This window comes from Haliotis asinina, chromosome 14 (genome assembly GCF_037392515.1).
Source record: "Haliotis asinina isolate JCU_RB_2024 chromosome 14, JCU_Hal_asi_v2, whole genome shotgun sequence".
NCBI classification, from domain to species: Eukaryota; Metazoa; Mollusca; class Gastropoda; order Lepetellida; family Haliotidae; genus Haliotis; species Haliotis asinina.
The window spans coordinates 33,976,907-34,089,506 of record NC_090293.1 but is presented as its reverse complement, the minus strand read 5'-3'; the positions used below and the strand labels follow the sequence as shown (position 1 = coordinate 34,089,506).

The window sequence follows — 112,600 nt, the reverse complement described above, 5'->3', positions numbered from 1 at the left end:
CTCCGGATCTTCTCGGTTTCAACAGCACGCAAGTGTAACGGTAACCACCCGGGCGGGAATATCTACTCCGGTGAGAGAAGCTACTGTTATACACATTTATGTGCGCACCCTTTTTCCTATATTCTTCATTAGGGAGTAATTTGTTTTCTTATATTTCTAATTTTGGAAAAAATGCATTCACTACATAGTATACCCACCTACACCCTACAGCTCAAGTTTCATCATATTAATGCCTAAATCTTTCATTAAGTTAATATCATATAAATATCCAAGAAAGCTTATGGAATTTCCTCAGCTTGCCCTTCATGAATAGATTGATATATTTACAATCACTATAGTTAGTAATATGTTTTCGGAATTGAAAAGACACAATTCCTGGGGACTTGGGGATCAGAGAAGATTGGCCTGATAGTCTTCTCCTCTGGGCCGAGCATCCCCACTGAGCTTAGGGGCGTTAGGGGGGACTTCAGGAAGCCGGAAGTGGTTTACTATGGTTCACCTTCTTCATATGCTCTATGGTGTTGTTCTGAATAAGCTAACTGTAAGGATTACTATTGACTAAGCATCCAGTGTGTATGTCTAAGTTTATTCCTTCTGTTTTTAGCCATAGGAATAATTATATATTGTTCCTTGACTTACCGTGCTTACCTAGTCTCTAATATATTTTTGTGTGTTTGACTCACCCTGTTCCACAATTTATAACTATCTGGCAGGGACCATTGTGTCGTGTACTTTCTACGATTGAAGCTAACAATATAACATCATTCTCACCCAAACTGTGTTGATTCATCTTTGACTCTTACCATATCTGTTTCATTGTGAAATTATCCCTTTGGACATTAGTTTGAAAGTTCGGTTTGCCCATAGCTTCGATACTGTGTTATATTACGATACGGAAACTAAGTCTGCGGTATACCAGGACACCACGCGGTGTCAGACCATCGTAGCACAAGTTCATCAGTAGCCTGTCATCAGTGTCATGCGTCCATCGCCCAACATGGTGGACACCTCGGAGATAGATCAACACGCTCGAATTTAATTCAAATATTTAACGCAATTACACCATCACCTGTTCATGTGTTGCTGGTATATGTAAACATACACCCTCACAAGACCGGCGAGGAACGACTTCATAAACATCCCTGACAAATGTTGCCCCCTCCTAGTCAAAGAACTGCCAGGCGTTTGATCTGTAAAATGACGGAAATCTGCCCATATGATCTGGCGTCGTGACAGAATGTCTTAATGTCCAATCAAAATGTCAACCGCAACACAAGCCGAAACATGCCTACTTGTACAAAGACGGTGTTGGTGTGTGATTCTGGAGATAAAGAGCATGATGCCAGGTAACCCTCGTGTTACGGCGAAAAAAAGGTTCAAATCTGTACCTGGAGAATAAATAGCCATCTTTTCTTTTCATGTAAGCCTGCCGATAACATAGTGGCGTGCTTGTGCCAGCACCTCGCTGACTAACAAGCTTCCAGGTGCTGGTGAAAAACAGAACATTTATCATCACTAAACACGCCATATCTGCCAGTACAGGTAATGGCATTAGCAGGATTAATCTCCGTGAATTGGTAGAATTAGACCACACAGAGATATATTACACCTCATCATGCAGCTATTTCAGATTCCGTAAAAAGTGAATTTGTTGACTTAATTCTGTGGTATGTTGCACAATTGGCGATCAGTGACTGATTGCTTCCTTCGCTTGGTAACCAAGGGAGTCCTTCGCCGGTTCTTGGTAACCCAGGGAGTCCTTCACCGGTTCTTGGTACCCGAGGGAGTCCTTCGCCGGCTCTTGGTGACCCAGGGCGTCCTTCGCCAGTTCTTGGTAACCCAGGGAGTCCTTCGCCGGTTCATGGTAACCCAGGGAGTCCTTCACCGGTTCTTGGTAACCCAGGGAGTCCTTCGCCGGTACTTGGTAACCCAGGGCGTCCTTCGCCAGTTCTTGGTAACCCAGGGAGTCCCTCGCCAGTTCTTGGTAACCCAGGGAGTCCCTCGCCAGTTCTTGGTAACCCAGGGAGTCGACCTGCTACGACTCTTATGGAGGCATATAGAGCGTCAAGGAGATGGTCTGCTGAATAACGAGAATTGTATAGATATTTTCAGTGTGGGGTCAAAATTTTGGGTCGAATCCTTAAACCATGGCCAGAAAATACATCCTTTTAATCGACATCCATTCGGTTTGAGTTAACTATGTGTTGGATCAATTCTATGAGGATTAAAATCCATTGGGTGATTAATTTCAAGATTTCCATGAATCTGAGCTGGTTTAGGTTTACGTCGCTTTTAGCAATATTCCAGCAATACCACGGCGGGGACACCAGACATGGGCTTCACACATTGTACCCATACCATATGCATATGGAAAATCGAAAGCTGGTTTGAAGGTGACGTGCAAACGTTTAACTATCACGCTACAGCATTGATTTGCATTTGTAACCACACCGATCTGAAATCTTCAATGTGATAATCTTTAAGGAGAAATATCATTTTGTGCTGTGGGTATGCTGATATCATGTCTGAAGTAAGCACAAAGTGAAAATGTGCTTATAATATGTCGACCTGTAGACGGTAGATATATCATGGCATTATTTTCGTTTATAGTTCTGTACTGTCATCTTTCAGTTGATTCAGTTTATTCGGTTCCGGTGGCTCAGGTGTCAAACTTCACTGTGAAACAGCTGTCTTAATGAGATGTGATGGTAATAAATTGTCATAGGTTCGAATCCCCCAAACCGTTTTCGGGCTTCCTTCCTTCGTTAAAACGTACACACTGTTCAGACTGGCATTTCACTTCTACATCACTCACTTCCTTACATCATCATTCACTTGTAGAGGATAAAAATGTCAAACGTAGAATAACGCCGAGCCTCTGAAAATGCATAATCTTGATAGAAGTTAAAAAAAACTCTACTGAACACGAAAAGGAGACCCAGCGTGATTGATGGCTCAGAACCTGAACAAAATTTAGACTGCTTCTGCTTGTCGAAAGATGCAACTAACGGGATCGGGTGGTCAGGCTCGCTGACCTGGTTGACGTGTTATCGTATCCCAGTTGTGCAGATCCATGTTCATACCATTGACTGGATCGTCTGGTCCAGGCGCTGTCATTTACAAACCGCAGCCATATAGCTGGAATATTGCTGAGTGCGGCGTAAAATAATCTCACTCACACACTAGACATGCTTCATTTGGGACATTTGTATTAGAGATTAGAGTCGGGAAGGGAAATTAGGAGGTTCCTGGACTGTGAGAAAGAATGGAGAAAACGCTGTAGCTGGGAGTCAAAACAGCCGGGAATACCCCTTTTGTCGCTTCATAAACATGCTGATTGCACGCGATCTATTCTCATAATAGCATCAACGTAAGATCTTCAGTTTAAAATGGAAAGAGCAAAAAGACTTGGAATTCGCCGCCGATTTGTTAAAGAACGCCCATGTTATTTAGAAGCACTGGTTGCACATTTTCACTTTCATCTCAGCTGTGCCTGGCAGACAGGGTGTTTTGCTGAAGCAAACAGGACGATATGAACTATACCGCATCCTCTGTGTTTCGTGGACTGCATCATTTCAGATTTGTTGTCCCCTGGAGGCAGGATCCCCGCCTCAGCACGTGCGCCAGACAGGTGACACCCCAACACCCAGCAGAACACGTGTCGGGAAATCTCAGGAGGGATGGGGCTGGGAGACGGGAAGACCCTTGGGGTAGTAAAGGGTTTGGGGAATAATAGTTCCAGTGTATTGAGTCATGTGTGGCTTCGTTCCGTGGAAGGGTGTTATATTACGCCACAGCACCAAGTTTAGTGAGTGAGTTTAGTTTTACTGCGTTCATTATTCCACCTAGATGGTGGCGGTCTGTATGTTATCGAGTCTGGACAAGACGAACCAATGGTCAACAGCATGAGCATGCGTCTACGCAGTTTGGGTACGATTGCTAGTGTCAATCAAATCAGCGAACTTAACCAACCAGTGCCGTTATAGGCTTGTTACAACAAGCGTGGGTTGCTGAAGACGAATTCTAAAGCGGATTTTGACGAAGCGTCGCATGCATGCAGGAAGCTGTTGATACAGATGCTATGGATGACGTTAAACACCGTCCTAAGACGTAGCGAATAGTTACCATTTAATCTAAGTGATATATCGCAATCAACTTCACCCCTGATTTTCTCATATCCATCATGTCCCCAAGGACACATACACTGGACCCTGGACGAAGTCTAGTCTGTGAATATATGTAATTTTGCTACTTAAAAACAAACCAACTTTGATTGAAAAGGAGCCCAGGGAGAGCAGAGTTTCAGAACCTGAGGAAATCTAGACTTGCTTCATTTAAGGTTTTAGCTCTGTAGAGAAGGCAGGACAGTAGGCAAAATAGCGTGGTTTAGGGACTGTAAGACGGCCTAACTGGACCTATTCGTCAACTCAGCCTCGTTTGGAAACCGGTTTGAATGACGTCCAATCAGATAAAGTAATGCACTGAAGACATTTATAAAAACATTATATCCAACTGTTGAACCTTTTGGAGTAAAATCTATGTTTTTGAACTACTTTGAGAATCTGAATATTGTCACTGTACGGAAGATCTGCACTGCCATTTAATAGTACTTCTAGGCGTGTTGGGGCTCAAATGCAAGAAATTCTGCTATTATTTTGAAACATTTCCGGTTTTTTTAATTAAACAGTGATATCAACAGTACAATCTTCTCACTTATTGCGTTTCATGAAGGAATTCCTTCAGAAAGAAATCTTTTATATGGAAAAAAATCGTTCATAACAGTCTTGGTAAAATACACGGAGTTCCGATAGGATCGTGAAGTGACTTGGAAATACCCACGTTCAGAATTCGAAGGAGCGTTTTGATTGTTCATTACAGAAATGTGTTCCACTTAAGTGCTACGTGTTGACGGACAGCCAACGGCACTTACTTTTCTCTCACATCAAGCACAAAACAGCTGTCATGCAACAGGAAAAAATGTCCAAAGCGACGCTTTAAACCCCTTACACCCAATCTCTATCTTCCGGGCTGTTAGTGTGTCCCGTTGTAAAACAGCTGCATAAATTCAAAACACGTTGTCACTTAGTGAACACATTATTTTGAAACCTGCATCTTCGCGTTCTTAGTGGTGGCGAAGCGAGGTGAACGTCACTACGTACTTTCGCCTGTTTGACACCTGTCATAAGAACTAAGCGTAATTGCGCAACCGTCCTGAAGGTCTGGGTCGTCCCCGGTGAATGTCAGTGTTTCAGCAGATACTTTCAAACTAGTTAGGCGGAGAATCCTGAAACAAAGCCAAGCGGCAGGTGTGCTCGAACAGTCTGACATTTCCCATCATTCACAGCGAGGAGCGTTCTTCATCACTGACATCACAAATACAAGTGATTAATCATTGTCTTTATGTCAGTATGGTGAACGTACTGCTTTATCCTATCATATCATTGTATTAAATGACTAATGATTATGTCGTTCTTATCCACTTGGGAGGCGAGATAGAGTGAACATTCTTGCTTTGTAGAAATAAACAAATAAACAAAGATGTTTTCATTTGTTGTTTTCTAACGCTACATGGTTCTGTACTGAGTCTCGAGTTACGAAATCAGACAAATCGTGAAGTATTATTTCAAAGTGAACAACAATATATTCCTCTTCTGTACTGCATTCTTCCTGCATCTTTCTTCCTCTAGTGGAGTACGCCAGGGTTACATCCCCAACCCTACAGTATTACCACCTTGTGCATGTAGAAATGGAAACATTGTTTGGCAAGGTTTTGGGATACCCTACCACTTCTGTTTGGAACGGGTTTTGTTTTGCATCTTTTATCTTTTATGTTGATAACGGTGTTAGAATCTACACCGAAACGTCGCATCCATTGCAAGAAAAAAGTTGTCTATCCATAAAAGTCTTCATCGTTATACACTCCAATATTTAATTCATCCATTGAGATTCCAGTGATTGGGTGAATCCATGCTGATACTGTAGAGAATATGGTAACTTATTTCCTACGTTCTGATTTTCGTAACTGTGATCATATGATGCTATAGATAGTTGACACATAAGACGATATGGTCGGTTGGTCGGCTGGCTTGTTGTGTAACGAAGCACTCATCAGGGAACAGCATTCCAGCTATGTGACAATAATAATAAATAAATAGTAAATAATAATTGTAAATAATAGTCCGGACCAGACAATCCAGAGGTCAGCAGCGTGAGCATCTATCTAACCATTGGGAAACATGACCACCCGATCCCGTTAGCCGCCTCTTACGATGCGATGTGAGCACTGGTAGGCCTGGTTGATCAGTCGTCTGCTTGTATTTACAACACACATCCTTTCATGGTTAATTCCATTATACTAAGTAGATTGGGATCGAAGGAGGCACACTCCTACATTTCGTCATTAATAGCTGAGAACATGCAACAGAACCTAGGCTAAACCAAAGGACACTATATCTATCGGAACTGAAATAAGTATTAGATCGGGATCATCTTCACGTCAGTCGGGCACACACCATGCACAAATATAAATCTTCTAAATATTAAAAAGATGTTTGAACACTGATCTTTCAGAGACCTTCACAAGCAATATGATTATCTTCTTCACATAAATTTCCACTACATTTAGTGTTGTTTTACGCCGCATTCAGCAATATTCCAGCTATATAGCGGCGGTCTGTAAACAATCCAGTCTGGACCAGACAGTTATCAACAGCATGAGCATCGATTTCAGCAGCTGGGATATAAAGACATGTGTTACCCAAGTCAGCGGGCTTGCAACTCGACTCCGAGCATGAGATGTCAAAGACCAATTCTAACCCGGATCTTCAAGGGTTTACATGTACTCTAATGGCCAGTACTTCATCATGACACCACCACGCCTCTGTTACATGAACTAAACTGGCAATATGTGCATGCGATGTCAAACAAGCGCATATCCCGAATACTCATCTGTATTGTAAAGAGCAGTGTGTATGTTGCCCCAGCGTAACAACAGATCTCAGATAGCGCCCATAACTCACCCGACGGAGTCACATACCGCCCACAACACCAACACAAAGGCCAGCTAAAACAATGGGCGAGCTTCAGCCATTACAAAACACGAGTGAACACGCTCTGGAACAATGTAAACAAGGACAGTGTGAAGTGACAACACGCTTTTAATGCGACATACAATTGATAATTGATAGGTTCTCAGCCTCATGTAGAAGGAAGCAAGGGACTGCGCGGCATGTTTTACCTTGATTCAGTAACGTGGATTGTTTTGCTGAGACAAGTCGGCCAAATCAGAAAATTTCTATTACCTTTGGTAAATGGACAATTTTATCAAATTACAGGCTGTACAACAGGGAACGAGGGGGGGGGGGGGGGGGGGTATTTCATATTCAAGTGAAGGGTTATGCTTGGGGTCTTTCGCAATAACATCTTATCGCAAATAATCATGACTGAAACAAATCTCCATGTGTTTTCTGATTTTCAGTAAAGTGATTTGTTAGGACTTTTTTTATTACACGATGCCGTTGGATTTCTAAAAATAATTTTACAAATATCAGGTTTTGTATTTATTGCTCTTGTCTCCAAAGTATTGCTCTTGTCTCTCTCTTTTGTCTCCAAAGTATTGCTCTTGTCTCTCTCTTGGCTCCAAAGTATTGCTCTTGTCTCTCTCTCGTCTTTATGTATCGACTAAAATTAAGTGTTAGCTAATAAAAAATATTTACTGCATATCAGTAATTAGTGAAACCACAGCTTAAATAATGGGGGACGCCATTGTCTGGATTAGCAGGGTTCAACGGATGACGCCTGTTTTAAAGTCTGTTCATTTCACCGAGATATGTCCTTTTGTAAATATGACTCATGCTGTAACTTTAAATCTACAGCCAAACCTCCCCCAACACCACTGCATTCCAGACAACGACACGTGGATCAGGTACAGGGCGTTTTTATGATACAAATGATTCGATCCAGCGGAAATCTGACAATCAAGATGATTTCAGCAGGGACAGGGAACATCCGGATAAACAGAGTTTGTTGCACATATAATGAGAAACACTGTTGATCTATCATGAAATGATAACAGGTATTCGTTGCCAGAAGTGTAGTGGTGTGTATATTACCACAGATCGATGAAAAGATCGTGATTTCTTTAACATCTTTGGAGCAGTATTTATACCAAAAAGCTTATGGCACAGACATCTGTATTCAAGAATCACACTTAACACCTACCCATGGCTATAGCGACACTACACACATCCATGTCACCTTAATGTGTTCTCTACTTAATCAAATAGAAAACTCAAGATTCTGTAGCTCACAAAAAGTAAATATTAAACATTTATAAGACACACTGATCACTAAACGTGTACAGGACTAGAATATGACCTCAGTATATTTGCCGTTGTAATTAACCTGACTGTAGTTTTGGACATCGTCTCAGAGACCACCGTCGCAAAGTTTCTGCAAATTCGGTCGTGGATTCTATATCACAATGGATAGTTATTTCCCAGTTTCGGGTGTTTATTTTTTGTTTTGTTTCTTTTCTTTTCTTTTTTGTTTTTTTATTTTTTTGCCGTTTTTTTGTTTTGTTGTTTTTTTCTTTTTTCTTTTTCTTTTTTTATGTCAAAATAAGTCAATATAGTCAATTCATGCAAAGTATTTCTCATCCTACATGGTTTTAACTGTAGTATCCTGTGCATTTTAAACGTCTGGTTTAACCGTATAGTAATCGCGAGAGGAATGGTGAAAATCCAGCAAGGTTCCATGCAAGTAGCGAAGGCTCCATGATCCCTTGTGTAATGCGGTGTGACTTTACCCCATTTCATGCTTTGATACTCACATACTACTTTTAAAACTATATCGGAGATATCCTAGTCCTTTTGCTGTCCTTTTCCAACAGGTTTAATATTGAATTAGACTGCTAATGAGCAACGTGTTTTAGTCGCGATATGGATAAAATACTGTTGATATGACTATACATATATACAGACTCACTCATTCATAGATCACTTCTGATGATCTATCGAAACAAGTTAAAACTTCGAGGGTGTTTTCTATCAAGGTCACTTAAATTGAACTTTTAGTGAGAGAGTGAGTTAATATTTAACGTCAAATCGGCAATATTTCAGCCTTATCGTGACTATTGAACTTTTAGTAAACCACCAATGAAATATCAGAATAATATTTATGGTATATTTCATTATACAGTAAGCGTCATCCCACATCTGTTCCAAAGACATCATCTACTTAGGTATTCTGGGCATTCCACTGGAATATATTGCCAAGTGCGGCGTCAAAGAAAGAACTCACACGCTATCAAGACAAAGTTGAGGTATAATTCTGATGGCGGGGAATATCTAGAATTCTTTTGATAAAAAGGAACGTTTCCGGAGATGGGTCAAAGGGTGTGTTGTGTATTAAAACAGGATTGTGTTAATTTTGGCCGATGAATAGTTGTACTAGTTGTAATGTCAGTGGGCGTATTTACTACACTCACGTGAAAGAGAACGTGTGCAGACGTTTATCTTGTGAAGATGAAAATAAGTGTATATATTGGTGTAAACGTCAGAACTGCGAGGGAACGTTTAAACTATACGATGTAAATAACGTTCTTTTTCTTTCTTTCATTAACTTCTGGATTTCTCGTACATTTGGACCAGGTTTCACCAAATCGACTAAAGTGCTATATCCGCTATGAGTTACGTCCCTTGTGCACAGAAGACAGAGGCACACGATCGTGGGTTCGAAGCATATTTGCCGAATTGTACTAGGGGTTGTCATAACCACATCTGTGGTCGTGGTTTCACCAAAGGCATGAACCTAAAAGACCTTCATCACGGAGGTCTTTCCTCACATAGCGCAATTTAAACCACTGAGGCGTGTATAGCAGAAAAAAATATGTCCTGGGGCCAACACTCGTTCACAAACAGCTACAGTCTACAGTGTCATATAAATAAGTAGCTGGCTATCAGTGAACAAAACACTTTCATTCGAGAACCACTGGAAACGTTATTTCAACAAATCGGCCCTTAAAATATATAAGCGATAATAACTTCGAATTGGGGTTAAGTTTCGCACTAAGATCAGTAATTGTGTATTGGCCATAACCTTGGTCTGAAACTCTGAACTAAGATCAGTGACGATTACGTAATCGGATGTCATGACCCTGTTTAAGGCCGTACTCCGTAATATTCCACGTAAATCAAGGTTACCCTTTGACAGGCAGAAAATTCTTGGGCTGAGATGCTCCACGCCCATCAAACTGACCATCGACGCCCGACAAGTTAGACTGTCCACTCCACATTGGTCCGCTTACAAATCGTTTAAGAAAAGCATGACATACTGACCTAGAATCTCCATCGTTGTAAACTTGGTAGAAGTTGGTAGATTCCATGCTAAACTTAAAACACAAAGTATGGGAACACCTTAAAATTTGATAGTCATATTTAAATTTAAACGAGGTGTCCCATTTATACCCTAAGATAAATGCATGACTTCCGCTGCAGCTTGTGGCAGCTGGGCACTGACAGTTGTGAATCGGCACCAAGGGCTTAGAGCACAACATATCGGTCATCTGCCCTTGATGTGTTTTTCAGGGTCTTTCAGGGCGAAGGCTGTCCTGCCCTGTAGCCTGTCCCTCAGTCTGTGAAGGACAGAGAGACACCTAAAGACGGTGAAGAATACTTTTTATGGATTCACCATCCTTTAAACATGCAATGGCCCTGCTTCTGTCTTGGACGTCTTAACGGTCTGCGCTGTGGCGTGGTAAAGAACTCCCGGGGTTTCAATACTCTATATGGCTTCTTTCAAAGGAAACGTTGCCATACGCTGCCTGGGACCTGTCTTCCACATGCACTAGGCCATGTGCTTCGGCATTTCAATCAAGCATGGTGATTGAGTGTTTAAGCACCCCTGTTTATTAGTTTCTGATGATGTTTCATTTCACTCATACTCAATGAATATTGAATCAGCTGCTTCATTGCACAAAAGTGCCTATCAAGTACACAAACAGTTGCATTTACCTTTGAGTATGAATGACCTCAACAAGTTTAAGTATATGTATGACTATCAAATTCTAGTATGTTCCCATAATTTTTGTTAGTAGTATATATATTAGTTAACATACAGGAGCTTGGTTCAGTCCTCTCACGTTCCGCTTTTCGTCGTGCAGAGTTGCATCCCCTTTATGGCTGAAGGATCCTTGCTCTTTGGTTTAATTCACCGCACAAACTCACAACCAGAACCCTAAGGCTTCACACCAAGCTAAGACCCAGTGATTCCTCCGTCCAAACCAGCATTAAACTGAACACATTAATCCCTGCATGTAAAGCATGTAAGAGGAAAGCACTGCAGTCATATCTACAACAAACCTTTATTTCATACCTCTACACTCCAGGTTACAGTGTGCCCAGAAGGAACCAACTGGTTTCAGTGCGTAGCAAACATTGAGAAATACCATCAGTTCCCACACAACTGTTCGCACAAATCTCAATGAAAGGCACACAGTTCCATGCAATACTTCATAAAATTATAGAGAAATACTGTCTGCCTGCATGTTCACTCACTTTCCCACACATGCAGTGAATGTTTGAATAAAAAACACACCTCAAGAAATATTCCAAGGTGTAAAATTAAAATAAGTAAGTTTCAATGATAAATGCGAAAGACTACCCATTTGTTTTAGCTGAAACATAGTTTGCATTTATAGTGTTTGATACAGATGCTTCCAAGACATTTTTGAAGATATTTAGTCCCCTGGATAATCAAAAACATATTCACCCATTGCACATGATGTTCTGGAAGGAACAGCATTTCCAAACAAAAGAAATTAACTTCCAATAAAAGCAACAAGATTTCTAGTCGTGTAAGATGTACATATATTTACTCCACCAGTATAATGATCAACAAATACACTAACCCAAACATCTGGGTATTTCTCACACACTAACATTCAAAACAATAAAACAGAAAACAAATTATAGCACTTCTTGCACTTTTTCTAAACATTTCAAAACGTGAGACCTGGTATCAGATTCAAGATGTCTCTTCCGTTGGTCAACATCAGACATCCAATCTTTCTCCTCCAACTGTAGTTGCAGGCTTGAAAATACTTCTCCAGAGGATGACCCAGAGTTGTCATCCATGGTCACTTGTCTTTTGCATGTACTTGGCTTGGTGTGGTTGGCATGAAACTCTAGGTTTAAAGCATACATTTGACAGTAAACTGACACTTGACAGACAGCAGTTGTCAAAATCATGCATTAACTAACAATGAAATTATTGACATCTCTTTAAAAAATCTGGATCTGCCTTGCATTTGTGTATGGGTGCTAGCAAGGTGGAACAGATGTTGAGATGCATATTCTGCCTCCATGTACCCTTCTTAACACTTTCACTGAGAACCCTGAGAAGATGCTGTAGTGTCAAACCTTGTCTTTCAGTCATGAGTCTATCATCTTCTGTTGCCTCTCTAGGAACAGTGCACAGGTAAGAACTGTAATCTCTATACGATGCATCAGCCCTTTCCGTGACATAATCTCACTGGCACTGCTTCATCAAAAACTTGCTCGGACTTTGCCAGATAATTTAGACCCTGTGATCATGAAGCTTGGGTTCTCCATCACCTCACTGTACACTTCCAGAAACTGTGATGCCTCAGTTTCATCCAACACGCGAGAGTCATATGATAAGGTCACTGTCATGCGTGTCTGTGGTCGCCCATCATCACCTAGAGTGACGCGAGATGTTCCTACTGCCATGATTGCAGACTGGGGAGGGTTAATGACAGCCGAAAACTCGCTGATTCCAAACATACCAAGATTGGAGATGCTGTGAAGAAAAATGTGGGTGAGGTTTAATGATGTTATAGCAATATTCAAGATTTGTCAGGAGACATGAAGACTACAGCTTACACTATCACCCAAAACTGTACCATAAGTCCACCCATCAGACCATCAACAAATGAAATTATCAAGTTGAGAAGCAAAAGTATGAAAATAAGGGAATACATTACAGAAGAGTGAGTATGGCTTTACTCTGTTCTTAGTAATAATCTAGCAACATTTCAGCAGAGTTAACCAGAATGGTCTGCACACATTGTACTCATGTGGGTGGGATAAAAAGCTATTTAAATCAGGTTTGTGTCTATAACTGACGAGGCTTCTTTTCTTTCATTTTACAGTTACACACACACAACAGTCTTAGGTAGGTTTCCAAAATCCATAAACGACTCACCTGAAGCTTCCACCCTGGAATTCATGTAATTTGAGCTTCCCTTCTCGAGCGCGACCTGCTAAATCCTGAACAAGAAAACAAGAAGATTGATAATGCAGTACTTTAGTCAGTCTGTGCAGTAACAGAAGCTGAAATCTCTATAACATACATTCAGGCATAGAAGAGTTCTCCCCCTTACACATACCTCAACAATGTAAAGTACTTTCAAATAGTATGGAATTTAGTTTCTTATTTGATTTGAAACTTTTGAAGTAGTTACAGTGTAAAAGTTTAGATCAATACATTCTCATGGAATAACAAAAATTAACACCTAGCTAAAACTGACATTTTAGGAAACGATGAAACCTACCCTGACTGTAGATGATATTTCATCTACTCCTAGAGCTGATGCATTTTGAACAATTGGAGTGATTAGTCCATTATCTGTTGCCACGGCAACAGATATATCTACACTAGAAAGAAGTTGAGCACCGTCATTCTGCCATATAGAGTTCACTCTGGGAACACGCTGCAACAGATTGGTGCAAGTTATCTATCACTTGTGTCATCATAAAGTTAAAACATGTCTTGTAATGAAGTCAGCACTCATAACAAATCAGAATCTGTATATATAAGTGAGTTTTGTGTTTGGTTATCATGTTGGATTATTTGCTTGTAAGAACAATCATAGATATTTTGGTAAAATGGGAGAGAGTCTGTTCAACATGAACACTGCCTGTAGACAGTCAATATAAATAATGTCTGATTACTTTCTGGTCCCCAGACTTATGTCAACATAGGCTTACAATCATTGTAGCACTAAGGTGTTTAATTACCTGCAGAGCAATACTAGCTGCCTTGATGATAAAATCATTTATCGAAACTTTAACACCTTCGTCTGAAACAAAGGTTGACATGAACAAACATTATCACAGCATACAAACATCAACAGTTTTTAACAACTGTACCTATTTCAATAACCACAGAGTATGTTGGATTTAGAAGAATTTTTAAGACCAAAATTCCACTCTATTATTTACTGACATTTTAGTGATTTGAAGTGAACGGCCAACTTCATTTCAGAAAACAACAGTAAAAGATATCACATTTTCTTGCAGTTTGTCAGTTTGAGAGATAGATTTTCTGTTTAACTTAGATTACTTACAATTTGGGAATTAACACACATGAATACTACTTTAGACTTAGCGCTACTGGCTCAGCTATCTGTGTGACTTGCCTGCAAGTTGTTTCCTGAGTCGTGACACAGGCCCTATGTTCATGTCTATCGATGCATAGGAATGGGGGATTGTTGTCTGAAACATGAAGGCAACACAGTGATGACTACATGACTGGAAACATGGAATTCATGAATCTTTCTCAGATCATATAACAAAACTTAGTCTATTTCCTAGCGTTTAGAAATTCATGACTACATTTCTTTGGGTTCAAGGTTGTGGGCCCATGATACCTGTCATGTGAGGAGGCCTAAAAAACAAAAGTGACAAGTGGTATTCAGAACAGCTGTCTACAGCGAGTGATTGAACTTAGTTTACGCTTTTAGCAATATTCCAAAAATGTTACAGTGAGGGACACCAGAAATGGGCTTACAGACAGTGAGCCAATGTGGGGAATCAAACCCAGGTCTTCGGTGTGATGAGTAAAAGCTCTGACCAATAGCTACCCCATTGATCAGCTGTCTACAGAATTGAGGCTATTTTTGTTAATGGTCATTAGTAACAATATGAATTGCTGTGGATTTCACTATGGACGTTTCCGATTACTTACAGGCATAACAATGTAGCAACTACACACCTTAGATTCTGTGAGTCTCTTGGCAATAGTTTTCCTCATATTAGTGTTGGGGATGTCTGTGTAAGGCTCACCCTCCATGGGGGGCAGGGCCTCGGGTGGGGTGGGGGCTGCAGAGGGTGGGGCAGCTGATGACACTGGTTCGGAGGTTGCCAGTAGTTGCCTCTTTGAGAGGTTCTTGGACTTAATGTAGTTCAAAACATCACTGCAAGGATTAACATACAAGCCTCATGAAACCAATGAAAACAAATGAAAACCAATCAATGCTTGGGACATAGAACAGGTTGTATGTGATGAAGAAATGAGCATCAAGCATTCAAATGCTTAGCAATAGACACTGAAAAGAAAACTAATGCATCCCATGGTATACACAACAATATTCAGTCTACTGAATCCTGACACTGTACAAAGAGGTTACAGTCAGTGAGTATGGCTTTACGCCACTTTTAGCAATATTCCTGCCACATCACCACAAACACCACAAATGGGCTTCACACCCATCATACCCATGTGTCTTCAGCGAGACGAGTGGACGCTTTAACCATTAGGCCAACCCACCACCCTGAAAAGGTTATAAGTAAAATCACTGTTTCTACAAAATCCTTTTCGAAGTGGCAAGTTGTACTTAGTGCTCTAGTATATAATGTCAGTGCATTCTCACCCCTTGGTGACCCAGCTGTGTGGGCCAGTGCCAGTGATGTTGGCTGGGCTGATTCCATACTCCTCCGCCAGTTTCCTCACAGACGGACCCACCCCAGCAGCATGGAGGCTACAACAGACACAACACACAGTGTCGTTACTCAATAAAACACAGGGTCTTTGAACGAATGGCAATTAGAGAACAGAGTGATACAAATAAGGAAGAGTTTTCTGGTCTGTCCACATAATAGTGAGTGAGTATGCTTTATGCCACTTTTAGCCATATTCCAGCAATATCATGGCAGAAGAGACCTGACATGGGCTTCACACATAATAGCCATGCGAGGAATCGAACCCCGGTCTTCAGCATGACAAGTGAACACTTTTATCATTAGCCTACCCCACTGCCTTCCTCATGACACATAGCTGAGAAAAAAAACTCTTCCTTCAGAAAAACATATTCCACGCAGAGTTTTAAAAATTTGGTTCACTACAAACATAACACAGAAATCAGTAACATTCCAGGTATAAGATGGGGACAAGTTATAATCAAAAGAGGACCATAGAATCTTGTGATCAATACTATCGGATATTACCCCTGTTGAGTGGAGCACAATGACACAATGAACTGTGCCACCAAGTCTGGCTACCCTCTCCACTGAATGTCTTTGTATAATGTGTGCTGGTTAGCTATTGTGACCCTGAATCCAAGAGTGGCTGAACCTAAGACCGTTTTATCATTGTCCAAAATGCAGGGTTCACATTAATGACTTTTTACAGTACAACCGATGTCATGACCAAAAGATATCTACTGGAGCATTTGGAAACATTCTGTGTCTTCCTTCCTTGTTGTAAATAAATACCTGAATGACAAGTACATGACTGAACAAATTGCAAAACTAACTGTTACTTCTATGCATTGTGCCTTTTGCAAATCACTGCAAAACACATATTTTTCAGGGATTGGGAAAGAGAACTTTGGCAATGGGCAATTTACAGGATTGTTAGCCATTTTCTGAATTTAGAATGAGCCATTAGCCTTATGTCAAAAGCAAAAAGCAATTTTTTTTTCATTCTATTGTGCAAAATGGCCCATGGCTCCTGCTTTTCCTAATCCCTGTTTTTCAGTTCTAATCTTTTTCATAAAAAAAAGATGCAAAATCATGCCAGCTGATACATATACTAATAACACAAAGTGGTAGAAGAATTAAGTGACAGACACTTACTCCTTGCTAGACACCTCCACTGCTGCTGGTGTTGCTGGTGCAGCAGGTGGAGGAGAAGGGCTTGGTGTACTGGGGGCCGGAGCAGCGGCAGCTGGAGCGGGTGGACCTGTGTCTGGGTCAGTGTGGGCAGGAATCTCCACGTTCTGCCAGTCATCCCCCTCTTCCACTATCACGGCAATCAGTGTCCCGATCTTCACATCAGCAGTGTTGTCTGGAACCTGCAGTTGTAGGAAAACATGGTATGAAGTAATGGTCATTTCAAAAGACATTTTCACAACTTTATGTGGAGGAAGTGAATGAAATCCATTCAGTTTGAGAGCTATAAACAAGGTGATGCCTACCTGGTTTCAACCATGCCTGTAAGCATGGTAAGTAGAAAATATGTGTAAAGAATATGTTGGTAAAGTGTTATTCTCAAGGGGCAATTGGGTAGAGTAGTGCTAACTGCATTTGAAGGTTTCAGTTCAGTTCCCCACATGGATTGGTATGTTGTTTTATGCCACAATCAGCATTATTCCAGCTATAGGGCAGCGGTAAGTAAATAATCAAGCTGGACCAGATACTCCAGTGATCAACAGCATGAGCATTAATCCATGTACAGAGTAATTGGGATATGATATGCGCCAACCAAATCCCCAAGTCTCACCAACCAATCCCATTAATCCCCTCTAACAATATCTTGAACAAGCATGGGTTACTAAAGACCAGTTCTAACTCGTATCTTCATGGGAACCCATCATGGGCACAATATGTGAAGCCTGTTCGTTGTCTCCATGACCGTGACATTGCCGGACTATCACTCAAACGCTCACCACAATTTTGGCCAGGATGCCATCTTCCTCATTCTCCATGCTAACCACAGCCTTGTCTGTCTGGATATCACACAAGATGTCCCCTGGACTCAGCTTTTCACCTGTATCACAAGGAAACTGCTTCACTAAGGCTCACATCATGATTAATGACTTCAAACATATGATGGTCACTTAGTATATCCCTTGCAGAAAACATTCTACACACGATTTAAATGACGATTCACTGGGACTTGCATCATTTATATGACACACACATACTGAAACAACCACTGTTTACATTCGCCAGAGTGAGTCTTCATTTGAAAATTTTAATTAGTAAGTATAACAGTTACTAACACTAACAACAAATTCCTTCTTGACTTTCCACAATTGCATAGCTAAAATGCCCTCTACACTGTTGAGATCATGGTTTGCCAACATACTGGTCATACCAATAAGTGGCATGTACTTTTTACCTTCTTTCTTTAACCATTTTACGATTGTGCCCTCTGACATAGTTGGAGACAGTGCTGGCATCAAGATTTTCATTGCATCTACAAAAAAGGAAAAGCTAAATGAAAACAAAGTTGAATGTACACCTAATGTACAATATACATGTAAACATGGACATGTCAAGGTCTGTGATTTGTCTTCGCACACAATGCACAAAGTAATGTATCATTCATTGTCCATTTCTAAATTATGTTTGAATAAATGTTTTTGTTAGTGACTACTGCACAAGCATGTGACTAATCTTCTAGTACCGAGAAATATGTCAATCTCTTTCAGACTAACACTGCATTTTTCTTTCAAGTTACTGCTCTGATATTTATAACTAATTAACAGATGTTTAGTTAGATTATTGATCCCAAAGATCTTTGTTAATAGCCGACCCTAGTTTTCATAACTTTTTACCACATTTAAATGTCAAGGGGATGTCAAGAGCAGTATATGGCCATGAAATAACAGCGCAAATTGTAAAGATTTTATTGCCTTCCCTAGACTGATGCTCAGTCTCTAAATATATATAATATTGATAGAACAGATAGCTGATTTGAACTGAAAATATGCCTCAAAGGGATTCAGACCTGGGGAAATATTGGCTTGCTTCATTTAGGGTTTTGGCAGTGTTGCAATTGCTAGGGAAATAATATGGTTCAAGAAATGTGAGCAAAAATAATCGTTCTTCCGTCCACTGATAAACAACTAATGTAAGTAGAAGTTGTAACCAGTAAACCAACTTCAAAATGTTACGGATCATTGCTTCGTCTAAGTTATAAGTAAATCATTCAAACGGACTTGATCTTCCAATTCACTGCTGAAAATACAGCTTGTTTATTGTTATATCACCAGGAACTTACTCTGAAGGCAATGCAGTGTTGCATGAACATGCCTAAACCGTTTAAGTAACACCGAGACAGAAACTGATAAGTTCATTCAAGGACAGCAGTATGACATTGACAGTACCTCAATCTCTAATACTCGACAGTGTATTGCTTTATTGGGTAGGACATTATCCACATACAATATTTGGGTGCATACCATAATTTACTGTTTGGAGGTGGATCTGGTGTCGCAACAGATGCGGTAGCTGACGGTAAGATATACATTTGAAGGTGTTGACAACCCTACAAAGGTTGCCAAACCTCAGAATGGCAGACGCCATATTGCCGGTGCGCCGAGTCTCGCTACATATCTCGCGTCATGATGTCTGTGTCATTTTCATTTTTGTGTCATTCTGCGAGGATCACGCTTACGACGCACCGCCTTCAATGAAACTAAACATATATTTAATGACAATTATTTATTACTGTAAGAACAGTGTGAGTGAAACTGGGCTCTGTCTCTGAGTTGTATTAGAGCGCATCAGTCGTGTTTCCAAACCATGTTTCGTAAACATTGAACCCACATCTACATTTATTTGCTAAATGTTCTTCAAATATTTCCCTTTATTCTGTATCGATCTGTGTAATATGTTCTGAATCGTGTATCTTGTGTACACCCCACTAGATTATTTATTCAGAATCGAAGGTCGTATAGCCAAGAATACAACAGACAATTCAACTGGTCATGGTGTTGGAAAAGTAAATACTATATGGATGACAACTAGTTTATTTCTATGATGCGACGTTTCGGCATAGCTTCATATACCGTTTTCAAGCAAGAGTAAAGCAACACAGCACAGAACCGGCTTTTATACATATAACAGGTATTAAAGGTCACATGCAACGTAAAACACAACTTTGCAGATTCTGGTACCTTTCGGTATGCACTTACTGAAACAAACCATAAAAAATGCCAATTCAACCTATAAAGTGGAAAAAAACGCGATGAAAAAAAAGCCCGCGAAATCTGAGTTCAAACGTTTCACTAAATTCCCCCCAGCGCTGGGGGGAAAACTGGTTTCAACAGCTGTGATGCGCTGCGTCCATAACGCATGCGCAGTGAATAGGTTCGCGGAGCTTGAAACAGTATGCATGACCAGTGTCTGAGGTCGTGAGCAGTAGTCTAATCTTGGTTGTGTACATAAACAAGTAAATAATCTACTCGTTACGTAAAACAACTTGTTGATTGTGGTAAGCAGTCTCTGTCTCAGAGAAAGCTCAGTGTCTGGTTTATTCACACCTATATGTCTGCCTGCCTGCCTGTCTGCTAAAGACAACATGCAATACACAGCTTTAATCATTGACCACATGCAATTTGAACTTAACACCTATCAGACTATACGACATAAAGAAAATAAGTTGATTTATGACTCGTGCACCCGAGTCCCGTGTCTGCCACATTATGTAATTAGGCACGTGTGATACACATGACATGTTTTTATGTCTGTGGGTTGCAAACAAACTACATTCACTTTTTTCGGATGACTGGATCTGATGGAAACATGTGCAAACTCTTGTCAGTTTCAACTCCTGCTTTGTACTTGCACGAATGACAGATTCCAGCCACTCAGTAGTTTACCATCTCTACTGACATGATTTTTTATTGGATCGAGCGCAAATTCAAAGAACATGTATTTTCTAAACCCAACATCTGTATAAACATTCTTCATGGATAACGACTTCTTTTCGTGTATATGATTTTGTTTGACAACAGTATATGAATCCATACTGAAACGACGCATCAAGTACACAAAAAGAAGTTGTTATCCATAAAGAATCTTACTTTCTTGTGACTGGCTATACTTCTAAAATGCCCATCAAACAGATCATCTTTCTGTACACACAATCAACCCTCAGCATATCAGCAAATTAAACAGCCAATCGGAAGCCGTCGTTACACTTGAGTGCATATCCATCCGCTATGACTGGGTTCGGTCTCCCGAGGGCTTCGTTTCGGGGGAAGTAAGCCCAAGTACAAATTATTGCACTTTTGAATCGCGATTGTACGCTTATAATTGTGTTTATTTGTTTTTTCAAAAGCAGCAATGTATATTATATGTCATGAATAAGTGATAAATGTGTTTTAATTATGTTTGATTTTTTGGTTGCATGTGACCTTTAAGTAAGACAACATAAAAAAATGCAACAAAGGGATTAATAATAACAACAATGGAAATGGGTAATAATACAGTAACAAAGGGCGGAGGCCAATATTGAGTAGGCGGAACAAGATATACATAGGAGATAGAGTGGGTAATGATGCAATAACAATAGGGAGGAAGCCAGAGTAGAACTGGGTATACGTAGCAGATGGGGCGGACAGGAATACAATGATAATAGATCAATCAGATCAACAGATTGTCATATGGTGTGTTCAGTAGAGATATAATACGTGATAATATATTTACACTAATGTCAGCGTAGGTTTTGCTCCAGGAATATACATATCCCTTCAAGAACATAATTATTTTGTATCTTCATGTGGTTCGAAATTTGACGGGTTATAAAAATACGCCGAAATACATTCGTTGAGTTAGTTTAGTTTTACGCCGCACATTCCAGCTGTATGGCGGCGAAAATGTTCTTGGGGTGTAAAATGGACATGTTAGCAACATGCGATAGTTATCTTCAGGCAAGCTTGAGTCACACTTTATTCCAAATTACCTCATAATATGGAACCATTATTTTTGAAAAAATGTTTCTGGATACCGAAGTTATGTGATTGACATCGAAATGTGATAAGCATTTGTATTACATGTTTGCTTACTGCATCACCGGAAATATACAGTTCAGGTTCTTGAAGAATTGTAGTTTACAAGGAAGGATGAGCAACATGTTCTGTTATCTTACCTCACACAGAAATGTCGTTTTCTTATTGGCTGAGCGCTATTCTGTTATTTTCATTGTATCCCGCTGGGAATGCGACTTTACTAAGACAATACGTGCGAGAAAAACAACAAGATGCAAGAATCGAATAGTTTGATTTACATAGGTTGGCTTAAGTGCAGGATCTACATACGATCTGATAGCCATGCTTCAAACAGTTCAAAATTAACACTTAGGTGTTCGGTAAGATAAATACGTTGTTCACTGGTCCTTCAGAGCCCAATGGTTGATGTACCCTGGGTGTTTGTTTACGTTCCTTGGGGGTTCAGGGAAACTTATGTATTATTCCTGTGTTGTATGTTAATATCTATACGGCGTTGTTTGCAATCTAACATGAAGTGATTTATATCGCCACAATCTTGAGTTGTCAAGCGCAAGAAAATCCTGTAGTAAATCAATTGAAAGTATTCGAACATGTGAGATCTATTTTGTGCCTTCGTTGTCAAAGACTTATATCATATTGTAGCAGGCATTTGGGTATCAATTTTGGTCTATACGAACAGATAGTATATATATATGGGGGTGTTGTAGAGTATCCCTGATACGAATAACTGGGCGCCAATATTTGACTCCATTGTTGTACTCGATTTTGTAGCCGTTAGAAGGATTGAACACCCCAGATTGATTGCAAATATGTAGTCTAGGATTCAGTTTAAAGAATCTCTGCACTTAAATGTGCTTTCATAGCATGTCTCTTTGCTTCACCCCCAGTGCAGAAAACAATCCGATCATAGTTGATCTGACCAAAGACCATATAATATGGGCTCTGATTTGACCATAAACCTAAAAAAACAGTTCTGTGAGCACAAAAAACTTTCGCTAAAACGCACCAATGCTGTCTCCGCCAACTAGGCGAAAAACCGGTCTATATAATTCGGCCTTGACCCTCAAGTGATCATCTTCTCCCACATGTCAGTGTTTACTATCGCGATCACATCGTGATTTCAACAGCAATACCAAGTGGTCTTTGTGTGACGTGTCACTCGAGGTCATGGATCCCAAATATTCTCCGGTTAGCTAAAGACAGGATTAGTGTAGTTTGCAATAGTTGAAAACGATGGAATTGCATATACATATTGATATTTATTGTTGAACAATTCATGCAAATGATTAACTCGTTGTCATATGTGATTATCGTTTGCAAGGATGTTTCAGGTCTGTCTGTTAACATCATCTCTTGCTCATGCTGTTGATCACTGAACTGTATTGTCCATACGTCATTATTTAAAGACCACCGCCATATAGCTTGAATATTGGTGAGTGTGCCATTTAACAACAAACCAAAATAATCACATGAACTTTTGTTATTATTTTCCAAGGAACATCCTCGGAACTTGATTCCAGAGCTGTGTAGATTGTTCTACAACAATGGCTGGGCAACAGGCACAGGCGGTGGAGTCAGTATCAAGCTGGGGTAACATTTGTTTCTGTATGACACACAACAATGCAGATCACATTACAAGGACACATTAACTATATATACACCTCTCTGCATTCCATCAAAAAACAAGCCAATACATTTTAGGAAAGTTTGCAAAAGTATGTGTTTTGTGATTTAACAGCAGCTGATGATCCACTTTCTCCTAAACTTTCCCCATGTCCCAAATTTTAAATTTTCATAAAGAAACCGGGCCTGTCATACGACAAGCATATTTTGCACTTGATCGCAATTCTTTGGACACCCCATGCCAATCCAACAATAGTGTAAGATTAAAGGCAGTGCAAACCGTGGTCACCACAATATGTGGGTGTCTCTCCATACCTATGATCAAAGCCGGTCACTTGTTACATCAACATAATGTTTGATTTATAACCGTCTACTGAAGAGATTGAATCTCATTATGTTGTGATTTTCAAAACATTCAAAACCATGATTGACTTCCGAAAATCATGCCAGTGTCGATGATGTTATTGTGAATCCAGGAAGTGAATCCTGTAGTTGAAAGTCTTCTGATATACAACATTCAATGAAAGAATACTTCTTTGCTTTCATACCTGTAGTCATTGGTCAATTGCTAACCTCCATATGCAAACAAGATTTGATTTTAGTCAGATGTGTATCTGGTCTAGATTTGTATTGCAAGTTGTTTGTATATGTTTTATATTTCTCTTTGACATTTATAACCAAGGCAGTAGATGTTGGTGTTCAAATTTGATGTTTTGTATTTTGTACTGCTTATACAATGTACATGAAGTTGAGGAGATTATGAGTCAAGAAGTATTTGATGATTATGTTGTGTCCATCAATGCGAGACTGTTGCAGATTGTGGATTGAATAATATTGAATTATTTTCTGTGTTTCCTTGTCAGTGTTAATTATTGTATTATAAGAACTATCTTCACTAAGTGTCCTGAACGTGTCTGTTCCCAGGGAGGAGATATACATCGCTCCATCAGGTGTACAGAAAGAACGCATTCAGGTAAAACTGATATTTCTGTTGTAGTATTACCAGGGTAGAAAGATTTCTGTTGTACAAACATTTCAGTGTTACAAACATTTCCGTGGTTGAAAGATGATAGAAAATACTTATGTTGACAAAATATTTGAAGATGAAGGATGATATCGGTATCACAAAAACAACACACATGCAGAAAGTTAGCATAATTTCAAGAACAAAATGCAAAGAAGTATCATTCTTGAGAATAAAAATCTTCACACACAAAGCTCTGCAGTCCAAAAGTTAAGCAAGCAATTTGGCCAAATTGTTCGGTGGTGGACATTGTAACTTGGAACAATGTAGTCTAGAATTCATCACATCATGCTTTCTTCCAGCCTGATGACCTGTTCGTCCAGACGATTGATAATAAAGATATCACAGAGCCTCCGCCCAGTAAAAAACTCAAGAAGAGCCAGTGCACACCTCTCTTTATGAATGCCTTCACAATGAGAAGTAGGTATTAGTTGTCTTGACATATGCCTGTGTACGTAATCACTGATGTTGTCAGAGGCTGTGTTTATGGATGCTTTATCTAGCATTATCTGTTATCCTGAATGATTGTCCTTGTATTATCCGGAATGTCCTTGATAATGTCCCAAATGACCTTGATACTGTCCTGAATGACCTTGATATTGTCCTGAATGAATGTCCTTTGTATTGTTGTCAATGAATGACCTTGATATTGTCCTGAATGACCTTGTTATTGTCCTGAATGAATGTCCTTGGTATTTTCCTCAATGAATGACCTTGTTATTGTCCTGAATGAAGGTCTGTGTTATTGTCCTGAATGAATAGCCTTAATGTTGTCGTGAATGAATGTCCTTGTTATTGCCCCAAATGGCCTTGCATTGTCCTGAATGTCCTAGATATTGTCCTGAATGAATAACCTTAATATTGTCTGCATGGCAATGGCCTTGCAATGTCCTGAATGTCCTAAGTGTTGTCCTGAATGCCCTTGATATTATTCTCAATGAATGTCCTTGTTATTGTGCTGAATGAATGTCCTTCTTGTGGTCCTGAATGTCCTTGCATTGTCCTAAAAGCCCTTTATATGGTCCTCCGTGTCCGTGTTATCTTCCTTAATGCCCTTGCATTGACCTGAATCCACTTGGTATTGCCCTGAATAAATGACCTTGATATGGTCCAGAATGTCCTTGGTATTGTCCTGAATGAATGCCCTTGGTATTGTCCTCAATGAATGTCCTTGTATTGTTTTGAGTGGCCTTGATATTGTCCTGAATGAATGTCGACCTGTGACAATCCAGGGTAGAATAGGTGTTCAGCAACCCATGCTTTCCACAAAAGGCAACTGTGCTTGTCATAAGAGGCGACTAAGAGGATCAGGTGGTCAGACTCACAGACTTGGTTGACACACCATTTGTTCCCAGTTGCGCAAATTGATGCTCATGCTGTTGATCTCTGGATTGTCTGATCTGGACTCGTTTATTTACGGACTGCCACCATACAGATAGAACATTGCTGAAACTAAATTTACTCACTCACTCACTCACAGAATGTTCTTGTTATTGTCCTGAACGTCATTTCAGTGTCCTGAATGTCCTTGATATTGTCGAGAATCAATGTCCTTGATATTGCCCTGAATCAATGTCCTTGTTGTTGTCCTGAATGTGTGTCCTTGTTATTGTGGTGATTGGCCTTGATGTTTTTCAGAGTGATCTTGATATTGCCCTGAATAAATGCCGTTTGTATTGTCCTCACTAAATATCCTTGACATTGTTCTGCATATCCTTGGTATTGTCCTGAATGACCTGTTCTGTGACAGATGCAGGTGCCGTGATACACAGCCACTCCAAACATGCTGTCATGGCAACACTCATGTTTCCAGAGAAGGAGTTCAGGATCTCTCACCTGGAGATGATCAAGGGAATTAAGAAAGACAGCTCTGGTAAGTGATTTCCACATACATGCTCATATGATACAGCTATCAACACTCAAATATGTAACAGCATCTGAATCACATCTTCTTTTTTGTGTATCTGAGACCTGATTTGTCTGGAACCTGTCTGTATCTGAGACCCGATTTGTCTGGAACCTGTCTGTATCTGAGACCCGATTTGTATGGAACCTGTCTGTATCTGAGACCTGATTATTCGGAAACCAGCCTGTATCTGAGAACTGATTTGTGTGTGATTCAGGTGGATATTACAAGTACAACGAGGAGCTGGTTGTACCAATTGTGGAGAACACCCCAGAGGAGAAGGATCTGAAGGTATTGTCACCCATCATCAGTGTATGAAATAAGACCCATTTGTTCATCCGAGCTGGGTTATATTTCTGACAGACAGTCAAGATTTAATGCGAGCCAGTCTGATGGTCTGGTAAAAAATGAGATGTTTCATACATCTGAATAGATTTACTATGTCTTGGTGTCTGGTCTGGATAAATCCATTTGGGCTGGTAACATTTTGGCTGGAATTTGGACTTACTTCATCCACTGCCATCATGCTGGATGTCCTAACAGTGTGGATCGACCACTGGATATTCTGAGGTCATCCTCATTACAGCCCCTTTAAGAGGACACCGCCATATAGCTCAACTACTGCTCAGTGCAGTGTAAAACTAAACTCACTCACTTAAGGTTTAGGAAGTGATCAAATGTAACATATGTCATATTTAGGGTTATTCTTTGTTAGTAAAGTACTAATTCATTGCCAGACTTTGTGTGCGGGCTAGGTATTCTCAAAACGCTCCTAGCCCTACAAACGTCTTAAGCCCATTCTTAAGAAACTGGCTATGGTCAAAGTTAAGAATTCTTAGGGCTATGAATGTTTCGAGAATTAGGGCCCTGGTGATTAGGTGCCTGACTGAAGGTGCGGGTTCAAATCCTGGCTGGGACTCGAGCAAAAAAGTACTAGAATTAGTGCTTTACTAAGAAAGTGTAATCCCAAATATGACATATGTTACATTTAGGAAATCAGTTTAGAGTTACCTGTCCTTTCCTTGATTAAACATTTAAAAAAATAATTATGCCCGATGTGGTTGAAAATTATGCAATGTAGAAATATTGCTGAGTGCAGTAAGAAAAGAATATTTTGTATAAGTTTATCTGAGATGGTGTTTGCCTTTCAGGATGCCATGGCTCGAGCTATGGAGGACTATCCTGACACATGTGCAGTGCTCGTGAGACGACATGGATTCTATGTATGGGGAGAGACATGGCAGAAAGCCAAGGCCATGTAAGTACTGAATCATGCAGACTTCAGTTACCTGTTGTCCTTGTGTATTTCAAGTTGGGGATCTTATAATCCTAGAGACTTCTTTTGGCATGTTCAGACATCAGACTAGAGTCCACGACCTGTGCAACCATACCAGCATAGATATGGATTAGAACTGGTCTTCAGTGACCTATGCTTGTCAAAAGAGGAGCTAAGGGGATCAGGTGGTCCGGATCACTGATTAGGTTGACACATATAATTGTATCCCAGATTCATAGAATGATGCTCATGCTGTTGATCACTGGATTGTCTGGTCTAGACTGAATTATTTACAGACTGATGCCATATAGCTGGAATATTGCGTCAGTCAATCAATCAATCATGAATTTCAGAAGGAAAATACTGAATATAGGACAATGGCAGGTGTTAAAAAATCCCATCTCTGTGATAAACAGAATGTTTGGATGTGTCCATGTTTCTATGTAGTGGCTGTATACTGTGATGTGGGGTATATTTAATTTGGTCTGATTTTGCTGTGATGTTGCTGTAATATGGTCAACATTTGTCCAAATTTGCTGATAATTCACACTAGACATTTCTCTCTCACAGGTGCGAGTGTTATGACTACCTGTTCGATATGGGAGTTCAGATGAAACAGCTGGGTCTCGACCCCACCGCCATTCCCAAACCCCCTAAAGGGGCCTATGTGTCAGAGTCCTCATGATCTCCTTGTTGTCAATAGTACTGTTTTCAAGGATTTTATATGATTATAGCATTTAAACTAGGGATTTCAGGGAACCTTGACACTAGCTTGTCCTGGAAGGGGAGGAGGATATTGATAATTTTTAAAAATGTAATATTCAGTCAGTGTATGATAAGGCTTACATTTCAATATGTTGTTTTGGAAAATATATCCCTCAACTTTTAACTGTAATGGCAGACACAATTTTATGTCATATTTTTGTGACGTTTTCTATTACAAAGAAGTATTACTAGGGTTGTGTTTTTCACTGGTACTTTGTCAAGTGTCAGATAATGCACTGCCATCATCTTCATCATCGTCTTCATCTTGATACATGTGTACTACTTGCTATTTGAAGAGCTCATGTTGCCATGATATTGGTCAACCAGTTTTGTTGATGTTATCAGCAACCTCTACCATTTTGAATTCAAGGTGCTCTTTAACATAAAAACACATTCAGAGTTACCTTGCATTTGAACCTAGAAATCCAGCAAACATGCACCTCTTAGCAGTGAATTGTGCCATCTCAGACCACTTGGTATGGCCCTAGATCTCGACAGTGGTGTTCTTTTCAATCTGTAGTAAATGAGGTTGAATCCAATCGGAGTGGTTGTGAGAAATGAATGACTGTTTGAAGTTTGGAACTCGGATGGTAATGTGGAGAGTCTCTGTTAATGAAGTAAAGTTGTTTTGTTGTTGGTTAATGCTGCTTTTAGCTGTATGATAGCATCCTGTAAACTGGATCAGACAATTCAGTGATTTACACCAAGAGCAGATCTACTCCCAGGCATCAATCAATGGTCCACAGAAATGAAACATGACCAGTATCAACCATGCCTCTTAGTTGACACCTGACAGGTGTCTTCCACATTCAGGGGTTGATGCATACCAGTTCTAACTGCTCATACCAGTTTTACAGATCTGAAATTGATTTCGGGTTCAGAAAATGACAGATGCAGATAGTGTCACTGGAAGAGTGGGTAGTACTTTGTCAGATGTATGTGGTTGTGCCTCTCCCCTGTAGTCTGTCTTGAAAACTACCTGGGTTAGAACTGGTCTTCAGTAACCTATGCTTGTCTAGGAGGTGACTAACCAGATCGGGTGGTCAGGCCCCCTGACTGTTTGATACATGTCAGTGTATCCCAGTTATGTAGATCAGTGTTCATGATGTTGATCACTAGACTGTCAGGTGCAGACTGAATTATTTAGACCGACCACATAGCTGGTATATTGTTCAGTGTGGTGTAAAAATAAACTCACCCAATCTCCTTAAAACCAGACACTTTCAGTGTAAGTCTTGTGTTTGGGAAGATAGCTGCTATATATAATCAATGAATTGGCATGTGGTATGTGTGGGTTTCCAAGAGAACATGTATTCAGAGTTTTATGTGTATTTGTACTGGAGAGAAGAGAGGGTCTGTGTATTGTTATCCAATAAAAGACTAAACATAGTATTGTGACTTGTTTTGTTTTGCAGCTTGCATTTTTGAAGACTCTTATGATCGGGACTGCCTCCTCAGTGTAGTATTTGAGCGTCCGCCAGGAGAGCGAAAGTTCGCGGTTCGATCCCAGGCCGCGTCCTTTATATTTTTGGTACTTGTTAGTCTTTTGGTACCTGTCTGGCGCTGGGGGTCGGAGTCAGTATAATGTGTCAGAGTGGGGTATTCATGCTTATCAACAACTTGGTCAGGAGCGTAGCAGATGTATTCGTGTAAGCCCAGTGTGTTGATAGTATTGAAGTTTTGCCCAACCCTTCAAGCAGCGATCATGTGCAAGTCCGGGCATTGATATATAAAGGTACCTACGCCCCTAATGGTATCTCAGTGAGCTAGCGCTATAAAACCCTTTTCTAATGCAAGCAGCCACACGCACGCACATCGTCATAATAGGACAACTGATCATAAGTGCCACGAAAACCCGTTTCACCTCCCCTCAAGATAGGGAGAGTGCGAGTAGGAGAGAGTTCGTCACGTTCCCATCTCCCAAATATTTACACGCACGCACGCACACACACACGCACGCACACATACATTTAGTGTTACCTGTTAATCTGCGGAAGAAAGAGAATGTGGTAACGGAAGAAAAGTGTTCCAGAGCCCATTGAAGCTAGTGTAGGTTGGTTGATCAATACTGAGGACACCGATGGTCGTCAGTTACTGTGTCTGAGTGGATCGCTCATAGCTGATGTTAATCTAGCAACCAATCTACCATACGTACGAGAGTGTGGGTCAGTGTGCCCCCTGGGGGTAACGCCACACGCCTTTATTACACAGCGATTCCCTATTGGTGGTGGAGGTCTGTTTGTGGAACAGGACGATGAGTCTTAGCATTATCAGAAATAAATGTTAAAGACTCGTAAAATCGCAGCTATATCTCCACATCACCAGAGCGTCGAGTCAATGGGTCCTAAAGGAGACTCCCCGACAAAATTCGCACGATGTATACTGGTTTGTTAACTGAACACTTTCAGAAAAAGGCGAAAAATTGAACTTGATAAACTTGTTGACGAGGTTGGTAACGATGAGTTATCTTCTGACATGCTCCCTGACCACAGTCGCTGTGTCTGCCCAACCATACGTTCAGATGCCATGTACGACGAGCCTATAAAGGTTTCCTGGGATGCTTTCTATGCAGGACATGGTGATGGACTGCGCAAGCTGCAAGTTCGTTGTTACATTGTTGACATCATGGCTTGTCTACCAGTTTGTGCTCTGTGAAGTGTTCATTAAAATTGGGCCGGGGTATTGTATGTCTACCTGCATAATATAGACAAACATACGAGCAGATTCATCCAGACAAGTTCCCGCAAATAAACGATTTCATCATCCCTGACCTTACACAATACTTACATCTGCATTATACATAATTACACAGTACGGCAATATAAATCATAAGACGAACCATTTCATTCGAGATTTTACTCAGTATTTACTGGTGAGAACAATAAGATCTAGTTCACGGATTTGTAAGCAGGGTGCAATGTACACGAGGTCACGTGACCCATCTAGTTTCACGAAGACTGTTGATATCAGGAGAATTCCACCACGCCACCACAAGGGCGGAGGTGAACCGTCTGCACAGCAGTGTTAAGTAGAGGGCGGTATTAAACTCCCTTAATTAACAACTGAATGCAAATTATCTCAGGTTTATCGATAACTGAAATGTTTAGGCGAACGCCCAACGTTTTTGAACTGCCCTGAGTTGATGTGAGAGAGATGTCATTTTGGTATGTTCCAATACATCTATTTTATTTCTAATTAAACATTAACATCTCACAGCGGGTGTATACAGGAACCAAACACGGTGTCAAATACGTAAGGTGATTAAAAACAACAAAGTTTGGTATTATAATATCTGCAACAAGTTGGAATAAACTCCATGTGAAACACGTTTCCAGTTTTCAACAAGACAGGGTATTGTGCGGAGAGTGTGTGGGTTAGTTCTCAAGTTGGTAGTTTGCCCTAACATTGTTTTGAATGTCTCATGTTGTAATCATTTTAAGTGATACAGAACGCTGACGTCTACACTTTGCTGGATCTGTAAAAGGTCAAGGCGTCAGAAACCACATTCATCATCAGGATGAATCTGGGGTACAAACTCAAAATCGCAGGATTCTGGTCCGTTCAGATATACCTGTCACCATTGGTTTCAATACCATTTTGATACGTACTACAGGCCTTGAGCGCGTGATCTTGATGGCATCTCTCGTCATAATTACTCAAAGACTCTACCGACAATTCCATGTTCTTTCTTTGATTGTATTCATTTTTACGACATTACTTAACAGACTTTTTTTTATTTTTTCAACGCAGTTTGACGGGTTGAATAATGGTATTGCCCGACGCCCCGGTTGAATGAAATTCCCCGATGAGTCAAGTAAATATTCACATTAAACTCTATTGTAGTACAGTAGTACCAAACTTTTGAAATGTTTTGGCATATGTATTTTGATGATGAAATAAAAATGCAATTACCTGCTGTTAATACTTGCTAGAGATAATTTGCAAAAGAACCAAATTGTTAACTTTGGTAAAGTGGGAGTAATATTTGGTCAGGTGGATTTTTAAAGTTTACTGGCAATGTCTGCAGTGAAGTTCTGAAAAGAATTCAACTCTGGAAAAACTTTGTTTGCGTTTTGTTACTATATTAATCAGAGAAACATGTTATTTATCTTTTCAAGCACTGCCAAGGTTATTTCATTGAACACGAATGTCCAGTCTCGCTGCAAACTAGATAGGTCGAACTGAATATCCTGACATCGACAGAAGCTGAACATCACTGATATTTCACTGAACAATTTGCACATACAGATTTAGGACAATACATATATTAAATACATCGAGATTTGACAAGCATGTACACAACAGATAGATAAGCAAAATATATAACAATAAAAATATACACTTATTGTAAGCCAATGTCCTACAAATTAATGCATTCACTTATTCAGTATGTTACACAGCTTGAAGCACTGATATTGTAAAGCGACAAATAAACATATCATTTCAGGGGTAAGCGGACCACGTGTTCAAACAACCTATCACACAGCTCTGTCATGGAAACCATATTTATCAATATGCTGTCACGAAAACATACCCACCAACCATTAACAGTTGTATTTATCAACATTTTGTTATAGAAACCATATTCATCAATACGTTGTCATGGAAACCATATTCATCGACATCTTGCAATGGAACCCATCTTCATCAACCAAGCACATGTCTTTATGGAAACCATAATTATCGATATGTTGTCATGGAAACATATTCATCAACATGTTGCCATGGAAACCATATTTATCAACACGCAAGGTGCAGCAAATGTATGCTTCTGATAGACTGTACTTCTGTTGCAACCGTTTACACTGATGAACAAGGTATTGAAAAGGTGTCGTTACCCCAAAATGATGTTCTTGTTTTTGAAAACAGATAACTTTACAAAGTAGGTGTAAACCGTTTTGTCTGGGGATCAGTATTATGTGAAGGTGTGTCCATTAAAAATGGCCGCACCTAGATGATTCACTGGGTTAGAGATCCTTCAAACATTGTGATTATGCGTCGGCGGGGGTTGTTAGTGAAACGGCGTTTAACGGTGGATACCAGACCTATTAAACCAAAACGTAAGCGCTCAGCACCAGATTAAAACATAAACAAAAGCTTCCCATACGCCCAGCTACAAGGATGTCCTATTTAAAAACCAATTTAAAACAACTTGTCTATCTAAGCAACGATATTTCCAGCCTCGACCCGTAGTGTTGTCAAAACAAAAACGACTTAACACTGTAACTAGGTTTAGTGCACTTTCTATAAAAAATGTGTCATTCATTGTAGAGCAGTTCAAAATGGGCGACGTATAGGGCGTCACTGTACCCTGTAAAACAACATCTCGTTACTTTCATAGCTGAATCGTAATGCGTACATTCCTGACTGAAACTCAAAAGTTTTGGTGTTCGCACAACCCATTTCCGTAGTCCGACCGGTATTAAGACACAAAACAAAAAACACGATGCCCTTTACCAAGAATACCTGTCTCAGATAGAGAAAAAAAACTTTGCTCTCTAAGCCATTAAACATATTACAAGTTCTCTGAATATAGAATTTCTGACATCTGGCATCAACTTTAAGTTGTATTTGCACAGAAATAATATTCTGAGTAACCGTATCTTCAAGATGTCTTTTTCAATGTTAGCTGTAATCCATGTAAAGCGATTTGATCCTAAAGCGTCCCAAACCCGGTAACCACTGTGTCGGATTGGGACCAAACCACTAAACCACCTGCCCAACCCCAATTCCCCCATCCAGCCATAACCCTACGGCTCTACTGCAGGTTGAGGGTAGTTATGTAGTCATGGCTTATGGCTACTGTGCTTTTTAAGCTAGAACGAGATGAATATATGCATATTGTATGTTCACCGATTCATTCTCCGTGCAACTAGCAGCGCCAGTACATGATCACCCAGTTTAGGAGAAAGCCAGTTACTGTTGCTCGCGGGGTAAAGCTACACACAGCTTAAATCTCCACCCATCCATACACGGGATATAAATGCCTTTACGTCAACCACGACAGAGCGTTACCATGTATAACCAATTCTTGTGGCATATAGTTTCTATGGCAACGCTTCCAAGGATTTCACATGAACACTGAACAAGTCTCCAACTGGTATACTCTCGTATACTGTATACTGTCTCCTTTCGTATAGTAAGTCACGTGCTCAATTGTACCAACTACAGGAGTCATTTCCTCAACTCAACAATTAAACGTCCCACGCTGTGCGGCCTAGGACATCGTTTATGACACAACACTGATACAAATGAGGATGAGTTGCCTCCCTTGCATGACCTTTGCAACCGGAAGGCTATGAAATCCAGTCTGCTTGGAGCAGCATGAGGTCAAGGTCACGTGATGTCACATGATCACATCGCATGAAAATATTCCTATGAGTAATGCGCATTCTCCTTGCTTCCAGCCTCATCCAGGTCTCATCATGTGTTGAAGAATCGCCGAACTTTGGGCGTGAGAAGCCGAAAGAAGGATTGTGGGAACATCGTATGGGACACGTTTACGTATTTCAGATAGTTGTAGGGCTGGGCGATCACCTCTAGGAGCGCGTTCAGGAGCTTCCGGTCCTGTAAAGAGATAGCGTCAGTGTTGTCATTATTAACCATTGCTATCGTCATTTTCTAGAGGGGCACCCTAGTGCTTGAAGTGCTCGCTCGTCATGTTCAATTGTGACATGGACACTATCAGTGAAGTTCACTATGTGGTGTAACCCGAATATAGCAATGTTGTCAAAACGACATAAAACGATTTGTTATTAAGGACTAGAGAATATGCTTTTTCGCCCTTGTTATAATTTTGGTACAGAACTCAAGGGACACCAAGACATGGCTTCACACATGGTTCATTTGTGAATCAAACCGAAATCTGGGCTTGGCTAGGAAACGTAGGCGCCACAAGACTACTAAACTACTCTATGCCCATTTAGAGTCATTCAGGATCCCGAGACCAACTCAAACGATATGGGATTGGGGGAGACTCGCTTGTAGCCACAACATTATTGCAACAACCTTGAATATTTGTTGATGTTGATAGGAGTTGTAGAGACGGCCGTCGCGGACGATGTCTTCTATGAGGGTCTGGTATTCCTCTGAAATCAGAACACAATCACTGTAGTAAAAGCTTTTGTTGACATTAAACGTTTCAACAAAACACCAAGACCGTATTGCCCCTGTGGGCAAACATTTGTTCTCAGTAAGACCAAGTTCCATATAGAAGGGGCAGGCAAAGTTACCGGTGAGAGGAAGTCCCTGCCCTGTCTCCAGACACCTAACATGGCGTGTTTCTGTTCAGTTCTTGAGTGGGTTACAGTTTTAAGGTATTCGGTAGTGGTTCTGAATTAGGAAATGAGTCTGCTGTGAATGAAATACCAACCGTTGTAAGTGACAAATGGTATAGAGAAACCCTTGGCAGTGTTGTTGCCGTCCGACTTGAACTGAATCCACAGTTTCTTGGAGCGAGCAGTGAAGGCGATCGGTTGATCTTTGCTCTTGCATGTCTCGAACGTGGTCAGGCTGTATGGAGACTCTGTCATAACAACAAACAGTCAAAATTTCGTCTGGGTATACAGTGTATGATTTAGCATGCAGCATATTAGGTCTTCATTGCCAACGGGTCATATAAGACCCCCTGTCAGACCATGACACATTTAGAACATGTTTCTCGACAACACATTTTGAAGGCAAATGAATCGTGTTGTGCTTAATAATATCAAAATATGTCAACATCAAGAATGGGCGAACACCAAACGCTATGGACTCGTCTGAAATATTTTATTTTATATTAAGAATAAGAATGCGAAATCGCGAATGGAAAACAAGTTGCAGGCTCGAAACCTAGAGAAGCATAAATAGCTGACGTTAAAATTGGTATTCCTTAACTTACTTGATTTTCTCATGACGAGGACGTCGCCGCATTTGTCGTCCTCGCGCAGATAGATCTCAGGAATGATGACGAGGATGCGGCGTCTCTTGTCGGGTTTGATCTTCCACGTGCACCGGATGTCGATGGGGTAGTCCCCGGGATAGTTGGGGGTCTCGATCACCCCCTGGTACCGTCCCTGGTACCCGCCACATAGTCGGTCTACCCAACAAACACTTGTTATGTACATGCAGCCAATGACCGTAACGACCACGCACTTCCCATTCTTACATATCTATAAATGATCTCGTTACATCACACATGGAATGATTTCAGCTGAATCCAAGTACGAATATTTAAATTTGGGCTACGAATATTGATACCCTCGAAAACTCGAGTGGCTGAGTTATCAAATGGATCGGATAGTCAAGCTCCGAGTAACTCATTTGACTGCATTTTACATTTTTGCTCAACACTAATGATGCCAATCTCTGGATTGTCGGGGCCTGAATAAAATAGGTACAGACTACAATCATTACAGATGGAAACTGCTGATAAGAAACAAACTGACTAACACGTATAACAAATCAAACAAGACTAAGACTTCAGTTTGGGTTTAAAGCCATTTCCAACTTTCACTTAATTCAGTATCCGGGATATGTTACATGGACAAAAAATAATATATCCTTTGATAATGAGACGGGCAGTGATAGTGTCTTTCTCGACCCGACTCTCCACTTTTCTGTACCTGAACTGCAGATATTTTGTTTGGACCTTTTTCATATCTATTGGTACCCAGGGCTTGCATCCATTCACTACGATCTTTCATCTGTCCCTTAATCTTGAGCCTGTATTTTAACAGGCAGGTTTTAAAATAGCCCTAAATCTTCGGGAAGCATTTAAAAAGAATTTGGAAAACATGCATATATTCTCGGAAAATGATCCTGTTAATCAGTCAGACTGCTTACTTTTGCAGTTATCGCTGCTGGTTGAGCCTGGGGCATCCGTGGTGGTGGAGCCCGGACAGGCGATGCAGTAGTTGTGACCAGAACGAGGCTGGTAGGAGCCCCGTGGGCAGATCTGGCACTGGTGGACGGTGACGTTGTAGAAGTGACCGGCTTGGCATGTCGCTGAAAACAGACACCTCTCAACATCACAGTTGTTAATAAAGGTTCAACACTGCTTTCAGCAATAGTTCAGTAAAATCAGAGAGGGATTCGATGTGGGGTAACATCCCTCTGTAGATCATAACAACTCGAACAAAAGGGATCATGTTTGGAATCTACTAAGGGATGCAAATCCGCTGAGCGACTTAGAATTCCACCCGCATCACTGATGTTAGAATCATAACTAAAAATTAAATAAATACTTGTACTGGATTTTCGTTAACTTTTCACGGTAGTGCTGAACACATGAGGCAATTATTTTCGTAAATATGAGAACACAAGTATGTTTTCTTCGGTACAGGGCAACCCCTCATCTGGTTCATGTTTGAATCTGTGCATAAAGATTTAATCAAGATTTCAGCTGTGGTGTGATGTATAGTGTTTTGCAGAAACTCTGAGGAGCGCCTGAGATCAGACAGTTACAACACCGCCGTTACCCCTGGCACTGCAGGCCTTAAACTCGGCTGCCGCGGGTCCCCGGGTCCTCATGCCGTGCCCGCATGGGGTGCAGGTTGTCCGGCCGAAGTCTGGTTGATAGTACCCCTGGGAGCAGGGTACACATGGCTTACTGCCACTCTTGGAGTAGAAGCCTGGCTCACACAAGTCTGCAAATAGATCAAGAAGATACCTGAGGACAAGACGTTAAACGTTGTCAACAATATTCCAAGAAGCGGGCCCAGACAAGCCAGTGACAGACATAAACAACCATATGATATACGGTTACGGTAACATATACTCGGGCATATCACTGAGCCTGACCAACTGATTCCCTTCAGTCGGCTCTTGCAACACGATTTGACGCCCAGAAACTCTTTCATACTGGAATCGCCCCTGAATTGTAAATTCTGTACCCACATTTTAAAGAAAAGAAACAGGGTCTGACGTCAGTCCGAATTATGCTTCGATTGAAACACTGTTAAAGCTTGGTTTTAAAGTTGTTTTGCTCTAAAACACGAAAAACATAAAGCAGACGCTGTAATTTTTGGGAATGTGAAAAACAATTGTTCCAAAATATATATTGTTTGTATTATTATTATTATCAATTTTCCTTTAGTTCCACCGTAATCTCTATTTTCCCCATCACATGCAGGATGTTCTGACAGAAATATAATGGGTAATTATTAATGTAACCGATCCTCATTTTAACAAAAAAAGACCGTGCGTTATTTCATGGAATGAAGGTAAAAATACCCCATTCCTTTTACTTCTCCAGGACCTCTCCTACTAGAGGCATATTCCAGCTAAGAACTGTCATGCAAAAGCTCTACTCTACCTGAACACTCTGCCGCTGCTGTCGCCCCGACTCGCCCACCACCGACTCTTCGGTTAGGGCAGTCCTTACATGACATCTGTCCTTCTGTGTCCTGATACGTCCCTCCTGGGCAGGGACGGCATCCACCCTCATCCGAGTCGAAGTAGGTCCCGATACTGCAGCCAACTGATGGAGGGGAAATGGTTAATTAACACCAAGCCCTGCTGTGATCCATCGCTACTGTGGAGAATGCATTCTTCCATAGAAACAGGAGACAGAAGGTTCTTGAGCGATCATTTCAATCTTAATTATTGTCTATGATCCTGATAACAATGCTTGCAGTAAAATCTTATACATATTCTACCGGGCTAAAATATATACACCAACGTTTGAAGGTGATTAAATGCCATATTCTCATTCCACAGTGACGATGCAGGTATTCCAGTTGTGTTTTGGCAAGTTGGTAAGCTAGCTGACCGTGTTTCGGATTTTGTTTAAGTGTTTCTGCAATTATTCAGTCAAGATAAGTTTTCTTTCATGTGCACGGAATATCCACAGTTAATACTAATTTTCTCTCTGTCAAAGGGGAAGGAGATGGTTTTCCACGAGGTGACCTGTACCCCGAACTATTTGAGATAGGTGTTCTTCAAGGAAACCCGAGTGAGGATGCTAACACGTGACGTACCACACACTTGATTGACGTTGACGGTGCCGGGGCTGCAGGAGGCTGGAATCGCCTTCTCGGGCCTGAACGACTTTTTGATGATGTCCAGTGGTGTTCCTGCAAACCTGCAACAAAATGCACACTGAATTGCAATTATCAGTTTCAATGGCAACCCAGAGTCAAGTGTACACTGATGACCAAGTCTTACCCTATGGGTAGATCCCCCTTCCTGATCGCTCTCTTCAACGTCTTGAACGCCTTCTTCAATTTCCGCTTGGTTCGCTTCCCCACACAGGCTATGTCACATTTACCTGCATATCAATAAGGGTGAATAGTCTGTAAGGGTTATTACAAGTGTTATACACGAATGGTACATACCTTCCCATACTGAAACAAACAGGCTGCTGACTTCACACGCAAGAAATATTGTACTGGGTCAAGCTGGCAGTCACCAAACGCCCCTGGCTACACATCCACAATTCTCACTATTAAAACACTTACAGTTTTTTGTTTGATTAAGATTAGATTAAGATTACGTAAGACGCTTATGATCTGATGCTTTTGGCCATCCAAACCCACGCTGTGTACAACCAGAATGAACTTCCTTCACAGAACCCATTACATGACTTTCAAATGGCATTATGGCTAAGAAATAATAACCAGCATAATTAGAGAACTGACTTCAATATTTTCCCCCATTTATGGTACAGACCTAAATGCCGATATATCTCAGAAAACGCAAATAAATATTGACGTCAACAAATTATTTATATTCATATATGCCTCAACACTAGTTTGTCGTAGATGCTAATTTAATCACCTACAAGCAAAAACTGTAGAAATTGTAAATCACATGGAATCACTTGCAATGTAATCATAAAACATAATAACAGAATGAAGAAAATCACCACTTACCCACCAGTTACCAACAAGAACGAGATGGTTTTCTTAACATACCCTACCTGATGGCTTTCTAGAGTTCATGAGGAGTTCAAACTCGGCCGTGACCAGAGACTTCCCGTTGCCCTGGACCTTCCTTGAGAACTTCCTTCGCCTGGACCCGCACTTGATGTCTATAGAGGTCACTTGGCATTTCTTTCTGCACTTGAACTTCTTCTGTTCTGTACGGTCAAGAACGAAGAACAGTTATTTTGTGTATTTGTAAGTGCACTGGTCCAATAACGATGACCTGATACATTTCCGACGCCATTGTTTCAATGTTTGATAAACAAAGCCAACAATACCTTCGCTGATGTACGAAATGTCAAAACCCTTCAAAGACAACAAGACTCCATAAATTACCGGTATTCTTGAGTCTGTGGTATGACCCAATGCTGCACATAGGTCTGTTAGGATCATTATCTTCAGCATTATCGATATGGGTACTTTTGTGGCCCAGTTTCCCCTCACAGATAATAGTGGCATTATCTTTATCATTAAAACATGCATGACCCATAAAGGCAATTCATGTTGCATCGATTGCTAATTACCACTGGTGATACTCCAATCTAACCCTTAACAAGGAGTTTTAAGAAGAAATGGTGACACTACTTACTGTTGAGAATGTTGGCCAGGCTAGCTCGGAGGATTTCTGTTGAAGACCTCTTAAACTGGCACTTGTCTGTGACAAACAGGAACCGTGCCTTTCTCTTATATCCTGGGGGTGCCGTCAGCTCTGACGGGAGTGGAGATAGTTATTAGAATATGAAGTCTCATTGGCATTTTTGTTAATTGTGATTAGGCTTCTATTTTCTCTTTCGGTGTTAATGACGTGTGGCAAATAACTACTGCCTTAAATATCGTTCTTCGTTGAAACAAACATAGCGTCTTTTTATAACTGTGTGTGGTGGATGTAGGTGGAATCACACAGGCTATTTTAGAAGAAATGTTAAAAGTGAAATGTTCAGCACTGCATCGTAAGAAAAGCATTTGATAAGCATAATCAGTACCTCTTATTTTCCGCCACTTGTAACAGTATCCCAGCCACATCACGACCAGAAAAGGCCAGGACATCACTTCTTTGGAATCAAAACTTGACGAGCAAGCACTTTACCAATTATGCTATCCTACCTCGCCTTAAACTGCCATGTCTTCATTACTCTGTAGGTAATTGGGATCAGGAGTGAGTGAATGTGATTTTACGCCGCTTATAGCAATATTACAGCAATATCCCCCGCGGGGGGGCACCAGAAGTGGGCTTCACACATTTTATCCATTTAGGGGAATAGAACCCGGATCTTCCGCATGATGAGCGGACGCTTCAGCCATCAGGCTACCCGACCGCCCCACTGGGTCCCGGAACTTACCTGAGCATGAGGGGAGTGTAGAGTTGTTGCGTTCAAAGTTCCACATGTAGCCTGTGCTTGGTCCACACATATACGTGATCTGGCTGGCCACACCTGATGTAAACCTGGCGTTTCTATTGCAGGCGAGGCTGCACTGTTGCTCCCCACGGGCGACGTTGCGACACGACAACGTTGCCTTAGAGGGGTTGGATAACGGAATGCATTTCGCCGACTCTAAAATACAAAATGTAGTCATGAATGTTGTTTATCGCCGCAGCCAGGAACATCGAAGTTGGGCACGAAAACCTTCCGATTAACAAAACCTCTGCCGGGGAGTATCCTTACCCATATATCGGACATAACCAGTAGCATGGCGATATCCGATCATTAGATTTTATATAGGGACTGATCATATATTCTCGTATCTACGACTATGACGACATGTATCGGTTAGTAGGAGCATATACTACTCACTGCATCCCGGCCTCACTGCATATATCCAGTATAACGCTAGTAAAGAGAGTCAATAACCAACTGCGAATGCCAAATGATTATTCTGAGATCCAGGGACATTCAAACAACGCACACACAATTCACGCGTGGTGAATCTCACCGATGCAATCTTTCTTGTTGGGATGGAGTTTGAACCCAGGTCGACAGACACAGTCATAGCCACCAATACGGTTGGAACATGAGTGTGCGCAGTCACCATTGTTGATGCTGCACTCATCAATATCTGCAAACAAAGGGGATTATGTAAGTCATCTTTAACATGCGTTGTAATCCACATCAGCTAAAGTCTGGTGAAAAACTGTTTGTGCAAGATATAAAACGACAGTTTTGACAGACACGCTCCTGCTTCATTTGATACTCCCAGTTTTACGGAACCACCATTGTGGAACCAAGAATCAAATTCATTATTTACTACCAGCATGGCGGTACACAGTACCTTTATTTTATGGTGCGCTTCCAACAAACGTGACATTACACGCTACTGTGTCTGTATATCAAGGAGCCTCATACACGTGGTACATAAACAGTTACCTGCACAGTGAGTGGATCCATACATCTGGTAACCAGGGCGACAGTTGCACTGGAAACTACCTGGAGTGTTGACACAGACGTGATCACATGTATTGTTGAGGGCACACTCGTCGATGTCTGCAAGGTGAGAGGTATGAACTGAAAACAGCTTTCACTTCACTTCATTCAGCTATAAACTTACACTTGACCAATATTTAATGTTTGTCACGCAGTTCATGAGATTCCCCTTACGTGACACCTTAACGGTCATCACTACATGACTCGTTAATTGTCGTCATAGATACGTGAATTCTACCCTGTATGACACATCAGTAGTCGTGCTGGAGACTTGGACTCTCCCTAAAATGACATGCTGCTGGGCCCTTATTCTCGAAACGTTCGTAGCCCTAAGAATTCTTAACTTTGATCGTAGCCCATGTGTTAAGAATGGGCTTAAGAAGTTCGGAGCGATATGAACGTTTCGAGAATAAGAGCCCTGGTTATGAAAATATGCCATGGATCCAACTATGGAGCTCAAGAAACAATCACCTGTACACGACTTCTGGTCAATGTTGACCTTGTACCCTGCCGGACACACGCACTCGTAGCTACCCCTGGTGTTGATGCACTGATGACTGCATTGGCCATTGTTAGACAGACACTCGTCCACATCTGAAATATCCGGTATACCTCACCATGCACGATAGATCAACAAATGTTTAAAAACATCAGTTCTGCGTCAAGAGACATTTTCTTCAGTAAGTTCAGATTTACACCGCCTTAAGCAATATTCCGACAGTATGGCAACGGAGACCATCATCAAATGGGCATAATATATTGTAACCATGTGAGGAATCGAACCCTGGGCCTTGGGCCCTGGTACTTCGTGAGAAGCTTTAACCACTGGCCTTAAGCGCCGTCCCCATATTTAGAGGATTCTCAATAAATTGCCGTCATCTTGTGAACAGCTTAGTGCATTTCTGTAGTGATAATGTGAAAATATTCTCTTTAGTCCATACATCATAGCCAGATATAAGCCAGACCATCGACTACTCTCCCACACGGTGCTTTTTTCAATAATTAAACACGTGATAAACATAGACTAAAAGTTGGCAAAAGTATGCATTACAAAGTGAGTGAGCGAGTTTAGGTTTACGCCCAAATCAGCAACATCCAAGTTATATGACAGTCGTCCGTAAATAATCGAGTCTGGACAGGACAATCCAGGGAGCATCAGCATGAGTATCGATCCATGCAAGTGGGATACGATGACATGTGTCAACAACTCAGCGAGTCTGACCACCCGTTCTCGTTAGTCGCCTCTTACGACAAGCATAGGTTACTGAAAATCAGTTCTAACCCGGATCTTCCCGGGTCACAGACACTACTCATATCTTCCCGAGACATTAGTCTATGCAACGTGTTGCTGGCAACTAATAAGACATCTGAAGAGTTACTGAAGGAACCAAATGTGACTATAATGAAATGTTAGTTGAGACTAAACTACAAGCAAGACAGCAAAGGCGAGAGATGAAGAAGAAGACCTACCAGACAACGAACCTTCACCCACAAGGAATAATTACAAAGGGTATCTACAGCCCGCATGTTTAATTACGTGTACCATTTTGATAAAGCAGACAATGTGTTTTGAGAGATATAGTTGGACCTGTGATCTTGCGAAATTAATGAATTTGACTTCGTAATATCATCCTCGAATGTGAGAGCGTACCTTGCACAAAGTTATGGACCATATTGTATTCGTTCCAAAAATGTTTCCTACACGTACTCTTTTTAAGAAAACAATTGCTTTTGTTTCAGACATTCCAGTGTGTGCATATTATACGTCATACAAATGCCTGACGTCTTCACATGCCGCTCTGGTTTGGGGATGATTTATTTTTATGAAACGAAACTAAGCATAATATTTATTCTGTCAGTCAAGATATAGTTTCGTATGAAGGACCGAATCAGTATGTACGTGTGTAAATGAGTCTCTTAACATTAGGTTAGCTTAATTTTATGTAAAGACTGATGTTCAATGGGATAAAGATTCTATTGTACAGTAATTTCTAAGCATGACCAAAGGTTTATTTTAGGATATTTTAACTATTATTTAAACGTTTCTCTGAACAAAATTACGTACATATGAGGTAAAGCCATTGTGATGAGATAACTTGAAAAATATGATAAGGATGTAGGTTACTTGGATGATATGTGAGACAATGACAGCAGTGATTTTATTGAAATAAAGAACTAATTATGACAAGCACGTAAGTTACTGTGTCAATATAAGGGAATGTATACTGATAATACAATGAAGCTGTTAGTTTACTAAGGCAAAGAATTATGACAAGCATGTAGGTTACTTATTCGACATAAAGCAAAGCTCTATCAAAATACAATGACAGCTCTTATTTTACACAGGTAATCTATGTTCCTTTGTTGGTATAACCGAAGCTCCATTGTAAAACAATAGCTATTATTTTACTGACACGCAGAACAAATTGCGCGAGAAATTTACTTTACTGTATCAATGCACGGGCAAACAGCGCAAAGAAAGTTGCGCAAACGAGAGAAAAATGACTAGTCTTCCTACTTGCGAGGAAATATAGGCAGACTGGTCATTTTCTCTCTGTTGCGCAAACCTTTGCACTACGGTTTGTCTGTGCTCCATAGAATCAAACGTTTTCAAACAATCACAGCTTATTACAGACACAAATAATTAAGGAAAGTTGCTAAATGTGTCAATAAAACCAAAGGTTCATAAAAATAACAATGGCAATAATCTTTAAAGAGAACTTTAATCTAAATATGAGAAGAATATTTCTGTGCCGATATAACCAACGGTAGATTGTATGCAAATGGCAGCTATTCTTTCGATAAAACAGATAACTTATAAACTGCTGGATATTATATCGACATAATTTGAATTTGAGCTGATTAAGAGAAGAATGTAAGTTATAAGTCTATATTATCACATGTATAAAAGCCGCTAAAATCACGATTAGTTTAGCAGCTTATTATGAGAGGAAAGTCTGGTATTATTTCAATGAAGTCAGTTGTTTGGTGGCAATGATGACAATGTGTTGTGGAAGACGTGACATACCGAGGCAGTTTCTGCCGTCCTGATGCAGCTGATAGCCCCGGGGACACGTGCAGTGAGGCCCGTCAGCAGTGTCAACACATTTACGCTCACAGCCCCCGTTGTTAACGCCGCAAGACGCTGCAGGAGAAACACCCATACGTCGTCATAGATCGCCCGCAGACCGTTAACACTGACCCCTAAGCAATAGCACCTATTATTATCACTATCACAGTATATTTATATAGCGCACATGTCCACGTGACTAGTACATACTCAAGGCGCTGTTAGGTTTTTCCTCGATCATTGGATGGCAATCTAAACGTCACATCGTACTGTTAATCTCAACTTCCTTGGGTCATACAACTCTTGCATGCCACTAGGCCCACCGAGTTAACGTGGCTTTCAAATCCTTACGAGGTACCCATTCACAGCTGGATGGACTGGGACACATAGTCACAGCACCTTGTCCATGTTTGCTACACCAGCAACAAGTTGTTTGCAGGTATTCCTGTTGCCACTATCTGACCATATACCAACTGATTCGTGGGTTATTTTAAGTGCACAGGGTTGTGTACTGTACACTATAGGTTGTGACAACACTGAAAGGGTGAGTCTGCATAGAAAGTTGACTCTAAGGTTTTTACACCCGATCACAGGTGGGATCGATCCCGACACCTCAAGCTTAGCCATCCCGCCCACCATGCGCCTAACATACTTTCATATCGAAGCTGCATCTACAGCTGTGTTTAAACTCTTACAGGAAAACCCACCAATGACAATCATACTAGAGATCTGTCTAGAGTTTGAGCAGTTCTCGTGTTATTGACAGTTGGTTGTTGTACAGGAGGTTGTCGAGGTATAGAAGTATAGAAAGAGACAGACAGAGACATGCGTCTTGGCCCTAGAGAAGACTACCCAGTCTAACCCATGCATACGGAACAGTCTGTGCAGCTGTGTGAAGAGAAGACTGAATGCAGTCTATTTACAACAGAGAGAATTTAAACATGTGAATTTACACATTACATACGTATAGAAAAATGTATGGACTTTTGTCAACTCAAATTTTTGTCAGTGACTCACTGAATCTTTACAACCTTTCTGCAGTTTGGTTAACTTCAGCGCTTGTTTTCGAAAGAAGAGATTTTTCATAATTTAAATGTGTTTGAACACTTAGAGAAAGAAGAAGGAAAATGACAGTAATATTTGTTTTGTTGTTGAATTTGATATTCACCATATTCGGCAGTGTATTACACCCAATTTATTCAAAACAACAGAAAACATTAACTTTTACATTAATTTTCTTTCCCTTATTTATTTAGATCAAGATGTAACACATTCCCATGGTATGTTCCAATGTTGTTTCAGAGGCCAATTGGAAATAAAGATAAATGCTACTATAAAAATTCAGATTCTGTAGTATAATTTGGCACATGAAGCGCCCAGTTATACAAAGATTCCCTGATCCGTGTGTAAGTGGTATGACCTGACGCATCCCCCTATACACAGGTTGATGCACTAAGCTAGAGACCATGTCACCTACCGATACATGTCTTCTTGTCGTCCCTCAATACGTATTTAGCTGCACAGGAGCACACGGGCCCGTCGGGGGTGTCTTGACACTTGTGCTGGCACCCGCCATTGCCGACCTGGCAAGTCTCTGAAGAGAAAAGGGTAAGTCGCCCGATGCCTTGAGAAACTTGAAGTTACGATACAGTCCGCATTTCAAGACAAGTAATTACTATGAATCAGGACACATCAGAAGTTGATGGGTGGCACGCTGGTCAGCGTTCTGAAATGATCTCTTGGTAGGAATGGAGTGAGTGAGTGAGTTGGTTTTTACGCAGCTTTTAAGGTGAATTCCGGCAAAATATTGGCGGGGGACACCAGAAATGAGCTTCACACATTGTACCCATGTGAGGAATCGAACTCGCGCCTTCGGCGTGATCAGTGAACACTTTGACCACCAGGCCTCCCTACTTCACCCCAGTCTGTGTTGGCGAATTTGACAAACTGTCCAAAAAAGTTTCCAATCCAATACACCTTTGCAACTTAAAAAGTACAAAGTTTTCGGCCAAAGAAACCATAAATAACAAAAAACAAAAATACCCGTCTCTAACACCAGAATATTTTATCTAGCTTTTAAAATTGTCAAATGGGATGTAGTCATTTTTCAGAATGTAAGAATATTTGCTACTTACGAATACAATCTTTGCCATTTTTGTGTATCCGGTATCCGTCTCGGCATGCGCAGATGGTTCCTGCCTGGGGGGTTGTTTTGCAGTGGTGAGCGCAGCCCAGGTGCTGTCGACAATATGTTCCTACTGCACAGAACACACTGATAACACATATCGTGGCTGACCACACAACACACTGATAACACATATCATAGCTGAACACATTGTTAATACGTTGTGGCTGAACAGAACATGCCAATATAACATACTATGCCTGAACATACTACTAACACACATACTCCGATCCAAGAAGGCGGATCCAAGACGTGAAGTTGGCAAAAGTGTGCAATACAAAATAACAGTGAGTGCGTTAGTCATACTCCGCGCGCAGCAATATTCCAGCTAAATAGCTGCAGACTGTAAATAATCGAGTCTGGACCTGACGATCAAGTCATCAACAGCATGAGCACCAATCTACGCAATATTGGGATAAAATGGCAATTGTCAACCAAGTCAGTGAGTCTGACCACTGATGCCGTTAGTCGACTCTTGCGTCACGCATGAGTTATTGAACTTATGTCCTAACCGGGATCTTCATGGTTCGGCTTTCACGATTAACATGCAGTAGAAGTGATCTATTCACTGTCATTGTGGCAAATCTACTTGCTGTTGGCCGTCATTAAGCACTGATTAGTAATTGCGAGTGAGCGAGTGTCTCGTTAAATACATCTTCATGCTGTGTCAGCAAACTTGGACCAGCGCAAACCAGGATACGGGCCTGGTTCTTGTTCACGGTAAGAAAGAAGTGCATGACCCAGACGCTTACAGCCTCAGCGAAACCTACCTACAGTTTTGCGCTGACAAAGGTTAAACATCATGGGCGAGCAGGGATTCGAACCAATGATAAGTTTCTAATATGCTCAAGGGACACAACTCTGCACAGGTAATTGCAGCGCCTATAACTTACTGGCAATGAGTTACCAGATTATTCCTAACAAAAACATACCCTATCCACCCAGGAGACAAACAAAACACTCTTGGTTTTTGTCGTTCTTTACGATCAGAAACAAATACCATTTCCAAAAGAATATTCAAACATTGCTTAACTCCAAGAATAAATAAGCAAGCCATCACGCGAGTATACGTCCTATGGACGCTGACATACATTTGCAGCTCCTCCCGTTCTCCTCCAGTGAGTAACCAGCGTGACATTTGCATTGGTAGGATCCTATCGTGTTCTGACACTGCTGTTGACAGCCTCCCTTGTTCTCAAAACACTCGTTCTTGTCTGCAGACAGAAAACACAGATGGGTATACCTTCTTGCTACTGCTAAGCTGTGAAGTATCAGTGACATGATCTGTGACATCTTTCTGTAATTAATGTTTAGGATTTCCACTACAAACAGCCTTTTGGGAGTTCAATTAATTACAGCGTCTAGATCTGAAGTTAAAGTGAACACCCGTCCAGTAGTAACACATCGGAATCAACCGTCTACAGCAGACTCTACCGCCACGGAAAACAAACGAAAGTAGTATTCTATTAATCACTACATTTCTCTCGGGTAATAAAATAACGTTGGCTGCCCATGCAGTTGTGACTCTGCTTAGAAACCTTGGACTTGACAATAATTCTTATATTTTGTATAAAATAGCTTCAGCAATGGTGTCATGTTCAGTCAGAAATACGTTTTAGGATTACCTACCCTTGCAGTCGTGGCCATCTTTGGTGAGTTCGAACCCAGCTAGGCAGCTGCAGGAATAGTTGCCGGGACTGTTCTCACATGAGTGTACGCAGCCCCCGTTCTCAAACTCACACTCGTCGTCGTCTGAAAATAAAAATGGCAATATGTTGCATAGTTTAGCCTTTGTTCAATGCAGAAATATTTTATCTCTATGAAGGCAACCTAAACATAATTGTACCGGGAATAGATAACCAGTGAGGATATTTTTTATCAAGATGCTTGACAGTCCGATTCATCTGTCGTCCATAAAAAGACCAGCATATATTGTTGGGTGTTCTAGTGTAAAATCAAAATCAGGGTTGAAACATGGCAAAGCATCATTTGTAATTCCAAGAGAAAACATTTGTTGCCATTTCAACTTGCTTACATGAGACGAAATAATTTTTAAGGCACTATAATAATATTCCAACTGTATCCCGATGTCATCATGTGCGGACCTGAACCTCGGCCCTCTCTGTGTACCTTCACCCACTAGACCAACCCGAAACCCCAGAATGAATGACTGTTGTTTTACGATGGAATCAACAGAGGTATATCTATTTTCCGGCAAGTGAAACGATGCAACACTGACGATGTTTCATGAAGACTGTTGGTTGATTCTTCACAATCGCCAGCCATACACTTCTAATAGTCAGCATCCACAATAACCATCCAATTCTCATTATACGTATATATAGTATATGACTGTTGGTTCTAGCATTAGTACAACAATACCACCCAGCAGAATACTGTTTACGTATGAATACGATATAAAATGAACTGAAACAAACAATCTGACGAAGTTGTACTCACCAACACATATCTTCCCGTTTCCATAGAAACCTGTTTTGCAGCGGCACTGGTATGATCTTCTAGAGTTGAGACACACTGCGTCCCTATGGCATGTGTGGGTGCCCCTCTCACAGTCTTGGCCTGTAATACAAAACCCCGGACTTCACACAATGGGATCTTGAACGAAAGCATTGCAAGAGCACATGGTTGGCTTAACAAGACGGACACTCAAGACGATGGACTGGCGTGAGGGACGTCTGCTTGACAAGAGACATATTTGCAGTATATACATTGACATGACACAGTAAGGGCAATATGCTGACATTACAGAGAGCACCTGCTGGACTAGAAGCACACTCATGATGATATACTGACATGACTGGGGGCACCTGCTGGAATAGGAGCACACTCATGGTGATATACTGGCATGACTGGGGGAACCTGCTGGACTAGAGGCACACTCGTGTTGATACTCTGGCATGACTAGGGGAACCTGATGGAATAGAAGCACACTCATGATGATATACTTGTATGACTGGGGGTACCTGATGGAATAGGAGCTCACTCATGATGACACACTGACATTGCAGAGAGCACCTGCTGGACTAGAGGCATACTCATGATGATATACTGGCATGATTGGGGGCACCTGCTGGAATAGGAGCACACTCATGTTGATACTCTGGCATGACTGGGGGAACCTGATGGAATAGAAGCACACTCATGGTGATATACTGGCATGACTGGGGGAACCTGCTGGACTAGAGGCACACTCATGTTGATACTCTGGCATGACTAGGGGAACCTGATGGAATAGAAGCACACTCATGGTGATATACTGGCATGACTGGGGGAACCTGCTGGAATAGGAGCACACTCATGATGACACACTGACATTGCAGAGAGCACCTGCTGGACTAGAGGCATACTCATGACGATATACTGGCATGATTGGGGGCACCTGCTGGAATAGGAGCACACTCATGTTGATACTCTGGCATGACTGGGGGAACCTGATGGAATAGAAGCACACTCATGGTGATATACTGGCATGACTGGGGGAACCTGATGGACTAGAGGCACACTCATGTTGATACTCTGGCTTGACTGGGGGTACCTGATGGAATAGGAGCACACTCATGATGACACACTGACATTGCAGAGAGCACCTGCTGGACTAGAGGCATACTCATGACGATATACTGGCATGATTGGGGCACCTGGTGGATTTCAAGCATACTCATGATGATATGCTGGCATGGCTTTGGGCACCTGCTGGGCATGAGGCACACTATTGACAATATACTGACATGACTGGGGGAACTTGCTGGACAAGAGGCAACCTCAAGAGAATATGTTGACACTACAGGGGGCAGCGGCTGTACTAGAGGCACACTCATGATGATATACTGACATGAATGAGGTCATTTGCTTGGCTAGATGCATTCTCATGAAGATATAGTGACATGACAGGGTGTACCTGCTGGGGTCATCTGCTGGACTAGGGACACACGCATGATGATATACTGACATGAAAGGGGGCACCTGCTGAACTTTTAGCCCTCTCAAGAAGTTGCACTGACACGACAGGGGGCACCTGCATAGCAACAACCATACTCCAAATGATATATCGACATAGCACGGTTACAGCTAAGTAACGTGAACTCTTAATCTAGAAAGTTCAGTCCATTCACACAGTTCGCAACCGTCGTCTGTCATCGCCACTGTAACCGCTACTTCCCTGACGAGCGAGGCGCTAATAAAAGCCCCATTTAACTGTCTGGTAGCGATCACCTGGCTGACGAACAACCGGCACCCATCACTCACGCCACAGACTGGAGGAGCGTTTACAGTCAGCCTCAAGATGCAACTAGTCCGAATGCAAGCTACAATGGCGTTAATTACAAACAAACATGGTGGAAGAACGAAGGAATCCCAGCTGCAAGTGAGCTCCCCACAGTAAACACTTTTATCTGTGCATACAGGAAGAGATCTTGTCATAGACAACGGTTTTTTTTCTCTGCTTTCACATTTATTACTGAGAACCTGAATAAAACATTTTAAAGTAAGTCTGAAAAGCTGTTCATTGACGGGAAGCGAGATAGAAATCTGGGTATTAAGAAGGCGATATGGAATTAACGAAAACTAGACACTTGGCATATTGAGGTGCCGCATTTCATCATCAAAGGAAAGTGAAGAACACATTAAGAAAAGCTAAGTAAATCAAAATGAGCTCAAAAGCACAACTGATCTTATATTCCTCTGAGAGTGTAGGCACGTGAGGCTTATGATGTGCCTCATTCACGGAATTGTCTTCGGCGTCCACTTGAGACTGCTGGATGATAATGACGTCACTAACTGGGACGTTTTGTCTGTTCTCTTTTGTTTTAACGGGGTTCCATCATTTAGCGAAATTTCGCTAAACTAGGCCGTATTTTTGTAAACACATTCCCGAATAAACTAGAATTGTGTTTGGAGTGATCACTTTGTGTATACATTAACCTAACAAAAGTATTCCGATTTCCGGAAGAGATTTAACAGAATTTTAAAATAAATTTGAAGAAAGTTTTATCCATACAGGTGCTTTGTAAGTAGTAGTGAGTGAATATATTTTGTTTTACTCCGCTTTTAGCAATATTCCAGCAATATCGGGCAGAAATGGGCTTCACACATTGCATCCATGTGGGGAATCGAACCCTGGTTTTCTGCGTGACAAGCGAACGCTTTAACCACTAGACTACCCCATCGCCCCTTTAAGCAGTAAGACCTGTGAAGATCCGGAGTAGAACAGGTTTTCAGCAACCCATTCTTGCCATAAAAGGCGACAATGCTTGTAAGAGACGACTGACGGGATCGAGTGGTCAGGCTCGTTGACTTGGTTGACACATGTCATCGGTTCCCAGTTGTGCAGATCGATGCTCATGCTGTTGCTCAATGGATTGTCTGACCTAGACTCGATTATTGTCTGCCCCAGACCGCCGCCATACAGCTGGAATACTGCTGAGTACGGCGTAAAACTAAACTCACTCACCAAAATCAGTAAGGTATCACATGGAAACCATGTCCACTGAATGAGTGTTTGAGTGAGTGAGTTTGGATAAATGCTGCTTGATACAGCCTTTCTAAATCACCTGATGAGAACAAAGCACGATGTAACGCTGGCTGATAATAGTCACAACGTTGGTAAACCTGAAAATGGAGATGACAAACCTAGTAACATAGGAAACTTGGATTCAAACCGATCTTTTTATAGCACGCATCGGTAAAGCAGCTACCCACACAGAATTGCAGCGCTGTAGTCGACTTTCGTTGCTTATCAAACCTCCCGTCCACAAACGGTACAGCTGTTCGGTATATTTGTTTCTTACGGGTTATGTGTTTTTCGACTTTTTAAACTGTCTAAATTGCCCCGACATAATTGAAAGATGCAGCAGATGGGGATACAAGTGTTTGATAAAGATACACGACTCTCGTTTTCTACACACATCCCCTGATCACTAGTCTGATAAACCTCTCAAGAAAATAACATTCCTTGGCATACATTAGTCAAGAAGTCAAACCCATAGATGCGTTCTCTTTCTTCAAATATTTTACACGTATATTCCATGTCGTTTGAAGAGAACTGGGGTTGTATGGGAGTCGCTGAGATCAAAGGAAGGCACTTGAAATAAGAGGCTGATACAAACTGGGCACCTATCACGGCCGTGTGACATTGTCAGCTGAAACGTATCTACTGCGCATCACAGTGTTGTGTAACTGACCTCCTAACACCGCCTCAGACTCACGTCGCTGTGTGGAGCCTGCGATAGGCGGGCCGCTTAATGAAAGCTACTAAATCATAACCGCTGACACCTATTTGTTAGACTATTGCCAAAAGGCATGTTTACCTGCCTACTTATTGAGTAAAATAAACATAACATCCTCTGTCTCTCTGATAACGCCATTAGATCATCAACAAGTCTTTTTTCTTGTTTTTATTTATACTGTCGTTGGGTGGTCGTCAATTTTAATGTTTAAAATGGTCTAAGTTTGCATACGTAGTTTTTTCCGTCTCCGAGTATAAAGAGAATATTTTACTTGGGATCACTGAGCACTGCATAGGGCCCGAGTCTTCAAATTTCGCATATCCTATAGGTTCTTTGCAAGCCTGTATATTTAACACTCATAAACGTGTCCCATGTCTCCTGTGTTGTAAGGAAAATATCCTTTTCCTGTGATAAGAAGCGGTCGCAGTTTACCGTAAGCATTCCAATACGTTAAAACCATCTCCCAGAAATATAACACAAAATATTGAATAGCTGATAGAGGTGATAAATTTAACAAGAAACGTTTCTAGGTAGGCATTCAAATCCTAGATACGCGTTTGATCAACCTCGATCGTCTGGGAATTTTATCTCCATGTTATAATGACGACACTGTAGATCCATTACTCCCAAAGTATCGTTATATAACGGCACTGCATACCATATGACACACAGGAAAATTCTCGGGTTGTTGTCTTATTAGGCAAAGACGCCAAACGAAGAGAAATAAATTTAGATTATTTATGGTTCATCGTGGGATGGGCCTATAACACGTTCGATTCTCAAGGGTAATGTCACATGTGTATTCTAGGACTACCATACCGACATTGTATCCCGGCAATTACACAGAATACAGGGCATATCGATCGCTGTACTTTATGGTTTTGTCTGCATTGGACGAAGGGGAACATAAATATATTTTTACCTATGGAATTCAGGCAGTCACGCAGATAGGTGTGGCCAATATTTATTTCACTCTGCTTTTGAAAAAAAGACACGTTTATGAGACACGGATGTGGCAATCGTTCATCCACACAAACCTGGCAGTACATGGAGGGCAAAATGAAATGTGGCTGAACGTGGTCTTCAAGATATAAACATATGCGTGCGTGAGTGGTTACGCGAGTGCATGCGTGTTTGAATGTCTGCTTCTTGGTCCTATGTCGAACCTATGTCGCTTTTATAGTTCAAGCCCACTGTAATACAATACAGCAGGTTACAATGGATACCCCACCCAGACATTAGCTCCACACGGTCCTTTTATCCGCTTAATGATGAACGCCAGGCAGGGCAACATCAGCCACCAGCTTTTGATCTCTTTGGGTGGTGAACGACTTGGGTTTCGAACCAATGACCTCCCGCCGTCTTGACGTTCAAGGGGCAGTGGGGTAGCAAGGGTTTAAGGGTTCGTCTGTCACGCGAAAGATCTGAGTTCATTTCCAACATTGGTACAATGTGTGAAGCCCATCTCTGGTGGATCCCAAAGAATTGCTGACTTACTGGTTATGTCGTTTTTAAAACCTAATTATATTGAATTTTTTGTTATATTTTTAGAGAGAAATATCGGCTTTGGTTAATCATATGACGTAAAACATGTTACGAAATTAGTTTCTTCATTTCACATTAGAAACGTTTAACAGAACGTTTGGTTCTGATAAGTTCACGGAGTGAAAACTAATAAGTGTAGAAATATGATTTCTTTACACCTCGCGATACGTGAAGAAAATATTATCGTGACGTTTGAACGAACTGTTATAAACATGAAATAAATAAACCGAAACATAGGTTATTGCTTAAACTCGGGCTGGAAAACTCCACACATTTCTTCGCTCAATAAATAAACGGTTAAAACGGATTAGAGGCATAATTTATCGCAAACGGGATAATTTGAGATTATGCAATTGCACATGATGGAGGCCCATGGGTGGAGAGGGGGAGAGAGAGAGAGAGATGTGTCGGTTAAAGACGTAACGTAGAGGTTGAGATTTGGGGGCTTATGAGTGGGTAAAAGGAGACAAGGTAGAAAGGGCCAAGGGTAGATTGTCAAGAGGAAGACGGGAGTATTTATGGTGGTAGACAGACAGGAGATGTAGATGGTGCATGGATGGTGGTAGATTGGCAGGAGAGGTAGATGGGTACGTCGAAGGTGGTAGATAGACAGGAGAGGTAGATGGGTACGTCGAAGGTGGTATATAGACAGGAGAAGTAGATGGGTACGTCGAAGGTGGTAGATAGACAGGAGAGGTAGATGGGTATATCGAAGGTAGTACATAGACAAGAGAGGTAGGTGGTGTAAGGATAGTGGTAGACGCGTCTGGATGGTTGTACATAGACACGAGGTGTAGATGGTGTATGGATGGTGGTAGATAGACTGGATGGAGTATGGGTGGTTGTAGTGGAGAGGTAGATGGTGTATGGATAGTGGTGGATAGACAAGGGGTAGATGGTGTATGGATGGTGGTGGATAGACTGGAGAGGTAGATGGGTGTATGAATGGTGGCTGATAGACTGAGGAGGTAGATGGTGTATGGATGGTGGCAGATAGGCAGGCGAGGTAGATGGGTGTATGGATGGTGGCTGATAGACTGGATAGGTAGATGGGTGTATGGATGGTGGCAGATGGACAGGAGAGGTAGATGGTGTATGGATGGTTGCAGATGGGCTGGTGAGGTAGATGGGTGTATGGATGGTGGCTGATAGACTGGATAGGTAGATGGGTGTATGGATGATGGCAGATAGACAGGAGGTAGATGGCGTGTGGATGGTGGCAGACATGCAATAAGTTGATGGGCGTATAGACATGAGAAACATCGATTTAGAATCACATACAGAGTCTGAAACATTAAGCCGTCCATCAACTAAAATACAACTTCACTACGAGGTTCAACTGCACTGTCTTAAACTGCACGGCCTCGACGCCAAGTGATTTAAATAACTTACTTAAACGCACAGAATTTCAGTATGAAAAACAACAAGAAATAAACAAACTAAAACAGCGCCGAAATTGATTTTCTTCCTGGCCCGGGCTGTTTTTTGCCCCATCAGCCAAGTTCCCGTCATCCCGAGTGTGAGACGTATCAGCATTTACTGCCTGAATATAGCGGAGACAGGCCACGCGTGACGCGGCGTAATGAGGCACGTTGGAAACATCCATGACGCTGACGAGAGAGGCTTGTTAACATTACCTTATACATGTACACTCTCATCATCAGTTCATTTCATTTACCATTAACAGTCGCATCCCTGACCCTAATGTTCGGGTTCAACATGCCTATCTATTTCCGAGAATTCTTCATTAGCATCAATAGTCATGTTTTTAACTCTTGTTGCACTTCTCCGTCTAGCCTTGGTACCTTCCAGAATCAAAACAAAAAGACGAATGTACAAAGTTACTCAGTAGTAGTAGTAGTAGTAGTAGTAGTAGTAGTAGTAGTAATAGTAGTAGTAGTAGTAATCGCAGCATTAGGCTCTATATTAGAATCTATACAGAGGTACGCAGAAGTAAATACCTGACTCTATTACCAGAATGCTAAGGTCATACACACGTGCTGTGATACTAATTTTAAACAGACGCTAAACTGGAATACGTACGTTTCAAGTATAACTCACGCATTCACTTAGGAGATAAACATCATGTGTTGGCCAATTTCCGGGTGTTATTGAGTATTTGAAGCACGGGAATATTTCATTTGAAACCTCCGGCTGACGGCTGACGCCGGAGGTTTCAAATGAAATATTCCCGTGCTTCAAATACTCAATAACACCCGGAAATTGGCCAACACATGATGTTTATCGACATTGTAAACACAAAAGTAAACCAAAGGGGTTTTAGTGTCTGCACTCGTTTACATCGAATACGGACACAGCAGTGAAGTGTCATCAGCTGGCCGTTTCAGCTGGTTCTCATGGTAGCATCTGGAGTTGCTCATTTGTGACGTCATTCTAACTTTACGTCACAATATGATTTGAATGACGTCACCACTGTTGATGACACAACAAAACAATTGTTTACGTGTCAATACGCGGTGAATAGTCTTTCAGTTTCCGGGAATCTAATACCATTTAATCATGTTTTTCAACCAATCAGATTACAGAACACAGTAACTTTTGGTTTACAATTCCCATGGATGTATAGAATGATTTTCTAGTTTCACATGGAAAGATGGAACTCATATGGTGAGATCGAAATTATACATTTCACATTTAGAGATGAGGTCATCCACTCTTTTGACGGGATTACTTCACATGGAGAGAGAGAGCGAGTACATCCAGTCTTTCACATAGAGAGAACGAACACATACATACTTTCACATACAGAGAACTAACACATTCATTCTTTCACATACAGAGAACTAACACATTCATACCTTAACATGGAGAGAACCAAACATTCATACTTTCACATGGTGAGAACGAAAACATTCATACATTCAGAGAACTAACACATTCATACTTTCACATAGAGAGAACGAACACATTCACAATTTCACATACAACGAACACGTTCATACTTTCACATACAGAGAACTAACACATTCATGCTTTCACATGGAGAGAACGAACACATTCATACTTTCACATGGAGAGAACGAACACATTCATACTTTCACATAGAACGAAAACATTCATACTTTCACATACAGAGAACGAACACATTCATACTTCCACACGGAGAGAACGAACACATTCATATTCACATGGAGAGAACAAACACTTTCATACTTTTTCATAGAGAGAACGAAAACATTCATGCTTTCACATAGAGAGAACGAACACATACTTTCACATTCAGAGAACTAACACAATCATACTTTCACATCTAAAGAACCAAACATTCATACTTTCACATGGAGAGAACTAACACATACATACTTTCACATCTAAAGAACCAAACATTCATACTTTAACATGGACAGAAATAACACATTCATACTTTCACATGGAGAGTACGAACACATTCATACTTTCACATCTAGAGAACGAAACATTCATACTTTCACATGGAGAGAACGAAACATTCATACTTTCACGGACTCTACATTGGAGAGGGTGAAACAATCATTCACCCACACTCACTGAAAGCAGTAGATTTTACCATGTGGCCATGGATTTATCGGGTTATGTTGGTCATGTACATAAGTAAAACTTAACACTTGTCAAGTATGTCGTCAACACAGCCCGTACGTCAGGAGCTAGAAATGTATTAATTGTTGTAAATGACCCTTGATCTCAGCCAGTCTGTCTAACGTAATCCTGGTTGGCTTTAACTGACAAATCGCTTCCATGGTTATACTGAAGTGCATCCTCCCAACTGGGTCTGGACTCGTGTCATGGTACTCTCTGACAATCATACATAGCCTTGCCAAATCGATTTTCAGTGATAACGTGGATCACGGATCAAATGTGGGTAGCGAAACTCTTGCAGTGGTGTGAATGGCTCACATTCTGACGCTCTGTCAGGTTTAGATTGGGGCCATGGTGCGCCGAGATCTCCGGATCATCGTGACACTATCGACATGGGGCACTGACCTTGGACAATCAAGGTCAACGGCGACCACCGTCGAGACGGCTGTGATTGAAATCGTCTGCTAGCGAGAAGAAGACGATTACAGTCTTCTATTTAATCACGTTCTCTCCTCAACACTTATTCATGCCTCTGCTTGTAATCATGCTTCATTTGCCCCCGTTCTCGGTAGGGGGCGCTGGTAAAGACATCAGCCGACGACAATGCAGCCAGGACCTCCAGACTGGGGACGGGATTGGGTAAAGGGTTGATTGGTGCATCAGTCGAATGCAGATAAGGTGTTTAGTTCTACTGATCGGACATGGTACATTGCATATATTTTCCCACTCACCGTCCTTAATAGCTTTACCACTCTTATGTCAAAAAGCAGTAATTGTCAGAGGGTGAACATACATCAGACCCGTCACCCCCTCTGTGTTCTAGGCATCTGTTGTCGCCCTACGTTACCTTGTAGGAGACTTAAAGTATTTAATTGAAGGATGATCGCAGTGCATGTTTGATGGAGGCACAAATAAAAACTGTTTGGTCACATTCTTGCCTTGAAAACACATTCATTGTAAAATGGCGAGAACGTGTAAGAATGTATTTCTGACTTGAGCATACTTTTTGGATAGCTGGTTCATAGGTGAGACTTTTCGGCAAAACGACAGAAACTGACACGTCCCGATGTAACTGAACCACTAGCACAGTCACTCCATTATAACAGATTCGAACTATTGAATGGCGAACACATTAATCGTTTTCCATTTTTATAATGGGTCCCTGCACATGTAGTTCCGCTTGACCGTACAAAACGAGTTCAATTCAATTCTTTGTATCGCAGTATCTGAACGACAAATTCCACATCGGTCCACTTTGTCCAATGACACTATTGTCATTAAATGTCTGCCACTGAGGTTTAAAATCAGGAATCAGCGCTGGCTAAACGGTTAAGAAGATTGCTACACAAATAGTTGGCAGGGGAATGAGATGGCTGGGCTACTGTTATAAACCCCGGACCTGATGACTGTGCTGGAGGCAATGCCGGTCTAGACGGTGTACCAGACTTGGGCAGTGTGAGTAATACCCCGGTCTAGTCAACTGAAACCCTCATTATGTGCTAACAGTGTTTCAGAGGAGCTCATGCAGGACTACGGACATGGTCGCTGCTTGGTCGGGCCTTTGTACAAACAACGTTAAGACTTATCACAACATTTGTATGTAATTCATATAAACATTACTTCATACTAGACACTAAATAATCAGGAACTTCTGAGGCTGTCTTCGTACTTGCGTCTCGCAGCTAGATAGACAGCGGTACAAGGTCCTCACAAGAACGAAATGGATTTTCCGGTGTTGTCAGCAGAAGTTGCTCATGTTTTTGTCGAGAGTGGTAGTAATGTCGGTTTAGTAGCTGCAGTTTTAGTAGAAGTATTTGACGTCGTTAGTAGCTGTAGCCATTATTGCAAGCTGCAGTAGTTGATACTAGAAGTAGCTGATGGCCTCACTGGCAGTAGTTGATATCATCGTGCGAGAAGCAATAGTTGATATTTTTGTGACCTGTAGTTCATCAACATCTTTACCTTGTCTACCAGTAACCCATCAAGTAGTATGATATTTACGAGCAACCAAGTCAACGTTTCTGCCAACAGCGCATTAACGGTGGCCACATATCTGTCAGAGACCCGTTAACGGTTTTCATGTATCTGTCAGAGGCCCATTAACGGTTTTCATGCATCTGTCAGAGACCCATTAACGGTCTCTACACACCTGTCAGAGACCCATTAATGGTTTTAATGCATCTGCCAGAGGCCCATTAACGGTGTCCACACATCCGTCAGACTCATTAACGGTGTCCACACATCTGTTAGTATCTCATCGTGTCGATGGTGTCCACATATGCCTCAGAGACCCGTGTCCATATATTTGTCAGAAACCTATTTATGGTGTCCACACATCTGTCAGAAACCCATTAACGGTGTCCACACATCTGTCTGTCAGAGACCCATTAATGGAGTCCACACATCTGTCAGAGACCCAGTAACGGTGTTCACAATCTGTCAGAGACCCATTTGCGGTGTCTACATATGTCAGAGACTCATTAATGATGTTCACAAATCTGTCAGAGACCCATTTGCGGTGTCTACATATGTCAAAGACTCATTAATGAGGTTCACACATCTACCAGAGACCCATTTGCGGTGTCTACATATGTCAGAGACTCATTAATGATGTTCAAACATCTGTCAGAGACCCATTTGCGGTGTCCACACGTGTCAGAGACCCATTGACGGTGTTCACATATCTGTCTGAGACCATCAATAGTATCAATCAACGCATTAGTCATAACACCTTCTTCTGTGCACGTCAGTAAGCTTGCCTCAGAGGTTCTGAGGTCCTCAAGTATTCTGTTCCACTTCATGTCGCTGCTGTACTTTGTGGACCCCTAAAGTCATGTCTTCTGCAGTGTTCAGCTCTCCCCATCAACTACTCTGGGTTGGAAACTGCAACCGGTCAGACACTCACTGCATACCTTCAGACGTCATCGTGCTTTGGTCTATACACGACTGTTATATATTCTTCCATGCAATCCGCATTATGAACACCAATAGAGACAGGTGTTTCCTTTACTCGAGACGTTACAAGTGAGACATTAGATGGTGGCTGTCTGAGACATGGAGGAACAGTTCTGACGAGAGACATGTGTGGACCAGTCACCATCCCCTCATTATAACTACCAGTCATTTGATTCCCATCACGGAATCACAACACAAAGCATTTACAACTGGGAGATCAAATAGAAGGCATTGTAGCGTGTTCTGGTAAATAAACACGGAGGGAAGAGATACATTCGGCTGTCATTATTCCTGGATCGAGTATCGCAACCCTCCATTCAAGCAATCTGCACGAACCAACTGTTTGTTGATTCTCTGGCTCGGGAGAGGGTCTGCATTGCAGGAGCTGTAACGACCATGTGCATTTCGCTTGCAGCAGGTGTCTTGTGTTTAATGTATAGAGTGTAACAGAACAAACAATCCCCGCTTGGTTGTAAATGTTATGTTTTGTCTGAAGAATAGTATATTGAGCTTCCTATGGGAATGATAGATTTCATAGAGTGAGTAGAAGAGCCAATTTGGTTTGTTGCGGAGAAACGCTATTTTTACCTACTTGACCATGGGGCGAAGTATAACTGGGGGGTAATTATGGCACTTAAGGAGGAACTCAGTTATAGTGAACGTTGTCGGTCTGGCTCGAAACTGCACGATTTCATCTTTATGTGAAAACGTATTCGCCATGACACCCTCGACTGGCGGTTAACACAAGTCGATCAATTTCAGCAGTGTCGCGTTATCAGCGTCACACGTGGTTAGCTGGAATATGTTTCGCAGACTCATTACCGATATACTGTGTGAATAAAAAGAAATGTGACTAAAGGTATACCTTTAAGCTTGTTGTAAGACCCTAAAACTGCACTCTGTTTCTCTGAATAAATAGAAAACTGATTCCAACGTATGCCTAAAAAGATTCGCAAGTGTATGTTGCTTCTGTTCTCAAATTATGGATTTTCCAAGCTATGGATTACGTTACATGTGTCTAAGTAGGATCAACTGTATTTATGTGACTAAATGTTAGTGAACCGCGACTGATGGGCGGCATATCATGGCGTGGTCGGTAGTGTCCCAGAGATAACTGGGCGGAAACTTGTGCACTCCTCTTGCATCGCCTGACCCAGTTTGCTAAGGTTACGACTTACCAGCTAGAGATTGCACCTACTGACACAGGTCTTCCACGGATAATATGCAACGGCGTTCTGGCAGTCATAGCAGAACCATCCTATTATGATTACAGACCCACATGCAAATATGCGCTTTTTGCCTAATTTTTTCCGTGCGCGTGAAGACGCCTCCAGCCATGTCTATACCAATGAAGAAAGTCCAGAATGAGCCGTGACTCTTCTGAAAACAACACGCGGCCATCGGCGACTCCCACAGTGTCTGCACTCTAAACACCAACGGTGTCTGGCTGGAATGTGTCGGTTGTAAAACACGTGGTCGCCGAGCAAGCGTGATCTACGTGCTTGAAATGTCAGGCAGTCTGGCTGTTTTGTTCGCTTCTGGTTCCATTGCTTTAAGACCGGTTTCTGAAAAAATCAATACTGGGTCTGCGTGGCCATGTGCGGAGGCCGATCATTACCATTCCGTGTCTGCAGAAATATGTTCTAAAGTCTGCAATTCACAGACCTGTTGCACATGCTTTCAACCTGTCGCTGAGCTGTACCACTTTGAGCAAGTCAACATCCCTCGGCATTCAACACTTTGTGGGCGAAGCATACACATTCTGATCACATATATTGCAATAACGATTAGAATTTTGTCCATCAAATTTCGACACCCCGAAACTGCCGAGATAACGGGACCATTCGGTTCCTATCCTCGAATTGAATCGCGAAAGTCAAAACATGAAACGTTGTGGTGTGTCATCTATCCATAAATCCAGTACAATATTTGACAATCCCTTGACAACAGTTTCACATACATAGCTCCCGAGTCCACCAAAAGCGAGCTTTTTGTTTGATACATATATAATGGAATTCTAACTATTTCCTGTAGGTATGATACGAGCTGCTAAGTTGAATATCCTCTACCGCTGATTTCAAACTGACTCAAGGAATATATATTTCATACCCAAAATATACGTCTATCTTCCATTCCGGTACCTTTATTACGTCTCCCTCTATATATACTATTTTCCACACGACACACATGTAAGATATGGGGTCATCTCCTGGAGAGTGCAATCTACCTCATGTGATGTTTCCCCCACGACTACTACTAGGTACGATAGGCCCTGGCGTGGAAAGGGGTGAATATTGAGCGAAGGAGATATTTACATCATTAGTACCAGCTTTATCTCCGTCATCATAAAGGTAATTACCTGCGCCTCTGTGGATCATCTTACAATTTGATCGCCGACTGTGCAGTTTAATTGGAAAAGGTATGCGGGGGAGCAGTATCAAGTTCTGGCCCGTCCTCCCTCCGTGTCCGACCCAAGACACGCGGGTTAATACAATTATAATACGTCTTAGCCGGAGTTCCCAACGACGAGAAACCTTCTCACTACAGGGTTCTTCAGGACAGAACACCTTACGTTGGTAGATATGCATGTTTAAACATTGCATGTAACTTATGAATGGCCGTAAGAAAGTCCCTCACTCACTAGAAAGAAACAAAATAAATCATGATACCCCCTGGTGATAAATGGCTAGAGAATGCAACACAAGTCTCACACTCAACCTTGAATAAAACGCTGCATAAAAGATACGCTAATTCTCGCACTCACACAGTGATGGATGGCTACAAGAATTAATAAATATGTCGCACTCAATCAACGAAGAATGGCAAGAAGCATGATATAGTGCATTCACTCAACGATAAATGGGACTCAGTATACCGCACTCAATCAACTATGAATGGCCACAAGCATGAAACAATATATCGCACTGACTCAACGATGTAATGGCCACAAGCATGAAACAATATATCGCACTAATCGCACTCACTCAACGATGAATGGCTAAAAACACAGGTGCTATGTGTTCTTTGGAAAATACAACAGTAAGATTTTTTGGAAGTAAGATTGGTCGGTAGCCTGTTTGTTAAAAAGCTTACTCGAAGACTTGGTTCGTATCCCACTCAGGTACACTGTATATAGTTTCAGGTGTTCACCTTCTGTTGTCGTAATGGCCCACCACCCGTAAACACAATGAGATCATGACGAAAGTGTGAACCTAAACGATAACCCGTACCCACGGGGATGGGAATGTGTTTGAGAGTGATAGAATGAATAGTGTTGAGGCCAGTTTAAACAGAATTCCAGTTTCATTGGGTCTCAGATCTCTTCCCTTTTGGTAAAAGTACATGCGTACTCTGTCTCACGGTTCCTGAACCATATTAGTTTTCCTGCTGTCAAGCCTTCTCTGCAGTGCCAAAACCTTAAATGAAGCATGTCTAGACTTCCTCAGGTTCAGGTCTGATTCTCTGGACTCCCTGAGTCTCCTTTTCAATTTATAATAGCTTTGTTTGTTACTATGAACATTATATCTATTCAGAGACTACACGCGCAAGAATGTTTCTGTTGAACCTAGCAACATGGCTAGGACCAGCCGGGATTCGAACCCGTACTCACGTGCACAGGTCTCGGACTTTTTGTAATATCACAACTTCGCAAACTTTGGCTACACATGCCTAAAGGATGCTTACAAAGTGTTCGATGCTTTCGGTGGCTACGTGTCTGTTAGTGTGGAATTCACTTGGGAAGTGATATATATGTTCGTTTATAAGGTGTGATCGAGCTCAAGGGAGCAGATTAAATGTTTGTGTCTCATGAACATCAACGTTATCAATTCCAACACAATACGCAACACGTCTACATAATCCTCACGAACAGAAGAATGGGCTTATTCGTATTGTGCCAGGGTAAGGGTTTACAGACTCTCAACTTACGAGAATTTCCGTAAATAAATACCGGAATTGGTGTTGAATGGCTCCGTGTTTCGAGCAGACTGTATACTAGACCGTCGCGCAACATGTCTTGTGTTTACTTATCTAATTCACTTCATGAAGATTTGCTTTAGCTGTTTGCATTCTGCACAATTTGTAAAGCGAGACTGCACAAACACTCTACTAGGACCAGATTGGAGTAGTCTCATTAGGAACAGGCTACGGTGTCTCGAGCCGGGCGAGAATGTTAGCCGGACGACCTCGATCGCTACTTGTTACAGGCGAGATTTCACGAGATGTTATCTGTGACATCACAATGACCTCTGACACGTCATGCCGCCTGCCACCCACATGTATCTGCGCGGTGGAGAGCACAAACCGCATTGTATAACACGCCAGTTTGCTTTACTATCAATAGATAGCGATCGCCTATCCTCCGTGTCTACAAGATATATGAACGGGTGGAGGGGCGACTGGGTGCAGCGTTCTGCTGTAGGTAGTCGGGGCGTTCTCTAACATACCAGGAGATACTATGATCGACGATTTACTCGTCGGAATCATGAGTACCCGCTGCATCGTCAGCAACCACCTGTTGCATCGTCGTCACTGTACCTGCCAATGTATTTGCATCGTCTCTACGTATGTCATCGTGCGAGCAGGTAAACAGCCAGACTGCGAAGCGTATCAGAGGAAGATTAATGTTTTACTTCCAAAAGAAACGGTGTTCTTGACAGATCAGACGAGCCGCTTCGAAACATTAACTCCTTCAGAAATAATGCCAGATGTCAAAACGCTTTCTTCGTTAAAAATGTGAAAATTTATCACTGATAAACTTTTGAATACTATGGATACATTGTACATGCAACTATTTTAGTGAGCGTGGAGTACAACAGGGTAGACGTTCAGCTCATCGCCTCAGAGATCAACGGCGGAATCCAAGTAGACGAGTAAATTGGAAACCCATCACTGATGTTTAAGCAAAACCAGCAAGGAAGAATACCAACTCCCCCATCCTCGATTTAGGAATGTTAACGTTATCTCCTCATATCTTTAATACCTATCCGCTGTACATCTACAATGCAACAACATTACCATTTATATTAGTTTAATACCCCTCCACTTTACATATACAATACAACAATGCCCGTGTTTATATGAGTTCAGCACCCCTCACTTCTTCACCTACTACACAATAATGTTCCAATCAGAGTGAACATTAACTATTGTCGTGCGAGGGTCTAATTCACTGTAAACCATACTGTAACTGTATTGCAGTGTTCCTGATTCAGTGAAGGACGGCAGTGTCTTATATGTAGACTGACAGTCAATGATAAATATGAATCTTCTGGAATAGCAGGAATAATCCGGCTTTTGGAAGATACTTCTGGCACCGCTCTGGAAACACTGTCAAAGTTACCGCCAGCTGACTGATATTTTCCCTTGCTTAATCCCTTTCCCAACGCCACTGTATTTTTATTACCTTTGAATTTACACCTCCACTCGATCCATTTTGTATTGCCATTGTCATTCCTTTAAACTAATTTGTATTGATACGTATACCTGTTTTATTTTTGATATAACTGCTAATTGCATATCATTTCTGTGTTGCTTATTTTTTTACATTGATTTCATATACGTACAGATTTAAGTTAACTTATAGTTTCGGTACGAAACCTGTTATCGTTTATACCTCCTGTAATACCACTCCAAACTGTTTCAATATTTATATACTTTCGGGAATGCACTCCGGTGCATTCCACAATAGAACAATGTCACAGCTCATTGCGCTAACATAACTATATATCCATAATACAATGTTAGAGTTTATCTAGCCTGTATCATAACTATATTTCCATAACACAATGTTACAGTTTATCTCTCCTGTGACATAACTATATTTCCATAACACAATGTTACAGTTTATTTCTCCTGTGACGTAACTACCTATCAATAATACCATATCAGACTTCATCACTCCTGTAACATAACTATATATCCAGAATAACATGCTACTGTTTATTTCTCCTGTAACATAACTATATATCCAGAATAACATGCTACTGTTTATTTCTCCTGTAACATAACTATATATCCAGAATAACATGCTACTGTATATTTCTCCTGCAACATAACTATATATCCATAGTAACATGTTACTGTTTATTTCTCCTGTAACATAACTATATATCCATAGTAACATGTTACTGTTTATTTCTCCTGTAACATAATTATATATCCATAAGGATCGACAACATCGTTCAAAATAACTGAACTCGACGGTCACAGCATATAACTACCCTATACCCCGCAGATCTGCAGTCACTATACAATGTTACAGATGTTATCTCCTGTAATACCTAGCCAGCTGACAACTGTAATAAAACAAATGGTGCAGTTCAAAGGTCATGATGGTGCTACACAATTCCTCTCCGGCAATACGCTATCGTTACAATTAATAACATGTAATACCACATACCTCGGCATTCATAGCACCAAAGTATTAAAGCTTATCTTTCTTGTAGTGTCTCACTGCCCCTAAGCAGCAACAGTATATGGGTAGATGAGCAACGGCCGCAATGCATTAGCGGCCTTGGAATGTTAAGCTGCCTCAGAGTGTAGAACCCAGGCTGCCAGCAAGATGCTTGAATGTCCCAGTTCACGTTGTCATCTATTCCGTTCGGTACTCGATGAACAAAAACTCAGCGGACTAACACTTAGTCCCTGAATATATGTAAATTTGATAGTTAGAAGCAACCCCATTTAAATTGGAAAGGAGCCCCAGAGAGAGACATCTGGGGAAATCTAGACATGCTTCTAGTGCATTAAACTGCAAGTCTTAAGGGCTAGATAGCAGGGACACAACGGGGTTCAAGGTCTGTGAGACAGATTGACAAACCACTTGTTATAGTGTGGTGATTAATCAAACCCCTGGACACTTTCCACTTCCAGAAGTCAGCAAGCCTAAGATTGGTCACCCATGCAGTTCTTCTCCGTTGCCAGTTCTAGTTCATTTGGGGACATGTTCACTACGCTGCTACTTAACAACGCTATTCACCATCCCGAACTTACTAACACCATCTTATATCCGGAAACTCTGTTAATCATTCTGGTTATACAATGTTAATGCAGTACCTGAGCAAATTCCATTATCTTTTTACAATCTTGTGAATGTGATAATTCTGTAAGTAGCCCTCAGACGTTCTGCTATCATAACGTCACAAGCAACATATATATAAATCCTGCTCAGTTGTTGTGCCAACCGTCTTTCATATAACTCGGCAAATACCGCGCAACCGTTCTGCTAACACGAGCTGAAGTATGATGGAATTCAGCCATTATCCAAAAGATGGCATGCTGTCTCTCACATGCTGTCTGCGCACGCACGCACACGCACACGCACACGTACACACACACACACACACACACTGCAAAAAAGACGCTCGAAAGATGTCGTGTGGCCAAATTTGATTTTATTCATTCCATCTTGGCCGTATCATTTCCTCAGTATGTCGCCGTGGACAGTCAGGCGTAAAAGGGGGAGCATTGTTAAAGACTGTACTAAGACATTTCCCTAACACATGAAGCAATATCCTATGTAGTTGTCATGGGGTACTTGCGACAGGAACAAGCTGTTTGAAGACGAAGTTGCGCGCATGCTTGCCATGGCGCACATTCCTCAAGAAAGCACCTCTGACTGTAGTTCGTTCACCGCTTTATGCCTGCAGAATGGGGCAGGCTATAAACCATACAATCATTTCATGGAGGGTTTAGGAGAAAACTAATTTTGCCACTACTCGTTTTGCCGTAAATGCCACAGAATATGGGTCATGGCTTTCGCCAACTAGTGATAAATATGATTTAAGTAAATTAAATGACGAGGGTGTCGAACCGGACCCACAGCGCCATGTATATCTGCAGCGATCATGTTTTCTTCAAAGTGTTCCAAACGAATCTTGCATAATGGGCAAAATAGCAGGTTACTGTCAAAGGAATCTGAAAGAGAATTTCTTTTAAGAAATATTTACATCAAAAACTCATCATGAACAGGCCGATGCCCTTGCAGACTGGACGATGATCAATGCTTTGCGCTTGTCACTTGAGATAGCATTTCCCAAACAACTAACTCCAAGAAATAGCACCTAGACGTAAGGTCCTATCGCCGTGAAATCGCAAGTCCTCGTCAGACTATCGGCTTCATCAAGATGCACTTCGCCGGTCTTGTCTCCGTCCAAATATTACATTGTTGGCCGGATTAGAGTTTGTTCGCGAGCGGAAAAGGATTTCAGATATACGCAAGGAAGGTGTGTATGACATCTGGTTGTGAGATGATACTTCAGAAGCTGGGAGTAATGGTTTCTGCTTTGCCCCGGAACTTGAATCAGACCCTTCGTCACATAACGCTGGTCGTATCGTCAAGCAGACTCGAGTTCACACAATGGAGGGAGGAGCATGGCTAGTTCATACGGCTTTAAAAAACATGCCAGAATTTGATCCCTCGTTTAGAGGGAGAGACATCATAAATCCTAACTCCGATGATAACATCGAAGAGACGCGGTCACAAAACTGGCCCAGAACTGTTGGTGGTTGGAACGGGTTTACACGACAGTCGTAAGTTGACTCACCTGTGAGTTGCCATTGTAGCCATGCGTGCCACAGACTGCTTACACACATGTATATACAACATATCATTGACAGTTTGGTAATCTCAGTGTCTTAGAGTACCAAACCTTCTGGCAGGATTGTCGACCTGGCGTCACTTGCAGGACACCAGTGTCCTGACGTGGTTGTTCTGCCATGTCCGAACTCCGCTTAGGCTTTCACATCATACGGCATACATACACACGATAACAGCACTAATATTAAGCAGTGGTTGCAAGATCACACAGAGGCATTCTCAGAGCGCTACAGTATCACGCAGGCCAATAGGTCCGTGGGCAATCGATTTTCATCCTCAACATGGAAACTATACAACATATAATAATTACCCATAGTCATGTCCAACTGTCCACTCATGAACATATCCATATATATAAAAATACCCAGGAGTACTAGTCAATGCTTTTTCAAAATCATACCCTTATGCATACTCAAGAACATACCCTAAAATAACCCAGGTCATATCCGAAGACATACTCAAAATCATACTCTAAACCTCCTTCAGATCATATCCGGAGACATATTCAAGATCATGCCCTAAACCTACTCCAGGTCATATCCGAAGACATATTCAAGATCATACTCTGAAACACCTCCAGGTCATATCGGAAGATATACTCAAGATCATACCCTGAAACTCTTCCAGGTCATATCCGAAGACAAACTCAAGATCACACCCTAAAACACCACCAGGTCATATCCGAAGACAATCTCAAGAACATACCCTAAAACTCCTCCAGGTCATATTGGAAGACATATTCACGATCATATATGCTCAGGAATACAACCTCGTGGATGACCCAATGCATACTCATGGATATGTACTAATTCATCCTAAACAGGCTTCAACCTCTCACCAAAATCTGTCCATATTGACGATTTTGATACATAGTCGTTCTCATGCAAGGGGAGGGTCAGGTCCAGCGTCCCCATAGGCCCCACCGCCCTGGATCCGCCGATAGACTGGGTTGCTACGGGAAGGGTTTGCGATAGGGGTGTGCGGCAACTTCACTCGACTAAATCCCCGCTTACAAAGCAGTGAGATATTGTTTGTTTATCAAGATAAATATAAATCACTGGTCTGATGGTATCTGGTCAGGTGCAAAACATCTATCACACATAGTGGCCATTCTGTGACAGGACAACACTGGGGCTCGTGTGACAGAGGCCCCGAGTCGGAACCCCGTTCACATGACCAGACATATGTAACAGAGGCCTTGTGGAGACCGAGATTGCCATCACACTAGACAGGTGAACGCACCTGGATACAGCTACATCACTGACCTAGACAACGGGTCATTGCTTGTACGGGTCAGGGGTAACCCGAACGCGTCAGTTGGGGTGGGGGAGGTGGGTGGTGTATAGTAGCTCACTGAATACAGGATCGTTAGATAAGCATGTGAGCGCTAATGGAGTGGAACGTGCGATAAATGAGCAGTAATATGAGAATTAGTTAGACAGCATGAAACGTATCACACTTCCCTCTGGAAGGTCAAACGGGTTCTCATTTGACAATGTTGAGCACCACGAGGGGTCAGCCCCCACTGTGTTGTACAATGTCAATAACAGGGTTTGCACGGGTTTTTTTTTCAATTTAAACAGGGGACATGTATTTCAATGGTCTATACACATGTATATAAACAACAATATATTCCATCTTCCAAGGTCAGGACACGATGATATATGAAACGGTGTAGAGTTTACGCTTTTCATACGAAAACAAAACGAAACCCAATACATAAAACGTGGCAGTAAATCGATGATGCTGTTGATACTGTAGCTACACATCATTTGCAATTCTGTGCATCGTATTGCTAAGACCAAACAACCGTCATCAGATTTCGATCACGGTTTTCCAAACTCGATCTGAAACCACGATCTTGTATCCCCAGTAGTTTCAGATGTTTACAGTTCCAGAACATATTAGGACCATAACTGAGTAAACGTCAGTTCATTCTGCCGAGTATGGTCTAGATCAACAAGATCAACAAGACCTAGATCAACAAGATCTAGATCAACATGATCAACAAGACCTAGATCAGCAAGACCTAGATCAACACGATCTAGATCAACAATGCCTTGGGTAAGCTGTATGCACGAAGAGCAGAATAAACAAAACTATCACCAGACAAATCAGACCGACGACGTGAAAACATGTCTATCCCACTGCCCTTTCGGTGGGCGGGGTGAGGGCGTTTAAAGATCGGGGGTAATGGTATGGGTGGTCTAATCACATGTGACAAATGATCACATGATGTATGGTCTAAGAACTGCCGGATTGGTTTGACCAATGGCAGGACGGGGAAGGTGACCACAAAACAGATGTTGCGACACACGTTTTGTCGCACTTCAGCAGGGGCGATGGGGTAGTCTAGTCGTTAAAGCGTTCGCTCGTCGACCGTCGATGACCCGGGTTCGATTTCTCACATGGGTAAAACCAAACTCACTCATGTACTCACTCACATATCTGCATAGTAATCCAAAGTTCCGTGACAGAGAGGTAACTGATACAATCCTTTCTGAAGCCACTCTGTTTTAAACCAGGTTTGCACAACAAACTAGTGCAGGTCGCGGAGCTGATTCAGATGCATGAAACCGGTATCTCGACTTGTAACGGAAGTTGCAAACACACGAAAACACAGTTGAAAACCTCCAGGTTTCTATATTCATTCAAGGCATGCGTCGGCTATGTGCCAGTACCTATATTAAGCAAGTAACCCATAGTCACCTTTGTCGTAATTGAAACAACAGCTTCTAAAATGTCTCTTTAACATAATGTTGAGATAATATTTCCTCAAAAGGCGAAATAATGGTCAATATTCATTCTGCAATTCATGTTGTATTGATACGAGGAATTAAGTCACCATGAAAATACCTCATCAGGTCGGGAAGTTTAAAGTGCGATTACAGGTTTAAAGAAACATGAAAGACAGGCAAGACCAAAGATCATGAAAGGTGGGAATGCCATCCGAAATCGAGAGATGACTGGGTCAATGTGCAGCTATTGGTCCAAGTGGCTTTTAGGGAAAGGCACAATCCAGCTACACAAAGTTGCTGCTGACTTAATCAGACACATATATGTCTACAGAGATCAGTATTGCTGGCAAGGTGAGAAGGTTTAGGGCCTTACCCGACGACAAGTCAGATGCTTGTGGACACTGAACGGCATGTAGCGTTGTCTTGTAACATGGCTTCGCTCGAGAAGGACACAGCAGTAAGTTTAGGAAAGGAAGCATCGAGAATATATTTTGGCTGCTGAAAAAAACTTTGGCCTAGGGCCCAAACAGTCTTTCAGGGCATTGATGGATGTTCTAATATTTACACTGTCATAGGTCCAAATGAATTGTCTGATTCTTTTCAAAGGAACAAATAACGTTTTGAAAACATGTTTGTTCTTAAACAAAAGACTCGGCAGTAAAATCAAAGTCATGAACGAAAGCCATGTTGTGTTGTAAGTGGACAATTTTGGTTAGAGACTGAGGTGTTGGTCAGTTGCATATAGCACACTATAACAGTTTCATTAACTGAGGAGTGTCGAATAGATTCATGTGGTAAGGGTCGTTTTAGGAATATTGTTTTAGTGAGATCAAAACACGTCATTAAAGGTAACACGCACCTGTGTATATACTATATGTTGTTACTATCATGGACACCTGACGGCGTTCGATGCTGCTCGTAATTTAGATCACTGATTCGTCTGTGTCGTCAACGTTCAATAAGCTTTTCCGAACCAAAGATCTATGAATTTCTATATTTGTCACAAAAAGTGGATATTATGAGACACTGTAGATGTTCACGAAGGTTAGACGACAGATGTACATTGCACCATGCTTAAAGTTCAGCCAACACTCCAATATGTAACCAGTCATGTGAGAGCCTTCAAGTCTAGATGACTGACTTGAAACATCCATTCATACTTACGCTTTGACAATCCAAGCTGCTTCAGGTTGAAAGCGTTTAGAACGTTCAGTACCTGCGCTGCCTGGATACGAGGGGTTCTGTATACGCCAGGTAAGAGAGTGTACAGGAAAAGGTGTGTGATAAGCGCACTATCTTCCAGGTTGAATAGACAGATGTACATGTACACGTGGTGCGAAAATACAACAAAGGGATTTCAATACGCCTCTGACATCGTATTTATAAACAAGCGCTAAAAGTCACTCACAGAATTTACATTAACTTAAATCTTAACAGGAGGATGAAGGCTGATAGATAGCATCCGCTGTATTGAAGACCACCCTAAGATCCGCTTAATAGCTGCACAGCGTAGCAGAAGGTTTCGATGCAGAGAAGAGTAAGACCCTGTGTACTGAGGAACCTCGGTTACCCGCACTACGCCATTTGTTTCCGGATTTTCAAGATTGGTTCCAAAACTTGCTGATATATTACTACTTGGAACTGTTTTATCGTGCAAAAAGTATTTAATATAAAAATACGAAACACTTAAAGATAATAACGAAAAAACTGACAGATAGCAAAAGGTAAAATCATTGCGAGTTATTGACTCACCACCATCACCCCTACCCTGAAGTCCTGAACGGGATTTAAAGGTAAGAACTCCATGGAAAACGGGGTATATTCTAAGATGTTAAACGTTCACCTTTTAAGACTGCCTTAAACAGCAACAACAACATAAAGTATTGTTTGCAGTGCCTTCCGGTAAGTATGAATCATGCTATTTTACCATCACATTATTATATTATCATGACTGTGTTATCTAAATTTAAGAGACCAAATAGCCTTGAATGAGTGAGCAAGGATTAAAGTAGCAAAGGCAGTTTCAGTATGTCAGCTACATGAGTCACCCCAGACGTTACCAACGTAGGCGAATCTAAGATTACTACCCACCCACCCTTCCCCAACGTTCATCAGATCTTGGTTTACCAAGGGTAGCAAACTTGTATCGAGAGTTTCATGTCATGGCATAGCTGTGCTATCAAATACGATTATTCTGGTTATATTACCATTGTTTTAGAATGATTAATATCCTGGACACATCAGCCAACACAGTTTCGTTCAGGAAGTGACGTCATCGCCGCCATCTCTCCTATCTCCCATAGCAGATTTCTTTCGCTCATGAGTGTAGTTTGGTTGGACGGCAAGAGCGCTGATCCTTTCCAATCAGTCTCAGAAAAGTATTAGGACAGAAATAGTTCCATAGCATTTATGGAAGAAAAAGGATAATTTGTATATTGGATAAGCTAAAATATCGGAGACCAGCAACCATGTACCGAACTGACCTAAATACAGCGAGGGGAGATAACCGTACTGAAATCGCCTTAAACGTACCACAAATATATTTCGTGACTAGTATATCTTACGGTTTCAATTGATATTTAAAAGTAAGTTCCACAGACATTACGTTTAAATGTTTGGTGTTGTCGTGGGTGTATGTTTATTTCCATAGTAACGACAAGTACAGAGTGAGCCACAGTTGAGGGGTGTTCATGGGGGTCGGCGTTGGGTGGATGTTATGACTAAGTTTTGACAGCTATTCCAGGATGTTGTCGTTGACGTGACAGAAGCGACACCTGTTGGCGAACCCTATCACGACAATCGTGAGATATAAGGTCATGGTGTATATATAGTCATAACAAGGAGCCGGTGTCGACCTGCACCGTCCCCGTTAGAAATCAGCACTTCCACTGAATGTTATCCTAACTGTCTCATTCCTAATCATTTATTTATGTCATGCCGTGGTTTTACAGATCTTTATAAACAAATCATTTTCTCTGCAGTATTACAACATTTGAATAATTATTTAATGTCTGAATAGCTACATTTTATACGATAATTACGATTTTATAATTGTTTCACCCAATTTCTTCAGCAATACATTCATGTTCAGTGTGAATACATGTTGTTTTATGTCGTTTTAAGAAAATGCGACATCACAAACTCCAAAGTGAATTTATGTTCTCGTTTTGAATGAGCAAGTGCGTGAGATTTAGGTTTAAGCCGCTTTTAGCAATATTCCAGTGGGATACGCAGGATATGGGCTTCACTCATTGTACCCACGTAGGAATCGAACCCGGGTCCTCGGTGTGATGAACGAACTCTTTAACCACTAGGCCACCCCACTGCCCGTCACTTTTTGAAAGACTTGTTATCCTCCAGGAGAACCATCGCCCCGTCTCAAGTGCCGAATCCATGCATATATCTTACAGAAATCATAGAGAAGCTATTTCTTCCAAACCAATTGATGGATGTATTGAGTTTACCTCATTCTAAGAAACCTGAATATATTTACGGCTTGGCTATGTTTGGACTCCTCTTTTTCAGACTCGAAATGAAAGTGCTTTCTTCCCTACTGCCTGAGTATCGTCACGGGGAGACTAGCTTATGAGCTGTACAGGCTAGTAAATCACCGAGAAATTGGATGACTTGAGCGCGCAAACCCTGCTAATGCTATTCATTTACAACACGTTATTAGATCATGTCCAGACAGTTTTACTGACCGCGGCCAGACGACTGGTCAAGATGTCAACATGGCCAAGCCCCCAGCAATTCAGCGAGTCTGACGTCACGCACGTGCAGGACAAAGCCGTTATGGCGTTGCGAGCCACGAGGAGGGTGTAATGCGTGTTAAATCTGTCTGCGGTCATGGCTGATCCACATGTCTACAAGCCAGGCACTAATTGTGTGTCTCTGCAGCGTCAGATCCGTGTCTTACAGTGTTACAACAGTGCCTGAGTCGGTCAAAACCATCCTGCCTACGGAGAATTGAACTTTTTAAAGACTACAACAATTCTCATAAAATCACGACTTGATGTTAATGTAAATATTTCATCCCGAACGTTTCTTCAGTAATCGATATAGATTTTGGTGAAGTGTTCAATGTTGGGGGTTATCGCGTCCAGTGCAATATCGTGTCTAGCCAGCGTGACCTTGAAGAGCAACTTCCGTGACCTTAATGACCCCGCCACGTGACCAGACTTGCAATCTACTTCGTTCATGACATTCCAGCAGTATGATAATCACATCCTTGAGAACTAGACCACATAGGAGCATAGGAAAACATTATGTAACTTACATATATGTTTAAGCTACGGAAACTTTGGAAAAAAAGCAGCCGGGTCCATAGATCTATTTCGTGTATGGAGTTTACTTAAGAAAGTTTCTTCACAGACAAATATTCGCCTAGTAACACATCAAATGGGCGCTGATAAGAAATAATCAAAGATTTAACATCCTTTCTGGAAGAAAACTTAGAAATTGGGCAAGAACATGCAATGCTACAAGCAGCTGATAACATCGTAAAGTATTTGGAGGGTTTAGTCAGGCTCTACATCAACGTTTGCATTCTCCGCTAAACACCAGCATTCCGTCATGAGCAGCGTTTACACCTGACGTGTACGGGCTTAGCCCAGGTAGACGGTTCAGGTGACACAGTGTTACACTGACAGCAGCGTCTCAAGCTCCATCACCCCTCCACTGTACCAAACAGACGACCCGGAGAGACACAGGTCGTCTAAACTATTGGGCTCCGGTGTAAACATGGCTATCTGGTGGGGGGCGGCCCCTACTCTCATGTGTGTGTGGGTAGGTGGGTGGTCGCTGGTGTACAACATGTAACCACGGTGCAGTGGCAGTCGTTACTGCCGTGTCAAAACCGTCAGGGTCTACATACAGGACACGACTCACACAAGCAAGCCAACGCCGCTTCTTACATAATCCCTACTTACAGATCTCTGGGTTATAGGAAGTTTGTTGAGAAGGAAGTTTTAGAAAAGGCTAAAGTATAAATAAGCCTTCGGTTTAGGAGTGTATTTTCGCTTAGGTTAGTGTGTAAATTAATCATGAATCTCACCTGCCTTTTGACGATTCCTTTTCTTTCCCAGCGTTTCCAGTGGGAGAGAGAGAAGGAGGAACAACAAGCATCCGTGAACAAGGAGAAGAGTCGGCGTCCCCCACCTCATATCCTCACTCAGATAGACAGACGGGCCGAGGGAGGAGTTGTCAGAGGTGATGTGTGGCTTAGGTGCTGTTGACGAAGTTACACGAGGCCGACGTCCACACTGCTACTGTCGGCGGCCATTGCTTTTCCGCCACGTGCTAGTCTCATCACAAGAATCAATTCGTCCAGTGTCTTCGGTTCATGTCATAACCGAAAGTTTTCAATTCGCGCTGTGATTTGATTGGAGGATATCACCACCGCGTAAATGCAGATAGAGAATATTTCTCTTAAGTAAAAGTACAAGCCGCGAGAGGCGCTACTCTGTACATAAGTCTGTTACGGGTGCAGGACACGTCAGAAAACTTTGTCTTAAGACATGCTGACAATGTTTCCCCTGGTCGCCGTATTCCTTGTGAAGTGAAGTATCCCAGGTTATCAGGAATGCCCAAGGGGTGGATACCACCCTGAGTCTTCTCTGCCGTGTACCCTCCGGTATTGAGTGACAGATGCAGCACAGAGGGGTTGGGATGGCATAACGTAGCTCGATCGCAGAGCGGGACCCGTACTCGGAGATACACTCACGGCGAGGGAGGTTCACCACTCGCCTGCTTGCCTGCCTGGCTGTCTGTCGCTAACACGCCCCTCGGTCGACCCGCGTTCGGGGAATCGCAAGGGGGAGAGCCCGTCTTCTGTTAACTGCTGGCTACTTCATCCCGTCCACTTGGCCACGAGATGTCTGCTTATTACGGAAACCAATTGTTTCAGGTAGAAAGAGGCGAAACACTTTGAAGTCTGAGATGAAAAAGACACAATTTGTGTTTCTTTCGTCGTCCAACTTAAGAGCAAAGGAAATTCTGTACGGGGTTAACGGCGAGGAACATCCGCAAATACGTCTTTTAGTCAGCCCAGCCTCGTATACACAGACTTCGACATATCGAAACAATCTATGAATTTGAAGAGTCAGCAAAGATTTATAATAACAGTATTGATCTCTGATACATTGTACATGGCCGTTACTTAGAAGCTGCATCAACAGTAGTAGTAGTAGACGAAGTAGTAATAGGAGTAGTAGTAGTAGTAGTAGAAGTAGCAGCAGCAGCAGTAGTAGTAGAGGTTGCATACGTTGTACATGGCCGTTACTTAGAAGCTGCATCAACAGTAGTAGTAGTAGTAGAAGTAGTAGCAGCAGTGGTAGTAGTAGAGGTTGCAGCAGTAGCAGTAGTAGTAGCAGTAGTAGTAGAAGTAGTTGTAGTGGTAGTAGAAGAAGCAGCAGCAATAGAACTAGTAGTAGTAATAGCAGTAGTAGTAGTAGTAGTAGTTGTCATCTGTATCATCATTATAATTATCACCTTCATCGCCAGTGATAGCAATTTTATTACAACAGCCATTCATGCTCACAGTATTATGATAAGTGGTTGTGTTCAACATCATTACAGCAGTAGAGGAAGTGGTGGTGTTGCATCACTGCATATGAAAAACGTCTACTTCGTCGACGAATAAACAACAACGACTACGACTACAACAATGAAACTGGGAACGACTCAGTCTACACACTTGTTGGTTTGGGGACTAAGTGAGTTTACTTTTACGCCGTTTTTAGCAATAATTCAGCAATATCAATACCAGCAATGGGCTTTATACATTGTATCTTTGTGGGGAATCGATCCCGGGTCTTCTGCGTGCTAAGCGAACGCTTTACCCACAACCCCACCGTCCGTTCACACCCGGCAGAATTACGATATCAGTTCAACATTATAAATGCTAACGTTCTTCCTTTTTGTATCAGTATCACCTGAAGAACATCTGAGACGTTCACGGAGGAAGACAGCTTACTGAGTGAGTGAGTTTGTTCTACGGCGCTCTTAGCAATATTCCACCAATATCAAGGCTGGGGACACCGGAAACGAGCTTCACACATTGCACCTATATGAGGAATCGAGTCTGGGTCTTCGGCGTGACGAGCGAACGCTTTGACCACTAGACTACCCCACCGGCCCTCTGCGTTGTCAAAACATCCTCTGTTCCTATCCGACCAGACAGTTATAAAGGTTGGTATTATGAAAAACATGACATGACGCCATGATTTCATTATCAGCTGTGAGACACGTAATTGACGGACGCTATGGGCAAGATGTGATCGCCTTGATCACTAGAAAACTGTGGGTAACAAACATCGCCTCAACTTATCACCACAATATTTCGGGTACCAAACATCACCTTGATCACCACAATACTGCAGGTAACAAACATGGCATCACCTTGACCACCACAATACTCCAGGTAACAAACAAACACCGCCTCGACTTGATCACCAGAAAACTGTAGGTAACAAACATCACCTTGATCACCAGAATACTGCAGGTAACACGCATCACCTCGCCTTGATCATCAGAAAACTGTAGGTAACAAACACCGCCTCAACTTGATCACCACAATACTCCAGGTAACAAACATCACCTGGATCACCAGAAAACTGCAGGAAACAAACATTGCATCGCCTCGATACTGTAGTTGAGCAGAATCACGCCTTAATTACAAGAAAACTGCATCTTACCAAAACCGCCTCAACTTGATCACTAGAAAGCTGCAGATAACAAACATCAAGTTGATCACAAAAATACTGCAGGTGACAAACATAGCCCCATCTTGATCACCACAATATTCAAGGTAACAAACAAACATCGCCTCGCCTGGATCGCCAGAATTCTCCAGGTAACAAACATCACCTTGATCACCAGAATACTGCAGGTAACAAACATTGCCTCAACTTGATCACCAGAAAACTGCAGGTAACACGCATCACCTAGCCTTGATCACCAGAAAACCGCAGGTAACAAACATCGCCTCAACTTGATCACCAGAAAACTGCAGGTAACACGCATCTCCTAGCCTTGATCACCAGAAAACCGCAGGTAACAAACATCGCCTCAACTTGATCACCACAATACTCCAGGTAAGAAACATCACCTTGATCACCAGAATACTGCAGGTAACACGCATCACCTCGCCTTGATCATCAGAAAACTGTAGGTAACAAACATAGCCTCATCTTGACCACCACAATACTCAAGGTAACAAACAAATATCGACTTACCTTGATCACTACAATACTCTAGGTAACAAACACCACCTTGATCACCACAATACTCCAGGTAACAAACATCACCTTGATCACCAGAAAACTGCAGGAAACAAACATTGCTTCGCCTCGATACTGTAGTTGAGCAGAATCACGCCTTAATTACAAGAAAACTGCATCTTACCAAAACCGCCTCAACTTGATCATCAGAAAACTGTATTAAACAAACATCACCTCAACTTGATCACCACATTACTCCAGGTAATAAACATCACCTTGATCACCAGAAAACTGCAGGAAACAAACATTGCTTCGCCTCGATACTGTAGTTGAGCAGAATCACGCCTTAATTACAAGAAAACTGCATCTTACCAAAACCGCCTCAACTTGATCACTAGAAAGCTGCAGATAACAAACATCAAGTTGATCACAAGAATACTGCAGGTGACAAACATAGCCCCATCTTGACCACCACAATACTCAAGGTAACAAACAAACATCGCTTCAACTTGATCGCCAGAATTCTCCAGGTAACAAACATCACCTTGATCACCAGAATACTGCAGGTAACAAACATTGCCTCAACTTGATCACCAGAAAACTGCAGGTAACACGCATCACCTAGCCTTGATCACCAGAAAACCGCAGGTAACAAACATCGCCTCAACTTGATCACCACAATACTCCAGGTAAGAAACATCACCTTGATCACCAGAATACTCCAGGTAACAAACATCACCTTGATCACCAGAATACTGCAGGTAACAAACATAGCCTCATCTTGACCACCACAATACTCAAGGTAACAAACATCACCTTGATCACCACAATACTCCAGGTAACAAACATCACCTTGATCACCAGAATACTGCAGGTAACAAACATAGCCTAATCTTGACCACCACAATACTCAAGGTAACAAACAAACATCGCTTCAACTTGATCGCCAGAATTCTCCAGGTAACAAACATCACCTTGATCACCAGAAAACTGCAGGAAACAAACATCGCATCGTTTTGTCAGTATTGATGAATCAGAAATATGACCCAAGACATTTGAATCACATCAGCCATGGAACATGAGACACAAAAATTCCCAAATCAAACAAGACATGAGACACCACATCACTGGATCACACAAGACATAAGGCACTATTTTCCTGGATAACACCAGACATAAGACACTATTTTTCAGGATCACACAAGACATGGGCACTATTTTCCTGGATCACATCAGACATGAGACACTATTTTTCTGGATCACAAGAGACACGAGACACTATATTCCTAAAATGGCTGGAGGCATGAGACTTCAAACACCTAACACTTGCATCATTACATTGTGGGGCTTGGTCACGAGAGCACAGTCAAGTTGACCTTACCAACAAATTTCGAACAATAAACTGCCTACACCCACCCACATACTGTGCTCTAGGACATTCGACATTTTCATACGTATATGAGAAGTTTTCATGAATTGTATGTACAGCAGTGATTGCGTGGGCTGGACGGGCGATGATTGGATGTCGACTTGTACTTGTGGGTCATCAGGAACTAGGTAAAAAAATCATCTTTTTTATGATATTTGTATACATATTAGGGCACCTACGCATAGTAGACATGCATCTGGATAAGACTGATATTCATATTAATATTCATGTAATTACAAATTAAACAGTTACAACCAAGCTGTTATGAATGTCAACGTTTAACTTTGATAAATACCGATCTGCACGACTCACTGTTTGATAGTCCTATTGTGCTAGAGTCAACATTAAAAGTAGGATGTAATAGGTCCTGCATCGCGTATTTTGAACCGCATGGGCGTTCATTTTGTCATTCATTTTTTTTGTAAATGTTTAATCAAGGACAGGGAACTCTCAAATGTTTTTCCAAATGTTAAGTGAGTGAGTTTTGTTTTACGCCGCACTCAGGAATATTCCAGCTATATGGCAGCCCGTCTGTAAATAATCCAGACAATCCAGTAATCAACAGCATGAACATTGATCTGCGTAACAGGGAATCGATGACATGTCAACCAGTCAACCAAGTCAGCGAGTCTGACCACCAAGTCCCGTTAGTCGCCACTTACGGTAAGCATGAGTCACTGAAGATCAATATTCTAACCTGGACCTTCACGGATCCCAAATGTTAAATGTTTACCTTCAAACTCGATGCCACGTGTGGGTACAGCATATATGGTGGGATTATAAGGACTTATAGATTTGTCGAATGTAGTACAGTAAGTAAAATAAAAGTAAAAGTAAAGTAAAATCGATCCTCTACCCGGAGTTGTGAATGCGTCCGTACAAGGACGACTGATAGGGTACCCGAAAAGGTCTTAAGCAACCCATGACTGCGATGGAAAACGACGAACGGGAGCAGGTGGCCTGGCACTCTGACGCAATGGACACATGTCATCGTATCCCAGCTGTGTAGGTCGATGCTCACAGTGTCAGTCACTGGATTGTCTGGTCCAGACTCGATACTTTACAGACCGCCGTCATATAACTGGAAAACTGTGGCAAAATAGCAAAAGTACAGTTTCGGGGCTGTTTTCTCGAACTATGAAATGTTATAGAGATGGGTGGCAGTTTAAAGGATGATGGGGGTGAAAGCTTCTTCAAAAAGACCATTGTGTGTGGGAAGGCAGAGGAGTGAGAGTGGGATGGGGGTGGGATGAGGGGGGAGGGGGTGATCAAGAAGCATGTAAACGGGTATTCAGGGTAGGAACGAGTTGGGTTGAGGGATTTGAGTTGGGGGTGAGAAAAGAGCGGTTTTACTGAGAGGGAGGAAGGTTGCTTCCGACCCGGCTTCCGTTCTTGCCGTACCTCTTCCTCCTGATTAATCTTAATTCAGTTATAGTTCTGACTCTGTATGTTGACAACATCGGGACCATAACCCCGTAAAACCCACATGCAACAGATGGGATCTGCGCCGTTTTGGAGTGGAACCATGGCGGATCCTGGTCGTCCTGTAATTCGATATTCATTAAGCTCGATTGCGGCACAGGGATCCCGTGAGTAGTTCTTAGGTCCTAATATCTGGATCGGGTCCGTGTCTAAAGGTCATTTTGCTTACGTGTGGATCCACAGTCCGGTGAGTGGATACCGGACTGGTTGGTAAACCAGGACTCCATGTGTGGATCCGAGGCTCTTGATTAAGAAAAACGGGCGCCAAGTGTCGTCGCCAGGCGTGGATCTACGGACCAAGAGTGTGGAGGGCTTCTGTATATGGATCCAAAGCTCACAGTCTCTACTGTCTGGTACATCAGTACATATCTGACTCGTATTCAATCTGCCCATCTCGACGCTGTCTCGGTTGTCCTGTGTGGCTTTCAAACGATATCTGCGCCTCAGCAAGATGCAATGCTGAGGGGGAGGGGTGCCAATTGAAACGAACGAATAAAAAAGACGATAAAATTTCTTTGTTGAATCTGTCTGGCGAATCGTTCCAACTTTCCACGCCATCTGAGAAGCTTGATACGATCTACATTCGGGACTGTGGGCGGCAAACATAGCTCATGACTATCTAACACACGTTTTTGTTTCAGAAAAATAAAATGGCGCAAAGGTTACTCAGTATATTCGTCTGCCAAGTAGTTTCTACTTCTGCAATGGCTTATGGTGTTTAAAGTGTATCGTCTCTACTTCACCGATAGATGCCTCAACTCAAGTGGTTAGCAGAAGGGTTACGAGCAAGGAGGTCTGGGAAGATGAAGAAATCTCTGTAGGGTTGGGGTTTGGGGGGAGAGGAGGGGTGATCAGTCAGGACAAAAAGTCATTATTGGCAGATTGACTACAAACTTGTAGACCACCTGCCAACAGCGGAAGTTGAGGGAATGTTGCAAATGTATCACAGCGCCCTTGAAAACAGTCGAGTCTGGACCAGACAAACCACGATAAGGCAGAACGAGCAAACGGTTATGTCAAAGGACAAACTGCCAAAGACCCGGGTTCGATTCTCCACATGGTCACAGCGTGTGAAGCCCAGTTTTGGTGTTACCATTCGTGATATCGCTGGAATGATGGTAAAAGCGGCGAACAACCGGGATATAAGCATCATCAAAAAACGTCACGGATCTCCGGATCCAATTAAGTAATGTCCCGCGAACACAAATAATGCGCACGGATGACAATACAAACCTCAAATATCAAGTGAAAACAACGGACACGAACAGCATACGGCTCAGTCTTGTATTCGGTGGTTGGATATGAAATTCGGGGCGATGAATATGTAGAGTGTTCCATTTCGGTGATTGATGAAGCCTACAGCCCATGTGTGTCGTGATAGCCAGATTCCTTCTAAAGGGCTCTTAGATATTTACCTCCAGAATATCAAGGTGACCAGATCCTTGAAAATTGGGACAGACAAAGCCTTCAGCCCTTGACTATCAAAATAGCCAAATCCTTGAAAATGGGGACATACAAAGCTTTCAGCCAATATCAAGTTGCCACGGTATCTTTGGAGACGAGGACAGATGAAGATCTTGCATAGCGTTATATAGTCACCGTTAGAGATTTCGTAATGTGGTGCGACTCAGGTGAACCAGGGATTCGGCAGATTAATGTGTTTCCACAACGGTCTCCACCATGATACTCTCATATCCCGTGCTAATTAAAACTGCCGGTTGAGTATTCTGAAAATCTGACTGAAAGGTACATGTTCCTCAATCCTGTCGAAACGTTCAACACAACCGAGTCGTGTGATGAGTTCCATGAGACAGCATAAAACATGTAAAAATCGCAAAAGTAAGTCGTTTGTGTGTAGCCCAGCCATGGCGTCAATCAGTGAAAGAGTGAGCTTTCGTCGTCCCTTCTGGAACTACCGAGATATTGTAGTCAAAATACCACTGTCATGCTTCTGAGAATTAATGAACGGTAAAGAAATGAAGTAATTGCTAAACTGTCTCGCAGCATTCCTCTCCACTACAAAGAGTAACGGTGGCGGCGGCGAGTGCACACCCGTCTACTCAATAAGCTGCCTCCAACGCTTGTTGAGATGTTTTAGATTTAGGAACTACGCAAGATGTAAATAATACTTTAGGTTTGCCCAAGTCAGGTCTGTTTGGAGGAGCGAAAAGGTTGTTTTTCATATTTAGATAGCTTAATTAGCTGACATCGTATATTTTCTAAATACACATTTTCATGCTATATTTGTACAAAAATCAAATTCTACAGTAAACGAGGCAGGCTTGTCCCAATGTTCATCATCCCATGATAGAACATCTGACAGGCGACGATCGGTCAAGAAATGATGAAGAACTACCCGAGTTGAAATATTCCTTTGAAGCAAACAGATCAAGGATATCAAACAGCTTCGGTCGATCCTATCAAAGATATACAGGTGCTGGTATATTCATACGATGATTGCCAACACAAATCAAACTCTAAAGAGTTGGGGTGTGTTGTGGGATAGGGCCCAGTGGTTAAAGCGTCCGCTCGTCATGCTGAAGACCTGGGTTCGATTCCCCACACGGCTACAGTGTGTGAAGAGTATTTCTGGTGTCATTTCATATTGCTGGAATATTGCGAAATGCAGTGTAAACCCAAACTGACTCACGAAAGCAAAACACAACACTGCGGTCCACATTGATTATGAACAGATGATGGCCATTCAGCGTTATCCATAATGCAAAACAGACAACACAGGTAAGCAACACAACTGGCGTGAAATATGACGTGCTATGCAGTAAACACCTTCGTGGACATCAAATGTTGTACGTGCCGTATAGCATACAGCATCTTGGACGTCGGGCGAAATCTGTTGTATGGCAATCAACACCACTTGTGAATGGGTGGGTTTAGTTTTAAGCCGTTTTTAGCAATATTTCGGCAATATCACGCGGAGGAGACCAGAAATGGGCTTCACACATTATATTAAATCAGTATGGGGAATCGAACTCTTTAAACACAAGGCCACCCCACCGCACCATCAACATCACGGGCGTTACACGTTGTTCATGCTGTACAACAAACGACATCATGTCTTCAAACATACATACCAAACAGCAAATAGCATCATCCGCGTTTACCATGTATAACAGGACCACTGACAAAATTGTTTCCGATAAAACCTAGCCAGACGGTGTACTTTTGCAGTACGTGGAACGGTAACAGTTTTCATTCTGTATCGAAGCGGCAGTAAAATGTTCCATGTAGATATTCTCAATGCTTGTGCAGTTCCCTAATTAGTGAGGATCATTGCCTCTGAAGCAGTCCTTGAAGAAGTTGCGTGCTACGGTTGCCGAACAGGGTTTGGTGTCCCAGTGCACGGTTCACGCAATAATGGCTAAACCACAAACAAAACCAACATCCAGTTTTACGGATTTCGCTGAACATCACAACACAATTGACAATTTTGTACCATATGAGACACATTTACAGGCAATACACTAAATACGCATTGTTTTATTTCTTTCTCCAAAGTGGATACACCGAGGTGAGCAAGTATGATATCGTAGCACCGATTGACCGCGTGCACCCCTCCCTCGCTTTTCTGATCCCATGACATTTGCACGTGCTCTACGCGCAGTCAAGTTACTGTGACAACACAGACCCCGTCTAGCCCGGAAGCATGCGAGAATCAACAAAATCAGCAATGTCAAGGACGCCACATGCAGTTTATTAGCTCTAACATCTGTGCAGGTAGAGCCAGGTTCTGTGATTGAAAACACCGATACAGGTAGCGTCGGGGCGTTAATGACGTCAAAACCCTATCTTGCACGTGCGAAATCAGACCATGTACTGAAGCACTAGCTTGTCGCGTGTGTTGCAACTGAAACACTGAAGTTTAAAGGTCGTTCAACTTGCTCCACCTGACTTGGAGAGTCAGGATAGCAGGTAAACGGCAGCATTGACGTCAGTTGGCCATCTTCAACGTCGTGCAGCAACACCGTCGACGTTTTTACACCAGCTAAACACATATAACACATGAAGAGGAGACTTGAACCACTGTACCACACGGACACCCTTTCAAATGTACATTTTGCGAATATTAGATATATTACCCACGACTAAAAAGACATTTAATCAAATGTACATTTGGTCATGCGTCCGTCTTTAGATCGTATTTATGTAGCTGATACGACGTTATATATTGCTCACTTTAATCATTTAAGAAATTATTTAATCAAGTCTTTAACATATGTATAAATTGGAGTCTTCAATTCTACAGTGGTTACAGACGAAACACTGACATTGTCCGAAATTCCCATCCTGGTTCCACTGGGCTATGCACTGACATGCTGACATATAAATCTAAGAAGGCTTTCTTGCACTAATTTCTCTCTATTCAGAATGTTCCTTTCCAATCCTGAAGTTGAAAACAGCCATCTAGGCTTGCCTATTTAAATAATCTAGATCGGTTTTGATCAAACTAAGCGCAGATATTCCACAGTCGTGGAGAAGACTGCACTCTTCAGTAAATATGGGCACCTTTTGGTTCAATTGTACTTGAAGAAACAAAAAGTGCGTTATTGACGACAAAACCCATGGTATTGCGCGTTCCCTTTCGGTAGATTGGCTAATGCTGCTCACTGCAGTCCCACAAATACATCTATCACGCATGCGGTAGATATACGCAATGTTTATTCAACACATCGGAAGCGTTGGAAAACAAGCATCATTCCCGCATCTTCATCCTCCTTGGCGTTAATAGCGGGCGTATCAGGCACCCATGCTCCTCAAGCCGTTAGCCACTTCTAAACAATTCATCTCGTTGGTGGTAGATATATCTTTGAGACAATGAGCTGTGTGTGTAGATGATGCACCCTAGCTTAAACCCACGTTGCAGGTGGTTCGAGATTACAAGGGAGAAGTCGTTTATCAAGATGTGCACACTGCCGTCTCGTCCGAACAACGATTGGTCCCGCCCAGACTATCATGGCTTGTGACAATGGACTGCAATCTCCTGCCGCCATGTGAGAACCGCGCCGTTAGTTGTGTAAGGGCATCACGGCTCTTCCCAGTAGCTTCAATGTGTAATCACAAAAACCTTTTAGCCCTAGACTAAACACAGGGCGGGAGGACACAAAACGCAGGGCGTGCTTGTTTCTTGCAAACATTACAACACCAGCATTAGAGGTGTTAACACATACGTAATAGGGAATAAACTGGCTTAGGAATCTGTCCCTGAGCGCGTGTGTGGTATAGAGTTGTGGTAGGCAGATTGACGGCGTCTAGGAGGCAGTGATAAGACAGTCGTTACCGTGGGTCTCACGGCAGGGACAAATATCACACCGCCGTGAGAGCAGGACGAAGAGGTAATTAAACCCGCCAGGTGTAGTCGGCCCCGATCTCAGCTATGTAACCTTTACATCACTTCACGACAGTCATTGTAAGAGCATGAGAGTATAAGGCCGGGTTATATGAAACCGTTCTGGTACACGGATGGGGGATATATCAGGGAAGATTGACGGGATGTGCACAGCTTGATACAGAGATGGGTTAAACAGGATTGTATGTAGGGAGGGAGGGGCACATCACATGAACAGGAGAGGTAGACCAATGTAATATGTGGACAGGAGAGATAAACAGCCGTAATGCATGGACAAGAGAGGAAAATCATTTTAATATGTGAACAGGAGAGGTAACACATTGACAAGGGAGGTAAAGAATCGTAATACATGGACAAGGGAGGTAAACAATTGTAATACATGAACAGGAGAGGTAAACGAACGTAATCCATGGATATGTGAGGGACACATCGTAATACGTGGATAGGAGAGATAAACCTTAGTAATGCATAGAAGAGAGAGGTAAACCATCATAGGACATGAACAGGAGAGATAAACTTTAGTAATACATGGACAAGAGAGGTAAACCATCATAGGACATGAACAGGAGAGATAAACCTTAGTAATACATGGACAAGAGAGGTAAACCGTCACAGGACATGAACAGGAGAGATAAACCCTAGTAATACATGGACAAGAGAGGTAAACCATCATAGGACATGAACAGGAGAGATAAACCTTTGTAATACATGGACAAGAGAGGTAAAACCGTCACAGGACATGAACAGGAGAGATAAATCGTAGTAATACATGGACAAGAGAGGTAAACCATCACAGGACATGAACAGGAGAGATAAACCTTAGTAATACATGGACAAGAGAGGTAAACCATCATCGGACATGAACAGGAGAGATAAACCCTACTAATACATGGACAAGAGAGGTAAACCATCATAGGACATGAACAGGAGAGATAAACCTTAGTAATACATGGACAAGAGAGGTAAACCATCATAGGACATGAACAGGAGAGATAAACCCTAGTAATACATGGACAAGAGAGGTAAACCATCATAGGACATGAACAGGAGAGATAAACCTTAGTAATGCATAGAAAAGAGAGGTAAACCATCATAGGACATGAACAGGAGAGATAAACCCTAGTAATACATGGACAAGAGAGGTAAACCATCATAGGACATGAACAGGAGAAATAAACCTTAGTAATACATGGACAAGAGAGGTAAACCATCATAGGACATGAACAGGAGAGATAAACCTTAGTAATACATGGACAAGAGAGGTAAACCATCATAGGACATGAACAGGAGAGATAAACCTTAGTAATACATGGACAAGAGAGGTAAACCATCATAGGACATGAACAGGAGAGATAAACCTTCGTAATGCATAGAAGAGAGAGGTAAACCGTCATAGGACATGAACAGGAGAGATAAACCTTCGTAATGCATAGAAGAGAGAGGTAAACCATCATAGGACATGAACAGGAGAAATAAACCTTAGTAATACATGGACAAGAGAGGTAAACCGTCATAGGACATGAACAGGAGAGATAAACCTTCGTAATGCATAGAAGAGAGACGTAAACCGTCACAGGACATGAACAGGAGAGATAAACCTTCGTAATGCATGGAAGAGAGAGGTAAACCATCATAGGACATGAACAGGAGAGATAAACCTTAGTAATACATGGACAAGAGAGGTAAACCGTCATAGGACATGAACAGCAGAGATAAACCTTCGTAATGCATAGAAGAGAGAGGTAAACCATCATAGGACATGAACAGGAGAAATAAACCTTAGTAATACATGGACAAGAGAGGTAAACCGTCATAGGACATGAACAGGAGAGATAAACCTTCGTAATGCATAGAAGAGAGAGGTAAACCATCATAGGACATGAACAAGAGAAATAAACCTTAGTAATACATGGACAAGAGAGGTAAACCGTCATAGGACATGAACAGGAGAGATAAACCTTCGTAATGCATAGAAAAGAGAGGTAAACCATCACAGGACATGAACAGGAGAGATAAACCTTAGTAATACATGGATAAGAGAGGTAAACCATCATAGGACATGAACAGGAGAGATAAACTTTAGTAATGCATAGAAAAGAGAGGTAAACCATCATAGGACATGAACAGGAGAGATAAACCCTAGTAATACATGGAAGAGAGAGGTAAACCATCATAGGACATGAACAGGAGAGATAAACTTTAGTAATACATGGACAAGAGAGGTAAACCATCATAGGACATGAACAGGAGAGATAAACCCTAGTAATACATGGACAAGAGAGGTAAACCATCATAGGACATGAACAGGAGAAATAAACCTTAGTAATAGATGGACAAGAGAGGTAAACCATCATAGGACATGAACAGGAGAGATAAACCTTAGTAATACATGGACAAGAGAGGTAAACCATCATAGGACATGAACAGGAGAGATAAACCTTAGTAATACAAGGACAAGAGAGGTAAACCATCATAGGACATGAACAGGAGAGATAAACCTTCGTAATGCATAGAAGAGAGAGGTAAACCATCATAGGACATGAATAGGAGAGATAAACTTTAGTAATACATGGACAAGAGAGGTAAACCATCATAGGACATGAACAGGAGAGATAAACCTTAGTAATACATGGACAAGAGAGGTAAACCATCATAGGACATGAACAGGAGAGATAAACCTTCGTAATGCATAGAAGAGAGAGGTAAACCATCATAGGACATGAACAGGAGAAATAAACCTTAGTAATACATGGACAAGAGAGGTAAACCGTCATAGGACATGAACAGGAGAGATAAACCTTCGTAATGCATGGAAGAGAGAGGTAAACCATCATAGGACATGAACAGGAGAAATAAACCTTAGTAATGCATAGAAGAGAGAGGTAAACCATCATAGGACATGAACAGGAGAAATAAACCTTAGTAATACATGGACAAGAGAGGTAAACCGTCATAGGACATGAACAGGAGAGATAAACCTTCGTAATGCATAGAAGAGAGAGGTAAACCATCATAGGACATGAACAGGAGAAATAAACCTTAGTAATACATGGACAAGAGAGGTAAACCGTAATAGGACATGAACAGGAGAGATAAACCTTCGTAATGCATAGAAAAGAGAGGTAAACCATCATAGGACATGAACAGGAGAGATAAACCTTCGTAATACATGGACAAGAGAGGTAAACCATCATAGGACATGAACAGGAGAGATAAACTTTAGTAATACATGGACAAGAGAGGTAAAACCGTCACAGGACATGAACAGGAGAGATAAATCGTAGTAATACATGGACAAGAGAGGTAAACCATCACAGGACATGAACAGGAGAGATAAACCTTAGTAATACATGGACAAGAGAGGTAAACCATCATCGGACATGAACAGGAGAGATAAACCCTACTAATACATGGACAAGAGAGGTAAACCATCATAGGACATGAACAGGAGAAATAAACCTTAGTAATACATGGACAAGAGAGGTAAACCGTCATAGGACATGAACAGGAGAGATAAACCTTCGTAATGCATAGAAAAGAGAGGTAAACCATCATAGGACATGAACAGGAGAGATAAACCTTAGTAATACATGGATAAGTGAGGTAAACCATCATAGGACATGAACAGGAGAGATAAACTTTAGTAATGCATAGAAAAGAGAGGTAAACCATCATAGGACATGAACAGGAGAGATAAACCCTAGTAATACATGGAAGAGAGAGGTAAACCATCATAGGACATGAACAGGAGAGATAAACTTTAGTAATACATGGACAAGAGAGGTAAACCATCATAGGACATGAACAGGAGAGATAAACCCTAGTAATACATGGACAAGAGAGGTAAACCATCATAGGACATGAACAGGAGAGATAAACCTTCGTAATACATGGACAAGAGAGGTAAACCATCATAGGACATGAACAGGAGAGATAAACCTTCGTAATGCATAGAAGAGAGAGGTAAACCATCATAGGACATGAATAGGAGAGATAAACTTTAGTAATACATGGACAAGAGAGGTAAACCATCACAGGACATGAACAGGAGAAATAAACCTTAGTAATACATGGACAAGAGAGGTAAACCGTCATAGGACATGAACAGGAGAGATAAACCTTCGTAATGCATAGAAGAGAGAGGTAAACCATCATAGGACAAGAACAAGAGAAATAAACCTTAGTAATACATGGACAAGAGAGGTAAACCGTAATAGGACATGAACAGGAGAGATAAACCTTCGTAATGCATAGAAAAGAGAGGTAATCCATCATAGGACATGAACAGGAGAGATAAACCTTCGTAATACATGGACAAGAGAGGTAAACCATCATAGGACATGAACAGGAGAGATAAACTTTAGTAATACATGGACAAGAGAGGTAAAACCGTCACAGGACATGAACAGGAGAGATAAATCGTAGTAATACATGGACAAGAGAGGTAAACCATCACAGGACATGAACAGGAGAGATAAACCTTAGTAATACATGGACAAGAGAGGTAAACCATCATGGGACATGAACAGGAGAGATAAACCCTACTAATACATGGACAAGAGAGGTAAACCATCATAGGACATGAACAGGAGAAATAAACCTTAGTAATACATGGACAAGAGAGGTAAACCGTCATAGGACATGAACAGGAGAGATAAACCTTCGTAATGCATAGAAAAGAGAGGTAAACCATCATAGGACATGAACAGGAGAGATAAACCTTAGTAATACATGGATAAGTGAGGTAAACCATCATAGGACATGAACAGGAGAGATAAACTTTAGTAATGCATAGAAAAGAGAGGTAAACCATCATAGGACATGAACAGGAGAGATAAACCCTAGTAATACATGGAAGAGAGAGGTAAACCATCATAGGACATGAACAGGAGAGATAAACTTTAGTAATACATGGACAAGAGAGGTAAACCATCATAGGACATGAACAGGAGAGATAAACCCTAGTAATACATGGACAAGAGAGGTAAACCATCATAGGACATGAACAGGAGAGATAAACCTTCGTAATACATGGACAAGAGAGGTAAACCATCATAGGACATGAACAGGAGAGATAAACCTTCGTAATGCATAGAAGAGAGAGGTAAACCATCATAGGACATGAATAGGAGAGATAAACTTTAGTAATACATGGACAAGAGAGGTAAACCATCACAGGACATGAACAGGAGAAATAAACCTTAGTAATACATGGACAAGAGAGGTAAACCGTCATAGGACATGAACAGGAGAGATAAACCTTCGTAATGCATAGAAGAGAGAGGTAAACCATCATAGGACATGAACAAGAGAAATAAACCTTAGTAATACATGGACAAGAGAGGTAAACCGTCATAGGACATGAACAGGAGAGATAAACCTTCGTAATGCATAGAAGAGAGAGGTAAACCATCATAGGACATGAACAGGAGAGATAAACCTTAGTAATACATGGACAAGAGAGGTAAACCATCATAGGACATGAACAGGAGAGATAAACTTTAGTAATGCATAGAAAAGAGAGGTAAACCATCATAGGACATGAACAGGAGAGATAAACCCTAGTAATACATGGACAAGAGAGGTAAACCGTCACAGGACATGAACAGGAGAGATAAACCCTAGTAATACATGGACAAGAGAGGTAAACCATCATAGGACATGAACAGGAGAGATAAACCTTTGTAATACATGGACAAGAGAGGTAAACCATCATATGACATGAACAGGAGAGATAAACCTTTGTAATACATGGAAGAGAGAGGTAAACCATCATAGGACATGAACAGGAGAGATAAACTTTAGTAATACATGGACAAGAGAGGTAAACCATCATAGGACATGAACAGGAGAGATAAACCCTAGTAATACATGGACAAGAGAGGTAAACCATCATAGGACATGAACAGGAGAGATAAACCTTCGTAATACATGGACAAGAGAGGTAAACCATCATAGGACATGAACAGGAGAGATAAACCTTCGTAATGCATAGAAGAGAGAGGTAAACCATCATAGGACGTGAATAGGAGAGATAAACTTTAGTAATACATGGACAAGAGAGGCAAACCATCACAGGACATGAACAGGAGAGATAAACCTTAGTAATACATGGACAAGAGAGGTAAACCATCATAGGACATGAACAGGAGAGATATATATCTCACGCGAATAGATCACTTTTGTGTCAACGCGTACGTGTGTGATAATCTCCTAAGATCTTTCTCACAAGCTGATATAGGCAAAATTAAAACAAACAAATTTTGAAATTTGGGATAACGTTTGTTGAAATTACAAGCACAAATAGACTTTATCATTATCTGTTTAAACGGAGATTGGACCCCATGTGTTGGGAGATGTATATCGTACATGCAATTCACACAGGATCTCCCTTTTATCATACGTGTTGCTTCATGCTAAGTTTAGTCTAGAAAATCGCTTCTGGCTCTGGTATCAAAAACCTGTTTATGTAAGTTCAAATCTCCTCTCGCCGCACGTGAGTTCCCTGCACTGCGTGCGGCCTAATGCTAGGGGAAAGGACTTTCACCATCTTTCGCTAACTGGTAAAACAGAGTCGTTTTACATTTTCTGAGAAAGAAAGACATTTTATTATTTATACGCATTCAAGCACAGTCAGATATTGCGTAAGCGTGTACGACGATACGCCTGTAAATATTGACAAGTCGTCATTGGGTGTAGAGCAATAAAACAGGGTGCCCAACTAAGTTCAGTTCACTTAGATAACCCACGTAAAGAAACCCTACATATATGTTAGATACAGGATTAATCAATAGGGGATAGATGTGAGCAAACCAATTTTGCTTTGGCATGTAGGCATTCTGGTATGGAGCAACACCGGGCAGTGTACAGAAACTATATACATTGTTTTGTTAAATTACATATTGGTATACGTTATTCTCTAAATATTTGAAGCAGGAAGTCAGTTCTTTTGAATGCTATTTTGTTTGGACTGAAAAAACGTAATCTGTGAGCAACCGCTCTTTCATAGGTGAAAATGTATCTATTTAAGAACTTCACGACAGCTGAATTATTCCAGTTTATACAAGTGCAGAACGAACGAGTTGCCCGGAGCCACTGAGCTGGTTCGTAGTTCTCGGGCCTAATTGGAGCGTGGTGGATTCAGTTACGCTAGAATCTACTGCACAATAGTCTGCGTTAGTGAGTGAGTGAGTTTCACACCGTTTTTAGCAATATCCCAGCAATATCACGAAGGGGGACACCAGATTCACACAATCTATCCATGGGAAATCGAGCCCGGGTCTTCTGCGTGACAATCGATCGCCTCAACAACTGGGCTACCCTATCGGCCCGTTAAAAAAATTCATTTGCGACGGACCTGTGTTTGACGTTATAATATAAGAAGTCAGCCCCAGACAAACCACTGACCGAGAGAATGAGCAACAACATTCATCATCAGGTCGCGACCACATGCCACATCATCGAGATTGGCCACCCTGTCCCATCCCAATGAAGACTACAAAGCATATGTTCACTGTCCTGGGTTCCCATCCTCGAGGATCAAGGGATGTCTATGCGTCGTGCTATAAATATCCCAACAAACCGGAGACAAAGAAATGTGGTTGGTTGGTTGTTTAACGTCACATTCATCAACACGCCAGCGGCGTGCCTGTAAATAATCGAGTCTGGACGAGACAATCCCGTGGCCATCATTATGAGCATCGATCTGGGCAAATAGCATAAGATAACGTGTGTCAACCACGTCAGTGAGCCTGACCATCCGATTAAATTCGGCGCCTCTTACGACAAGAATGGGTGAAGAATGAAAACCAACCCCGGACTAGAGCACGATAAAATATAATGATTGTTGAGGTATACATAGAGTGTGTAACATGATGCATTTTGATCAGTATCCATAACTTCATGCGAATACGCCACAGTATTGGTGCAATTCATTCGCGCTCAGAAAACATCATACTAAAGTCTGAATCATGCCAGAAGGATTTCTCTCATTTCGTTAAATAAACTCACACATATGTGAAACAGATTCAAAAATTGCATATATCTATATCGTCCCTTCGGTCCTAAATTTCTTCTCGATACATTCATCCATATATCCAATCCTAGCCAACAACCAAACGGACTTCACCAAACGCAAGGTCTGTGAAGCCATTCACATCAAACGCCACAAGCCAACCATCAACCGTGACCACGGATATTTCATTCCATCTGCTCATGATGCACTCCTCTACCAAGCCCAATCTGCTGTATGAACATCTCATCCTTCATTGTAACTCCTTTATTTCTACATGTCTGGCTTCCATTCACTATCCTTTGTGCACTAACTGGCTTTCTCTATTTGTACACCTCAACTTCTAAAATGCCACTCAAACAAGTCACATATCCAATCGTTGATGTTGGAAGAAAAGCACCAAGTGCCAATCGAGTTGTCTCCCTTCAATTACGGCAAGCACGGAATAATGGTTCAGCCTCACTTGTCTCCCTAGCCGACGTTCAGTGAAGGATTGATATGATTGTAGATCTGTATGACAAATAAATTTGGCTATGCATAGTGTTCAGCCTGCTTATAAATTCTGAGCAGTGACCACGTCAAGGAGAAAGTGCATGTGTTGTTTCTGCTGGGTCGAGAGTACCTGGTGACCCTTGTTTGACTGGATGCCATCAACAATGAATCTACGCCTAGAAGTCGGGAAAATTAATAGTATTACTAAACCCACATCTTTGTCAGTCGGGGCAACTGCTGCAGGCGGGGGCAGTCGACGTAACATCTCAGCTCTCGTTTCCCTCACACTGCTAACGTGAACTCGGCACGCGTGGAAAAACCAATTGAGATACATAAAAACTGTGAGATCCTTTGGCAACATGGGCTGTTGGCAGACGGGAGTATTAGCAGAATTAACGCCACCTCCACGAGATTTCGGGTTCGCTAGGAACAGCTTAATCACCCTTCCACATAAAACCACGGAAAGTTAAAGTCCGAAGTTGGACTGATGGAAGCTTTCCTTGCGAACTCACCTCACAAACTGTATAGGTAAAATGAGTACTCTGATCATTACCAGATATCTATTGTAAAATCTTGAATGACCATCACAGTCCTTCCTTTCGCTATTTCTAACGAAAGATGCATACATTACCGTCAGAGAACATGTTGATTCTCACTCACAGAAAGAGTGATCTGACTAGAGTCACACTGGTGTAGAAAAATACAGGACGGCGGTAGAATATATTCCGACTGATGTCAAAGAACACGGCTGATGTCAAAGAATACGTGCTGTAACGGAGGAATACGGTCACATTGCTGTCAGATGAATCTTCTTCTAGCAGCGGAATAACGTCACACTGATTTCAGAGAATACTCATCGCAACGGTGGAATATCACAACAACTTAGAATCCATGTTGTAGCGGCGAGATATAGTCACACTCATATAACGGAGTAGAGTACGTAAAGAAAACGTTAAATAGGACTCCGTGTTGTAGATCGAGATGTTAGTTTTACGCTGTCTTTCTCTATACTCCAGCAATACCACGGCGAGGAACTCAAGAAATGGGCTTCACACTTTGTACCCAGTGGGGAATCGAACCCATATCTTCAGCCCCCCACCACCCCCGTGTTGTAGCAAAGGGATGTATATTGACGCCTATCACATTGTAGTACATAAAGCGTTGTGAATATGACACACTCGCATCAAGAATATGTGATTTAACGTTTGGATCTATTCACATGTATCTCAGGAACATATATGTTCTCAAACATCGGGACTGAGGAAAAGGCGGGAATTTGAGCATGTGCCTGAGGGGGTCATTCGAACCCTTGGCTAGCACTACCTGGCCACCTGTTCTGTAAATCCCTTTGTACTGGTGTCCTCTGACTGACCTGGATTAGTGTGTTCCAAGAGTGTGGTATGACACCGCTTTTAGCAATTCCAGCAATATCACGGCGGGCAACACCAAAACTTTGATTCATACAATAAAGGGGAATAGAACCTGACTATTTGGATATGAACGCTTTAACCACAAGGCTACCCATATACCCATCCATGTGTGGGAGCCCACAATGAAGGAATGATAGGTATAGCGATCAGGTATTCCGATTCCCTGACGCCCATCTGCACAATATTCAGTCACTCATTCTTAAATCGGAACCTACCTGGCTGATACAGCGAGATGGTCACCCTGCACAATCCACTTCCGGAGCGGTACTTGCCCCTCACAACTCTGTTGAAACCCACGTAAACGTTGGACTCCACGGGACCGAACTCCGTCTTCTGGCCGCTGAGGGTGAACAAGTGTCGGGACTCCATGTAATCCCGTTTCCGGCCCTGAACCCACTCGATCCTCTCGTCGCTAATATCCACGGATACTTTGGCACCTTTTTTCACAAAATTGTCCACAACCTTCAACAGGTTTCCTCCATTTATTGACGCCTCCATATAACCAGGAAGGCTGTTCCCGTACACGCGCAGTTGACGGTTATGTATTTGGGCTTCAGCGTTGTTACTACTGGTGCCGTTGTCCCCTCCGAACCCGTCTCCGGTAGGGGAGTCCGATACGTCCAGCGTCCACAGGCGGGGAGACTCACCATAGTCCAGCAAGAACTTGGCTCCTTTGTAGGGCCCGGAGAAGTCCATCCGGATGACGGCCTGCGCTGCGCATGTGCGGTCTCTGGTAGGCGTCGGCGTCTGGACGAAGGTGATGTAGGGACTGTAGCCTTTCACGATGCCGTACCTAAGGTCGATCTCCACAAAATTGTTGGTGAAGCTAGACACCCCTGCCCTAATGATACCTGAAACAGAGATGTGGAGTTGATTGTTGGTGTTGTTTCATTTTTCCTGTTTTCGAACATTTGATAATTATGTTTTCATTCTATATTGGTTTGCCATTTAACAGAACATGACACGGCAATGATGCTTTGTTACCTATACGATGTGACGGCATGTGTTGTTCATTATGCAGCACAGGACCAATTGTTGGGTACATACGAGTCATGCTAAAATGAACCGGACACAAGATAAATTATATCTGAGATGGATGTGGTCCTCCCAATCTGTACACAGTTCCATAACTTGAGCCAACCAAGGGTCAAGACTTCACGAGTAAACAGGAACTGGCAATAGATGATACAATCACAATGACCCCCAATATGAACTTGAACACTGCCCTTTGAACTTTGCTAAAGTGAGTGAGTTTATTTTGCGCGGCTTTTAGAAATATTCCAGGATTATCACAGAGAGGGACAAAAATGGAAATGTGAGGATTCGACACCGGGTCGTTTGCAAAAGATTTCCCATGGTCTATGTCAGAACGATCTCTAATGTCAATCAGAATATTCTATTGCGGGAAACAAAAACATCAGTAAAAGTGGCAGCCTGACCTTATTACAGAAGCTGCAGTTAGATGTACTCAGTGTCTTTCTACATAGACAAAAACACATTCCGATATAGAGTTAAAATGTAAGTGAGATGCGCATGCGCGAAAAGTAACTCGATCGGAATGTTTGATTCAGGTGACTTTGCTTGATTCCAGTTCTTCTATCAGTCTTTTTTTGTTTGATACATTTCAAACCTTTGTCCCCATAGGTTGTTAGTTACATAGCCGTTCTTGTCTCTCGTCACGCGATGTATCAATAAAAACGCTTGAGATAATGCATCGAATGCACCTCAGCCCATCGAGTTTATTCGCGTTTGAATAGGACGTTGCCAGTGTAAACGGTGGACGGGAAAGGTGATATTTGCTGTCGTCCATGACAAGATAATATCAATCCGTATTCTATTAAATTTCGATCCAAACATTTTATGTGACTGGCTGACCCGATTATAGATGTTTGTACCAACGTTTATCAATATTAAGTCAAGCCTTTACGCAAACCTTCATCAATATTAAGGCAAGCGTTACACAGACGTTTATCAATATAAAGGCAAGCGTTACACAGACGTTTATCAATATAAAGGCAAGCGTTACACAAACGTTTATCAATATTAAGGCAAGCGTTACATACACGTTTATCAATATAAAGGCAAGCGTTACACAAACGTTTATGAATATTAAGGCAAGCGTTACACAGACGTTTATCAATATAAAGGCAAGCGTTACACAGACGTATATCAATATAAAGGCAAGCGTTACACAAACGTTTATCAATATTAAGGCAAGCGTTTACACAGACGTTTATCAACATTCAGGCAAGCCTTACACAGACGTTTAAAACATTTAGACAAGCGTTACACAGACGTTTAAAACATTTAGACAAGCGTTACACAAACGTTTATCATCATTAACTCAAGCGTTACACAAACGTTATCAACATTAAGGCAAGCGTTACACACCTCTACACACCTACAAGGAATTTGCACAATTACTGACACACTGGAACCGGTCATACTTTTATCCGCTAACACAGTTTGACATTATTGCAGAAACATCATGGTATTACAGAAACATCATGGTCGTATTATAGAATATTTAAACTAAACTGCCTTTCAGCATTTCAGTATTTGACATTCAGTCAGTGTTTAATGTCAGCCGTTTCCGGAGTCATTAAAGTGCCAGAAAAAGTTCAGGTTTGCAAAGCTGTAGCCGTGATTATAAAATAATTATTGAACGAACAATGAAATTTCATAAGAGCGTATTGCAAAGCATGTAATCAGTGTTATCCTCAGTATGCCCATCGATCGACTACGGTCGTCTAACTGTTAACGAAACGTGCTGTGGGACTACTGTGACCCATAATGGGATGGGTAATTAAACATCCCTCCGTGAAGATCCGGGTTAGAATTGGTCTTCAGCAATCTATGCTTGTGATAAGAGGCGACTAACGTGATTGGGTGGTTCGGCTCGCTGACTTAGTTGACTCATGTCACCGTATCTCAGTTGGGTAGGTATATGCTTATGACGTTGATCACTGGATTGCCTGTCCAGATTCGATTATTGACAGACCACACAGCTGAAATATTGCTGGTGCGGTGTAAAACTAAACTCACTTACTAAAATAAACATCTTCCATAGTTCTATTAATTATTAATTAACCAATGTCCGTATTCATTTCTGCCTACACATGACAATCATGTCCGGATTGACGAGGTGTCAATGTGTGTATATGCATCCTATATCATTGTTAAAGCGTCTCGTTGAGGCCACGATATTCTCTCAGTGTAAGCTGGTGAATTCCGCAGTGGTAACGCATCAGTGCGAACGTAAAATATTCTTCGGGAAAACCGCAGAAGCACTGGTTGTGCTACCGTCTGCACCGCGAGACGAATCACGGTATGGTCAAAGTAAATATGCTATTTGAGCCACCTGCAATCCCACCGTCTAGATATTTATACTGTAATACTTTCGACACTTTAGACGGGCGTTGTTGGATTGTCATCAAGAGGCGAAGAGCAACAAAGAAATGACGTGCAGAAATCCCACCGCGGTGTATATTCCATGTCTTTCAATAATAAAAAAATAGTTGCTTTGGAAAGTTTAAACTTAGACTAAAACAGTAAACAAAGATTATTCTTACACATACTTGTGATGTCTCCCCTGAAGAAAACGTGTTTTAATTACCCCTGAAAGTCTCAGAGCAAACGAGCCCCCAGAGGGCTGTTATTCTGGGTACGGGTGTGAATTGTGTTGAGTGTGGCAACGGGGTGACGAGAGGGCGGGCGTGTCTTCTAATCCGTGCCGTCAGCTCCAGAGACAGCGTCTGCCAGAGACAAGAGAGATATGCCTCTCACAACTCGGTGTCAAATGCAAAGTGGTGTATGGAATACGTACTCGGCGACACAGCATGTGACATTTACCCCCTCAGACAAGCATCCGCGACCACATGCGAGCTTTCGTATCAATGTGTGATTTTATGTCGAGTTTGTGTGCAGAAGACAGACACCGTCATTAAGGTTGGCGATAAGCATATGAATTATCTTTGCTATTATATCTGTCTTGCATGGGTCGTTAGCTCCACCACTAACATCTTTCGGTTTGTCTTCATCAACCGAGACCCGTGAAGGTCCCGGGGTAGAATAGGCCTTCAGCAACCCATGCTTGCCATAAAAGGCGACTCAGCTTGTCGTAAGAGGCGACTAACGGGATCGGGTGGTCAGGCTCGCTGACTTGGTTGACGCATGTCATCGGTTCCCAATTGCGCAGATCGATGCTCATGTTGTTGATAACTGGATTGTCTGGTCCAGACTCGATTATTTACAGACCACCGCCATATAGCTGGAATATTGCTGAGTGCGGCGTAAAACTAAACTCACTCACTCACTCATCAACCGAAACCATGCAGACGCAGTCGCTGAACAACTATAAACTCTGTGAGTCAATGAGTATGGTTTTACGCCGCTTTTACTAATATTCCAGTAACATCGCGGTAGGGGACACCAGAAGTCGGCTCCATACATTGTACCCATGTGGGGAATCGAACCCGGGTTTTCAGCGTGACGATGAGTTGGCCTTGACCACTAGGCTACCCGCCGCCCGTCAACTCTGTTCCTTCCCAACGCAACAATGCAACGACTGCAGCAGTATGTAACAGTGCCACATATTCAGAAACTGCTAAATATTGCTACAAACTGCAGTATGTGTGCAGCAATGTTTAGCCGGTCTACAAATGTGACACTGCAGTAGATCTGTGAAGATCCAGTTTAGAACTGATCTTTAGTAACCCATGCTTGTCAGAGGCGACTAACGAGATCGGGTGGTCAGGCTCACTCACTTGGTTGACACATACAATCGTGTTCCATTTATGTAGATCAATGCTCATGATATTGGTCACTTGGAAGTCTGATCCAGACTCGGTTACTTACAGACAGCAGTCATATAGTGATATGTTCACGTGCAGAAAATAATGGCTTGATGAGAGGTAGTGACAGATGTATGAAGTGGTAGTTAAAGATTGATGTACAGGTAGTAATCTATCGACGTATGGTAGTGACAGAGGCATGTACAGGTAGTAGCCTATCGTTGTAAGGTAGTGGCAGATTGATGTATATGTAGTGGTATATTTACGTAGAGATAGTGACAGCTTGATGAACAGGTGGAGACAGGTTCATATACAGGTAGTGACAGATGTATGTCCAGGTAGTGACTGATTGATGTACAGGTAGTAACAGGATGCTGTACAGGTAGAGACAGAGGTATGTACAGTAGTGGCTGAGTGATGTACAGGTAGAGACAGGCTGATGTACAGGTAGTGACAGAGGTATGTACCGGTAGTGGCTGATCGATGTACGGGTAGTAACAGGATGGTCTACAGGCAGTGACAGAGGTATGTGCAGGTAGTGACTGCTTGATGTACAGGTAGTAACAGGATGATGTGCAGGTAGTGACATAGGTATGTACAGATAGTGACTGCTTGACGTACAAGCAGTAACAGGATGTTGTACGGGTAGTGATAGAGGTATGTACAGGTAGTGACTGCTTGTCGTACAAGTAGTAACAGGATGATGTACAGGTAGTGACAGAGGTATGTACATGAAGTGACTGCTTGATGTACAGGTAGTAACAGGATGATGTGCAGGTAAAGACAGGTTGATGCACAGGTAGTGACAGAGGTATGTACAGGTAGTGACTGCTTGACGTACAGGTAGTGACAGAGGTATGTACATGAAGTGACTGCTTGATGTACAGGTAGTAACAGGATGATGTACAGGTAGTGACAGAGGTATGTACAGGTAGCGACTGCTTGATGTACAGGTAGTAACAGGATGATGTGCAGGTAGTGACATAGGTATGTACAGATAGTGACTGCTTGACGTACAAGCAGTAACAGGATGTTGTACGGGTAGTGACAGAGGTATGTACAGGTAGTAACAGGATGATGTACAGGTAGTGACAGAGGTATGTACAGGTAGTAACAGGATGATGTACAGGTAGTGACAGAGGTATGTACAGGTAGTAACAGGATGATGTACAGGTAGTGACAGAGGTATGTACAGGTAGTAACAGGATGATGTACAGGTAGTGACAGAGGTATGTACAGGTAGTAACAGGATGATGTACAGGTAGTGACAGAGGTATGTACAGGTAGTAACAGGATGATGTACAGGTAGTGACAGAGGTATGTACAGGTAGTAACAGGATGATGTACAGGTAGTGACAGAGGTATGTACAGGTAGTAACAGGATGATGTACAGGTAGTGACAGAGGTATGTACAGGTAGTAACAGGATGATGTACAGGTACAGATAGATGTATGTAAAAGTAGTGACTGCTTGACATACTGGTAGTAACAGGATGATGTACAGGTAGTGACAGAGGTACGTACTGGTAGTAACAGGATGATGTACAGGTAGTGACAGAGGTACGTACTGGTAGTAACAGGATGATGTGCAGGTAGTGACATAGGTATGTACAGATAGTGACTGCTTGACGTACAAGCAGTAACAGGATGTTGTACGGGTAGTGACAGAGGTACGTACTGGTAGTAACAGGATGATGTACAGGTAGTGACAGAGGTACGTACTGGTAGTAACAGGATGATGTGCAGGTAGTGACATAGGTATGTACAGATAGTGACTGCTTGACGTACAAGCAGTAACAGGATGTTGTACGGGTAGTGACAGAGGTACGTACTGGTAGTAACAGGATGATGTACAGGTAGTGACAGAGGTACGTACTGGTAGTAACAGGATGATGTACAGGTAGTGACAGAGGTACGTACTGGTAGTAACAGGATGATGTGCAGGTAGTGACATAGGTATGTACAGATAGTGACTGCTTGACGTACAAGCAGTAACAGGATGTTGTACAGGTAGTGACAGAGGTACGTACTGGTAGTAACAGGATGATGTACAGGTAGTGACAGAGGTGCGTACTGGTAGTAACAGGATGATGTACAGGTAGTGACAGAGGTATGTACAGGTAGTAACAGGATGATGTACAGGTAGTGACAGAGGTATGTACAGGTAGTAACAGGATGATGTACAGGTAGTGACAGAGGTATGTACAGGTAGTAACAGGATGATGTACAGGTAGTGACAGAGGTATGTACAGGTAGTAACAGGATGATGTACAGGTACAGATAGATGTATGTAAAAGTAGTGACTGCTTGACATACTGGTAGTAACAGGATGATGTACAGGTAGTGACAGAGGTATGTACAGGTAGTGACAGAGGTATGTACAGGAAGTGACTGCTTGACATACAGTTAGTAACAGGATGATGTACAGGCAAAGACAGGCTGATGTACAGGTAGTGACAGCAGTATGTACGGGTAGTGGCTGGTTGATGTACAGATAGTAACAGGGTGATGTACAGGTAGAGACAGACTGATGCACAGGTAGTGACAGAAGTATGTACGGGTAGTGGCTGGTTGATGTACAGATAGTAACAGGGTGATGTACAGGTAGAGACAGACTGATGCACAGGTAGTGACAGGTCTATGTGCACGTAGTAACAGATTAGTGTCAGTTGGTCACAAGATGAACTAACATATCATTACGGCAAGTATATTTGTCATATCCAAACATGTACATGTCAGGCTGCTACACCAATTATTGGATATCGAGTGTCACTACAGCAAGTGTTTTCAAATGTCCGTATTTGTATCCCTTAACAACCTATATCACTACATCTGGCACATCACTACATGTACCAGTGTCACACCATTACCAGTGTCACGTCGCTACATGTCCTTGTGTCACATCACAATGTGTCACATCACTACATGTGCCTGTGTTACATCTATACGTGTGTCACATCACTACATGTGCCTGTGCCACATCAATACGTGTCACATTACTACATGTGACTGAGTCACATCACCTCACCAATATAAGCCACATCACTACATGTACCTGTGTCACGTCACAGCAACAAGACATGTCATATCACTGGCAAGAGGTACACCTGTCATGTTTCAGTACAAAACAGCTGTCTGTACATTGACCTGTGACTATCTGTTACGTCAGTCCGTCTCTGCCTGAACATCAATCTGCCGAGAGATAACTGTACATCAGTCTGCCACTACCTGAAAACTAATCTGCCATTACCTGAACATTAATCTGTCTCTACTTGTACATCAATCTGCCAACACCTGTACATCAACCTGTTTCTGCCTGTTTATCAGTCTGTTTCTACCTGTACATCAGTTTGCTCCTACCTGTAAATCAACCTGTCCTTACCTGTACATCAACCTGTTACTACCTGTACATCAACCTGCTACTACCTGTACATCGATGTCACTATTTGTATATCAGCTTGTCTCTATGTGCCGATCAATCTGTCTCTGCCAGTACAACAGTATGTCATCACCGGTACCTCAAGCCTGCCATTACTTGTTCCATAATCTGACTACCTAAAAGCACACCATTCTGTGACTATCAATACATTGGCCTGGGACTATGACAAGTGCGAGAGAAGTACCACAACCTTCCAAGCAATTCCGTAAAATTACTCTCATTAGCATGTTCCGACAGAATCTGCCGACCTATTCCGAATGTTTCCCAGCGATGAAGGGACATGGTTAGGACAGGGTCTATTATAATTCCTTACATACTTCATCTCCTGTAACCATGGAAACCTTCGGGGTAGCACACGCCCTGTCTGTACATCTCCATGATTAACTTAAAGGTTAAAGGTCAGTAGAACAAGAGATCTGATCTCCAAATACGTAAGATGACTACACAAAACAGCGAGCCAAATAAACCATTACCTGTGTTATATACTACCCCCCAAAAGAAACGCATAGGCCAGAAATATGTTGCGAAAATGTTGTATTTTCAAACATGTATAACTCGTCCTTCCACAAACAGACTTTAATGTATGAATGTTTACACCAGAAAGTAATGTTTCTTCAACCAAGTGGATACTTTTAGATAACAGTGACGCTGAGAGCGATTGTGACGACGCAGCATGACCTCGACGTCGGGTTGATTTTCCTGGTTCTCAGACCAGTCTCTTTCAACCTGTTCCGTACAGACCGGATATCCTCCAAAGTCCAGGCACCCTGGCGGCTATGCTCTCACCCGTGGCAGTACGATCACGCTGTTATAGTACCCGGATGTACCGATCTTGGGCAGTGACACGAGGTCTGCCTGTACGGGGACAGTCATTTGTTGTACCTGTTTGATATATTGCTCAGACTAACATTCAGACGCTTGGCAGCAGAAGACTGGTAATCTCCAGCGTGCTTTCTTTCAATGATGTTCCGTGTCGTAGAGTCAAGACGTGGTGTAGTGATCTGACCTTGAAATTCTTTCAAAACGAATGCCAATTTCAGAAAGTAATCTGGATTTTCATTGCCCTCGGTGCATTCTCTTTTCTGCACAGTTTCAGCTGGAAGATTTATGTGGCGTTGTGGCGATGCCTTGTAAGAAATCTCATCAAAATCAACATTTTTAGGTAAAATCAATTTTTTAAGTGTGCAATTGGGTAAAATCATGTTATCAACATTTGGCATTTATCAACTTTTGTTAAAGATTATGACTACTGTTTGAACACAATATGTAATTAATATATTTTTTTTAAATACAAATCGCCTATGCGTTTCTTTTTAGGGATAGTACATTTCACAACAGAGCGGTACATGTAACAGGACATTAATAAATGACGTCATTTGATGCCAATACTGCGGGTCAACCTCCAACATACTGCAGGAACATAGCCGAAAACTTACCAAACCTCATTTATTTTCCCCCTCACGTGCTTATCCTGACCGTTTCATGCTGACGTAACATAGAATAGAACCTACCCAGCGTCTGTCCACATCGCAGACTACTGGGAACTAGGTATCTACCTGATGGCTATATTGGGTATTGGATGATCGATGACGTTTTGAAGAATGGGTTTCCAAAACGGGTCTGGAAATTGCGTTTCCTATGGACGCAGAAATTCTTTGAATTGTGTATCTTACAGACGCAGAGTTTACAGGGATTGCTTTTCTTATGGACGCAGAGTTTAATCGGATTGTGTATCTTATGGACGTGGACTTTGTTGGAATCGTGTAACTCGTGGACGCAGAGTTCACTGTGATTGTGTATATTTTGGACGTCGAGTTTTTTGGGATTGTGTATCTTATGGACACAGACTTTGCAGGGATGGCGTATCAGATATCGTGTATTGTGTATCCATGATCGCAGACTAAATGGGAATTGGGAATTACGTTCACTCAGTATATGGGAAGTGGACGAACCATGCAGCCGTGTGACCTGGTCGATTGTGCTGAATGGGTGAACACGCAGTCAACGTGATCGAAAGGATTTACGCAACTAATGTATAGTCGCAATGAATTGGTGTCGTACTGTTCAGTAAAACAACACTCATTGACTCGCATCCTTCAGCGATGTTGCGGTGATGATAGCGCTTTGAGCAAGATAATCATCCTGGAATGGCGCTATACAACTGGACTATTATTATTATTATTATTATTATTGTTATGTATTTCTAATATATAATTGCTTTGATTTGGTGTCCCCCTGACATGATATTGCTGGAATATTGTCCAACCATACTTACTCACTCACTCATGAACCTAAATGCATCGAATTGGTGTCGTACTGCCTGTCTACTGAAACAACATTTGTTGACTCACGTCATTCAGTTGCAACTAAGTTGCGATGATGTCCTTCGTGGTGTAGGAAGTGTACTGATGTAGCAGTATTGTCAATGCTAAACAGCTGTCATTAAGACACGATATTCTGACTTTCTTGAATGAATTAAATTCCATAAATATTGAAGAGGAATGTTTGCCACAGGAATCACTCCTTTGTTGAGTACAGATGCGTCAGCCGAATTAGGTGTGAATAAACAGTCAGTTTTCGCTTTTTGCTATTCTAAATTTCTCAGTTGTCATGTATTCGGCTACGCCTGAAGATGGGACAATAGGGATGTCAACAAAACCAGCCATACAGCTGACCCCCAACCATGACCCACACTCTGACACATTGCATCAAACAACCCGGAAATAGAGGATACCGTCTGTGAGGAGCAGACGACACTTGGTCGCCATATTTGTTTTCAGTGACGTTGCACACCTCTGTATACACGTGAAATAACGAGAGGGGTGGCTCTCCACTTACTGAGGTTTTAGCACTAAACACGTTTTCCCCCATGTACTTTCCCAAAGAATCAACAGCCTGTCTGCTACGTGAATGCGGCGAGAAGACATTGCGAGATTTAATCATGTTGTTAACTACCTTCAAAGAGATGGTGAGGGCTCTCCACGAGACTCTAGGGCCCAGTAACCCTTCGCAGTGCCACAGCGGGACATCCAACACCGTAGAGTGCCCCTTATCGACACTTTCGTGAACTAAAATGGCCGTTAAGTTTCAAACTTGGATAACCCATAGTAAACCATATGTTTGAGTAATACTGAAAAACGTCAATGTGAAATACAAATTGTTCGGTTTCATACCATTAATGGGTAATCTTGGTTTGACCTGATATAGTGTATCCGTCCCAATCATACTTTAACTGATTCATTCACGCTTCCTCCAGTTTGGCTCATGGATCTGGAGAACATCGCCACTGCATATGCACACATGTGCCAAGGCAAATCTGACTACCAAACGGAGGAACAAATCAGCGAAATTTGGCCCTTAGTTTGGTGCTCAAACATAAATTTCAGATGTCTGACTCATGGACTACAAAGTATCAGAAGTGATTCATACCACGCAGTTAGTCATTAGTCATTTAGGTACGATCTAGGCAGATTTCTTCAATTTTGACTCTGACAAACATCCAACCACAGCTACCACGAGTATTATCATCTCAGAAAACTAAAACATCGGCTAGAGTTGCATGGAAACGACAGCATGAGACATCGGCGGCGGGGTAGCTTAGTGGCTAAGGCGTTCGCTCGTCCCGAAGACCCGGGTTAGATTCCCCACATGCGCAGAATGTGTGAAGCCCATTTCTGTCCCCCGCCGTGATATTGTTTGGATATTGCTAAAAGCGGCGTAAAACTAAATTGACTGGCATGAGACAGTACAGACATCTTCCGACCCTCTCACCAATGGACGTGTTGTTCGTTATGATGATCCCATCATCATTTGACCATCACCATACACGTCTTTAGGGCGGAAATTGACTTTGGAATCACGTTGTTTGGCACGTCTCGAACCACGACCATGCATATGAAGAAAGCCTATGTGAACCTGGATTCGTCTGAGAACATCAAACGTGATCATCGCCTATTCCTCTTGTGTCTACATGGTCTCCTCCAATTGGAGTCGGGCTGCAATATGGCAATTAAGGATTAAACGTCAATGTCCAGCACGCAGATGAGATGCATAAAGTCGATTTAGATTGGTCTGCTCCGAAACGCTGACATCAGTTTCTTTGTGTAGGCGGTTAGCAATTTGATTGGCTGTTGGTGCTCGATTCTGAAGAATTTTGGTCAGACAATTTCGGGAAGTTGAGGATACAGAGACTCTTGATCGTGGTCGATCTTGTGGCAGATGTGTATCACCCTGATAACCACAGACTTTTATACATTAACTGTATTGGCTGAATCGTCGTATTGTTAATTGGACCCGGTGGTTAGAGCAGACAGCGTGTGCTATTAACAGGTGCGGGAATCACTTA

General features: G+C 41.9%; 3 protein-coding genes across 4 annotated transcripts; 1 reads left to right on the top strand and 2 right to left on the bottom strand.

Moving 5' to 3' along the window:
- Positions 1–11,850: 11,850 nt before the first annotated feature.
- LOC137260915 (pyruvate dehydrogenase protein X component, mitochondrial-like) lies at positions 11,851–19,463 on the bottom strand. Its single transcript, XM_067798451.1, has 11 exons — positions 19,211–19,463; positions 18,145–18,222; positions 17,690–17,790; positions 16,878–17,095; positions 15,674–15,781; positions 15,016–15,217; positions 14,441–14,516; positions 14,040–14,101; positions 13,574–13,732; positions 13,225–13,289; positions 11,851–12,819 (listed from the first exon to the last, which is right to left on the bottom strand). Exons 1-11 carry the CDS (start codon positions 19,332–19,334, stop codon positions 12,546–12,548), a joined length of 1,467 nt encoding a protein of 488 aa, XP_067654552.1. The 5' UTR covers positions 19,335–19,463; the 3' UTR covers positions 11,851–12,545.
- A 3,338-nt stretch (positions 19,464–22,801) lies between these two features.
- LOC137261741 (methylthioribulose-1-phosphate dehydratase-like) lies at positions 22,802–29,746 on the top strand. The gene is made up of 8 exons (XM_067799524.1): positions 22,802–22,951; positions 23,259–23,353; positions 24,311–24,359; positions 24,713–24,830; positions 26,161–26,283; positions 26,534–26,607; positions 27,468–27,574; positions 28,163–29,746. The coding sequence occupies exons 1-8, from the start codon at positions 22,931–22,933 to the stop codon at positions 28,275–28,277; spliced, it is 702 nt and encodes a 233-aa protein (XP_067655625.1). The 5' UTR covers positions 22,802–22,930; the 3' UTR covers positions 28,278–29,746.
- A 1,452-nt stretch (positions 29,747–31,198) lies between these two features.
- LOC137261986 (signal peptide, CUB and EGF-like domain-containing protein 1) lies at positions 31,199–100,818 on the bottom strand. Of its 2 annotated transcripts, none has more exons than XM_067799789.1 (22): positions 100,240–100,818; positions 50,399–50,518; positions 49,568–49,690; positions 49,030–49,152; positions 47,889–48,011; positions 47,231–47,347; positions 45,712–45,828; positions 43,155–43,277; positions 42,627–42,743; positions 42,196–42,318; positions 41,604–41,816; positions 40,853–40,972; positions 40,260–40,418; positions 39,506–39,608; positions 39,319–39,422; positions 38,655–38,819; positions 37,819–37,986; positions 37,184–37,345; positions 36,240–36,437; positions 35,730–35,882; positions 35,366–35,445; positions 31,199–34,924 (listed from the first exon to the last, which is right to left on the bottom strand). In XM_067799789.1, the coding sequence occupies exons 1-22, from the start codon at positions 100,718–100,720 to the stop codon at positions 34,781–34,783; spliced, it is 3,336 nt and encodes a 1,111-aa protein (XP_067655890.1). In that variant the 5' UTR covers positions 100,721–100,818; the 3' UTR covers positions 31,199–34,780. The 2 variants fall into 2 exon arrangements, with proteins under 2 accessions (XP_067655890.1, XP_067655891.1); XM_067799790.1 differs by lacking the exon at positions 100,240–100,818 and adding an exon at positions 78,650–79,334.
- Between the last annotated feature and the right edge of the window lie 11,782 nt (positions 100,819–112,600).

What these genes read in the sequence shown, in the direction of transcription:
- LOC137260915 (XM_067798451.1), bottom strand. Translation starts at nt 19,334, where the DNA reads ATGGCGTCTGCCATTCTGAGGTTTGGCAACCTTTGTAGGGTTGTCAAC. An exon ending in AAATATCATCTACAGTCAGG is followed by an intron (nt 13,290 to 13,573) that starts GTAGGTTTCATC and finishes TTTCTTGTTCAG; the next exon opens with GATTTAGCAGGTCGCGCTCG. An exon ending in TTCCAGGGTGGAAGCTTCAG is followed by an intron (nt 12,820 to 13,224) that starts GTGAGTCGTTTA and finishes TTTTCTTCACAG; the next exon opens with CATCTCCAATCTTGGTATGT.
- LOC137261741 (XM_067799524.1), top strand. Translation starts at nt 22,931, where the DNA reads ATGGATCCCAAATATTCTCCG. An exon ending in TACAGAAAGAACGCATTCAG is followed by an intron (nt 24,360 to 24,712) that starts GTAAAACTGATA and finishes GCTTTCTTCCAG; the next exon opens with CCTGATGACCTGTTCGTCCA. An exon ending in CAGAGGAGAAGGATCTGAAG is followed by an intron (nt 26,608 to 27,467) that starts GTATTGTCACCC and finishes TTTGCCTTTCAG; the next exon opens with GATGCCATGGCTCGAGCTAT.
- LOC137261986 (XM_067799789.1), bottom strand. Translation starts at nt 100,720, where the DNA reads ATGGACTTCTCCGGGCCCTACAAAGGAGCCAAGTTCTTGCTGGACTAT. An exon ending in CATCTCGCTGTATCAGCCAG is followed by an intron (nt 50,519 to 100,239) that starts GTAGGTTCCGAT and finishes TTTGTATTACAG; the next exon opens with GCCAAGACTGTGAGAGGGGC. An exon ending in GAACGGGAGGAGCTGCAAAT is followed by an intron (nt 48,012 to 49,029) that starts GTATGTCAGCGT and finishes TGTTCTGTGCAG; the next exon opens with TAGGAACATATTGTCGACAG.